Source organism: Hirundo rustica, chromosome 4 (genome assembly GCF_015227805.2).
Source record: "Hirundo rustica isolate bHirRus1 chromosome 4, bHirRus1.pri.v3, whole genome shotgun sequence".
Taxonomy (NCBI): Eukaryota; Metazoa; Chordata; class Aves; order Passeriformes; family Hirundinidae; genus Hirundo; species Hirundo rustica.
In genome coordinates, this window is record NC_053453.1 from 57,470,730 (window position 1) to 57,614,908 (window position 144,179).

Below are 144,179 nucleotides of genomic sequence, written 5' to 3' on the forward strand. Positions count from 1 at the left end.
GAAGCTTGCCAAGCAAAGTATCTCTGCCTTGCTGGTTTGTCTGAATTTTGATCCATGGATACGGATATGGATATGGATATGGATATGGATACGGATATGTTCTTTTGTACTCCTTCTTTTTAGCCCTGCTCCCTAGGAAGCAATGCATGACTAAGCTGGCTCCAGGTCTCAGTTTTTTCAACTTGTCTGCTTGGCTAGAAGAGAAAGAGCCAGTTGAATATTTCTTACTGGAATAAAGCCTGAAACCTAATCTCAACTGTTCTAGTACCAGCAGAGGATCTACAGAGGGATGAGGAAAATGAAGATGCAAGTCTCCTGCAAATGGAATTTGTTGTCAGCCTGAGAAATTCACTCATAGTGCTTTATGCAATAGCTTTAAAAGTCACTATTTCATCTCATTTCATCTAAGCCAGACTGCTAGGAGATACAAATCAGTGGTTCTCCATGGATGATTCCACTTTTCCATTAGCAGTGGGGTCTGGCCACAGAACTTTCCTAGACTTCAGATTAGTGTGTTCATGGGACTTATCAAACAAAAAGGAGAGTAAAGGCTCTGTAGAGAAGATTTCCAGAGGCAACCCCCTTGCAGCTGTTTAACATTTAAGTTGTAACTGAAGTTCAGACACATTGTCTACAAAATTACCCATTTAGAGCATGGAAAAATTTTCTTAAATAAATAAAGATTACTTGGTCAAGAGGGCTGGAACATACACCTTATACAGCTAGTAAAAAAATCAGGTAAATTCTGTTCTATAAAAGAGCTATATGACTGGAATAAGTGTGGGGTACAGAGCACAGCACTTGTCACAACAGTGAGCAAAACTGTGTCCAGAAATAATGTGAGAGCCCAGAAATACAAGGCTAATGGAGAAATTGGTCCCTGCAAAAGAGAAACACCAGCTTATTTTCCAGTTGCAAGGGAATAAACAGGATGAGAAAAGTGCTGGCTGTCAGACTGACTTGTGTGGCACAAGAGGTCAGGTGTTCAACTGCTGGAAGCAATGGGTGTGCTGCTGTGCGGCACTGCCAGGACAGGGCATCAGCTTTGCTGACAGACCGAATCCCCTGGCTGTCATCTCTGTGGTCTGCTCAGAACCACAGCCTGCTCTTTCATCGCTGTGTACAGGGAATACGCTGCAAATCCACAGGGATTTGGTTTTGAAGCAAAACTTTCACTCTTACATAGCAAGGGAGGAAGGTTACAAAGGAGACAGGCTGACTTTAGATTTGTTTAGTTGTATTCTTTTGTTTGTTGGTTGGTTTGTTTATTTTTAATACCTTCTCCTTACTTTAAAGTTTGGTTGTTTGTTTGGTTTGGTTTGGTTTGGTTTTGGTTTTTTTTTTTTCCCTGGAGCCATTTTAAAGAATTCTAACATTTCTTGTCAGTGTGTTTATTTTTGAAAGGGACAAAATCTAGAAAAAGTAATATTCTCACTGTGGTCACCTTTACCTCTCACAGCTGGCTGGAGCAGAGCTCAACATATCTGTGAGGGCACCCAAAAGGAGGAAATTTGTACAAGATTGTGGAGATTTCCAAAAGAGCTGAATAACCACAATTTTTCTTTGTCTGTATATTTTATTTATACAAATTTATTGAAATATCTCAGCCTCTGGAGAAAAAAAAAAAAAAAAAAAGAAGTGTTTTCTGCCACTATCAGATATATATTCAAACAAACAAACAAACAAAATGCTATTGTACAGGAGGATGATAATGCCAGGAACTGACATCTTCCTTCTACTCCATTTATCTCAGCGATGCACTCTTAGTCTGGAAACTGTGATATTGAATATTGTCAGGTTGGGTTTCCACTAATTAATGAAAAACAGGCTGCAAGCACAAAGGATTATTTTGGCCTATTCAATCTGATCACAAACATTTTGAGAATCTATTTAGCTTTTTTGAATGGTGTGAGGTAAACCAAGAGAAAAAACATCTTTTTTCAGCTAGTCAGCCAGGTAAAAAAAAAAAAAAAAAAAAAAAAAAAAAAAAAATCCACATGGATTTACCTAATGGGGTCAAAGCTGAGAAAAGCAGAACATTGTTCCCGGGAGCCAGGCAAGGCAGTTATCTTTTGGAGAGGGATGATTCTGAGGCTCTAAAAACTTTAGAGCTGCTAACTAACCCTGTGAATTTAAGCAGGCAGCTTTGCTCTGCCTTCAGAGGGAGTTTGCACTCCTAGTATCAGGTGGAACTAACAACTCCTGTGCTTTCTGGGAGCCACAGACCCGTTTACAGGGATTTTGCAATGAGTGTAGTACAAAGCATCTAAGTCAGGTTCTCAGCTAGTGAAATCAATGTACTTGGTCAATGAAGAGCCTGGCAGTCTATATTCAGGTCCTGCTTGCACAGTGTGGAGTGTCTTTGATTAAACTGTAATCAGAAACCAGCAAAGAGATAATTGGCATGTGTATTACTGCAAAACATGCATAAAACAATTCTGCTAGGCTTAGGCTGTAAATATGTACCTAAGCTGATGTGCTAGCAATGAGCTGCTCGCTTGCTCCTAGGACTTAATTACATGTTACACCGATCGATGAAAGGTTAAAACAGTTGAATCAATGTTTTATTGCACTGCTGTAAACTGTGGTTGTAGCATATTAGACTATGAGTGGCTGGCAAGTTTAAAAGCATGTAACTGAATCAAAGTCTGAGTAAGTGTTGTGTGTGCAGTTTAGGAACAGTTAATACCTTCCAATTGAGAGGATTTGTTTCTAATTAATATAAAAGCTGTTTATTTAAATCCTAGGCAGGCAGTATTTAAATACAACAAGTCACCTGGGAATCCCATCTAAACCACTTTGTGGAAAGCTGTTATGCTGTGCTGAAATAAATCCAGCATGAAGTAAGTGTACTCTCTTCATTCAGAGTGTAGAACGGTTCTCTGTGTGCTGTTTTCTTTTTTCTTCTTCCTGAATAAGCTAAAATATTCTTGTCCTTATTCCACCTTAAGGAACAATGAAAGTTACAGTGTTGCTACAGTTTTCTGTACTCTTATTGCCTGCATATCCTCAGTCAGCCATTGGCAGCACTTGTTTTGAAAAGGTGTCAGGTATGAACAAAATGAAACACAAGCCCTGACAAAAGGAACACACAAAGTCAATAAGCTGAAGACATGCAGTATGCTGAACAACAACATTTACAGAGTTTACAAATTATGGTTTTTAGAGCTCCTGGAATACACGAGACCATGACTTGGCTTTCGTTCAAGCGAGATTGGAAGGGCTTATAGGTATTGGGGATAACAGCATCAAATGGTCTTATTATCTTGTTAGCAGAAGAGTTTCTGATTTCTTTGGCTTTAATTTTTAAATTTTAAATTCCCCTTACTTGAAAGAGTGGAATAAATAATGCTTTTATTTAAACAAACAAACAAACAAACAAACAAACAAAAACCCCAACAACCAAAACCCCAAAACATTTAAAAGTTAAGAATATTTTTGCATTATTTGGAGTGAAAGAGTTTTAAACACCTTCGCAATTTCATGTTAGTCCATCTTTCAACAGCAGTATGTTGTCATCAATTTTCTCCATACCTCCACTAATTTTCTTTTAGCTTCATTTTCTCCCCTCCATTTTTTTTCCCCGTTTCATCCAGCCTCTCCATTTCCTATCTGTGTACACTGTAGTGATAATGCCACCTTCAGCTCATCCTGGACCATATCAAAGGAGAAGACAACAGCAGTGTGAAAGGTGGTACTGGTAACTCCCTGCTTCATCTGCAGTTCACAGAGTAGGCTGTGAATTTTAGCAGTTTCCTGAAGTGGGGGAGTGGGTGAGGGAAAATTTGATGGTTTGGGCTAGATTTTTACTCTGGGTTTGTTGAGCTGCATCCATGTGAGGAGTCAGCAATGACCAGTTCCTTTACTGTCTCATTTTTATCATGCCCTTGTAAACATGATGGACAAGTTTGTCCCTTGCAAACTTGGGGAAGCCAATGTCTTTATTTCATTTTCCCCAGGCATAGCTGTAAAATCAGCTTCAAATAATTTTTTCTGCTTGTTAATTATGTGCTAATGAGGTTTTTACTGAGTACTCTTTCCTTCACACGTCTTCCTCCAAGCCTCTCAGCTGAGCTCAGACTCTGGCACTGGTTGCTCGTTGCCACCTTCCCTTTGTCCAGGGATGTCTGCCCTGCAGGAAAGTAAGAGTGATGTAAACAGGGATTTTTAGCTGGCAGGTCTTTCAATGGCATGTTGGATATTTCTTTGAATGGAATAAACAAATCAGCTGGTTAAGCTCTATTTCTGCAGGGCTTCCCTGCCTCAGATGGTTTCCTCAGTGTGTTTTGTGGCACCTCCATAATGGGCAGCTTTAAAATCCCTCAGGAGAGTAAAATCTGGTAGTTCAATCAGTAGGAAGGAATGCCGTTCTATCAGGACTGGGGAGCAAGGAATGTATGCCATGCAGACAGTTGTAATTTACAGGCTATAAATGAATCTATTTAGATAACAGAAAAATGAAGCCAAGCCTCATCTGTCTTTTCTTTTCTTTTCTTTTCTTTTCTTTTCTTTTCTTTTCTTTTCTTTTCTTTTCTTTTCTTTTCTTTTCTTTTCTTTTCTTTTCTTTTCTTTTCTTTTCTTTTCTTTTCTTTTCTTTTCTTTTCTTTTCTTTTCTTTTCTTTTCTACTCAGCATAAGAGAAGTTGTGTTACCTCCTAGCAAACTTTCTTCTGTACATCTCTGCTTTTTCCTGTCTGCTGCACCCCTTGGCAGCCACCTCACAGTGTGTTTTAGGATGGATGTGTCACTAAGCAAGAGAAAGCAATTTCCCACAACAGTGATAAATCCCACTGTAAATCGAGGGCCAATCTCTGCATGAGAAGCTTATGGATTTTAACAACTGACTGAAAGCCCAGCACAGCATTCAGTTGCTTTGAGGATGCCTTGGTTCAAGTAACAAGCTGGGTGGCTGGTGGCATGAGGGTTATCAGGAAGTTAGATGCCATCTTCAGTAAGGCTTTGAACAGGCTCTCCATAAACCACAGGTGCATTATGTTGAGTTAAGCCATTTCAGATTGGGCAGCGTGCCTTGGGGTGAATCCGGAAGAAATCACTGTCAGTGATCAAATATTGATATATTCTCATACCCACAGATGTTACCGTAATTTGAATCTTTTATGAGTCTTTACTTGGCGAAGACTTAGAAGTGCACTAACTTAGAGCCTGGGTTATCTCTGAGCCTGGAGAGCAGGTGGCCAGGCAGTGCTCAGGTGGGGATTATTGCTGCCGACGGTGTTAGAACCCTTGCTTTGCACCTGCCTCCTCCTCATAACAAGCCCGCTAAAGATAAAAAGACTCCGATTCCCTGGCACTGCCAACCAACTCCACCAATCTTTCAAAAACAAATACTCAAGCTTGACTGTAAAATTAAATAGAAAATAAGAGTTACCACTACCTTCTATTGCATGTTGATTGACCCGAGCACTCTCCAATTGCAAACATAAAAGATTAGATATCACTTTCCATACAGGTGTATGCAAACCATTTTTCATCTAACTGGGAGAACGAATTGTTCAAAGTTCTGGAAAATGTCCGTGTGCACTTTTACAAGTGTACTTAGCAAAAGGAAGGCATTGACTTATGCCTTCAAAGGTGGTGATTTACAATGTCCTGTCTAGTGTTTCCAAAATCAAGAATTTTGTTTAAGCTTTGCAGAATGTACTGAAAGGAGATTTCTGATGCAGTGTGTGTGTTTACAGTGCAAATACAGCAATAGACTTTTTAGAAGGTAATTACTCAAAGTGATCTCACACAAGAAAGAGCCAACACTACAGGGGATAGGGGAGAAAGAATCTTCTTCTTAGAAGCTGATGTAAGCCAAGAGAAACTTCAAAAAGACAAGGTTTCATAAGGTAAAGTTAGTCTTGGGAGGGATGAGGGCAACAAAGTGAAGACAAAATTTCTGTTTGGAGGAGATGGACAGCATCTTTGACTATCACAATGGGTTTGAATTCAAAATTCGCTGATTGTCTTTACTAAAAAAACCTATGACTTTTTTTGTTTGTTTGTTTTTTTTTTTGGGGGGGGATTGTTTGTTTTGTTTTGTTTAAGAAGGAGAGACAGAGAAAAAAAGGAGTCTACATTTCTGAGAAAAGAAAATACCAAAACGTCGTAACAGTGCTGAAAACAGCTCATGAAAATTTTAAGATCAATTTTCAGCAAGAATTGATCATTTTTACTTCACTAAAAACTCTTCTATATGCTTCCTTAAAAAAAGTTGAATAATGATTCCTCACTTGTTTCTTGAATGGTTTGCTCTTCCCCAAAATCCATGAGTCCTCAATTTCTCTTTCAGTGCTAGTGAAATGAGTATTTTTCAAGAATTAAAGATGGAATTTTTGCCCCCCACAAGAAAGGGCCTACCTTTGCAGCAGTTACCTCAGTAAAGAGAAAGTCTGTCCCTCTTCTCTCTTCAAGGATTAGTTATTTCAGAGGCTAATTGTCCTAGTCTGAAAGGATTTGTTGATCCAACAGCTGAAAGAAAAAAAGCAAGTTGACATTTCTGCCTGGGCAAAGACAGCTTTTTTTCTAGTTGAGAGAGAGTGTTAGCTGGCTGCTGCTGCTGTGATCTATATCCTTGTGGCTATTTAAAATAAAGGATGAGATTTTCCTTTTCTTCATTGATGTGTTCACATAGTGTCTCATGACACAGAGAAGCCACTGAGGGGATGCTGTGTTTTAGTTGCTGGCATGTTTCAGGGCATGCCCCAGCAATGGTCAGAGTCAGTGGGAAGCTCTGGAATGTGCTGTGGTGGACACAAGGTTAGATCCACACTACTTCATGAGGGTTTCCACATGAACATTCTCCAGGTCGGACAGACCACATATCTGGGCAGATGTGTGGTGGGTCTTGGCCAGGTGAGAGTTCTGAGGAGCTGGCCCTGGAACTCTCACATTTGCCTGGCTCTCTGAAGGCACCATGATTCCCTGTGAGAATAAGGCAAGCGAGCATCGCATGCCACCATCACAGCTAGAGTGGCGAGCACCTTTTCATACAATATAAACAAGCAATTTTACTTTCTCCTCTTGTCAGATTCATCTCAGACAGCTCTACCTAAAATTCCATTTCCTCTCTTTTATATTCCAGTCACTTCTTATATTACTGTGGGGGAAAGTATTTCTAATACATTACTGGACATATGCCTTTTTTCCACAAGTATTTTGAAAATGCTTTTCTATGTTTATTCCTTTTGTGGAAAGTTTTTCGACTAATGATTTGGGCTGGGAAATGATAATTTGCCTTTTAAGGCCTTCATACTTCGTCTCACTGTTTTCCTTTCAATGGGTTCTACAAATCACAATTGCTCACCCTCCCTTAAGAGGGTTTTTGATTGTTTTAATTGCCAGAGGATTATCTAGGTAGAAATAGATTGACGCACTTGCTTGAAGGCTTTTTCCACTCTTCAGGCTGTAATGTTCAGGTTGTTCAGTCCCAGCCAGGAGGTTCAAACTGTAACTAGGTGCCCTGTTTTCCAGGCTGCATAGGAACTGTACTCATTTTGAGACATGTCAGACCCTGCATCACTAAGCAGCTACTCACCAGGGTAAAGTGATGCTCACCTCCAACTATGCTTCTCTGCATTTTGGTCCTCTGCCTTTGGAAGATGTGTGTTCAGTTCTCCCCTCGGAGAATGCAGAACAGACATCTTCTTCTTCAGTTTCTTAGGTTTCTGCTGAACATCCTAACTTGCCCAGAGTGTCTCTGTATCATCAGGCAGGGGCTGGAGTCCTTACTGCACCATTGCCCCCTGTGCTTTGGCAGGGAGGAGGAGATAAGCTGTTTTAAAGACTGGACTACTGCAAGCTTGCTTCCTCTCTGAGCAAAGGCCAACCTGGGCTTTTCAAGCACATGCTGCATCTCTTGCTCCCCAGATCTGTATTGCCTGCATTCAGGCTCTGTGGTGATGTCATGAATTAGACCCAAATGCTGTTTGACAGCCACAAGGCTGAAAATAAAAATGCAGTAATAAAGCCAGTACTTTGTTACAGCACTGTACACGGTATCTGGTACTGTGTTTGTTGCAGAGGATGATTGCAATCTAAGAAGTTAGGATTGGTAATAAATGACAGGAGTGTCTTTCCCTATCTCACATCATACCTCACAAAACAATCAGAAAGCACAAAGGGGAGGGATAGTGGAGGGTCTTTTACTCTGCATGCTTGGCTGAGCCTCAGACAGGGTGAGAGAGATCATGGCTGCATTGTCAGGGAGTTCAGTGGAAAGACACTCTGTTGGCTCTGAATTTGCTAGTTCAAGGCCGTGCATGTGTTGACAGAGTGCTGAGCTGAGCCCAAGCGAGTACTTCTGGCTGAGAGGAAAAGCCCGTGTGTGTGTCAGGCTGATAAAGCTGCTCATCCTGCTGCAAGTGCGTCTGCATGGCAGCGTGCTCTCCCACGGAGGGACAGTCCCCCTGAGCCCTGGGCTCTGTCCCACACTTCAAAACTGATTTGGGAAATGGACAATTTGCTTCCTGTAAAAGGGTGGCTGCAAAGCTTTTTTTCTCCCACCTGGTGCCCGTTTAAACTGTCAGATCTATTACAGCTGTGAAGGGGTTGTATCTGGCACATCCACACCCTTATTTCTCATAAGCATTGCTAATTCAAGAGATTATGGAGGTGTTTATGTATGGCTGAACACCACAGAGCATTCTGAAAGGTCTCATGGTCATTGGAAAAAATACACGCTCTTCACAGCACATTCACAGGAACTCAGAACAACCTTTCTATTAGATGTGTTTTAAAAATCATAGAGGAAGGACCACACATGGTATCTGAGAATCAGAGTTTGACTGTGACTTTAGTCACATGTGCCCACTTCCCCATTTCTGTGAAGCTCAAGGCTTGGCTGGGTGAGTACTGCTGTGTAGAATCTCACATCTGTTTCTTCTGGTATCATGAAAGGGGGTGTTGATACAGCAAAGAGTGTCTGCATAGTTGATCAAAAAAGATACTGACTGACACTTGGTGCTGAAGATGATAAATTGGGATTTTCACCTGAGCTCTGTGAATGTTGCAGTACATCTAGGCCAATGCAGTATGAACAGAGCCTACAGCCAGTGGTTCTCAGGGTATTGATGTCACTCAGACCTGCCTGCCAGTCATAGGGCTAATTTCTACACATAGACTGTATGTCATCCATCTATGAATCTGCTTTTCTAAACATCACCAACAGGCTCAGCCTGCTATTGTGTCCCAATAAGGCCAAGGATGCTTTAAGCATTACACGTTCAGCAAGAACACAGACACCTTCATCTCAAAACTAGGAGTGTCTTCTCAGCCAGGCCTCCACTTCTGAAGTCTTCACTGGCAAATGGAGAAGCTGTTTTGTGGGTTCTTGCAGGAGCATGAGGAGGTGCAGTGTTGTTACAGCTCCTATCACCATGCTGCGTACAAAGTATTAGAAATTGGAACACTTGGCCGTGGCAGGCAAAATGTGCCTTTGCTGTCCTGAGGTGCAGCATGGAAATAAAGCTTTTCTTGACATGCTCAGACATAGGCTTGTTTTCCAGGTAGGCATGTTTCCTCCGTTTTTAACCTGGGTGATTCTAAAAATGTTCCCTTAGAAACCAAAGGGACTGGGCAGGGATTTTGGCTTGTGCATTTTGCGGGGCGTGGAAGCGTTTCCCGGGCCGGGCGCGGGCGGGCGGCGGGCGCTGTCCGTGGTGCTGCCCGGCGGCGGCGCGGGGGTGCCCGTGCGGGAGGCGCGTCTGTGCCCGCCTGTGTGCGCACAGGTGCCAGCCTCAGTGAGGGCACAGGTGTGTGCAGGAGGCTCCTGCGGGTGGTTATGTGTTAGGTGCATCATGGAATCACAGAATGGGTTGGGCTGGAATGGACCTGAAAGATCATTTATTTCCAAAATCCCTGCCATGGGCAGGGATACCTCCCACTAAGCCAAATTTCTCCAAGGTCCATCCATCCTGGCCTTGGACACTGCCAGGGATGTATCATCCACAACTTCTTTAGGAAACCTGGTCCAGTGCCTCACCAGTCTCTTTTTACGATAAAATTTAAAAATTGTATCATTTTGATATAATTACACGCAGTCGGGATCCCAGTGCGTCACAAGGTCCTTACAGGCCTGCAGTTTTCAAACGCTTCAGTAGATAGATAAATCAATATGGACCAGTGAAAACTGCATGGGTTAGTATTGTCTTCATGTCCCTTTACTTCCCCTGCTAGAAATATCGCACAGAGACTGTTTTAAAAGAGATTGCAATATTGCAGAAGCCTTTGCGTGATTCTGCTGATTCTTTTTTTTCTCTGTTAGATTCTGGTAGAGAGCAGGACGTGTCCCATTAGTTATTATAATATTTCTGCCATATAATAGTAATGCTTCTGGTTATTTTAAAACATGCTGAAAAACCCCATCCTTTTTGCTACAGTCTGCCAAGCTTGTTTCATTCATGTGATTATGGGCACAGATACCTCTGCCAATTGCAGCCTAGGTATGGGAATCAATATTTAATATTTGGGGGGTACCAGAGAAACCAGTAAAATTGTTGGGCAAAAGCTGTCTTGCAGAGGATATGTCCCATTGCTTCATTTCTGATCAGCGTTTCTTTTGCTGCTCATGAGATAGAAAACTATTTTGGATCTACTGAAGAGGCATGACCTGCTCATTCTGCCATGTTCTACTGTTGGCAGGTACCTCTTTGATGCTCATGCTCTCTTATAAGTAGGTAACCTGTGAAGAATAACATTTAGCCCAGCAGGCTTTTCACTGGCAGCAGAATAATGCTCCCCACTCTTAGAATATACAAATGTGGGTCTGAAATTCCATCATTCCTGGGGGTGGTGGGATGGTGCTTTGTGTAGACCTCATGATTCACAATGTTCCTTTGCAACTCACCCCAGGTAGCAGAGCTACCCAAATGCAATCACAGCTAAGCCTCAATGGAAAAGCCCAAAGCCTTTTTCTGTGTCTCTCTCCGTATATTTTGATGATGTCCTATGGGGTACCAAATCCTGTCCCAGGATCTTAGCACAGGGAATGTAACAGAGACACTGGGAGCTGGCTGTTTTGGCTCACAGGATGCCCACAGCAGCTGCTCCAGCTCTGGCCAGCTCTGGAGCACCACAGAGGCAGCTGCTTTGCACTCACTGAGGATCTGGGGATGTTTTTTCCATCGCCTCGTGCTCTTGATTTGAACCTTTCAGTGTCTCTAGCCTGACCTTTGCATACTTACCCTCCTCTTACTGGAGTGAAAGGGACGAGTAGTTCTTGCCCCTTTGTTTCAGAGAGCAGTTCATTGTCCACTCTGTTTTCTAACACAAAATAAATAAGGAAATAATTTCATCATTACTTGTTAGTTTGGCTGTTTTTTAATAGGGATGTAGGGCAGCTGCATGGAGCTTTGAGAGTTTCCTTAGAAAACCCCAGGCCTTAAATACAAGAAGTGAACTCTTGGATAGGGTAGAGAATGACAATGTACTTTGCTCTCTGTGTTTGGCAGGACTTGCAAATGAATATATAATGTGTTTCCTAGTCACAAGGAAATCTGCCATGTGATCAATTATTCTTTAATTTCATCACTTTAATAATATGTCATCTTGGATTTGTGACACTGTTGGGCAACACAAATGACCAATGAAGGGGATTTGACCTGTGCCAGACAACAGCATCTGCTCAGCCCCATGACTGTAGAAATGCCTGAGGGAAGGCATGAGTTTAACTTTGCTCCCTTCATCAGCCGGTTCATGTTTCTAGGCTAAAAACAAGTATAGGATGTAAGGAAAATCATACATGACTGAGAAAACCCCATTCTGATTAACAATTTAATTCAGTTGGGTTTTGTTTTTGTTAGAAACAAACAAACAAACAAACAAAAAAAAAAAAAAAACACAAAACAAAACAAAAAAAAATCCCAACCCTTCTAGGATCTCTGAATACAGGAAAGGTATTGATTTAGCTACTTATCTGGCCCATTGCCTAGAAATCTCACACTCCAGTGTTTTCTTCTCCACCACCACCAGAACACAAAATGGGTGATTATCCTTACTTTACCGATGGAATCTGAAATACAAGGAGGCAAACTATAGGGTCAAATTGTAGGCCAAGGCCCCATCTACTTGGCTTTTCCAGCTTGCCTTTCACTATAACACACCTCAGTTTAGGCGAACAGGACTCTCTTAGCTTCCCCCTTTTCCCCTTCCAGCTGCAACTTTTGTCAAAGTTTAGTAATCAGGGTATGAAAGGTAAATAACGCTTTCCACCAAAGATCTCTGTCGAGATAAATGCCTCTCCATGAATCAGACTGGCATCAGGAAAACAGCTGAAGACACATTCTGAAGCCTCAGCCCCACAGGATCGTTAGGAATATTGCTGTCCCGACCTAATGAGCTACCACTGATCCTAAACAATGTCTAGGACAAAAGACTAGAGGGGGATTGGCTCCCCTCACCCTGCTGCCTGCAGACTTCTGACAACCCATTAAGGTTATAGCTATTCAGCTCTGTTCAGACAGCCCTTTTTTCCTCTTTTTTTTTTTTTTTTCTTTTCTTTTCTTTTTTTTTTTTTTTTCCCCCCTAACAACTCCCAGCTAATGAGCAGACAGCGTTACTTCTATTTTGTGCGGGGAGTTATGGCTAAATAGGTGTCTGTGCATGGCTCTGGAAATTGGGAAGAGGAAAACAGAGGAAGAGAGGCTGGAAATCTTTCAGAAATGTCCCCATCGCCTTCATCTGTCAGGCAGAGACCCTTAGCTGAGGAATCCTTCTCGAAGGGATGAGTGAGCATTTGGGGTTGAGCCTGTGACACATCGGGCTTGCAGAGAGACAGCAGCCCGCTCCTGCTGATCCCTAGTTTTGCAGAAATGGGCAGGGAAGGCAAAGCCAAAAGGCATCTTGGCATGTGCCGTCGGCTTTAGACACTCCTTGGACGCTGCCCTTGCCGTGTGCCTCCATCTACTTTTACTATAAAAATTGCCAAAGGCGCCGGTCTCTCTCTCTCCCTGTGCCTGCTCCCCCCTTCCCCTCGTACTTTACTAAGTGATTGGAGTTGCCCTCTTCCTTTTGCGCCTTCCCACCTCCTTCAAGCTCCCTCTTCAACGACAAGCAGCATCACTAATTGCTTTTTAGGGTCTCTTTTCTGCTCTCTGTTCAAAATTCATGGGGCATTCCCTGGCCCCATTATGCTCCTTTCTGACCCTTTTCAGCTTCTTTTACAAACTTAGCACTTTCTGTGCTTCTCTTAGCCTTTGCAAAAAAAAAAAAAAAAAGTTTAGAATTTTTTTTTTTTTGGCAAGCAAGCCCCCTCCCTCTGCAGCCCCCCACCCCCGCCAGAAAAGCACACGCACGGGCCCACCTCCCATTGAATGGCCGGCTTTGTGCAGGGAATTTCCGGAACACAGCCCAGGGCTGGAGGCGCAGTGTGAGTGGAGGGGCTTTGGGCAAGGAGCCTCCCTTAAGCCCACCCCATTACCACGGTCACTGTTTGCCCTGGGCTCTCTAAAAGGACTATTGTTGCCTGTTGCCAGGTATTCCCTAGCAACACTTAAGCCAAGCTGCCTCCTCTATTTATGGCAGAAACTTTTCAATGGTCTCCAAAACACGTGCTTGTCAACTTCAGAGAATACCTTCAAACAGACACAGAGGGGAAAAAATAATCCCAAACACTTGCTTTAGTTGAAATATGTGTGTTGGGGGTGTCTTTAGATTTCTTGTCATTTACCTTGGATCAGAAACTCAAACTATCGCAATTCAGAAAAAAAAAAAAAAGCGATCCCTCCCCATCACCTTCTCCCAGCCCCTGTCCCCTGCACTGCTGAGCCTTTCCACTGGCAGGTGGGTGGGAGTAATTTGTTAGATGGATGAGCTTTTGCTACACTTGGAATCTTTTTGCACAAAAGATTGCTTCATTATTTTAAGACAGATTTTGATTCCTTTCTGTGTGCCAGCGTCCTTACAAGAACCACCATACTTCTGGTGTTGTCCACCAGCAAATGACAAATTACCAAGGGGGATGTAGGCTGGGAAGGGAGTCACTAATATACCTGTACAGCATAGACGTGGCACCAGCAAGTCACATCACCCAGCAGTTGAGGTAATCCCGTGTGGTGGATGCGCACACCTGTGGATTTATTTCAGGAATTACATATCCCTATGCTTGCATTTCTGCAGTCATTTTGTCAACTACAGACAGTCAGTTCAAAGAGGGAACCAAGCTGCTGCATCTCCAAAAAATTGCATACATATTTTGGTGATCAAGTGTAATGATGTGTGAGAAAAGCTTTTTACAGTGAGTCTCACTTTAGAAATAGTCTTTGTGTGATGTCATACAAAGAGTTCCAGCATAAATTGGGATCTTTTCTTCTATCACATTACTTGCAGATTGTTACTGCAAAAAAGCACTAAAGTCATTGTCACTTTCAGGAAAACCTTATCAGATAACTGGAAAATGTAAGTAAGGCCAAGATTTACAAAGACAGCTGAAGCAATGTGGCACCCAGCCCATCGTGAATTTTAATTGACCATGAACACCCCTGAGCTGCCCACCCACATATCCATGATAGCAGTGGATGCATTCCTGGTGCTGTGGAGGACAAGACATTGGTGCAATTTATTGTGTCCTCCACAGCACTCCATGTCTGGAGAAATAACCTGTATTTTTCCTATCTGCAAATTCCCATTGTGCTTCCTGACATGTCCCTTAAAGCTTCAGTACATTAACATGACATCCTGGTCCTTGGACTTTTTTCTTCGCTGTACGCTCCATGCTGCTGTGGTGGCCCCAAGGGCTGAACTTCCCGGAGCCATGCAGGAGGCCAGCCTGAGACAGCTGTCTGTAGTGGGAGCACCAGCAAGGCCTTCAGAGCTGAAGCAAAGCCCCAGGAATGAAATGGGACTGACTGACAGGGAAATGCTGTGCTGCCATTTGCTGCTCTCTCTCCCCAGTAGACGGCCAAGGTCAAAGTTGCCTTTCTTGTTCTGAGCAAGAATCTGAAAATACTGCATAGATGTGACTCATTCTGCATATGATTTTGGGTTATGACTCTCTGATGAGCTGTGTCAGGCTTTAAAAAAGATTAGAGCACATAACTACATGGTAGTTCTCTTTTATGGCCTATAACTACGGAAGTTACTCAGTCAATGAAAATGCATACTTAGTCCAAAATTACATGTGGATTTTATGATAATATATCTTTTCCCAGACATGTGTGCCAGTGTCTCCACAGAAAAGTGAAATATAGTATACCTGTCTAACTGCCCTGGTGCTTCTGCATTGCCATCTGCCATGGAATAGTTCCTGCTCTCAGCTCAACATTCAAAACTCAGTTTTGTTTCTGTTTCATAGAAGTACTGCAATTAAAAGATGCTAGATTTCCTCTGTTAACATATTCCCCTGAAGAGCTTGACATTACAGTGAATGTAAATGGTTTCATGAAGTGCAAGATTACGGCTGTTTAAATAATTGTTGTAATTGGAAATATGTGTATTATTATTTCTCAAGATGTTTTAGATTAAATTAATGAAGTTCACATCTGGAAGAGCAGATACTAACCCTTTATGTGCTTCTGATCCCTTATCTAGGTAATCTGAAGCTCAGATTTCTGGTCCAGTCCCTATAACACAATTGTTCTTAGCTTTAAAAAATACTGTGTTTTAGCCCATGATATTTATTTTATTGATCTCTGGATTACACTGCTTGTCCTAAAGCAAATACATCAAAACCTACCAGCTTGGTCTGTGGAAAGTCTGCCCCATAGTTCCCACTGAAACCAATGGACTACACAAGACATAATAGAGATTTCTGCTTCGCCCGGCATTCAGTTAGCAACTACATACCAAAATATTTCAGAAAGTCAAGATTTTTATTTCTGCATTCACTGTTGCCCTTCTGCATGACTAGAGGCAGTGTAGGAAAGAGGCATTCATGCTCCTTTTCCAAGTCTCTCCAAAGATCTTGGCTATTTTAGCCCTATGACCCCATTTAACCTATCTTTTGTACATAAAGGTGCTCAAATAACTTTAAAAAAGGCATGGAGAAAGGGATTCTCTATAGAAGGACTGATCCCTCAGTACTTTCTATTTATTTAAAAGGGTTAACTTCTAGCTCCTGCCTTTGCAAATGGGTGACATGCATCCTAAATGTGATTCTATGAGCTGGGCAAAAATGACGGTTCCTGAGTGAACAGAGGGATACAATGATTCTGGGTAAGCTGCTCTTCTGTGGACAGGCTTACCTAGGAATAGCTGTGGTCATCCCTGCTTGTCTGTCCCAAATTATACAATTTTCACTTTAAAAACAACCCATAAAAATGGTGTTTGCAATTGTCAGCCACTGTTTGCCAATGGCCAGCACAATTGTCTGTTATGCCCATTTTAAATAAATTATCTACTAGCTGAGATAGTCACTGTGTGTTAGTTTGGCAACTACTCATTGACATATATGCCAGTGCTTGAAGTGATTCTGAGGCAGATTTTTCAGCTTCTGATTAAATTCAGCTTTCTTGTCCCACTGCCATGTATAAAATTACACACTTGTCCACATTCTTGAAGGTACAAAAATTACTTTCATCAAAGGAGAAGTATGACTTAAGTAATTCTCAGATTCCAACACAAATTTGTTTGCGCCTTGCAGACACCTGTAAAAGTCTCTAACTTCCTTTAGACTTGAACGCCAGCTCTTGAACTCTGGCCCTCCAGAAATACTGAGCCATCACTAAATACCACAATCTTTCCTCCTGAAGCACCTGGACTACAGAAAGATGACATGAGCAAAGCTGGAGGGATTCTTATTTCTCCTGTGTCTGTATACAAGTCAATCCTGGAATATAAAGCGTGTCTCTTGCATACCCAGACACCATGGTCTTCAGCCATCTCTGGAAATCTCCATCCAGTTCACCTTTAAGCAACAGTTACCTTCAAACCAAGTTAACTAAAGAAACAGAGAGGGTGAGAGGTGTGAAATAAAGTTCGGCTCATCACACTGTCCAGCAGGTAGCTGGCTGTCTCACAGGAAGCAGATCCCACATCTGTAACAGCTGGTTCCAATAGAAAAGCCAAGGACATGGCTGTATTGGAGACTCTGTGTCCCTCTTTGTGCCATCTTATACAGAGGATGGTAGAGGTCTGATGCCAGGGGCGACCTGCGCTTTGTTCCCATCCAAGTTATTATCCATATGGATGCAAACATGCCAAGGAACTTTCATGCACAGGAAGCAACTAAAGATGATTTTAAATTAGCATTAATTTTTTGTTGACTTTTTCATCTTTCTCAGAATCACCTGTGGGCTCCCAGACAAAATATTTCCTCTGTATAGGCCTGCTGACCCTATCTGACCCTTTTTTTATTGTGTGGAAAGTGCACACTTTTGTTGCTTCTTGACTTCAGTGAAGTCAAAGGAGTCCCAAACAGACTTGGAGACACCATCTACCTGAGAGGACAGTCACTGATTTATAGAGGCACGGGCAAGGCTGAGAGCCAGAGGCCATGGCATGCTGAGTGAAAGGGCTCCCTCCTGCTGCCTTTCCTTCATCCCCTGAGTCAGGAGAGTGTTTGTCTCACACAAGCCAATAATCCCACTGCAGCAGTAGGTTTTCACCTCTCTGAGGCAGTATCTTCTAGCTACCAATGGTCTTTGTCTGTCCTGCCTAACCCTTACTTTGTGGCTGTTAACCACAGCCTCGAAGAGCATCACTGAAAGATTGTTGACCCTCATCTAGTCCAATCCTTTGCCCTGAAGGCAGTGTCAGCTACACAGCCATTCAGAGATTAATAGACTTATATGCACAGCAACTCTATCATGGCTGTACAGCAGTCTGCTCACAGCTGATTTTATTCATTTATGTACATATTTGAGGCAAAGATTAGTTTAAAACCTATAAAACAGTAGGACATCCACAGTGCATAGCTGTGGGTTGGCTCTTGGGATAAGGATGAAAGCCTGGATAAAGAGAGGGTAAATGCTGCTTTGCTTGCTTGTGTTCATAGCTGGATGTTTCTTATTCCTTTCCCCTATCAGTAGGAAAGGAGTAGGAAGCTGCAACTGCTCCGACTCTTCATATTGCAGATTGTGTTTTTTCTGTTTGTGTTATAGCGTTAAAAATGTTTCTGTAAACAGGTGCTCTCTAACACATTGGGCTCTGAGGCGTGTTATTGCCTCGATTGGAATGGGAAAGGCCTTCCTCCCATAGGCTTGGAGACATCTCTGTCTTCACTCTGGACATAAAATGAACTGTGATTTATTTTCTTAAGCCTGGATGCAGAGAATCACTTACACTTGTACTTAAATCTGGGATCATGAAGCCTCTCTGCAGTCAGGGTCTCAGGGCATCATGTATTGGACTAGGAGACAGCATTCTTCATGGGAACTCAATGTTCTTATGAGGCTTCAATATTAGCACAGTGTTTAAAGCTCCAAAGCACTTTAATAATAATAAAATCAACAACAGCAATAGCGTTAACTTGGACATAGATGGACATGGGTGCATGGACATGCTATATTGCCCCTCTAGTTCACAATCCCTCTTGCCTACAAAAAAGATAGAAACTAAAACTAGATGAATTATTAAACTGAATGTGATTGCAGCTCAGCTAATATAGGAACTCTTTTTGGTTGTGGTGGAATTATTTGGGGTCATGTAATAACTAACAATGGAAACAGGAACATATTTATACTATCCTAAAATTATTTTTCAGATGATAGCTTATGTCTGAAAGACAGACTCCATCATAGCTGTCTTCACTTTTCCTTTTTACATTTACCTTTTTTTAAAACAACCTTATAAACAGAAACTGGATTTTCCAAAATCACTTCTATCGTGGCCTATGCTTTCAAAAAAAAAAAGTTTGTAAAGCAGTTTTCTACAGACAGTTTTTAACTGAATACAGATCCAGTTGAAGTCTATAAATAAATCCCATAGCCCATTTCTGTATAGAAACTGAAATGAAGACAAAGCTTTCTCTTAAAAATCTGCTTGGATTTTCAGATTTCATTTATGGCATGGGTTTCAAAAGATTAACTTTTTCGCTTTCAAACTGCATTAATAGCATTAGGCATCAATTAGTCAGATTCAAAATTTGGAGACAAAGAAAGTATTTTGTCTGTATAATCACTGGGAGGCCATATACCAAGATCTTTTCTTACCAGCCTTTTTAATGATTATTTCAGTCCAGATTTTTTTTTTTTTTTTTTAAGGAACCGCTAAAATCTAGGCTTTAAATTTTGTAAATGAGCCTGCTGCCCAATGCACTTCTCAGCAAGATAAGGGCAGAATGGCATTTGCAGAAATGTTTAGCTATCTCTCTAACAATCCTGCTTGGTTGTGGGCCCCTTGGTAACAGCTTGGCAAATCTGCAAAAGGAATGCGACTATATAGTTTGTGTGTGGATTGTTGAGTCATTATAGCCTCCAAATTGCACAGCAGATCATTAATCATAGGCCAAGATAGGCAATCACTGCAGAAACCTGATGAAAAGGCTCCAGAATAATGCCTGCTAAATCATGTTTAACATGCAGACCTTGCCTGTGCAGATATGGAAAGGGGGAGGTAAGGAAAAAAATTATTCCCCTTTTAGGAAAGAAAACTTCTACTTATCTTTGATTTGCATTCAGCCCTCCCTCAATAGTCCTTAAGCCTGTTATTTAATTCATTTTGGTGCCAGGTCCCATCACAAAGCGAAAACCCTAACCAGGACCTATGCAGTCTATGACCTCCAAACCCCCTGTCTTTTCTTGTCAGTTCTATGTCATTTGTGCAGTTGAACTCCACCAATTTGAAATGCTGACCTCTTCCATAGACAACCTTATTCTCCTTGAGTGAAAGAAAGGGCCAAGGCCTACAAACCACTCAAGCGAGAGATGGCAAGAAAAGAGAAAAGTGGTTGACTCGTAAATCAATTTCCACAGCCCACCCAAAACCCACATGAACAATAACGATGGTATTTTTTAAAAGTTGTGCTGTTGTGGTGTTCTTAATTGAGCTTATTCTTTTTAGAAAAAGTTTTAAGCAAAGCAAAATTGTTTGTTCAGGGTGGAAAATTAGGCCAGATCTTGCTCCTGATCCACTTCAGATCAGGGTATACTTATATGAAACCTCCATTCCCACCTGTCATCTGCATAGGAAAGGAGCACAGCCTCACAACAGGTCTTTGTCTGCGCTGGAAGACATGGCAGTATCTAAAGAAAGGGAAGCATTTGGGGCATAAATATGTCTGTGCAGTACCAGTATGCAGGCAGAGTGATGGTACCTGTCTTTGTGCCGCACAGCCTGCCCTACATGGAGGTATCTGTGCAGCTCTGTCTTCGGGCCCTGCCAGCCCCACGCGTGTGTCTGTGGCGTGTCCCAAGCCCCTGGTGTCCTGTGAACAGCAGAAGAACACGCATATGTAAGGGCTGCATCAAACCAAGCACACGCACCATGCAGCACAGACGCATGAGCAGGCGTGCAGGCAAAGAAGCCAGCGAGAAACCTGCCACCACACAGTGAGGCAAATTTTTAAAGACCTATATTACGCTCTCTGGGGGTCTGATTCTGCCTGTGTTGCTCTCTCAGGAAGTTTTCCTACGCCTCAGGTGGTCTCAGTGGATTCAATGGCTGTGTCTTTGAAGAGCAGATGTAGAAATTGCCTGGAGCACACCACGCCCCAGGCCCTCATCTCCATTAGCAGCTTTACCCTTTTCAGAGGCCTGAATCTGGCTGTCCTGTTTCTTATTGCATAGCCACATCTCTGGGTCTAAGTCTGGGACATCCTTAAAGAGCATTACCCATCTCCTCAGTGGGAAATAGGCCCTCTTCCCTGCCAGTCCTCTGTTTCTCAGTCCTGCTGTCCCAAGATTATAATTTTCTGGAGCATGGAAAGGCTTGTTAGTTTCTCAGCAGAGGCAGGTCCAGCCCTTAGGTTGAACATAACAAATGACTCTTTTAAATTTTCTCATTGACTGGGTTTAATTTTGTATACACCCAAAGCTTAGAGTCACAACATATTTATTTCATGGCAGAAAAAAAATCTCTGGGAGGAATTAAATACACTATCACTGCCTTGGCTCCTCACATCCTTGAGCCATATGACACTGAAGGTAGTATTACCATGTGCCTCCCCCTTTTTTTTTTTTTTTTTCTTTTTTTCATTTTACCTCTGGTGTTGGTGCTTCCTGAGCTACTCAAACCTTCCCTCCTGCCTCGCTTGAAACAGAATCCTGGTATTTTATGATCTGAAAATTCATGATACCTTACAAGCAAAACACAGTGTCATGTGTTGTGATGAAGGTAGGAAAGTTAGTCCATCAGAAAAGAAATACCTACAACGGCAGACTGACTCCTCCAAGGAACCTGGCCTATTGCATTGGATTTTCTCAAGATTTCTGTGAAAATGTTGGTAGGATATGGTCAGTGGGAGGGATTCCTCATCTGGGAGAGCAGATGCTCCAAAGGAATCTGCCTGTGGGGCCTGCTCAGCCAACATGCCCCCATCAGGTCTGTGCCTGCTTGCCCTGGGGCTTACCAGCTCCGAGCCCTTGGGCAGAAAGGAGATTTGGAGCTGTTTATCCCACTTGACCCTCCATACAGATGACCTTCCATCATCTGGGGCCAGCTAATGCTAAGCAGTAAATTAAATTCAGTGGCATGCTGTCTCAGTTCTCAATGGCGTTTTAGTGCGAGTGTCGGAGCCCATAGAGCAGGGCTCATTACACGCTGCTGCAGCAGCTGGAGCTGGGGGGTGTCAAGCTCATTACCTTTTATAATATGCCCACCGATGGAGCTAGGTGTGCTCTAGATGGATTTGTCAGAGGCCAGCACTTTTGTCTGGGGGTGAAGCATTGCGTTAATCTGACAGGCAAGGCTCCACATTATGCAAAAGGAAGAATTCAACAGGAAACAGATGCGTGTGGATAAAAATTAATCAATGTTTTTGCAACCTGCACCTCTGAATGCAGCATCTGTAGCAGTAGAAAGAATATATTCTCTCCTTCCTCATATATTTTCCTCAGCAAACCAAAGCTTATAGTAAGCAGTTTGCAAAGTTTGACTCCAGTTCTGTGGAATCCTTACATGGTACTGGAGTTTTCAGCAATCATTTTGTTGATTTTCTTGGTCTGCCTTGTGTACCTCATTGTCAAGCCCAACAATGCAGAGATGATTTTGTTCCTAAATTTTTGAGGTAATACACCAAAATCTTTATTTTACTGCTCTTTTCATTATTCTAGCATACAATTCCATTCCAAGTTCACCTTCCAACACTGTTTTGTTTGGAATGCATTGCAGCATATTTCAGTAGTCAATGTGTGTTCACGTAATTTGTTGTGTTCCAGAAAAAAATGTGACATGCTTGTAAGGAAGAGAAAATGGCAAAATCAGAGAAGAAAACTGGTGGTACCCAGAATCCCTGGATAGATAAAGTATCTCTTGAATCCATTCATTAAAATCAAGATCTTTGGGGGGAAAGGACCTCAGATGTATAACAATTGAGTCAGAAGAACAGGGCCTGCAGAGAATCTCTTGCTGGCTGCTCTCCATACAGCACAGCAGTGGAGAGATAAACTGGAAAATTTGAGTATAGTGCATTTGTCATTGCAGACTGTCTTCCTGAGAGCTTGCTTTCTTAAGATTTTTAAGGATAAAAAGCTCTTTCTGAAATTCTGAGCTCATTAGTACTTATTGATTATGGCCACTGGGTTACTGATGGTGTACAATGTCTCTGTTAGAGGAGTAAGAAAAGTTTACAGAGCAAGGAGAAGGTGAGCTCAAGGGAATGCACTGACATCGTACACCTTGTCCTTCCAGTGCCCCCTGATTCACATTTCTCACATCCCTGATAGAAGAAGTAGGCTGCTGTATCATAGGTGGGAACCTCACTCAGGCCCAACACTGGGACAGACAATTTTAATTTCCTGTTTTCTTAGAAAGGGAGATGGCAAGGATATCTGTGAGTGGCCTCAATTACAGCAGCAGCTGCTAGCAGGCATGCATTTAACAGTGGTGTTAATCAGGCACATGCTCCTGGTCGTGTCTCACAGAAGTAGTTGCTCAGCCCCTGCTTCTTTTCATGCTGTGGTGTCATCTGGCACAGCTAGATCCTTGTTTGGGTTATTTAATTGCTTCTTTGCCTGCCTTATGCAAACTCCATTTGTAGCTGGGCTTTTGGGCACTCGGACCCATGACTGCACTGCATTTAGTAAGCACTCTGCTCTGTCTATAGGCAGTATTTCACACAGTCACCCAGTGACTTTATTCAGTTTGCTGGTCCCCAATGTTATTGTCACTCTGCATCATTTACCAATACAATTCTCACAAACAAAATTAGTCATTGCAATGTAGGTGTATGGAAGCTGTCCCACTCTGGAAGAATTCATTAAAATTCCCATAATAGTCTCCTTGTCAGGACTCTTGCCTGCTGTCTGGGAAGTATTTCAACAAGTCTGTCCTACTGTTGTGTTAATTAAACATTGTTCTATTTATAAATGCTCCATTGGTCAGTAGCAGTTCCCCACACAGAGAGCGAGGAGTAGTGGTAACTAAAAGCGAAGTGCCAAGAAGACGGAGTTTGACCATGCAGAGAAGCCAAGGGACAACCCAGACTGAGCAAAGTGCCCCTCTTGGATCTGTCATTGTCCTCATCACCTGCCCTTGGGCTGCAGTGGTCCTCTGACATTTGAGCAGGGGAGGAGGGAAGGAGGTTTGCTCATGTTCTCCAGCAACTATTTTATTTCTGTTTGTACATTGTAATCTCTTCACAGTGATTGCCACAAGGTCTTGGAGAAGGTGAAAATACATTGAAAATACATTCGCCTTCAGAAAGAGACCAAGTAGCTGAATTAAGGATAAAGCCATTGTCCTCCTGTGTTTGTTTCACACTCCTGCCAGCGTTCCCTACAAGCTTCTCTACTTGCACAAACACATTTCTTCTGACATATGCAAGAGGGACCTTTGGGAACCCTGGGATGCTGCTGGCTGCTATGGAATAGTCTCCTGGGGCTGACACTGCCTGGGTGTCAGGAGGATCTGCTCAGCTTCGCTCTTTCTATACGCCCCCATTTTACTCATCAGAACCTTGCTCTGTGCTGTACACAGCACACTGCTTGGTAGGGCCCCTTCTCCCTGTCATGATTTCTGTGACTTTCTGCCACAGCATCTTGCACTGCATCCTCTGACACTGCAGGTCCATGACATCCTCCTTTTTGCACACGTAGAGACAATTGCCAGCATTTTTACCCATCATTATTTTCTACAGGTTTCCTGGCCTAAGAGGCAGAAGTTGGGCACCATTCTCACCAGCAAGTCCTTAAGGGGCAGAACCCAAACCTTTGTGAAGACCAAGGGGATTTGGGATTCAGATATGTAGTACCTGCTATTAGGGACTTCAGAAGGCTTCATCTGTGCTTTCTTCTTGGTTTCCTGGGCTCCTTCCAACCCACACTTGTTCTCAATATACTGTGCTAAGGAGAGATGTGAGAATGTCTACATGAAGATGCTTGCAAATGGGTATTTACCCTGGAAGCTGATTCAGGTGTAACTCTCGTTAGTGCAGCCCCAGATATGAGAAGTGGGAGGCCAAAGAGGAAGAAGAGAAGGAAGCAAAAATGAGGAAAAAAGTATAAAGTGCTGCCAGGCTCATCCATGGACATACAGCTGTGTAGAACTTTAATTGGCTGCTGAATTCCAACTTCAAATCATTCAGCATGCAAAATCTGTGAGAACCACACAAGGCTCTGGAGTTCAACTGAGCAGCAACACAGCCAAGAAGAGGTGGAAGTGATACTCTGGAAGTATGGAAGTTGTGCTTCCTTTTTTCTTTTTTTTTTTTTTTTTTTTTTTTTTTTTTTTTTTTTTTTTTTTTTTTTTCATAGGCACTGTAAGTGTCCTTGCTACGTTGGGGCTCATAACTGGGTAGGCTCACATGACGTGCATTAGAGTAACCTAAAATGTGGTTTGCTATGAAACTTAAGATGAAGCAAAGTGTGTTGCACTGCTTGTTTTTCAGACATTTGGATCAGCTGCTCCAAATGGAGTCTGTATGGTATGGAGGAATATAGACATATATATATATGTGCTAGTAAAAGAAACTGCAAGTAAAAGTCTTGGGTCATTAAAGAACAACTTTCATCTGAAAGTTTCAAATGGCTGGTATTAGTGGTTAAAGTGACCCTTTGCTTGTTAACCAGCAGTCTGTTATTGTTCCTTTTATTGTCTTAAAGCTACTGCTATCCCACAGAGACACAGTAGTGGACGTAGGCAGGACTGTGGGTTTTGTGTCAGCTGGTTCTACCATCATTTATTTGCTGCTGTATCCCCTGAGATGCAAAAGTGAAGATCTCCAGTACAGGGACATTAAAGTATGTGCTTAAATGTGACTGCCACTTAAGAGGTGGGCAGGCTTCCTGCCTTGCTCAGGGAAACCTCCATCTCCCTCTTGCAGGCCCTTGGCAAAGCAGGGTGGGGAGCCTCTCTGTGCTGCTGCCCGTGCTGTGTTTGTCCTGGATGTGATGGAGGACTTTGCTCTCCTGCACTGTCAATCGTTTGCCTTTCAGGAGCACAGTGTTCACATCTACAAGAGCACACATGAATTATTGTTTACTCAATAACAAATCAAACAAATTCTCTCCTATTCAGAGCAAACCACAATGATAAAAGAGAGCTGATTTCCACTCTTATGAGTACCGATTGATGTCTTCCCTTCTCTTGACTGTCTTTATTTCACATACAGGTGGCTTTTCTTTTTCTTTTTTTCTTTTTCATTTGAATATATCATCACCACTTAATTAGCAATGTGCTGTTACCTGAAAGTAAGAACAAACCTTAGGCCATATGGCAGGGTTTTAATCTGCACTGTCACGGTATAATCATGTCAAAATGGCTTCCCTTTTCAGTCAAAAGTGCATTTCACACTTTACTAATATGGTGCTTTTCCCTTCCTGTTCCAGACTAATATAGCCCTGCCAGTCCAGCAAGTGCAAATTAACATAGCTCCAAACTGTGACCAGCAGCAGGAGGGGAGAGTGAGCAAGGGAGTGGTGTGACTGGTGGGGAGGGACCCCATCCCAAAACTGGAACCCATGATCTTTCTGTGATCTGCTTCTGTGAAATTGGACCAAATGAGTTTGGGCTCCACTTAGGAAGACAATTCCCCTCCTCTATAGCAAAGGCCTGGATTATGCTGCTGGGGCCAGTTACTGGGGGTCTTTGTGAAGTTTACCTTTCCTTCCCCAGTGCTATTTGGAATATATAGAAGCAGAAAGCAAGAAAGCTACATGTTTGCGCAAAGCAGGAGTGACCAGCAGAAAACTTTGCAATTTGCTGTAGTTGTTTACAGGGTTTAAGAGAAGATTGAAATACATGGTTTGCTGGGTAATATTTTCAAAGGAATTTTACTCCTAAGCAATTTACAGGTAACATACTGTACAACACAGAGATGTTTACTCTGATGTTTTAAGATATGTAACTGTCCTTTAACAGGTGTTAGGTAAAGACCAAAAACTGGATTGAATCCTGTTTGCAGTGGGATAAAAGGAAACATGGGTTGTCTGTCCCGCAGAAAAATAAGGCTGACTATTAGGATACACTGGCTCTTCCCACAGCACCTTGCACAAAGCAGATTTTGGATCAGAGACCCCCACTCTCTTGGCAGCTTTTTCATGTTCTCCCAATGCTGCATATCCCCAGCATCTGTGAGGAACTGCTTATGGTCTCTGTTTAGCACTCGTGGATCTAAGGCTAAAATGGTTTGAATCAGGACAAAGTCATAGCCAGCAATGAATCTAGATAGCTTCAGTCCATGATCAACCCCCTTAGTTTCCCATGCCTGTGTTTATACTTATCTTACCACCTCTTTAATTAGAATAGTACCAGGTGGCCAGATAGGGGGAGAAAAAACATCTCTTTAAACTTCTCCCCTCTCCTACCAGTTGCTTGTGTTTCTCCAGGACAGAAGTGTCAGAGCCAATGAAAGTCCCAGCACTCCATGAGGCTTTTCTTGTGTACATCCTTCAAGGGACATATCTGACTCCAAAGCCACAGGAGATCCCTGCCTTCGCTTAAGGAGAGCAGCAAGTACCATTTTGCCTAGATGTACTGTGCTGCTCCAGGGTGTGTATGGGATGGAGGGCTGGGGTTCCTGTCCACAGGGTTAGAGTTTCCCCCCCACAGGATGTATAGGAATCCCACAGCTCTCTAACCATGGGCAGTCTGATGTCTCTCTCCCCCTGTCTAAACTGTGTTGCTGTATCCTTTTACAGATATAACCCCTGAAACACCTCAGACTGGACAGCTGAAAGTACTCCTTCCCCTCAGTCACTTTGTATTTTGCCGGAATTTCATTTTTTCAACCCCCATATGAATACTACAATGCACAGCAGTAATCTCCCCCACTCTTTCCCACCCAGCAGAAGGCTGAATATAGAAGGTGTTCAGTGCTGATCTTCTCCTTATCAGTTATTAACATATACATGTATTTGCAATAAGACAACAAAGGCAACAAGGACAAAAGAAAAAAAAAAAAAAAGAATTTAAGTCATGTTCTGAGGTTTTGCTCACAGTAAGAGATGAACCAGAGCACTCTTGTTATTTAAATGACTGGTAAAACTCTGTGCTTTGACCAGGAAAGTCAGTCTAGATGTTCACTTACAGACTTCAACATCAGTGCAGGGGAAGTTTTAAATATCTTAGTGTCCTTTGTCAGTAGGGAAAAGGACTCGAGCATACGGGTAGGTGATCTGGCTAGTTAAAACTGTACATTTGAAACACATTTTCCTAAAAATTTCTAAAGAGTAAGATAGCTCTGGTGCTATACATAAGCACAGCTTCTCTGACATGAGGTCCTTCAGCCCAGCTGCAGGTTGGCCACACTGGACATCTGCATGGTTACAGACATGGACACTTAGAAATGAGACCGGAGGAAGGAGAAAGCAGAAAGTGGTCACACCTCTGCCAGGCTGCTGCTTCACCAGGTATCTCCTGTACTTGGCAGGGCTGATTAAGGAAAGGGTTGAAGGTGTAAAGGGACAGTGTGAGTGTGTGCGCATGCATGTGTGTGTGTGCGTGTGTGTGTGCAATGGTCCTGAGAAAAAAAATATAATTATGGAGCATGAAACGGATGAATATCAAGCAAGAACATCCAGCTGCAGGTCCTTTCCCCTTCTTTTTCCAGATATTGGATGAACTGCAAAGCTGAGGGGGGTTGTTAACTGCCTGGGCCTGTCCATTTGTCTCTCTTTACTTCTCTGTCCCTAACCTCCCCCCCTCCCTCTCCCTCCTGCAGCTCCGGAGGGTGGAGGTGCAATTCGCTATGCCCGTTTTTTATTTCCAGCACGCTTGACAGGCTGGGCGAGGAAGGCGTTAATGTTTTCTGACAGGCCCCCTCTAATTGTTGGAGCTTTTCTTCTCTGCCTTTTCTGTGAAATTCTGACTTAGGCGAGCAGCATAACAAAATGCTCTGGCATTGAAATGTGCGCTTGCACTACACTGGGCTCGGGGAAACGGCATTATTCATGAAGATTTTCAGCTGTTTTTGTCTTTTAACTAACCTTTGAGTTTGATCAGAAGCTAGCCGGGCTCCCTTTCTCAAAAGGCGGTCTTGGCAACCCGACAATGGAGCCAAACTGTTTTCCCTGTTAAAGAGATAACTATGCCGTTGAGTTGGTACATGGGGGAAATTAATCTTCGGGCGCACACAAATGATAGCTTTACCTCGGTCTGCAATCGCCTGCATGGGATTATTAATAGGACAGGGGTAAGGAGAAGGAGAAATTCAGACTGGGGCAGGGAACTTAAAAGAAAAAAAAAAAAAAAAAATCTCAATCTCAAACCCATCATTTCTTTTGATTGTATAAAGCCTGCGATTGATTCCTCACCACTTGCCTTTTGCAGCAGGAATTAGCCCCGCATTGTGCGGCCTGACACGCTAAGAGCTCGCTCGCTTGAGAGCTCGAAGTTGCTGCGCGCTGGGACGAACCGGGGGAGAACGGGGGGGAAGAGGGGGGTGGGAGGCGACCGGGGGGGCGCTTCTCCCCTCTCCCCTTTCCAAGAGGCGAGGAGCAGGGAGAGGCAGAATCGCCCCACGCTTCAAGTCGAGCTAATCCCTGAATGCGCTGAGTAATACGCGCTGCATTACGGAGCGGCGAGCCAGGGCGTCCCGTGCGTGCCCCCGCCCGCCCGGCCGCGCCCGCCTTTCCTTGGGCAGGTGCCCGCTCCCCTCGCGTGCTGCCGGCCCCGGCCGCCGCTCGGGCCGGGCAGCGCGGAGCGGCGCGGGGCGGGGAGCGGGGAGCGCGGGCGGCAGCTGCGGCGGGCGCACGCCGCCCCCGAGCCCGGCGGGCCCCCGCCGCGCCGCCGCCGCCGGGATAAAGGCTGAGGCACGACACGCGCGGGGACAGCGCTGCCCGCTGCCTGCCCGGCCCCCGCCGCACCCCCCGCCTGCCCCTGCCAGCCCGCACACAAAAGGCAGGACCTGCGCCGCGGGGAGGGGCAGGAAAGGAAAAGAAAGAAGGAGGGGGAACAAACAAACAAATTAAAAAAAAAAAAAAGAAAAGAAAAGGAGAGGGAGAAAAAAAAATTTAGAACAGGGAAAGAACCCCCGGCCTCCCCAAAAGCCCGTGCTAGCGAGGCTGGGTGCGGGTCGGCGCTTCTCTCTGAGGGGAAGGTGAGAGGAGAGCTGGGGGCAAGAGGAAGCTCAGAGGAGTGCCCACAGCCCTTCCCGGCGATCTGGGGGGCCGGGGGGGCTTCCCCCTCCGTTCTTACCTGTACGGGAGGGGTGGAGGGCGCGGAGGCTCCGCGGGGCAGGCGCTGCTCCCGCGTGAGGGAAAAAAGTTTGGGCATAAGATAGCATCACGGGGCGGGGGGTGGGGGGAGGGAGAGCTGTGGGGAGGGGGCCGCGGCGGAGTAGGAATGGGAAGTGAGGGTAAACCCCACGCCGCGGGGAGACTCCCCTCGGGTCTCGCCCGGCTCCGCGGGCGCGAATCCCGCGGGCCGTGCTGTGGGGAGGCGGGGGCAGCGCTGCCCACCGCCGCGGGCCTCGCCGTGCTACCCCGCTGCCCTAGGGTCTTGGCTTAGGGGAGGGCACACACTCTGGGAGAGGCAATTGCTAACGGGACCCTTCTCGTGCATTACGCTAAATAAACACGCAGGTAGATAAATTAATAAATCCGTGGCCAAGCAACCTTCATCTGCACGCATATCCCCTCTCCGCACCTCTTCCCCCACCCCCCAACCAAATCCTGAGTAGTTCTAAAACTTATACTGCGCCCAAAGAAGTCCCTGATTTATGGAGTTTACTAATGCTAACTGAATACTGTCTGTCAGGCAGCGCTGAAAGGCTCTCCGCGCTAATACAAGAAAAGGCTTTGTGTTGCTAAGCGATTAGAGCAGATGTAATGAGATTTACCCCAATCCTGCTTTGCCCTTTCCCTATCTTCAGTAAAATTGTGTGTGTGTGTTTTCTTTCTTTCTTTCTTTCTTTCTGGAGGGGGCTGAGGGGAAAAGGGAGGGAGGAGGTGGTGAATTTCTGAGCCTGTCTTATACATTGTAGCGAACAACGGCGTAACTTTGCCTTTAGTTTAATGAGTCTGGATATTTACTATTCAGAAGTGAGCAAAAAAGAACACCTGTCTACACAAGGAAGAGAAATTTCGCCTTTGTAACAGAATGAAACATTATCCTAATGTTATATTCATAGCTATAAATTACTCGCTACACTTTCTTTGCATACCTTATCTGTACACTTGCAAAAGTGGGTAAATAAAAAGGGAGATGCTGTAAAGGGAGAGCGGATGGCGACATATAACGGTTATTATTTTCATAACTAAACATTAGTTCCACGAGCGGTTAAAACAATGAGTGTTTGTGCTAAAGTAATGAGGGATTTCGTGACCCCATCGTGTCCCGTCCTCCCGTCCCGTCCTCCCCCTCCTCTTCCCTCCCCACCACGATTAAATCACTTATTGATCATTTCAGGGCCTGGGGGGAGGAGGCGAAGGGGTCGACGTGTGTATACTTTTAAAGCAATGCAGGAAGGACTATGTATTGACATACGCATGTAAAAACGTCCATGCGTCCGTGCATATATACATATATGGTTACACATACACACACAGAGGGAAAATTCCGGGCTCCTCCACCAAAGTTTTTCCCTCTTCTTTTTTTAAAAATAGTGCATCGCTCGCAACTCGACGGCACATTTGTAGCGCAGCAGACTAGGTTTTTTCTTTTTAACTCCGTACGACACACTGGCTCTCCCTGGTCTTTTTTTTTTTTTTTTTTTTTTTTTTTTTTTTTTTTTTTTTTTTTTTTTTTTTTTTTTTTTTGTAAGATGCATTTTGAGCTTTGCTTTCCGCTTGGCTTGGTGCACGCAAACTGAATTTGCAAGTGATGCAGGAGCCAGGCGAAAAGAAGGCGAATTCTGGTCACGTCCCTGCTAACTGACAACAAGCAGGCTAGCCAAAAAAAAAAAAAAAAAAAAGAACCGGGGACTGGGGGAAGAGTCCAATTTCTTTTTGAGTCTTGGTAATTGGGTACTTTTACAGGCAGATCACGCTATTTGGGCAGAATAACAAGCTTGGAAAGACCAATATCTCTACGCCGCCACGGATTTCTACTACTTTATTTATTTATTTAATTTTATCTCCCATCTCTCGCTTCCCGTCTTCCCCGCGACAGTTTTATTTACCCAGCCACTGTCTTCGCAGAGGCAACACAGCGCCCCGTGTTTTGGGTGGCGGCGGCTGTGCCATCCCCCGTGTTTGCCTGCCCCCTTGGGTCAGAGCCGCGGAGGAGGACAGGGTCACACCGCCGAAACGCGGGATGGAGCGCCCTCTCTTTTAAGACTTAGGCTTTGGGGGGAATTCTGTAATGTGCAGTGCTTTCAGGAAGGACAATGCAATCATTAATCATCCCCTCGCCTTTTGATTTGGATACACATTTGCAACACAGAAGGGCAAGAAAACAATATTGATAGCGCTAGATCTTTGCATATTTATATAGAGATAAAGATATATATGTTACATCCATCAGATACAAACACTTCATATGCAAGTTAGCTCCGGTTTAACATCGATTAATATTCTGTCCTTACATTCATTGTTGTCAATGGAAGAAAGAAAAAAAATTGCATGCGATAGGCAGCTGTTCATTTTAATTAAAAAAAAAGTTTTATTACGAAACTAGTTTGTATAAAATAGGGTTATACAGGCAGGACCTTTGTAAGTTTGTAATAAAACAGTAAGAAAAGGCAGTGTGGGGAGGGGGTGTTTGTTTGCTTGTCTGGTTTGTTTGTTTGTTTGTTTTCCCAAAAGGCAGCATATGAAAACAAATGGCTACCGTTTTGCGTTTGGACAATAGCTGCATAAACTTTGTTCACTTTGAACATTGTTTAATGACATTATTAATACATTAACAAAGTTTCTATAAAGTAAGACACATTGGTGCTAAAGTACATCTGGAGGAAATCCAAGTCCTTTACAAAACCACATACAAAAATGGCAGTTGTAAGGTAACGTTGACTACGAGTCTAAACATGAAGAGGTAATAAGCATTACATATTAAAAAAGTATCAAGATATACACATTTTAAACCATTTGTACAAAACCTCTATAAATCTCTCTCTCTCTTATGTACAAAAATAGCTTAATATATCCCCAACCGGGTTACGATAGATACAAATAGATTTTCTTATCATAAAAAAATTCACAAAAAAAAAAAAAAAAATTGGAAGCATTCTATGATGGAAACGAGAGGAAAAGCTTGGATCGAAGGGAGGGAGAGGCACAGGGAGATGGGGGGGATAGACGGGGCTCCAGGGACTTCTTTGAGTACAGCATAGCTGAACTTCAGCATCTCCACAGACATCGGGAAACTAACTTGTCCACAGGTGATGAACGCCAGTCTCTGAAGGGCCGCGGCCGCAGCGAGGTGCGAAGATGGGGCGCCTTTCTGCTGAGGAGGAGGAAGAGGAGCTCCCGCGCCTGCCGAGGAGCGCAGCGTCCTTTCCCGCGGCCCGGGGCTCCCCCGCCGGACACCCGCTCCGCCGAGGCGCAGTCCGCGGCAGTGCGACGGAGTGCAAAGGCCGGCCGGTCTCCGGGGCCGGGGCCGACCGCCCCGACCGCCCCCGCGACGCGCAGCGCTGTGCCCGCCCGCCGAGAGACGTGCCCGCACCGCCCTCCGACGGCAGGGAAGCTGGAAACGCAACAGGTTCTTTTTCTGCGTGGATTTTTGTCTCTCTGTGTGTGATCTTGTTTTGTGGGGTTTTTTTGTTGTTGTTGTTTTTTGTTGTTGTTGTTGTTTGGCGGTTTTGTTTGCTTGGTGGTCTTTTTTTTTTTTTTCCCCTCTTTTGCAACTGTCCTGTAACAATAAAAGGGAGAGATCAGAGCCGCGCCGGGACTAGTGCAGCGTCGGGCCGCAGAAGCGCTCGTAAGCACCGCGGGGCACGCAGCGCCCGCCCGAGGGGCAGCCCCGGCTGCGCCCCCTCCGCCGGCGGCTGCGGCCCCTCCGCCCCGCGTCCGTCCCCCCGCTCTCGCCCCGGCATCCCCCGGCCCTCCGCCTACCCACCTGCCGGGAGGGCGGCCGGCGTTCAGAACCAGCTTGTGAAGTCGAGAAGCTCCTGCTCCTCGGGGCTGAGCGGGTCGTAGGAGCCCTCGTCGGAGGAGTAGGAGGAGACGGGGGAGCCCGCCATGGAGTTCATGTCGTGGGAGTAGCTGGGCGAGATGGTGGGCGAGAGGACGCCTGCCTGGAAGGCGGCGCTGACGGCGTCGTGCTCGTCGAGCAGCTGCTGCAGGGCGCGGATGTACTCGACGGCGGAGCGGAGCGTCTCCACCTTGCTCATCTTCTTGTTGGCAGCGCCGTTGGGGACGTGCTCCCGCAGCGTGGCGAAGCCCAGGTTCACCAGCTTCACCCGATTGCGTTCCCGCTCGTTGCGCCGCGCCACGGCCGCCGGCTGCTGCTGCGGCAGGCTATACCCGAACCCGCTGAAGTTGAGCCTCCTCTTGCAGCGCATCAGCTCCGGCGAGGCCGAGCGCTGTCGCTTGGCCGCCCGCGGCGCCGAGGGCTTGCCGCCCGGGGAGGGTTGCCCGCCCGCTGGGCTGAGCTGCGGCGGCGGCGCCCCCGGGGGCGGCCCCGGAGGGGCGGCGGCGGCGGCCACCGCCGCGGCGAAGAAGCACGCCGGCTGCAGGAAGGGCGGCTGCCCGGCGGCGCTGGACATCCTGGCGGGGCTGCCGCTGGCCATAGGCGAGGGAGCGTCCTGCGAGGCGGGGGCGCCCGAGCGACGGCCGGTCCCCGACCCCCCAACACCACCAAAAAAAAAAAAAAAAAAAAAACAAAAAAAAAAAAAAACCAAAAAAAGAGAGAGAGAGAGAAAAAAAAAAAAAAAGAAAAACTTCCAACGTTCAATTTAAAACTGAGGGGAAAAAAAAAAAAAAAAAAAAAAAAAAAAGGAGCCAGGCGACAGACGGCCGGGGAAAGGGAAAGCGGGGACGGACGGGAGCGGACGGCGGAGCCGGGCGGGCGGCGCGGACGGCGGGCGGCTCTGCCCGCCCCCCTCCCTCTCGCCCTCCGTGCGGCGGCCGCGGGGAGGCTCGTGGCGCTCGCGTGTGCGCAGGCTGCTTTGCAAAGCCCCTTTTGCAAAAAAGTGGCTGAGGATTGTGTCTCTTATAAGGGGCGGACGGGGCTCGCCCCCCCCCCTTCTCCTACACACACACACACACACACACACACACACACAGACAGACAGACAGACAGACAAACCTCCCCCCGCCACCCCCCGCGCTCACACACACCCACACTCTGCACCTTGCGCCTTCCACGCTCCCCGGCTTTGCCGGCCGCGATGCGCGGAGCGCCTCCGCCTTTTCAGCGCGGGGCACACACACACACACACGCAGAGACGGACGGACGGACGGACGGACGCACACACACGAGCCCCCGCGCCCCCCGCCGCACACGCGCTGGCGGCCGCGCGGCCCCGCCCCCCGCCGCCCCCCGCCGCCGCTCCCCCGCCCCGCGCGCCGCCCCCGCCGCTCGCGGGTTTGTTGTCGCAAGTGCGTGCGCCCGGCGCGTGCCGCGCTCCCGGCCCTGAGCAAACACCCGCGCCGGGGCGCCGCGAGGGCCGGGGGCGGGGCGGGGGCGGCGCGCGTGGGCGCTGCGGGGGGGGGGGGGGGGGGGGCGGCGCGGGGGCGGGAGAGCGTGAGGGAGAAAGGGAAAGGGGTGAGGGAGCCCTGCCCGCCGAGGGGTGCCCGAGACGGGGTGCGGACCGGGCTGAGGGAGAGGCGGGGGTGACTCCCGGCGGAGCCCCAGGGCGTGCGGGGCATCCCCTGCTGGGGCCGCCTCAGCGGCACCTGCCGTGGTTTGCAGGGGAGGGAGAGCCGCGGTGCGGGACGTGTAGGCAGGGAGGAGTCCCGTGGCGTGGGCAGGCAAAGCGGTGCGCGCCCGCGGGGGAAGCGCCCTTGCCATTGCGGGACGCGGGGAAGTTTCGGGGAAACTTCGTGCGCGGGACCTCGGCTTCTTCTTGTCCCTAGAGAGCACCAGGTCGCTCCCTTCGCTCACCGAGCGCTGCCGGGCTGAGCTCCGTGAGTGTCCGAGCCCCACCGCCGGAGGCTGTCGTCCCCCTCGCTTCCAGCGGCCGCAGCCGCGTGTGCCCGGCACCGCACACGCTTCGCGGACGGCCTGATGGCTCTATTAGCTAGCGACAAGCACGGGTGAGCCGGGCTGGGTGATAGGAGGAGGGCGGCTGAGGGTAGAGCAGGGTAGAGACCTCTCGGGAGAAGTCACCTCGAATTCCCCCTCTGAAATGCTGAGCACCACAGGGTGAGCCTGTCAGGAGAGAAAGAACAAACCACGCTCGGGCACGTCCCACGCGGACGATCCAGGGCGGGGAGGGAGGAGGTTTGCCTCATAAAGTAAGGGTGTGTTCAGCAGAGCTGGCAGGTGTGGAGTCAGCCCACCCAGATCCCATTTCCCAGGCCACACGGTGCTTGCTGGGCCTGGGGAAGCCACTGACCCCCTGCTCCTCCGGTGGCACCCTGAAAACTGGAAGTAGGTCACCAGCTTTCCAAGCAGGCAATGGCATTTGCCTGTGAAGGGGGAATCGGGATGGACCTGGCCTGTGCAGGGGAAGTTATCACTGCTCCCAGGTGAAGTCTCACTTGTGGTTCAGGACCAAATGAGGAAAAGCAAACGCTAAGGTGCTGAGAGTCTGAGGTCGCACTCACCCTTGGGGCTGCAGAGACATGGCCAGGCTTAGCACCGGAGAATGCTGATCCTGGCATTCCCGCCCTGCCCTCCTGCCTCTCACATGTCAATGTATTTCTGAAATCTTTAGCACATTTTCTGCCTTCTACTCTGTCTCATCTCCACTCTCTCTGCATCTTTCCACTCTGTAAACTCAGATGTGTGTGCTCTCTAACCCACTAAAAAGAGCATGGAATAACAGCCTTGCCATGGTAATACTATGGCTCTAGGAAGCCACCTGGCAGGTGGCTTTTGTCCCTGATACACCAGCTCCAAAGCATGGAAGGAGATCTGCACAGTCCATGTTAAGGTTTCGGTGGAAATGACTGCAAAAGTAAGCCCTGTGCTGTTGTTGACCTCAATTACAGCAGCCTGGAGCTGTAGAAATCACTTCTGATCCACCACTGCATTTCTGACCCTGGCTTGTGTGTGAATTTAAAAAGTGCTAACCAGAAACATAGCACAGGAGAACCTCAATGTGCACCTGCTAGCTAGTATTTTTTAATATTTTTTTCAACATATCAGCTTTTAATACATGTGTGATGAAAAATGTGAAGTAGTTCTGTGTGGTCATATTTATTCTGGGGCCTCTTCACTGATCACTGACCATTTTCTGACTTCGAGCCTGCTGTCTCATCACATGGGAAATGTTTTAACTTACTTTATCCACTCTTGGGCAGAACAGCCAGACCTTAGCAGGATGTTTGCTTGTATTTCCTGTTTGGGGTGCTCTCCTTCTTCAGTTCTAGGTGTCCTGCATGGTTTGTTCGACATCCCTTGTGTGATGTCAGAATGGACTGCGCTGGAAGCAGTTGTTGTGTCACCAGTTCTGCATTGGGACTTTGGGACGTGCTAACAGAAATATCAAAGTAATTGCAGCCCTGTAAACTATATATATATTTAAACAGACTAGTTCTTCTGGAGCAGCCTACTTCCAGAACTGGTGTAGAAGCACCATGTAGGGATATCCCTGCCCTTTTTCATGGAAGTGGCAGAATAAGACTGGAGTTTCTGGGTCCCTTCTCCAGTCTCAGAGGGCTCTTAAAAAGGCAAATTGGTGAGTTCCAGAGGTCACCAAGTGTAACTCATGTGGCTGTGCCTCTGTGGCCCTTACCCATTTGGCTTCTCTGGGTGCTGGTATGTGTTTGTGTGGGGGATGGATCAGGGGGGCAGAGCCTTTTCCCCCCACTGCCACTGGGGAACAAACTCTCATGTCTCAGGTATGTCTGATCTCACCAGCCCCTCTGTGTGCTGACTGCACAGAGTAAGGGACCAGATTTCTAGATAATAAATATCGCTCCAAGATCCCCTGCTTCCACACACTCCTAGCACAGTCCTGCACCTGCACCTTAAAATTCTTAATTGTAATATAATGATAAATAGCCCTTGCCCTTTTCATTTGGCACTTTTATTTCAGTTATTTATTTATTTATTTAATCTTGAACTGTCATTATTTTCTAGTGACTTTTTTGTGTGCCTAAATTGTAGCCCCACTCATGAGGTCTTTTGAAGTCCTTGCCTTAAAAAAACCCAAAAAACCAAAAAGAACCCAAAAACAAAAACAAAAAAACCAAACAACAACAAAAAAACCAAAAACCAAACCAACTCTGGTTTTTATTTTTTTTTTTTTTTTTTTTTTTTTCTTCCCGCTTCTTTTCTTTTTTAAAGGCCATTTACGTTATGATTAAATGCTGTCTTAGGAAAGCAGAACGAAAGTCGTTAATCTATATAGATCTTCAAAGAATCGATACATTTGGGACTTCTGTAGGATTTGTTACACTCCATTTTGTTACAGTAGGCAGCTCGTCTGGATTTGGGCACATGTGTTTCTCTCCCTCCCCTCGCCCTCCCCCTCGCCTTTCCAGCTTCCCCCCCAAGAGTGAAAATAAAGTAAAAGGTCTTTCATGGTAAACAAAACCAGCTTATTCTCCACATAGAACACATGAATAGCTGGAAAAAAAACTTACAATAAATGGTGCATTTTTTTCTCTGCTGGGTATAGCATTCAAGATCAGTCCAGTATTCAAGAAGCAGTCCATTTTTTGCTCAGCAAGAGAGTTTAGAAAAGAAGCGTGGGGTCTATTCAAGGATCTTTTCCCCCTTCACAATTGCTGGGCTTTATGAAACCTATCTTCCATGCCTTGTCAGAGTATTTCTGGGGACCAATTAGTGCTTTGTTGCAAGGCTTCTTTGCTGAATCTTTGAGCAGCAAGAAAAAGCTCTCTTGAGTCTCCCCTTATTTTGACTATTTCAGTCATTACTCAGTGTAATAATTAATATGACAACTGGACGCTAAAGTTTGTATAGAAACACCTCGGCTGCAGGAGAGAGCGTGCAGTGGGTGGTAACAAGCTACAGATCAGACCGAGAAGCCACACACACAAGGAAGGGGGAAAAAAAAGAGAGGGAGAGAGAATAATGAATGAAAAGAAAGAGAGAAAGAATAAAGATAAATAAATAGTTGGTGCGGCCCGAAGAAACATAATACAGACTTGGAAGAAAAAAAAAAAAAAAGCACTTTGAAAGGAATGTGTGTGTGTGTGTGGGGGGGTCAACCCAAGAGAGGTAAACTTATTTTTAAACAATTTCCATGTGAATATAATTTTCAACATTTGCTACTTTCAGAAGTGAGGAAAATTACTTTCTCCCAAAAAGGCAAGATGTTGCTTTTGCTTAAGTAATTTTTACAGACCTTGTGTTGGCACTTTTGCATACTTGATAAAGTTTAATGCCTCTTCCTAAGCATCCCTTTATGGAAATAAGAACTTAACCATGAAACCTTATTCTTGAGTAATTGTTGCCTATCCTGCCCAGGATGGAGAAGGCTGGTTGTTGGGGTAGCAAGCTCAAGTTTTCTTAGTGTTGTATCGTCTACAAGGGGAAAAAATCCTGTGCACAAATGAAGAATTAAAAATGACGTTTGACCAGGGCCGCTGCTGATTTCTCCTCAAAAGGCGTCTTGGGATGAACACTCATCACTTTGCAGACATTTCTTGGGCTGCCAATTAGGGCATAATAAATAATTAGAGGTTTTAAGCATATTAGATACAGCTCATGCTAATGAGCTACATCAGGTCTTGTGCTAACCTGAAGTGACAGTTTGCATATAGGGCTGACAAAAAAAAAAGAAAAAACACAGGGGGGAAAAAAAATAAATAAAAAAAAAACCAAAAAACCCCACACCCCAAACAACAAACAAACAAACCCCAAAACAAACAACAACAACAAAAAACAACAAAACAACCAACCAACCAAACAAAAAACCAACCAACCAACCAAACCAACAAACCACCCCCCCCCCAACCACACCAAAAACACAAACAAAAAAACCCACCTACAACCAAAACAAGCCAAAACCCAAAACCCCCAAACCAAACCAGCCGCCGAAGCAGCGTTTCCCCGTCGCGGCCCCGTCCCGCTCGCCCCTCCGCAGCTCCCGCGGGTCCCGCCTGGCGGTGCCGCCCGCTGCTCCCCTGCCCTCCGCGCCCGCGGAGCAGAGCCCATCGCTGCCGGCTCTGCCGGGTGGCCCCATTGTGCGTCCACGAGTTGCGCGTCCGTCACAGCCAGCCCCGGGGGAGAAATCACACCGGGCTGCCCTCCCGCGTACCCCCAGCGCCACTTTTTGGAGAGCCAACTGTTTTGGGTGGGGGGTAGTTTGTTCCCGGCTCCTCCGAAGTGGCGATCCCCTGGCAGGAGGGGAAGGAGAGGGTTTGGGTGATGCCTGCGCGGGCTGTGTGGCGGATCCCCCGCTATTCCCGGGGCGGGCAGGCAGCCGGGAGAGCCGGGATCCCCGCTCCCGCCGGCCATCTCTGCCGTGAGGACACAGTGCCACCTCCCGGCCGCCCGCGCCCAGGAGTGAAAGAGCCTGGGAAATCCGGGGAGGGATGGATGGGGGCAGCCTTGAGGTCCCGCGGAGCCTTTGACTCTGCAATACGCCGGGGATATGGCTGGGCGGCTTTGCTAGCACGATGCAGAGGGAGGCGCGAGGAAATACTGCCTGTCTGGAGTGTAAAGGAGGGCTACAGCACCCTGAGATCTCTAGTAAATGCATACACTATATTGATGAGGGGGATGTTCCCCTGCCATGCACACAAACGCAAACCACCTCATATACTCATGGAATCCTCACCTAGGAATTTTTTCCACAAGCTTCTGTTTTCGTTAGAAAATCCCCCTTTCATTGCTCACTGCTCCCTCCCATGCGCGGGGGCACCCTGAACCAGCAGGGAAGGCAGGGAGCTGCAGGCCAAGGATAGGCCCAGTGTCCCGGCACAGGAAGGGACATCCTTTCTCGGACACAAAGACTCACAGCTCCAGGAAAGCCACCACTGCAAATGGGTAGCAAAGAGCAGTCTGAAAAGCAGCCAAAGTCCGTGGCCCTTTGAACTTGCATAGTGCTGGCCGGGGGGAGCCTGCCAACTTCAGCGCAAAGAGCCCTGTGAGCTGCTGCTGAGGGCACAGCCAGAACGGACTACTTGTGGTGCATGCATGTATATGTGTGTTCCCAAAGAAAGTGTGCTTTGGACAGAGAACACATGCTTTTAGGCAAAGGCAAGGTGGGACACCAGGGCATATCTGCATACAGTTGAAAGGAGAGATATTGCACAGTGCTGCAGCAAAAGCCCAGAGCAGGACTAACAGACTTAAAGCCCAGGTGCTTACACTGGCCGGGGAATCAGGCACGTGAGGGAACTTGAAACCCGAGTGGATTGGCAGTTTCACTGGAGGGGGATGAACCCATGCTTGGAACACTGAAGTAGTACTTCAAGGAGAACAGGGAAACTCCAGCAATTTGGACTCTGAAATGGCCCAAGGTAACAGATGCTGATGCAACTGCATATTCCTAGAGTAATGTCACTGGGCACACACGAACACGCCTCCACACACCGCTTTGCTCCAAAACAAGAGAATTTGGATATTCCTCCTGGCAAGACAGAGCTTTGTTTCCTCCAGCATTTTGCTACCAGGCAGCTTCTGACAGTGCAGACTGATTAAACAGTGAACTGGTGGCAATACACTGGTGATATTATGATTGTGTAACAACAGCGGTAAGAGATAATCTTGCAAAATAAATACAAAAAGCAGGGGGTAGGAGGGAAAATAGATAATTACAAAGATTTGGCATGAGCAGTATTTTGATATTTCACTTTGCCATTACCATTGGGTAGAGCGAACATATGTAAGAAAAGGGATGGAGAAAGGGAAGGAACAAAACCCAAAAGCATGTAAAAGCCACAAAGAAGTAAAAGAGAGATAAAAGATTAGTGAAAAGAAAAGAAATAAGGAAGAAAAGAGAAGGCAAAACCAGAGGAAATAATAGTTTATCTCATTGAAAAATACACCAAGGGGCAAGGCATGGTGTGTTGGGAAAGTAAACAAGACTGGTTGCTGGGATCTGTCTTGTCCTGCATAAGGGCTATAATCAGACTTGTCACCATCCTCATCTCACTGTTACTTTTTTCCAAGGTGGCCTTCAGTCTTCCTATCATGGATAGGACTGTGCCTTGTGCTGCACAAACACAGGACACAAAATATTGGCTACCGTAATAAATTTACTGTCTGAGTAGTTAAAAAACCCCCAAACAGTAGTTTTTCTATTACTGGCAATTACTGGGGATACTTTCCCCTAGTGCTCTGCCTTTCCTTGCCCCATCCTACTGCCATGTGAGCAGGGTTCCATGTGTTTAGGGTGCATCACATTTGGCTATCTTGACCTGTCAGCCAGTACCACATCCTTGCTTATCATTTCAGAAATAACTTATCCCTGCAGGCAGTTTCAGGATGCACAAAGAAGCAGCTCTTCTGAAAAAGGTATGTATTTGCACCCAAAGCACTGAGTTACTTCAGATGCATGTTATATAATCAATAATTTCAGTGGGATGGATTCTGACCCCAAGTCATGGGGTCCAACACGGATTTGGACTGAGAACCCTGAAAAGGGCTCCACTCAGTTTCCCCACTGTAAGGCTGCTGGGTTTTGTACGTATGAAAAATTAACAGTAAGTCTTTGCTAGTGTTCACCACTAACACAAGCACAGGTGTGCATAGTAGAGTTTACCTCAAGGACAAAATAACAGTAAAGAGAATTTGTCTTCTTCATGAAAATATAGCAGGATTACCTGCCTTGGCACAATTTGTCTCTGTAAGACTTCATCTTCCCAAGTAGCAAGACAGATACTTGCCTAGTTGCTTCATTTTTTCACCTGCCCTCTGATATTGGGCTACAGCTTTCCAATTTCCTTCATCCCCTTTGGTGACTCTCATTAAGCCAAACCTGGGCTCTTTCATATCAATACTTTACTAACCTTTCCTGAAATCATTTGCACCCTGTTGCCCTTGTGCTTTCCGTGGCTGACACCATACGCAAGCACACTTAATAATCTGCAGTTCTTCTGCATCTTCCTGCCCTGGAGTTCTGATGTACTCTTTCCTGCTCCTTTTCTTCCTTTACCTTCTTCTCTTTCCCCATGCTCAGGCTCATATCCCAGTGTGAGGTTCATGCTGCTGACTCCTGTCTCATGCTTTCCTTGTACTGGGTATCTCTCTCCAGTGTCCGGTGAGTGGGGTGGTGTCTCCCACTCTCTGACCTCTTTGGAAGCAGCCCCAGAGGCCTTACTAAAGGACAAATCCCTCAGCTACCATGCCTTGCCAGGGCCTTCTGTTCCTGACCTTTGACATCCAAAGAACACAGCCTAGAGAATGTCTGATGTCTGTTCAAGGGGAGTGACCTCCGTGGGAAACCCACCTGAGGCTGAACACGCAGCTGCACTGGGAGGGAATGGGCCAGAGGCTGAACTGAAAATGATGTGTTGATGTGAAAAAATGAAGACAGCTGATGTTGATCAGGAGGAGGAAGGCTGTTAATTCAGAACATGCTGCTCCTCCACTTTGGGTGCAGATAGAAACAATCTGCTGGAGAGCCACTCCACACAGGCGTGGGACTCCCAGGGGATGGCAGCTGGTTCATGTGCCAGGGGTGGGTGGGGTGGGCGTGCAGGGAGAACGCCCCCTTGGCATGCTGTCCAGGGGAGGGAGCTGGGGAAGGGGTTGGCTCTGACTTGCTAGCTCTACTTTAAATACCTTTGCACAGATTTCTGGACACTGCAGTTAAATCAGAAGACTTCACCTGCTATTGTGAAGACGCCTCCCTGCCACTGCAACATGGATTCACAGCACTGCAAGATGAATGGTGAATCTTTCCAGGTAAGTGATAAGGTCTGTGCCTGCTTTTTGAAGAGGTGGAGGGGTGTTCTGCCTCACTTCTGCACTCCTGTGCTCGTCTTCCACTCTCTGAGAGGCAGTGTGACCCAAGAGGGGAAGAATCAAGGTGGCCTGTCGTGATGCTTTTTAGTACCTGAACAATTTTGGTAGCCCCCATACTTGTCTTCTGTCAATTGTGCTCACAAAAAGGCAGTGAGAATGCACACAAACATTGCAACAGTATTCTTGCATACATGGCAAAAAGACAAAGAATTGGAAAAGACCAGTAGCTTATTAGAGCTCTTAAACATGTGTGATGAAAAAAAGCTGTCTTCTTTTGTTAAAGAAAAACAGATGAAGTTATGTGCTCTTCTGGTGGAGCTTTTGTTAAATTTTAGAACTCACTTGTCCTCTTTTTTTTTTTTTTAATGTTTACTGACTGACTTTGAATTCTTTGTGTTGGGAAATAAAGGAAAGACCTGGAGTTCATGCCTTTTCAGTACAGGTACTGATGTTACTGCACGGGCAAATGTTGTAACATGAGGCCAGCATGGTTAATTATTAGGACAAAATTCTGCACTTATGTGTCCTATGCAATGCTGAAGCCAGAGACAAGCTGCATCAGATGTGCAAAAAAGGGCTTCTATTTTTTATAAGAGCAGAGATGCCAAGGAAGCCTCTATTCCTCCTGCTTTGTGTGCTGAGGCAGAACTCCCACAACATTTCTCTAGGGTCTCACCTTGCAGCTTATCCAGGTTGTGTAATGGCTTGGTTCCAGCCACTGTGGTGATCAGCATTTAAATGCCTTAAGAAATCTGACTTGGTAACTAGTTCCATTTTCACAAGTAACTCAGAAATTTTTTAGTTTGAGATATTTTCCCCTTCCCTCCTATTTTGCATATCTAGGAAGTTTGAACTCTACAACAGAGAGATGAAAATTTTACATCCCTGAAATTGCAAGAAAAACTTTCTCGGGCTTTAACAGTGTTGGATTCACTCTGAAAGGCTTTAGCTAAATGTCTCAGCAATGGATTAGAAGGCTGACAGGATTGTGTTATTGGCCCCTAATACTACCACCTGTGTCAGAATGGCAATACCAATCTATGTACAAAGTGGCTAACTAAAAATGCAGGTTTATGCTCAGGTAAACCTATCCTTGCATCTACGTAATACTTTCTTTGAGATTGTATTAGGTCCAGGGATGGCTGTTCCTGCTCATCAACTGGTTTTTATTTTATTTCCTGGAAAAAAAACCCCCAGCCTAAAAAATATTGCTGTAAGAAAATCATGGCTGAATTTATTGCATACCATAAATCACATGTACATATCACAGAGACAATATTTCAGCACAATAAAATTATTTCTTTGACTCTGAATCATAATCACAATAGTAACAACAGTAGAACTACCCCAAAGCGGCAATTCCTTGAGGAACGAGAAGTTATCGTCCAAAATGAGAATGGAAAAGCTGATCATCAGTTAAAACTATGCATAAGTACTACAAAAAGCTCAACAATAATGTGAGTGCCTGTGTTTTTGCTGCTATCACCTCCAGTGCATGTGTTGAGGTTTATCTGCAGTGTGTATTGATGCAGGCTGCCTTCGTATATGCTGATAAGAGCTGGGTACCAGGAAAACAATCGTTTTAGTCTTCTCCCCCTTTGCAATTGAAGTTGTCGTCTCTGTGAGAGGCTCAGGCAGAGACTGACACTTGTTAAAAGACCTTCCAGGGAACTGAGGGCATATGCAGATGTGCAAGAAGTTAAGCAAGTATGAGGGTGTGTACGGCATTAGTGCCTACTCCCTGCTGCAATGTGTCTTTCTCCTAAGCACCAATATAAATTCATTTACAGGAGTGGGAAAATGTCTGAGGACAGATTGAAAGCTGATCTCAACAAATCAAGGCTAGTGACTAATGTGTTTGAAAAGGTTTTTGAAGGCTTTTTCGTGCAATCTCATTGTACAAAGAGATCAGTTATTACAATCAGAATCACCTTTCTGGACTTCAACTTTAGACTATATCCCCTGCAAGTATCCAAACCACAAATTCCTCGTTTGTCACGCACATTCGAGTCCAGCTGTCATATAAGCTGGTCCACGCACCATGACTTAGTAAGAATATTTTATATATATAATTGCATGTCTTTTACTGCAGTTTTATTGCTGCCAGTGAAAACCAAAATCTTTATCCATTGGACACACGGTGATGGAGACAGTTCTGTCCTTAAGATCAGTTTTGGCTGTGGTAGGTGAAAACAGGAGGAAAAAGCAATGCGTGGACAGTGTTTGAGGTGACAGTTTGGTCACACTGCTGTAAAATTTCACCACTACAGACATTTGTTTTGACTTTTGCCGGACTCCTGTCATGGTTTTCCCTTGTGGTTGCTTGAGGTGTAAATGGGTTTCATTAGCCAGCTGACACATCAATTCCAGCTGCTTTTCCTCTTGGTCCTCCCCATGTAAAGAGCTGGGCTGACTCTCTGGCTGGATGAGGACTCAGGAGACAGAGATGCTGCAGAAGTGTCCCAACTGAACAGGTGGCAATCTTCCTTCTGGTGCATAAAGCCAGAACTTCTACTGCAGTTCCCACTAGAGGTCCCTTATAAAGCTGGAAGACATTTGGAAAACCTTTGCAGCCTCTGGAAACAAAGCCACATAGAAAAATATGTAGCCAGTCTGTTAGCAGCAACCTTGGAGGCAGCCTTGGAGATGGCTTGAAGAATCAGCAATTATTTACTTTACAAAAGAAGGCAGCTCTTCATAGCTCTGCCTCAGGAAATGTAGGCCCACCAAGAACTTTATGGCTTCAGGGCAGCTGGATTTGATTATTAATTTGCCTTCTACAAAGGCTATCTTTACTGAGGACAGTATTTGGGAACTGGGACTCTTTTTACTCTGATTTATATGTTCAGTTGAGCAATAGCCATAATGAGGGCAAGCTCTGCCCAAAAATACAGATCTTTATAAGGAATATTTGAATGGATACCTTGAATCAAGCTTTAGCCCAGGACTGGTTACACCAGGACTCATCTGTGTTGCAGATGCCTGGTGTGATCTTGGAAATGCCAACCACAGGCAATTGGTCTAAAGCCAGTAGATGTTTAAAAAAAAAAAAAAAAAAAAAAGGCAAATAAGATGTTTATGTGTCCTCCAAAAGTTTTTACAACAAATTTACTGTGGTATCAGAAAAATTAAGTGATTGAAATCTTAGCAGGCATTTACCTGCCATGCCAAGTACCCAGTTTTTAAGATCTGCCTCTACTCTAGGGCTCAGTTTCTTCTTGAAACTGAGTGGTGAAATAGCTCTTCCCTGCTTTACAGAGCTTTTGTGAAAAGAAACATATGTAGAGACATGCAAAGACATTAGATTAATGAGAACCATGAAAATAATGAAAATAAACCTTTGAGAGTACTGTAAATTGCCTTTTGAAATTTGTAGAGCAGAAAATCGTAAGAGAAAGGAAACAAGCATAAATGAAAACACATCTTGCCCTAACTGAATCTTTACACATTATGGGATTTAGGGAAGAGCTAAATGTTTACTCCAACTTTTTTTTTTTTTTTTTCCCTTTTATTTACTTTGCTTGATGTTATTAGTTTATTTTAAAATCGCCTTCCATATCCTTCCTGTGAATACTGCTTCTCTCCTGGAGATACCTGGAAGGTACAAGCAGAACTGAAGGGAAACACAGATCATGCTCTGCATCTCTGCACAGAGCTCACGCACATTGCTCTGCTTCACCCTGAGTGTTGATGAAAAGGAAGCCTGAGGGAAGGACTCTGCACTGTAGCTGAAACCAAAGTGCAGTAATATTTCCAGTCATCCCTGGGGGGTGAAGTGAGGCTTATTTGTATGTCCTTTTTGACTAAGTTGCTCTCATGAGGGCTCTAGTTTGAGAGAAGGGATTTGTGCCTCTACCATCATAAATCAGAGCGGCCCCAGCGCTTCTCTGCTCCTTGCGGCAACAGTTGCCTTGATTCCCGCTTTGAGCTATTTTATGCCCTCTTTACATCGCTGGTGCTGTGCAAAAGGCAAATGAAGAGAGGCAAAATTGACTCCTAGGGTCAATGGTAGTAATTCTTGGTTCTGTATTTTTTCTTTCCTTCCAGGAATCTAGGTACATTGAAGACTCCTCCAATAAAAATGGTGTGATTTCTTTGATTTTCTCTCTGAAAGAAGAAGTCGGGGCATTGGCTAAAGTCCTGCGCACATTTGAGGTAAAAATTTTCCTTCAGGTCTTTGCAATTTTGTTTTGCAGACACATTTTGTTAGGGTCTTGGAGATTGTGTTTGTGGTTCTATTTCATTGCTGTTACAGGGGAAAGCAGCCTGCCTTTCTTTTCTGGGCTTAAAATCCCTCAAAATCTTGGAGCAGAAGTAGCTTTTTTAAACTAAAACTTCTACCTTTGACTGACATGAGGGTGGGAAAAATGTGGGTTTTTTTCCACTTAAGAGGGAAATATTTAATCATAACTGCTGTAGTAAGAGTTAGGGGTGAGTTGGGCTATGCTCTAAGATTGACGTATAGCCAAATAATTTTCCTTACAGCTTGTAAGGCAAATATAACCTGCATGTGAGCTATGTGACTCACAATGCACATTGCACAAGGTATTTCTGCTGCGGGCAGCTCTTAGCTTTTGTCCTCATCAATAAATCTGATGTAAAAAAATTCTACCCTCTTCCACCTCCAATACTTCTACAGAGTGGGTACAGGGTGCCTACAGAACAGCATGAAAATTACAGCACTTTTTTTTTTGTGTGTGTGTGTGTTTGTTTTTTTTTTTTTTTTTTTTTTTTTTTGTTTTGTTTTGTTTTGTTTTGTTTTGTTTTGTTTTTTTTACACACCAAAGGGACTCAGTAACTTATGCTGAGTGATTTGGAAAGCTTTTGGGGAAACAAGGAGCCATTTACCTTTCAGGACATTATGTGCCTATTTATTCTTGCAGAAATATTTCCCAGATGTCATGAATGTTGTTTGAAAAGCACAGAATCCTTGCAATTCAGGATGGTTGTGTTGCAACACACACAGCTGTGTACTCTTTGCTCCCAAGCAAATACACTTTTGTATTAGTTCTGTGGCTTTTTTTTTTTTTTTTTTTTAATAATGTAATAGTTGTGCCTGAAAACAGCAATTTATTTAGAACGTTCTAATAAGTTGTGACCTGCATATTTTCCATTCATAAATTGAATTTACTAGGGAATGAAAGGTTGCGTGTTATGGGTACAAAGCAAAAGTAATTAGGAGTTATATGACATATTTGATTCATTAAGATAAAAGGAAATTCACACCAACAACAGAAGAGCAAGTCTGAATTTGGGAATTGACCAGTAAAGTCCTGTAAAATGTCCATATGTCAGTGATGTGCATGTCTGTAAGTGAATTAATGAGACTGTTGATATTCTCTTATTAAATGCATTGCTGTCTTCTGACTAAATTGCTGTCAGGTCTAAAGAAAAAGAAAAGAAAAAAAAAAGAAATTTTTCTAAAGAAGAATTTTTAGAGGAGCTAGCATAGGAAAGAGAGAAGTAACCATTTCTTGTATGTGACTTTTCTCACCCCGAAGCAGATACCTAAATTAGACCATCTGGGTCATGTTTTTTCCCAGTGACCATGATTGCAGCTGAGAAGTTAGGACTTGGTTTTCCATCCCAACAAAGCCAATTTTTTCTGTGCTAACTTGCAGCCTCCTCCAGCACCAAAGCTTGACAAGAGACCTGGCATAGGTGCTCTTTTATCAGTTTTACATTTGGCATTGTAGTGGGGAAATGGATGGATGGATGGATGGATGGATGGATGGGATTTAATGGTACAAGAACAGCTCCTCAAGGCTGTTGTTAGTGAATTCCTGGTGTAAACCAGAGCTGCCTTTGAGTGCTGTAACTCTGTTCCAAGAGCTGCACAGAGGTGTAAGTTTTACATACGTGCACAGCCGAGATGACCTTCCCCCTTTTCCATCTGAGCCATAGCTGTGGTGCCTCAGAGAAACAGACTTTGTGCTCAGTGTCATCCACAGCACAGACCGGGAAAGTGGTGATATGCAAGTGAAGAGTGGAAGCAAATAGGAAGAACTTGAGGGAATTTTTTAATCTTGTACTCCTTCACGCCCAATAACATTAACTGTGAGATGCTTACAGGAGTTAGCTCAGACTCTCTGTGGGTGGGCTCCTTGGGCAGGGAGATACCCTGGTTTGTGTCACCAGCTTGTTGCTGGCTTGTGGAAATGTGGTGCATTTGTCTCAGAGGGGCCTCACAAGAGGAGATGTGAGAATGGCTGCTCCAGCTGTCATTGCCTCATGCAGCCACATGCAGAAGGAAAAGAAAAAAGTGACAAGCCACAAACAGGATCAGGCTGTTTCCAGGAGCAGATGTGGCACTGCAATTGCTGACTTCGTGGAGCGGGTCCACACCCTGTGCAGCTGCTGATGCTGATGGCCACGTGTTGCATGTCTGTAAACTTTCTGCTCCTTGCTGAGGCTGGGAGCTGCCAGGACTCCTGGCACCTCTCTGGGCACTCATGCATGGGAATGCAGGCAGAGAGCACAGATCAACCCTCTCCTCCCAGCTTGGATTTGGGAGTGAGGATAGTGCCTCCAGCACTGGCTTTGAGGATTTTGCCTCTTTTCTAGACAGTCTGTAAAACTAGTCTGGAACATGAAGGGGAGAGGAGGAGGGTCAAATGATCTATAAATATGAAAGACTTGAAAATCTGCTCTCTCTCCCAGGGAAGGAAGCATGAAAGCAAGATCCAGATTTTGAGGGGATACCTAAATAAAGAACAGATGTTGAGGTGCCATCAGCACACAGGATGTCTTTCTGTAGAGGAGACTTCTGTATGGACCTGAGAAGGTCCATACAAACCTCTCCTTGGTTTAAGAACTGAAAAAAAAAGTTACTCTGGGAGTATCCTTCAGCCACTCTTGAGTCTCTTCCTGGGATGAACTCCCAGGTTCACATCCTGCCCACATCCCACTCCTGTGCTGGGGTGAAACTGTCCAGACTTTAGCCCCTGTCACAGCTTATTCTCCATGGGCATCAAGAGCCCAAAGGCTGTGCTCTAGCTTGGGTCTGCCCCTGCATATCATGAGGTCCAAAACTTCTGGCCCATCAAGCATCATGACAGGTAGAATCTCTACTCACCCACACAGCAAACCACCCAGGAAAGGAATTAATGTCCAAACACAGCCAAGATGGAAGGCTCATTATGGGAGCCTGGAGGATGGACTGAAGGTAGGGGAGCCTCCTCCAGGGAGGGGGAGGATCATGGCTATGGGCTACAGAGTGCTCATGGCACAGAATTATATCCTCTAACTGAGACACCAAGTTTAAGAGAATTTCAATGTGTTTTGGGAAAAAATATTTGTCCTACTCCAACATCCTTCAGGATTGCTCATGCAGTTGGCAGAGTACTGCACACTCTCACATTTGTGGGGTTTTTTCCTCAAAGACCCAAATGAACTCAGCTCTTTTGTCTGCTGGCTTTATGTCCAAAACATACTTGATTATTTGGATTTTTTCTTATGTTTGCTCAGGAAGACCCATCTGAACACCAGACCTCAGCAGGCTTCTAAGCTTTTCTGATCCCTGGCTCTTGTTCCTTCTCTCAGTTTGCAAATCCTTGCCTGACTGCATGAGTCTGTTCCTCCTGGACTGCTCTATGCCATTGCTGGCAGTACAGCCCCTGCAGCCCCTTCTTCACCTGTCCTGTGGAGAGATGTGTCTGCAGGGCCAGATTCACACTCTGATGTGCTGTAAAATGTTAGGAGCTCAATCATGCTCAGCAATAATCAGATTGTTAAAACTGAATCCCCTTTGCTTCTACACAAGCTGCTCTGTTTGTATATTGGAATGTGGCAGACATTCACTTTTTGCTCATCAAACCCAGTTGTTTTGCACTTGACAAGTCCCTGTGTCACTTCTATCCTTATTGCAGGCTTGAGGATGGCTGTAGGGACAGCACAAACTCACCAGCAGGGTCTTTACACTAACTTCATTTTAATGGGATGTGATGCACACTGAGGTACTCCTTGGTGCAGCCCTGTGCTGTTTATTAGTGTCAGAGAAAATAACAGCTAGGGAGCCAAAACTTGAAGAAATACCTTTGTCTGAAACAGAACAGCACACGTGAGTAAAATATCATGCTTAAAATCAGGAAGACAGAACAGTCATTGTGAAATTGTGCTTCTGTTTTGATCCACTGGACACATAAAAAATATTCTAAGTTGAGGCCAAATAAGGAGAAATGTTCCAGGTTTCTTATCAAAACTGACCACTTTGGTTGGCCCAAGTGTTGTTACACTTGGTAGAAATATTTGTTTCTCTGTAGTGATAAAAGCTTATTGAAATTGAGGTATCTTCTTTAAACAGAAAAGTTCATTCTGAAAGAAAAAAAAAAAGTGAAGAAAACCTCACACTGTTCTCTCTCAAATATTGCCCTTTCTGTAGTTAAAATTCATCATAAAAATATCAGAAATAATAATTTCCATAGGATTGCCTTCAGTTTCAATTGCAAATTTTCCACATGAATTTGTGAATACATTAATCTTCTCTGAAGTTCTTTTTCTGATGGATTTACAAGCAGTAGGCTATCAGCTGTTTTAAGTGGCAAACATTGGAATACATTACAAGTTTGCACGACCCATTGTCAGGGAGGAGTCCTCTATCTTTTCCTCACTGATGGGACCTTCTCAGATACAGAGCAGGACTTCAGTGCAAGGTGCAGCCATCAATGGGTAGGGCTCTAGCTGAGAAGAAAAAAAAAAGAAAAAGAAAGAAAGAAAAAAAAAAGTTGATTTGCACCAAGTACTCCTGCTCCCAGAGTAGGTTACTGTCCCATGGGTGTAAGTTACTGCTCCATGGAAGGATGGGATGGGAATAAAAGGCTAAATGAGAGCTGGCACTTTCAGAGGCATCAGAGATAACTCTGCTCAGTTTCTGTTTAGGAAATTTATTCCACAGAAAGTCCTAGGTGACTGTTATCTCTTTGTCCCCTGGGAAGCTATTGGCTCTGCGGTGGTTGTGGTTGTTTCCAAATCAGGGGAAGAAAACAGTCACTGTGGCCAGGGGGTGTGTTGGAAGTGTCTACAGTGATAGGTGCACAGGCCAGGCTGGCCTCTCCCACAAGACTGTTTTTCATTATACTGTACATATGCACAGCAGTGATCATTTCATTACACTGCTCCAAATCCGCATCCTTGGCCTTACTCCTCCTCTTCCTACAGCCACGAGAGCAGGACTTCTTGATCTAATGAACCAACATGGGTTTAAAGAGAGGAGTGCCCTCTTCACAAGTGCTTATGCAATGCTACACGCTGTCACATGTTTTTGGTTTGTCCTGGTGCATGTGTTTTGTAGCCAGATTCTGCTGCCAGCCTCGTACCAAATTTCAGGGCTGGAGCAGAAGTGCTGAGTGATGGACGGCAGGGGCTGCTCCAGGGCCAGCTGCCCTCTGCTGCTCTTTGCTGGTAGGGACCTGCTCTGAGACACCTTTTCCTCCATGAGCTTGGAAGGAAGACCCTATCAGTTGTGAAGGAGAAGATGAGGAAGCACTGTCTCCTGCTGAGAAGCAGGCCCTTGGACAGTAAAGTTGAATCAGAGGGCTGTCTTTGCCATTGCTTTGGGAATCCATAGTTGAAGGCATCACTGTAGCTTCTTAAGACCTCAGATCTATGAAAATGAAGCACTGAGCTTATACTTGTGTACTTGTGCTTCCAAAAGTGTCCCCCTTTAGGAAACCCTGAACTATACTATGGCAAAGGTTAAAAGAACATCTCATGTCTCTCTCTCTCTCTCTTTTTTTTTTTTTTTTTTTTTTTTTTTTTTTTTTTTTTTTTTTTTTTTTTTTTTTACCAGAAGGTGCAAGTAAAATCCTCCTTTTGGGAGATTTTACCAAAATTCTCACTTAGTGGCACCATAGTGTTGTCATCTGGTAACAGTGTGGGGTCTCCTGATGAAGCCAAGCTTAATTAATGACAACAGTCATGAAAAAAAGCTGCAGCTGGATTTCACTGCTGTACTTAGCTTTAGAACTATATATAGGCACATTTAGTAGTGGACAGAAGGATGAGTGAGTGTAATGGGAAATAGTAACTCTTAACATTTTCAGAAAGAATCCCTCCCTACTGAAAGCTTGCCTGTGTAGCTATGAACACACAACTTTCCTTTTCCAGTGACCAGGCCATTAAACATAGGGTGGGACTAAATTCTCTTGCTGGTGGCCTCAGCAAGACTGCTGGTGTAGTGCAACACCAGTCTGGTTTTCTCCTGCTGGTGTATGGCAGCTGCAGTCATAGGTGGTGCTCAGTTAGGATGGAGTAACTGGAATAACCTGGGCAAGGGGCTGGAGCTGCTTCACAGACTCTGAGAGGGAGCCAAGGCTGAGTTCCAGCACTGTAAGGTAAGGCAGGGAAAGACATGAGTAATCTCCTCCCTGCATCCACCATTGTCTCTGTTTTAAATTGATATTTGTATTGCTGCCCCCTTCTAACTTGGTTAGAACTAATTCTAGCTTGATTTTTGAGCTCAGAGAACATGTCTTGGGATTTCCTTCTCTAATGGGCAGTGATAGAGGTACACTTGACTTGGGTATTAAAATAACAAAAGCTGAGTTTTTCCAACCCTAGGAATGGAGATTTCAAGAAAGTTTTAAGGAAAAAAAAAACTACAACAGACTCATGGTTGTATGACAGGATATGTCCAAAGCAGAGAGACTTCCCTGGTCACAAACCCGAAGAGAAGGAGAAAAGTACCAATGTGCTCTCCAAGTTCCTTGCAGCTGCAATGCATGGTGGGGTGAATTCAGCAAAGACACGTCTAATCTCACTCCGTGGGCTCGTCTGATTCCAACCAGCTCTAAAATAGGAAGGGCAGAAGAGATCCATATTAATAGTTCAGGTGGGAATCCAGCCACAAACACGTGACAGCTGAAATCTTCCGATTAGGAACTTTCCGGTTAGGAGTTAGGTTCCATCAACAAAAAATAGCTCATAAAGCTGAAATGACTTTTATCAGCCGGCTTTTGAAGGCATACATTGTCAAGATGTCAATCTCTACTAAAAAAGCAGATAGAGATGGAAAGCTGCTTAAAATTTACAACTAAACAACAACAACAAAAAAGCCCCCACTCTGCTTTCTCAGGTAACTATTTGTCTCTAGAAGTTGGAGCTTTAAAGAAAACATCAGCTATTGGGAGAAACGTGATGCAATAGCAAGATTTGGCAACATCAAGGGTACAAAAAAGTTCTGAACAATGTGAAATTATTAAGATTAAACACTAGATGGAGTAGTTGGACTAGAATGAAATTGAGATTTGCAAAGCAACTCTAGTAACAGAGCCACTGTAAATATTTTGAAATCAAGGGCTTAGTAGCAAGGCAAAGCATAGCAGAACACATATCTCCAGGAGTGCCAGTTCAGGGAGTTGCACATATGCTGCTGGATTCTTGCTCTACAAACAGTCACCAGAAAGGTTCTCCCTTCAGCTTCTCTGCTGTGAAGCCCTGAAGTCTCAGCACAGAGAGGTAACAGGTTGGCTTTGTACGTTGCTGAGTGGCAGATATCCCTCAAATAAACAGCAAACCAATGTGGCACTCTGCTTCCCTCAGGTGTAAGGAGGTAACTCTCTCCATGGGCTCCTTCCTCCACCTTCTTCCCCCCCCCACCCCTTTTTTTTTTTTTTCTCACTGTCTTAGGTTGTGATAGTTTGAGAGGTATTTATACTCCTGCTTCCTTAAGCACATCTCATGCCCACTCTGCAGCTTATCTCTTCATTCCCAGCCCCTGCATCATTCCATTCATTTTGGGGGCATTGCTGTTTGTGCCGCTGCTCACTGAGCCCAGCTGGAGAGCTGGTGCAGCAGTAGAGTCACCTGATCAGAAAACAGGAGGATGTAGTTTAAGGAGCCTTCAGCCCAGAGAGGAGAAGGTGCTGGGGAGATCCTATTGTGGCCCTCCAGTACTCAGGGGGATCCTAAAAGAAAGAAAGGTGGAGACAGAGTTTTTAGCAAGACCTTTTACTTTGGCATATGGGGGTAATGGTTTTAAACTCAAAGAGTGTAGATCCAGAGCAGGCATAAGGAAGAAAATTTTTAGGAGGAGGATGGTGAGACACAGCAAAGGCGCAGCAGCTCCCTGAGCCTGCTCTCTGTCAGGAGCTCCCAGTGCCTCACCCACAGGGATGGGACAATGTGCAGTCTGTTCGGGAAGCAGGGCTTTGGAAGCCTAAAACCAACTGTCCCCAGGGCCAAGGACAGTGCTGGCCATTCTCTCCTGCAGGCAGCCCTGTGAGGACAGCATCTCTCGAGAGCAGCAGTTGGTGAATGTGCTTTTGACCTTTTCAACTTATTGTATTGGTATCTAGCCAAACAATTTGAGTTCATCTGTAGTGTGCAATACTCAGGGAACAGAGTAATGACATACATGTTTCCTACCAAGGAATAAACTGCCTTTTGTGGAGGAGTAAATCAGACCTTTGCTGCTGATGGCCTGATGCCCTCCTGTGCTGTGCAAGCACTGAGAGGAGCAAACAAAACCCTAAAGAGGCTCAGAAAGAGGGATGTACAGTTAAAAAATCTTCCCCTTTTCTTCCTTGTAGGACAAAAGTAGATCCTCATGGCGTTACTTTGTGGATGAATCCCGACCCTACTATAGCAGGGGTTCTGACATTGACACCAGCAGGGTCGTCACTTCACCCCATGTGGTTTGGAGTCTTCTTTAGCCTGAAAGATGAAAACTAAAAGTTTCTCCAGGGATGTTGATCACCATGTGTCAGCCTCTCTGACTCTTCTGTGGGTTATGATGCTGTGATCTTCAGGCCTGGTTTTCCTCCAGGGATCTGTATATTCCTCTCAAGGGACAGAAGCCCAGACCTGGCCATGGCATGCTGTGTGAACCTGACAAGATGGTCAGATGGCAAAGTCAATGTTCATGGAAAACTGTTTGAAAGCTTTTTCTCAGAAAAAAAGGAAAGAAAGCAATATTTTCATATTCGAATTATAGTGTTCAAGAAAACATTTGAATTCAGTTAACAGGGGTAGTTGTTCCTGGACTTTTCTTTTGGACTTTGTGTTCTGTTTTGTTTGTTTGTTTGTTTTTCCTTCCCCTCCCGCCCCAGACTTTTTGTTTGCTTTTTGTTGGAAAAGTAGGATTTTTAGCTACTTACACATCAACATGGCAGCATGTCTGAGGTCAGATTCCCACTGGCTATAGTCGTCAGTGCTATAGTTGCCAATTATCTCTTTCTTCAGAGCTAGGAGACACTGCTGATGGTCAGAAATGATATTTGGTGAGATAGAATTTGAATTTCTGAGCTAAAGAAAATAATACTTCTCTGTGAGGGTGATTAGGCTTGTAAGCTGTTGCCCAGAGAGACTGAGGAGCCTCAAAACTTGGACATAGCCCTGGGCAAACTGCTCAGGCAACCTGAACAGATTATTGTACTTGCTGAACTTCAGAGGTGCCATTCAGGCTCACCAACTCTGTGATTTAAAACACCCAACTTCTTATTTACACAAACCTGGGCTGCCTTTTTTTTTGGTGCAGATGCACATTTCCCTTTGGATCTTTGCCCAGCAGCTGCTCACAGCCCGGGAAACTGTGCAGGTGGCTTTGCAGGTGACTGTGCAGAGGTTTTGCAGAGGCTTATCTCACAGAGTGCCCAGCTGCCTGCTCATCCGATCTTCTATCAGGATGCTCATCAAGACAGCATTCAGTTTCCCATGAGAGGGTACTCTGCAGGTGGAATGCCTTCTTCCTGTGTTGATCCTGGGGAAATATCTCTGTCAACACAGACAAGCTCTCATTACGTGCTTGAGGTGCTGGAGTTGCCATCTACAATACAAAGCCTGTTTACAACTTGTATCCTGCTTCTACCTTTCTCTAAGCCTTCAGTAGTGCCTAATCTTCGTGATGGTGCTCTGTACAAGGGTGAATCCCACATATTTCTCATTTTTCCTTTCTGTTTCTCTCTCTGTTGTGAAAGTCCCCAAGTCCAGTGGCTGCTTTTGAGTTGTTTGGATGGTACAGTATGGTTTGTTGACTGACACAGGTATTTATCCAGTCTTATGCCGTATTCCTTTCCCCAAAAATCATGGGACCAAAATTTCTCTTTCTTATAGGAGAAAGGTATAAACTTGACCCACATTGAGTCCCGACCTTCCCGTCTTAACAAAGATGAGTATGAATTCTTCATTAACTTGGAAGGCAAGAATGTCCCAGCACTGGACAAGATCATCAAGTCCTTGAGAAGTGATATCGGAGCAACAGTCCATGAGCTTTCACGAACAAAGAAGAAGGACACTGGTAAGGATATGCTGACAAGGTTAACATTGACACAGGCTATTTATGTCACATACTGAAATTACTTATTTTTCCAGCAGTAAAGGAGATTCTCTTGGCTCTTTATGGCTACATTTCTCTCTATTTTTCCTATACTGTAAAGGTTTTCATTTGGAGATTTTCCGTCTGTGTAATTTTTTGCCATGATTCTAACTAGGTCTCCTGGGAAACTATGGAGGCTCTGCCACCCACTTTGGTGGGAACAGGACTCACTCTCCATTACTGTAATCCCAGGGAGGTCAGTTGCTGTTCTGCCTTTGGAGGGAAAGAAGGAAAGATTTTGTGAGTTGTTCATGCTCCTAATTCTCAGATTTGCTGGAGTTGAGGCTGCTTGGTGCAGTGGTGGCTGCCCAGCAGATAGTCTGAGACAGATTTAAATGCCTCTTCAGATAACAGATGTGATTTTAATAGGATTTCAGACTTTAAATACTTTAGGTCTGGATCCTCTTCCTTCCTAGGAACAACATGAAAAGACATTAATACCTTCTTGAGATCAATGCTGGTAATCCTTTTACCATTTCCTTTGTGTCCTATCCATGACATTACATTTGAAGATAAAAAAGAAGAAAGCAGATTCTCTTTGGAGTCAGTTTTCTCCATTCATAAACAAAGGGACAAAAGGTTGATTAGGTGATTTCTGATCATGTCAGATTGAAGAGATTCACTTTTGGGGGCTTTTTATTTCCAGAAGAAAGCTAGCTATAGGACCTACCAGGGCTTAACATTACTTTTTCTAGTTACTATGAAGAAGTTAATAATCAATTTCATTAAATAATAAAGTTGTCTATAAACATATGCCAGAGTCAGAAAGAGATACAGCTCTAAATATCATCCAGGGAAGTCTTGTGTGTGAAGTTCTGACCTCACAGAAGTCAAAACTCTTGTGGTCAGCTGTAGGATTAGGATTTCACTGCATGTTACTGTGTTGATCAAAGGAGTTTTTTGAGCTAGATTATCCTGTCAGTGCTTCAAAAAGGGACTTGATCCTCTTCTGTCTGAGAGGATAACTTGTGTTTGTTTGTTAGTTTCAGCAATTCAGAAATAGTATAAAATGGGAACAATTTATTGCCAAGGAGAGACAGGAAGATTGATATTTCTTTTTGCCCTTTCTAATTTTTTTTTTCAATTTCAACTCCTCTCATGAGTAATAAGGGTCCAGTCAAACTGAAATCCCCAAAGGACCATATTTTGAAAGGTCAAACAAGCGCTGCTTAGGGGATGAACTGTGGGTGGCAAATCCTGGGTGGAGGCAGCTACAGGGGCAGAGTGAAATGGGAGCAGCCTGAGCTGTAGGAAGTGTGGTGAGATGCTGTCCTTTATCAGTGATGGCATTAACAAATAACAGGCCTTGTGGTGTGTTTTAGGCCAGCTTGTCTTTCAAATGTATCCTCCTGGCAAATCTGGTCATAGTCCACAGACATGCTTGTTTGAAATCTTACTCCCAAAACATAGAACAAGAGCACTGTGCCTCCAGGGAGCAAAATCTCAGACAGATGGTTTATGGGGATGTTGCCACACTTGTCTCAGTGGGCAGGTAAAGGCTGGGAAGGTTTTCTTCCAGAGCCAGTCTGGAATCCCATGAGACTGATTCCTTTACTGTTGCCCAAGATGCTCTCATTTCTTCCCTGCTAAGGACTTTGCTCCTGCTCATGATTTGAGAAAGAAAAACCTTATTTTTGTTTCCTGTGAGAAGCATACAGTCTCATTCTTGGGGCACTGCTTTGTGGGCACTCAGAGGAAACTTCTTTATTCTGTCCCTTTTGTATAGCTCAGCGTTAAACATTGCTTGCTTTATTGTGCAAGGAATAAAGGAAAGGCTTTTTCTTTTTTCTTTCTCTTTTTTTTTGGGGGGGGGGGGGGGCGGGGGATCACTTTAGCTGCTTTTAGTATCTTGCCTTAACTAAATGCAAAATTTAATTGACACATTCAAATAGTTGCAAATATCAGATTTGGATCAACAGTGCCATTTTAGGTGAGAGCAGGCCAGCAAAGTGCTCTAAATCCAAATGCAGCTTTAGAACTTCAGATGAGAAGGGCTGGCAGTTGCTGGGCCAAAAGCTCTTTGGAAAGATTTGTTGTAAAATCACAGTGCATCTCTTAATGTCTCTTTGTGGAAACAAGATGGGTATCTACAGTCCACTTGGAGCCCATGAATAAAAGTAATTAAATATTATTCCGTTGCAGGATTAGGGAAATGCAGACAATTTACTGCATTTCTGAAATAAGCTGGGAGCTGAGGCTCTGTAGGGGCCTTGTTTGCTAGACCCTGAGGCTGGCCAGAGCATTTGAGACTGTTTAAGAAAGGGCTAAACCTGGGCCTTGAACTGCTATAAATTGCATAGACCTGTCTTTGACCCTCCTCACAATGGTCCGAGTGGAGGATTCTGCAGAAGTCCTCACTGCCCCTGCTTTGCTGCCTCTCATATAAATGGCTTATTAGCATTCTGCTCAGCATTTGACCCCATGGTAATTTGGTCACCACTTGGGTGTCCAGCACCATCCCATAAATGCTGCTGTTTCACTTCCAGACAAATCAATATTTATTACTGATCAGCCCACGTTTGCTCCTCAGACCTTCACAGAGGCCCAGTGTTGCAAGAGCTTGCCCTGGCAATTCATTAATGGCTGTGCAGACAGACAGCGAGTCTGGCGAACGGGCTGGAGGAGGATGTGGCAAACAAAATACGGGATAGATTCAGCCGGGGTAATTTGATTTGATTTTTTGAATAGTTTCTGGGAGGGCTGGGGACAGCCTCCTGGCACATCATATCTAGCAGAAAACCCACCATTAGCCTTTTTTCACCCTGGCCCTCGATGCGGGGGCTGTATGGACTTAACACAGTGTTTGCCCTAGAATTGTGCTCAGAGTCTTTGATTCTTGTTTCTATGAGAGCTGAGAAAGCTCAGCACTTTCCAGGACCCAACTTAATGACTTATGCTGGTGCAAGCAGCACTAAGTCTCCTTGGGATTTCCCTTTCACAGCTTGCCACTTTCATCCAACTCTGCAAGCTCAGAGCTGCTCTTGTTTAGCTACAGCTGATGTTTGGGTAGGCAGGATCAGGACTTCATGCCAGGAAGATAAATTGCTTCTCTTGCTTAGGGAAAAAGCAAGCTACCCATCTCCACACCCAGGACTGACACCATACCTGGAGTCGGTTTGCCTTGAGTTTAAGATGAGGATTGCACCAAGTACAAAAGCAATCTTGAGAATAAAATATTTAATGAAAGTAAGTCAGTATGGAAACTAAGTCAGCAATGGTTCAAACCCTGCCCAGTGAGACCTTTCTAATTCAGGCCAGCAAAGCTCTGCAGACACCACTGCTGAAATCCAGTGCAGACTTCAGCCCCCACTGATTTTTCTATACAGCCTGGACCCTTCAGGTCATGGTGCATCCCTGAGGAAGAGTGGTTTTCTCTCTAACACAGATAAATCCTTTGCTGTGGGGCTGCTAGGCAGCATTTTTTCCCCCCTAGTGCCTAACATAAAACCATTCACCAATGTGCTTCACCCCAGACTGGTGGTGGGGAGTCTGAAGCAAAAAAACACTGAGCTCCACTCCGTCACACAAGTCTCAATGGTACAGCCAGGAGACAAATTTCCAGATAGGAAATGGGAAGGACATGGTGTAAGTAGTGACCCCTCTCTGTGAATCAAACATACCTTTTTGTACACCCCCCCCCCAGTGATTAGTTTAAATGAAAGGGTTGGACGGGCAGGAAACTCTGACAGCAAGGGGCGAAAAGAGTTTCTGGTGCAACTGAGAGAGCCGGCGGTACATCCAGCAGCAAAGAAACCCTTCTGGGGACCTTCCTGGGTCTGCTGCTGCCATCTAGTGACTTGCTCAGGTCTGGTTTTTAGGGCAAAGCGAAGAGCGCGCATCCTGGAGAGGGGCGGACAGAATCCCGGCTCTGCTGGGCGGGAGAAGGGCATTCACCGCCGGGGATAGCGCTGGGTGGGCGCCGCGGCGGGTCCCTGCATCCCGGGATCTTCCTGGCCAGCAGCTGCCAGCTGCCTGCTGGAAGCAGGTGCGAAGGCTCCCAGCACGGAGCCAGGCCGGCGGTGGGACAGCGGTCAGAGCAGGGGGCACACTCTCTCCGTGTGGGGCTGAGCAGCAGCCCCCCAAAGAGAGCCCGGTAGAGCTGCTGTTGCCGCTCCGGCGCCTCTGTGCAGGTGTCTCGCAGAAACCCAGCGCCACAAGTGCCCTCCCTGCTGTGAGGATCGGCACAAAGCGCCGCTGAACAGTCCTGGAGGCAGAGATCCTCTTATCCTGTAGGTGGTCCAGCAGGTCCGGGATGAGCCCCATCACTAAGGCACTGCAGGGAATTCATTCAGCAGCTGCTGACCGAGGATCAGGTTGACCCAACCCCCAGAACAAGATGGAGAGGTATGTCCGAGCAGCAGCGCTCCCAGCTGAGCAGGGAGCCAAAGAGGGAAATCAGCTGTTTTCCAAGCACTGGCTGAGCAAGCAACACCCATTTGTACAAGAAAGTGTCTCAATGAATTGCGAACTTTTTACTGATAGAGGCTGCCCCTGTTCAGTCCTTGTATTGAATTGCCATGAAGACGCTTGGCTTACTGGGTTTTTTTAATCTCAACACATCACATCTGGAAATCTCTGTGATTCTTCTTTGTCCTTCACCTTATGTCCTTCTGTAATGAGAGGGTCACATGGGCATTACACTCTGTGTGGTCAACAAGGTCTCTTCTCACATGCTGGCTGTGCCTGAGACAGGGTGTATAGAATATGAATTACAAGGCAACAGAGAACTCAACCAAGACAGGTACTCAAGTTAATGCATTGTTGTGTAATGACTACCGTGATCCATTGCTAGTCTGAGGTATTAGGATGCCATTTATGGTTATGTTTCAGAATCCTAGCTCAAGTGGGGCCACTAAGTAGGTCTTAGAACCTGAGTGTTTCAGACAGTCCAAAAATTCTTTATCCTTGCTGTGGGGTTTCTTGTCATTCCTTTGAAAGGGATGATTCTGGCTAATTGTGAAAATTTTCTGCATTTTGATAAGCCCAGGGACCAGAAGTAATAAACAGAAAATCATAAACATTACAAGCCAGCTCTGCACCAAGGGTCAGATGCTGTTGATGGTCTGTATTCTTCCAACAATGTAAAACAATCGCAAATTCAAGACAACTTGCTTGGTTTGTTCTCGTTTCCTACTACAGGGAAAAGGATTGAAAGAATTTAGCCCCTTGCCTATGTTTATATATATATATATGATGAAAAGATGAAAATGTCAGATGAAGGCCCAAAATCAAGTAGCAAGGAAGGATACCAGTCTCTATTTCTTTTCTGTTTTGCAGTGCCATGGTTCCCAAGAAGTATCCAGGAGCTGGACAGGTTTGCCAATCAGATCCTAAGCTATGGAGCAGAATTGGATGCTGATCATCCTGTAAGAATTATTTTTAGCATTTTTTCTAGTTTTTGGCACTGATGTTTCTCTCATTTAAATTTGCTCTCCCTTAGTACAGGTCTAATATACTAAATCTCACACGGTACAGGACAAGAAGGCTACCACATTTCTGGAGTTATAATCAGCCCAGTCCCTGCTCATGGAGTAAATCAAACGAAAGATTGCTATAATTGAGCAAATATCAGGAGATCTTAAAAGTTGTAGTGGTTTTCAGAGCACAGGGCCACTGCAAGGAAACATCTAGTCTTCCAAGGAGGCTCCGATATAGTGATTTCAGGCTCGCTTTGTGTATCACTGGCAAGAAAAAGAAGCAACATATCATAGTCCAGAGAAAGAAAGACTTTTTTCATCCTTGATTACGTACACATGATTTTGCTCAGCGTATTGTTATGTGGGTGCTAAATCTGATGTGGTACTTTTATGGTGAGACACAACAAAAGAAAAGGTTCTTGGTTAAAAAAGTTTGTGGTTTAAATGGTAACATCAGAAAGTTTTGTTCATTGACTTAGCTGATAAAAAAACATTGTTTTGTGGTTTTCAGTTTTGTTCAGATACAAGAATATTTTCTGCCTCTATTTCCTCTCCAAGTAAACAACAACTTACTTTCATTTGTCAAAACACACTGAGTTCCATGCAGTGCATCAGAAATTGCTGCTGTTAGTTTAATTGAGATAGGGTGATTATAAATAAATTACACGCAGTGCACCAAAAATTGCTGCTATTAGTTTAATTGAGATGGGGTGATTAGTCATTCAGTACCTATTGCTTAATTTGAGATGTGTTATGTACCATGTGCAATGATTCATGATGTTCACTGTGGTCATATGAAAGGAGGTACACTGAGCCAATGGCCCCCTTGTGTGTCATGCAAGAATAGACCAAGACTGTATTTGAAAAAGGAAGAAAAAGAAAAAAATGCATAAAATGAAATGAAGCGTCTCTCTTCCAGTTCCTAGAATTAGTGAGCACCTGTGCCTTAGAAAAGAAAGTCAGCTGCTGGGGTAAATAAGTGTGACAGTCCACAGAGTGCAGAAAAAGAGAAATTAAGGGAGTACATGTTTTTAGTAGTTAAGTGATGCATGGAATTTAATCAGAATTACCTCCATGATAGATTGATCTTGGACAGTGCATTTTTTTGGCCATTGGCTACCTCTTTTTGATTCACACTCCTGAATTTACACTCCAGCTGCCTCCTGTACTTGGCTGTGTTTTGTGGCCCCTCAATCCAGTTGTGCCGTTCACCACAAAGAGATGCCTTTATGGACTGCTGCAGCACACCCAGGGAGCTGTTCCTATTTGTCCTGCAGAAGGGCATCCTAGCTTGGAAGGAGGAGGTTCTGCACTCCAGGTGGTGAAGGCACTCCTGGTCCTGAGGATCTTTTAGTCTAAACAGTGGGGTTTCGGAGAATGGTTATCCCAGAGCAAGATTTAGAGGTTTTATTTCGTATCCTTGGTTTTATTGCTAATTAGCTGCAAAGGTCAAGCTCCCAGCCACAAGGTCTTTCAAACATCCTTTGCAGTCATTAGCTGCCTTCAAATGGTTGAATTTGTACTACAAATAGGTTTTTTTGGCTTGCCAAATGTCTACTGTTCCTCTAGCAGTTTGAAAATGAGCCACACTTTTAAGTGTGGCTCATGCTGAAAATCTGCCTAAAAGGTCCGATTGAGTTGATGAATGTGTTTCTAATGTGTTTTGATTCTGCTCCTCTAGTGCAGCCCAGCTGTGCCTAGGGCCAGCAACAAGCTTCATGGGAAGCCAGAAGGGCATAGTTCTCCAAGTACTGATATTCTGAGTTGCTCTTACCAGGAGCACCTTACTGTTGCTGTAAAGGAACCAGTTTCCCTATCTTATAGGAAGTGGAAATGAGAAAAAACCCCCAAAAACTTGGCAGGGGTGGGGGTGTGGGGGGGTGCTGGTAAGAGACTGTAGCTGGGTGGCTGTTCCGGTGGCTCTGCAGCCCAGGAGGAGAGGTGCCCTGGGTGAGCAGAGCCTGGAAGAACGGAAGCAGCTTTCCCACTGACCTTGCTGAATTTCTTGGATGCACCAGCCATGCCTGAGGGTGCTCACTGGGAGGAAGGCTCTTCACCTTTTGCACTTACGCATGCGCTGACCATCGTGTTTCTCTTCAGGGGTTCAAAGATCCCGTATACCGGGCCCGGAGGAAGGAGTTTGCTGATATCGCCTATAACTACAGACAGTGAGTACCCACTGCATGGGCAGAAAGCAAGCTTCTCATCTCCTGCCCTTTCCTAGGGTGCTCAACCTGCTGGCTATCCCTGCTTTTCCACAAGCATCCTCCTGCTCTTGGCTTTTCTCTGCCACGTGTTTAAATCTTCCTGTTAATGCATTTATGCCCAAATCGCAGCAAAACAAAAGTAAATTGTTCCAGGCACATGTTCAGAAGAGACATCATCTCCCTTCTCTCCCCGCAACACCCCTCTTTCCCAGCTTTGTTGTCTAATTGAGCAGCAGACTGTTGCTACTACAAAGACCTGAGCATTGAATAAATCTGGTATTCCCCATTAAACGAGGGCTGTGGGAGGAGTGCCTCTCATTAACATTAAAGCAGGATCTGCATACACTATTAAAATAATGAATAACTTATGGTCTGATGCTAATCCAGTGTCTGTTACCCTACTTTTATCATGTCTAATCCGGCTGCAATCAGTAATTTAGGCTTTCATTTCCCAAGAAAAATAAATTAATAGAGATGATAAATTCACTTAGAACAGGCTTATTTTATTGCTCTTAATGATCTGAACTGGAGGAGAAAAATTCTGTTCCCAGAGACACTCACATGTATAGATCAGTACTGGTGGGCCTGATTCTTGCTGGGACTGATAAAAACTGTGTTTGCAAAGAAAAAAATAGCTTATATTGTAAATTTTGGGCTACACTTTGCGCAGGATCAAAAGATAGCCCCTGAGCCAAAGTGCTAATAATGTGATCACAAAAGGAGAGACAAAATTGGACTGGTTGATGGAAGTACAAAATGTGAGGTGAAAAAAGTCAGAAACCCAGTTTATAGCTAAAAAATCTGGATAAGTTTTTTTTTGTCCAGATATGAACAGATCTAATGTCCACTCTTAGATATCCCACAGAAGTTACAGAGAAGTGGGCAGGAGGAGAGGCACAACCAAAGTTATCCGGCTTCACTGAAAAGGCAAAGGTTCTTAAGTTGTGAAGGTGCTGCACAGCTGCAACAGTGGCATTGGTCAGTGGTTGCTTGCCTTGTATTCTTTCTAACTTTAGTTTAATCCTTTTCTGTATCCCTTCTTTTGCATCTGTTCTGTCCTCTTTCTTTGTGCTGTTTGTCTCTACTTTGCCTTTACTTTTTTGCCTCCTTTAGTGATAGACTTACCCACTGCTTTTGTTGAATGCTCAATTTCCCTGACTTTTTTTTTTTTTTTTTTTTTTTTTTTTTTAGCATGCCTCTTTCCTCTGCCTTACTTTGCTTCTGGCCCCATTGATCCCTAGATTTTTTCTTTTTAATTGCAGTTTAAAGGGTTTTTAAAAAGCTGCCCCCTGTAGCCTTGGAAGGTGGTTGAGGATTATTTAGGAGTACTATAGGAACAAAAATCCCCCAGCAATCCTCAAAATTCAGCATGATGTTTAAAGCTCCACAGATCAAGGAGAGCTGATACAGAGAGACAGAAAATGATGGTTCTGCAGAAGAGCTGCCCTGAGGCTCAAGAAAAAGTGGGGAAGTAGGAAACGGTGGGATGTCATCAAGAGTTCAACAATGGCTTTCTGGGGCTTGGAAAGCTTCAGCATTATTCCAACAGTGTTGTTAACCCTATTAAGTTACTTAAGTCCCTTTGATTTTTCAAAGCTGCTGGATTCACTTATGGCCTTAACATTATTGCTAAGAAATTGGTTATTCACAGGAGGCCAAACTGCATTGCTTGTGATGTATAACTCCTGTTAGCTTCAACATGAGCTACGCACGTGGAGGCCTGAGGGTGGGATTTAAATCATAATTACTCTTTACAATTATAAAAAGTCAAAAGTCAAACTGGCTGGAGTCTGCATCTGTTATGGCACAGAGCACAGATCAGAATTTCTCACCACTGCAACAGAGTTTTACGGAGCTGATGGTTTCATGTTTTTACAAAAACAATTAATATAATGCTCACCAGAGCAAGAAGTAAAACAGCTCTTTCATATCTAGAAGGAAAAATAAATTGAAACTGACATCCAGCAAGTATTTTTAGAAGAACACCTTTAAAAGGCAAATAAGCACTGTTTTATTCTTAACACAATAATGCAAGGAGCTGTCTAAAGGCCATTATCTCAGCCAAGACCAGTAAAGTCCTTTCCAGCCAATGCCTAGGCACATGTGAGGTTCCTTTTGCACCTGTGTGTCAGCCCCAAAAGCATCTCCCCTCCTGTACCAGCAGCTCCTGCCCAGGTCTAGTAAAGCTGCAACATGAAGGAGAATAAGAAAACTGTTTTGAGAATGGCAAGTGGGAAAGGACAAAGAGCATGATGTTGATGGCGTAGGACATTTTCTGTGGCTGCTATTGAGGGTATCCATTTTCTTTCTAGTGGCCAACCTATTCCTCGTGTCACCTATACAGAAGAAGAGAAGAAAACCTGGGGCATTGTCTTCAGGGAGCTGAAGACTCTGTATCCAACTCATGCTTGCTATGAGCACAACCACGTGTTCCCACTGCTGGAGAAATACTGTGGCTACAGGGAGGACAATATTCCCCAGCTTGAAGATATTTCAAATTTCTTGCAAAGTAAGTTTGAAGCGCCTAAAAGAAGCAAATTAAATGAAAGGCTTCAGCTATCAGTGGGGGTGGTGCTTCCAGAGAAGGAAAAACAATCCCTGATTTATCAAAGCCTCCCTATGATGCTCGGGCACATCGCTTAGCCTGTGTCCCAGGTCCTTCTCTAATGCATCTGAGGGAACAATGGGAGAGATGCTCAGACACTCTGCTGCTGGTATACCTGGGCAGAAAATAGCCTGCAGTTAAACTCTAACATAGGGAGATTAAAAAACAACAACAAAACCAGACTATCAACAAACTTTTCCCACTGTGAGGAGTCTGGCTAAGGATAAATGAAACATATCAGCTGTTTTCAAGGTGCTGTCTTTCTGTCCCTTCAGGCTGCACCGGGTTTCGGCTGCGTCCCGTTGCAGGCTTGCTCTCCTCTCGGGATTTCCTGGCTGGGCTGGCGTTCCGAGTGTTCCACTCTACGCAGTACATCCGCCACGCCTCCAAGCCCATGTACACCCCAGAGCCGTAAGTACTGTGGCACACAAAGGGTGTAAAGCTGCAGCACACCGACAGCAGGGTCAGTCCAACTGGGAATAACTGCACAGAACTCTGTGGCACTCCTGGGAACAGAGCTAAGGGAGGGCAGCCAAGGAACGGGTCTCTTCTGAAAACATTTATGGAGCATTTCTAGTCTGTCTAACAATCTGCATCCACTTCCGCAAGTTCTCCTGGGGCAAATGAGATAGTTTTGCTACAGAAGGTGTGCTTGTGTGGTGGCTGGGATGCAAGAGAGCAGCGTACAAGGGCATTTAACTAAGCTATTAGCACCCAAGCAGTGCAGCAAGGACTCCACCTGTTGCAAGTAAGCCTCTGGTAGTAAGATAGAAGCCCAGACCATTGAACCCATCTTGTTTCCATTTTGGAGTGTTCGTCTCTGTCCCTGTCCATTGTCCTTTTCCATTTGCCATTTAAAAAGCAGATTTCTTATTCTGCTTCTTATTGTTGCAGTTCTTCCTTGTTTTTTTGCTTCCTACTTTCCACAAACTCTTTTCCCTTTCTTTTTTCTATTTTTGAGTCTTCTGATTTTCCTTCCTGCTTTTGTTTACCCCATTGTCATCATACCAGGCTGAAATGTCTTCCACTGGCTTGGCCTTCTTTAGACATCTTATCCCCTTCCCCTTTCCACCTCACCAAATCACTTCTCTGTATTTAAAAAGTCTAACAGCCCCTGCTGCTGAGGAATGTATGATGCAAAAGCATAGAAAACCCCAGGGTTTGCAAGCATTTCCATCACAAGGATAATTTCAGAGCAAAATGTTTTCCTGTGAACAATATCTACTGGTAGGAGCAAATGCACTGTGCTCTTGACTGTTTGCTGGCTCTAGGGCATTCTTCCAGCATTGCTGGACTTTTCCTGAATCACAGTTATTCAGATGTCATGTTTTCCTGCAGCGATATTTGTCATGAGCTGCTAGGACACGTGCCTCTCTTTGCTGACCCCAGTTTTGCTCAGTTTTCTCAGGTAAGTTACTCAGTGGTTATATTATTTATACAATTAAACACACAGTAATTCAGAGGATGATCCAGGAGCTGTGAAGGGTGGTGCAGATACACCTTTAAGCATACTGCGTAGGAGTGGCTGAGATGGTTTATTTATCGCTTGAAATCTGGACACAATTCACATAGGTGAAATCATAAAGTCCAACTCCAAACATGATCTTGTGTGAGTTGCTTTTTGACAGGCCCTGTGAAGCTATCATCTTAAAACCTTCCTGCAGATGTTGATCCTTCTGAGTGAAGTAATATAGCTCATGAGTCAGATGGATTATTACCTCACCATGATATTCAAATGTTAGGGAAAGGGGAGATTTTGTTTTGTTCTCTGTTGACGTGACATTGGAGGCTGAGTAAAGTGAGGAACTGTCTCAGCTGTAAGTGTGGGAGAAGGCCGGAGAGATTTCTTTTTGGTAGTGTTAATGTCTCTGGAAAAGAAGCCAAACCCTGGTGAAGCAGTAAACTTTTGGCTGCATCCTACTAGAAAACATGGAAATACACAAAGAGAGAAAGGCATAAAGACAGAAAGACTGGCAGAAAGAAGGAGAGAAGGGGAGAGAGGAAGGGAGGCAACATAGGCTTGATGTCTCAAAAGACAATAGTCAGTTTGATCTAGTTAGTAAGTTCTCATTATTTCCTTTAGGATTTGCCCTTTCCCAGACCAGGTGCTTCCTTCCAGATGAGCCTGCTATCCCTTGGCTTACTAGGATTTGACATGGTGATAAGTTGCTCCAATGCCTTTGCTGTGTGTGGGGGAGCCCTCTGATTTTTGCACTTTGCAGTCCTCACTAGAGCAAACCAAGAAATGAACCTGGTTATATGTAGTTTCATGTGTCTGTCTTTTGAATGCAACTATTGCATGCCTCCTGGAAAAATCTCCATTAGCTCCCAAGGTATGAATAAGCTCTTTCAAACCATGCACTGTCATTCAGAAAAAATGGCTCATTCAAGGCTCCAGGAAAACTCCTTTAATCAGGACCCATCAAAACAACGAGAAATACATAGGGTGTGTAGGTGTGATTGATTTGCCTCCTTTTATCCCTATCATTCTCTCAGATGTTCATTGTAGACTTGATCAAAAGCCTGTCAAAGCAAGAGGAAAATTTTATTTGACCTCAATGGGCTTTGTACCAGGCACAAAGGATCATGCCTTGTAAATGACATTTGGAGAAGACCCTTTGTTCATTTTTGGAGAGATTTCTGGTTTAAAATTGATCTTGCATGATAGGAACATGTCCTGTAAACATTTGTGTGTGGTAGTAAGCAATGGTAACATTTAAAATGTGAGCAATTACATAAAACGGGGCAGGAAGAATGTTTGCAATAAACAGCTTGAAGAATAATGGTTTATTGTTACAGGAAATTGGACTGGCATCTCTGGGAGCTCCAGATGATTTCATCGAGAAACTTGCTACGGTAATTTAATAGATGAGGGCTCAATTTTCCAAAGCGCCCTGCGTTGTCTTAATTCTGCTGCCACTGAAGTCACTGATAGAACTCCCATAGAGCTGAATGGGATCAGAGTGAAGACCATGATTGGAAAACCCCACCCTTAAACAGTTGCACTAAAGGAAAATAGCTTTGGCACTCCTTATTCAAAGTGACAGTTGTGATTAAACACAGAAGCCCAAACTAGATTTCCTCTAGCACAAACATATTGGGCAAGAAAAGATTATATGTTACTACATCCCCACAGGAAATTTCAAGAGGCAGCTTCTTTAGTTGTTTTACCTTCAAGCATCTCTTCCACTTTGCCAGGCAGGCAATATCCTCTGTAGTCAACATACGTTACCTGGATGCTACTCTGAGATTACTGAGACCCAGAGCTGCAAACTTTGAATAAAACCGGGGATATTCCTCTGAGATTAGGGTTCCCAGTGCCAAATGGAGGCCACCTGGGAAAAGAATTCCACCAATTTTGACACTTCTGACAGATAGGGCAGTTTTTTCTGAGCCAGGGCAGGTATCCCTTCAAAAGGACAGACCCAGGAGTTAGGCCACACACATCATTTTCCTTCCCTATTGTACCAACAGCCTGTTCATGCCCCTGCTGAGTCAGATGCCCTGTGTGAAGCAGGACTTAAACTTTTCAAAACTAAGGTTCAAACTTCCACTGAGTTGGCCAGCCAAAGTAAAGCTTTATCGGTATAATTTCATTACCCCTGCTGACAAAGATAAGCACAGTAAAACACAACTTTGTCAAAGTGGAACTGGAACTGATTCTCAGGCACACAAAATCTAGTGCTGTGCTTCTAGGAGAAGAATTTCAGTCTGAAGAGACATTTATTGCATTAATACATTTGAATTAGACATATAGCAACATTTTTATAGAAATGAAAACTCCAAATAAATGGTGTACACGTATTACTTTTCATCAAGGAATTGTAAGATTCTGTCTCATTTTCTTTCCAGGTTTATTGGTTTACAGTTGAGTTTGGACTATGTAAGGAAGGAGATTCTCTCAAGGCATATGGTGCCGGGCTGCTGTCTTCATTTGGGGAGCTGCAGGTATGTTCTAGAAAATATTTCAAATATGTTTATAATTATTCAAATTTATTTTCTGAATGTCTTTGGATCTTTTGGTTTTGCTTCATGCTTTGTGCATAGAAGTAGCATGAAATGTAGTACTTCATTGTAGAGCTCTGATAAATGTACAGATGCATGGATACACAGGGAACTCACCTCCTTTCCCAGTAAGTGACATTATCACTGTATACCACAGGAGCAACTCCTCCCTGTCTGAAATGGGGTGGCTCTTTACTTCTTTCACAGTTCGTCCAAACTCTTGCACTGAAATAAATTTCTTACTTTTTTGTTCATAGTATTGTTTATCAAGTAAGCCTGAGATTCAGCCTCTTGTCCTGGAGAAGACTTCTGTGCAGAAGTACCCTGTTACTGAGTTCCAGCCTATCTACTATGTTGCTGAAAGTTTTAAAGATGCAAAAGACAAGCTAAGGTACTGCAGTCATTCCAGAGAAGAACCCATTTTTGTCTGCTGCAAATACAGTGGATCTCATTGCCATAACGGGTCTTGGGTTGACAATCGTGTTTTGAGAGGCATTAGAAAAATTTACGCAATGTTTAAAGATAATAATCATTTTATATCCTCAAAATTTTGGGAAAAAATTAGTAGTAACAGGAATATACCTTATGCATGGAGCCAAGAGTTTGTGCTTAGTGTAAGTAAGAGCTTCATCTGTCTAACCAAAATGCAACAAAAAATAATTCTCTATTCAATTGCAGTGATACCAACATTTAAGGTCAAATCTTGCTAAATAGTGCAAACCAAGAGAATTTATTATTACTAGAATTAACAGTTCTTGTAAAACAAAACAAAACAAAAAATCTCATGGTATCTACTCCTTTTCCTCTGAAGTTATGTCCAGGTTCAGTTCTGATTCTTGGAACAGGAATGGGTTGTGTTGGGTTCAGCTTGGTTTTCACCTTGACAGTATTTCTATTCCCACTGAAACACCAACACACGAGCATATTTCTGGATGTTAGTCAAGCCACCGAGCATTTTCCTTTGTTTACACTCAATATATTTTTCACTTTCAGATGCCACACACAAACTTGTCCCAGACCTGCAGTCCCTTATCTACCATTCACAGACAGATTGTGCTACATCCCGAGATATTCTGCTGCCTCAGGCTCCCCAGCTCTGAGGTCTTCCTAGCTCTCTCTCCTGCTGCTTGCTTAGTTGCCATAAGTCTGCAGATTCTCCTTGTGCCCTTTTCTGTGGGGAAATACCTGGAAAAGATGACCTTCTCTTCTGGGCCCTACTATTAATATTGTGCACAGAGCTTCTGTCTTCTCTGTATACATCTCTAACTGAGTAGCAAGCTCCTTGAGGAAGATGCTGCCCTACTTAGCTGCAATAAAATATCTTGGAGCTTTTTAAATTTGTTTCAGTGACCAAATTGAAAAAGTGGTTAAATTAAAATAGAAGTTCTGTAGCTTGGTCCAGTGCCTGTGTTAGTGGCTTGCATCTGGACATGTGTGTTTGTGGGTAGCAGAATACCTTTCTGAAAAATTGACCTGAGACTGACCTAAAGGATCTCAGTTTAAGGCATTCATCTTCTAACTGGGATCTTACCTTCAGGTGAGATTTAGGAAAGCCATTTTCTAATATGATCTCTCCTCTTAGAAAAACTAGACCAATGCTGTTAAATTCATCATAGTCAATGTAATATTTTTTCACTGTCACACCTTGTGGCCTGTTGATACTGAATTCTGTTTGAGACAATGTCCTTAGCTGAAGAAGCTTTGTGGGGGTGGCATGCAGTATATTCCACTGTTCTAGGAGTATGGGATTTACCCTGCTGAGTCACAGTCTGTGTAGTGGGGCTCCATAATCAACTCCTGCATGCTTCCCTTCCTCTTTCAGCAATAACTTCAGTAATCCAAAACAGATATATAAGCCAGTATCCTGCTGGGATCTACAAGGGGCCTGGAACAATAGTTCTGACCGTCTCATCCCATTCAGAGCACTTCTTTCCGCAGTTCTGTGGTTATGCAAATTAATATTTTCCCAAGACACCAAAATCTTAATGCTTCTGACATGGAATTAACTATTTTGCAACAGAAAATGCTGCTTCGCTCCATTAACTATTGTCTAGCTCTTAAATTACCTGGAAGCTACCAGGTAATTTAAGAGCTACACCATGCCAGAAGTTAGGTCTCTGCTTGCTCCTTGGCATAACAGGATGGCATAGATCCTTGACCTTAACTCCCCCAAAACGCAGACTTGGCTTAGAAGTCCTGCATTTTGTACCAATGAAAGGAAAACAAGGTTTTCAAGCCTGGCAGATTCCAGTTGCTACATAGCTGACCTATACCAGGAACAGTCTTTCCACGCCAATACCTTAGTTAGTCCTGTTCAGAAAAAAAAACAAAGGTGATAAGGACAAACAGAGTTTCAAGTGTGTTGCAGAACATTGTAGGTCTCAGATCAGTCAGTAGGAATTTTAGTTATCTCCTCTCATAGATTTTTCTTATCCCCACAATCAACAAATGCACACACTAAGAAGAGTAAGTGAAAAAAGAAAAAATAAACTGTACATTTGTTTATGTTTTTTTCCCTCAGGAAATTTGCTCAAACAATCCCTCGTCCTTTCTCTGTTCGGTATAATCCATACACACAGAGGATTGAAGTCTTGGACAACGCAAAGCAGTTGAAGAACTTAGCTGATACGATCAATAGTAAGGAATTGCAGATTTGTTACCTTGAATTCCTCAAAACTTGGGCCAGAAATAGGAACCACAAGGCGGATTCCATCTGGTTGCATTTAATGCTCTAAGCCCATCCAAGATAAGGGAGCACACATCTCCTTTCTCATGAAAAAAATTACTTCCCAGTTCCAGCCAAGCTTCAAGAAGCATTTCCACTTGACTGTAGCTTGTTAAATCTGGGGGAAAAAAAAAATTTTTTTTAAAAAAATATATATATTTGGGGGGAGATGCTAGGAAATGCCAGATGGCCTTGAGGTGGATCCTGATGTGTGGCTCTAGCTGTTTCCAGTAAGGAAGAGAAGGAGAAGCATGGCTTTGATCCCATTTCCCCCCTCACGTTGGCTAGCCTGCTGACAGCCAGCTCCTCTGATCCTGTGAGCCATCCCTAATAAATGTGTTTAGTTCAGCACTTCCCTGCTCACCTTATTCTTTAAGAGAATGGATATAAAGGGTAAAAAACATACAGGAATGTTAAAAATGGGCTAGCTCTGGAATTAACTGCTCTGATTATTTCCTTTGCAGGTGAGATTGGGATCCTTTGCAATGCCCTCCAGAAGATCAGATGAAGATTTGCTGTAACTTGCTAGTGACCGGAAGCTATCATGTACAAGTGCCAGTCTTGATCTAGCCTCAGTCTATAATCTTCTAGTGTACTGCACTAATACTTATGTTATATATCTTAATTGTTAGAGATTAGTAGAGAAGCAGACATCTATAGGTGATCCTCAACTCTTCTGGCCTTCAGACACTCATAATTTTTTTCTCAGTAATGTATAAAAATTACCTTATTCCTGGGAATTTGGGGGAAGTCTCTATACATTTTGTGCCAAAGGTTAGCAGAATGAGATCTTCACCATGCAAAGCTATAATCTGCTGCACCTGTGTGGTCTGGAACAAGGGATGGTATGTCAATGATAGACAGAGTGATCCACCTTGCCTTCTCTCACAGTCACTCTCCCCTCAGTGCTTCCCAGCTGTCCAAGGTTCCCATGGAGTCCGAAACTCTACACCTTTCAGGGTATACAAAGAGATTTTTCAAGGTACAAAGGGAGATTTCTCTTAACAGGCATACTCAGCTACTCACAGTGGATGTCTGATGTGTGAAGGCTACATTTTTTGTGTGTGTGTCCTTCCCTGAGAGGTGTCTCAGCTTTCTGGTCTCACAACCTAGAATGTGGATACCAGCACCTTGGAAATGAAGTACCAGTTACAATGCAGCTGAAGAAGTCAGAGCCTTCCAAGTCCCAGCTCACTGTATCTGTGGCTAGAGTCCCCACCAAAGCCAAGGAAGACCTGGGTCAGCTCGTCCCAGTCTAACTGCATTTAGACTCAAACATTATCTTTCAAGACAGGTCCTAAGTAATGACACCCTTTTGTATCTCCACTGCCCATGTGAGCTTTAATTTTTTTTTTTTTTTTTTTTTTTTTTTTTTTTTTTTTTTTTTTTTTTTGGTGAAAGCAGTTTTATTTTTCCTGAAGTATATCTCAACAGAGTCAGCAAATGGAACCAAAAGTGATTCCAGCTTAACTCAATGGCTGGGCATGGAGAGAGAAGAGTTTTGCTGGTCAGGAAGCTGTTTCTGTATTTTTCCAATAAATTTCACTCGAATCAGCTAAATGCCTTCTTGGACTAGTCCACATTGTATAATGCCTCCCTGTAGCTCCCTGGTTGAAGGAGGGAACTCACCATTGGAATATTGGAGCAGAATGGAGCAAATTAAAGCGGAACAGCATTTCCAGCTTGCAACAATCTTGCATCATGACACTAAGATAGTTCAGGGATCACAATTCTGCTAGAAGATTGAAAGATGGAAAGCAATTGAAAGCCCATGAGCCTCATACCTGCTATACTACTAATTTTGTATTTATGGTTTGAAAATCAATACTGCTTTAATGTAAGCATCATCCTTTAGGAAGATAGAAAGAACAGTTCTTTTCATTATATATATGATGGGTAATAACATTAATCTAAGGATACCAGCTGGAACCCTTTTCAATAGATGCATACTTATGCAAAATGGTATCATTTTGGTGCTTTGAAGTAACCCTTTTTATCTCAGTATCTTTTTATTTTTTTTTCTTTCATCACAATGTCTCTCTAGATCTTTCAATCCCACTTGACATGTATTTTCAGTGTGAAAGTAGCCCATATTTTTCTCTCTTAATATAATACGAATCATGAAGTAACTGTATGCTATGAAGAGACAATTTCACCCCAAGGGTAAAGTCTTTCTAACTAATCCTCAGACAGCTTTCCAAGTTCCTGTGCTTCTGACTGTTGCTATGAATGACAGCAGCAGTACTTCTATAGTGATATTGAAAGCCCAGGGTTCATGATTTTCTTTTATGTGCAAGTGGGATAGTTAGAGAATATTGATGCCACATGTCTGATTCTCTGTCCCTTAATGCAGGTTTAAATGAGCAATAGCTCCAGCCAAAGCAGCATAGCACGGCTGCTCAGCAAGAGAGATGAGAAAAAATTAATTGTTCAGCATTTTAAAAGCAGAGAAAATCTATGGAAAGTAGATTTTCTTGCAGAACAAATAATCTTGTACATAAGTACTTGAAATACTACAAATAAATCATATTTTAAATAGAACTCCTCAATGGGTGACTTCTTATTTCCATGCTTAAAGAAAGTTCCAGCTGTGTAGGAAAATGTTTTTTGCATCATTTGACCAGTGTAAATCCTCCTTTTATGGTAACTATACAACCAGAATTCAATACCCAGCTAGGAGGGAATGCCCATCTGAGGTGTTCCCCAGCACAGTAAAAGGCTCTTTTGCACTGGTTGACTGTCACTCATCCAGCCAAGATTATGAGACTGATATAAACACTTCCTAATGTGGGCCACTCCTTGAATGCACAGTAAAGCCCAGCTTGCTCTACATTTTCATACTCCATAAGTCTTTGAGTGTTACTCTGACTAACCTACTGCAAACTAATATTTAAAGTAATCCTCCTCTCTTCTATCCCACTATGATCACATTTCTTGGTGTCCTCATCTCTAGCTCAGTTTCGGGTGATCAAATAAGGTGTAGGTGAGGCCCTTTGCTTTACAATGACCTTGGCCCAGGTCAATGATTGTGATGGAGGGAGGGCTTGTCAGCACTGGTCGCCTTCTCTGGGTGTCTTAAGATGCCTACATCTGACAGCGTCCCTGGAGAAGGGATGTTTTATTCCCTAAAGAATACAGAAATTGTTGAACAAAGGATTAAGCACAGGAGCAGTCCACAAGAATGCATTATTTTTAAATCTCCCTCTGCTGCTTCAAACCATGCTGGCAGCTGTCAGAGAAGACATTTCGGTGTTCAGATGTAACCATCTAAATTAACCTAAATAAACTAAAAATACTAATGCTGCATCCATCTCAAATGTGCGGTGCCCTGTTCATACAGGATAAAGATACCTGCTATGGTACCAGATGAAAAAAGGGCAGGTTGGTTGTGGTGATCAGACATGGCCCTCTTCTGTGCCCAGCCTTGCCACCACTGCTGGGGGAATGTGGGAGTGGGAAGAGCTTTTTTTCCTTGTAAAGCCCATTTCTCCACCCTAATTATTCAGTTGCAGCTGCCATTCAACCACCTCTAGATGCCCCCTTGCCCTCCTGGAGTCACCTGGGACACAAGCCAGGCCTGGAGGGTTCTACCTCGGGGTGGGTTCTGCATGACAGAAAGTGGCCTGTCCCATGGCCCTTGGGCCCAGGCTGAGCATGGCTGGGACACCCCTCTTCCCAGGGGTAGCAGTGGGGAACAAAGACACAGGGACCACCACTCCCCCTCCCATCCATGTGACAGAAATCGCTTTGTTGCAGAAAACACCTTTCTTATATACCTTTAGTTTCCACTGGACATAACCAAAACTCAACAGAAACAGGACACCCATTGACTACTCAGCTGCAGTGCCGCTGTCTGCACTCTCACCACCCAATCAGCTTCCCGCTCACTTGCTGTCCAGGCATCCCACCACCCAATCAACTTTCTGCTCAGATGCTGTCCAGGCATCCCACCACCCAATCAGTTTCCTGCTCACATGCTGCCCAGGCATCCCACCACCCAATCAGCTTTCTGCTCACATGCTGTCCACACTATCACCACCCAATCAACTTCCCAGTCACTTGCCGTCTGCACTCTCACCACCCAATCAGCTTTCTGCTCACATGCTGTCCATGCTCTCACCACCCAATCAACTTCCCAGTCACTTGCCGTCTGCACTCTCAACACCCAATCAGCTTCCCGCTCACATGCTGTCCACACATCCCACCGCCCCGTCTGTCAGCAGGGAACTAGATAAGGAAATCAAGACCTTCTCAGTGCTCTGTCTCAGTCCGAGGGAAAATATGGTGTGTCGTGATCCCTAGAGAACAAAAATTCTTTTCTCCTCCCTGTCAAGGAAAGAGGTAAGAGTGTGATAGCACTTAGGAGTGTGACTGAGCCAGGATTAGCTAAGGGGTACATAAAAATGACTCCATCTGCAAAGGGAGGCCAGAAGGGTGGTCTTATCTCTGGACCTGCAGGATGACCTTCACATGGGGTCTGGCACGCTGTCACTTGGGGTATGAAGATATGGGTGCTCATATCAAGGTTTTTTGATGTCAAGTATAAGTGAAGGGAAGATGTGCCCACCCTGTCAGGAGCAGAGCTAAATCCCCTTGGAGCTTCCCTTTCTTGTGGGAGCCTGCTACCCACAAGAAAGATGTGACCCTGGTCTTTTTGGGAGCCTATTTCACTGGAGATAAAATCATGATAGAAAAAAGTTCTAATGGAGGAACATAGCTTGGAGGCAGCACTCCTCTCTTGGAGGGGTAGGGTAGAACAGGTTCAGATCTTGTGGGTAGGAAAAGCTCAGAAGCAGGCAATGAATTCTGACTTCAACTGAGGTCTCTCTGGCACTCCCAGAATTGTGTCTGTGCAGAGGAGACACTCAGATTGAGCCATGGTTTGGGAGAAGATCCCATTAGTCCACCGGGAATATAGACAATACAGAGAGAGACCCAGTGAGGTAAGAGAGAGAGGGGATGAAGGACAGTCTCAGATATTGTGCAGGTCAGTCCATACTGGGAGATATAAGTGGAGCTCAGGCTAATTGATTGCCTCTCCACAAAGGAACCCCTATCCAGGGCTGAACAGCTTGCCGACGCCTTCAAACAGAGCAGGGGGACTGCACTTTGAAGTTACCCAGGGGAGGAGGGCCATCTTGGGCTCCTGCGCACATCCTACACAGGCGGCTTCCCTTGATGTGTCTGGCACAGCCAACATAAATGTCTCTACGCCTAACACACAGCAACCAGCTTGCGTCCCTGCTTCTGGCAGCTCTCGCCACACGCAGACACACTGCATCTCCAGTACCACCAATTCCCCTGGCCATTGGTCCCACACCCTCAGGCAGCTCCCACTCAACATCTGGCTATTGCAATCCACTCTCCTATCTCCCAATGAAGACTGATTTGGTGGGGATGTCAGGCCCAAAAGAAGAGGCCAGCAAGGAGGAGATGTGTGGCATGGAGTCATTGAACAGCCAAGGCAGCCTGGACTCCAACAGGGAGGATGACAGAGCTTCTCTTATCCTGACCCTCACTCTCTACAACGTCAGGAAGATTGAGCTCTCTAAGGCAGCCAAAGTCTTCGAGGTACAGACCGCAATATCCCCTTCCTTTGCTGAGCTCTCTCTTCTCTTCCTACTGCCTTCATGCCTCCCAGTTTGCATCTCTCCCCCTCTCACCCTCCTCCTGCTCCCTGCCTGCTCTACACCTTATGCTGACTTCCCCCTTTCTCATTGTCCTGTTTTCGCTCCAGCTGCTCAGAGAGGGTGCCTGGTCTCATGGTGAAGAGGGAGAGTTCTCTGGAGGGGGGGAGCATCTGGGCACAGTCTTTTAGAAGAATCACCATTTCATGCAAGGGCTGTTTAGAGGAGATACCAATCAGTCATTTCTTTCTAGCAGTTGTGGTGGCTGGCATTTCAAGCACTCAGACTGCGGGTACATAAGAAGCCAGTGAATTATCTCTGCATATTTGGCAGGAGATACAAAGACTATAAGAGCTGTGAACCACACAGGCATTGTGTAGTCTGGGCACTTGAAGTACCCCTACCAGGTGCTCACTCTTATCTGGGAAAATGAATAACTCTAAAGAAAAGTATTGTACTTGTTACTTATTTTTCACAATTATTTAATGATTATGGTGCTATTATACATCAATAGATCTGCTTTCATTCTGGCAGGGTTTTAAGTTACCCAGCCACTCATTTGCTATTTCTGCACAGATTAAATTCTACAGTCAACAGTATCTCATCTTTCATCTCCTTCTTTCTCTAACCAATGCTACAGTGTTTAATCTTTAGTTCTGCTGTATTTTAGCTCTTTGTAAACCAGACATTATTGGACTTTATTGCTTAACACGCACTTCCAGTTAATACCTCTTTTAGTCACCTTTTAAAGACATTGTGGAAATGTATTTAGACTTACCAGGATTTTCAGTCTTTGGAAAAGCTTCCTCATATGAACACTTGGCTCTTGCAGATGTTCGAAACTCAAATCTCTCACTTTGAAACCCGTCGAGCCAAAAAGCCCAAGAACTCTGTGGATGATTCTGACGTATTTGTTGAATGTGAAGTTCACAGTGCTGATGTTGGTGTCTTTATCACGTCCTTAAAGAGACTAGCAAAGGATGTGAAAGCCAGCAGAGAAGACAAAGGTAAGAAATGTATGGATCTCTTGGTGCAGTTCTTTTGGAGTAACTTTTTTAGTTTTAGCTTCAGCTTCATAACAGTAATTCAATTTGTCTGGAAAGCCAGTAGAGTGTGCACTCATTATTTGTCTTTGCACGGCTGCTTTCCATTGCCATTGGTGCAGAAAGAGAGGCACTTCATCACAGCCAGTGGAATCGAGCTGAGAAGTGTTCCAGCAAAGAGGGACATGAGAAAGATAGAGCTGTAGACCAAAAAGCTGAGGAGAAACTATAAACTCCTCAATGACAGGAAGATTGTGTGCAGAGAACTGATTGTTTTAAGACAGAGGCAGACAGGTGTTTTTCCTATTTGCTGGCAGGAATGAGTGAATGCGGCTGTTAGAGACCTTTAATACAATCCTGAGAAGGCTGAGGGTCCAGCTCACTGATTGAGTTCTCTGAATACAGAATTGCCATGGATTTTTCTTCCCTTGACAAGGCCAGACAGATAGTCCCAGAGTACTTTAAACTGTTTGGGCACCTTTGGGTGTTTGGAATTCACTGTCAGGCTGACTATGAGAGGCAGTCGTTGCCAAGCTGTTCTCAGGAACTGTGGGCATATCAAAAGGGCACCACTGTTATCAGGGAAACTGGAGAGCCAAAGAGGGTTTTGGAGCTGGAGAAGCATTTCTTCAGGATTTCCTTGGGATTTGAGAGGTTTCAGATGTGCCAGAACTTGGAACTACAATAAAAACAAGGGCCTGTTAAAAGAGGGTGTGTTTATGTTTTTTTCTGTAGGGAATTAGCAAGATGTTTATGGGAACACACTGGGGCAGCTGTGATCCAGTACGGGTTTTGAGGGGATATGGCAGTACATGGCAGGGAAGGTACCCTGCATGCAGAACCACTGGTACAACCAGAGACAAAGGCTCAGAAAAAGGTTCTGAGTGCACATAAGGCATCTGTCAGACTGGTATTTCTTCCTGCTTATCACAGAATTTATCATAATGCACAAAAAACCCTATAATTTCCCCAACGCCTGTGGGTACTTTTTAGATTTGTACTTCTCTAAATTTGATGTCCTTGGGTGTAATATAACACAGCAAAAATTAAATTTACCATTCAGTAGAGACATGTTTGATGTCTTGTCCAGTATGAGATTAAGGTGACCCCAAATGGACCTTTTTGAATTGCAACACAGAAGATCTGATTACAGCATCAGTCTGATTTCAGAAAGCAACATCAACTTTGTGCTTTTCCAGCATTTTTTTAAAATTAATTTCTCATAAATGCTGGCATTTATATTAAAATGATCACATTTTATTTAATTCTGGTCACTGGAAAAGCTTCCTACTTCATGAGAAGGAAGCTGTTTGGAAATATAGCTAAAGAATAATGTTGCTCGGGGGAAAAAAAAAAAAAAAAGGAGCCAGAAGGAAAAAAAACCTTGAAGATTCTTCTTCACCTCTTTGGTTTCTAGAAATTTTAGAAATTTCATTATTTACTTTTAAAATATTGTTTCACTTTTAAAGGTATGAAAATATAAGACTGCTTTTTAGACAAGCTCAAAATACATTCCTAAATCCAGAATGTAGAAATAAATTAGTTGTCCTGAGTCAAACAGAAAACACATTTGATCTAAAAAAATATTTTTGCCTTTGAAAATTGTTTCTATTAATTCAAACTAAGACATTATCACAGCAAGTTAATTTCAGATAATTTTTCATCCAGTCTGCCAATTTAGCCAGGAAACAAGTCAACTACTGAGATGTATGACAATTATGGTAACATGTAGATATGAATATTCTTAGATATTGATGAAAAGAAAGTTTGTAATCCTCAGCACAGCTTTTATTTTCTCTGTCTTCTAAAATGTATTTGATTCTCTCTCATTTAACTCCTTCTGCTTTCTCTCCAGTGCCCTGGTTCCCCAGAAAAATCCAAGATCTGGACAAGTGTCACCATCTGATCACTAAATATCATCCCAATTTGGACCACGGTCACCCTGTAAGTTTAACATTACAGTTATTTTATTTTTAAAAGAGAAACTCTGTAGCGAGATTGTTGTAAGGGAAACTTCAGGAGTAAACAAATAGTCATGAAAGAAGAGAACCCCCCCCCCCCCAAAACCCAACAACAACAAAAAAACCCAACAAAAAAACACAGGGGCAGATAAAAGCTCATATTCAGTGGAATTAGGGACTGTATGAGTCTCCGCAGGAATGGGCCACAAAAAGAGTTTTACTGTAACAGCTTTATGTGTGCACTCTTAGCCATGCCCTAAGCACAAACTCTAGAAGAGGGAAAGAAAAATGCAACACAGAATCCAGCTGTAGTGATGATAGTAAGGGAGAGTACTGGGAATAAACAAACAAACAATCAAACCCTCGTTTCTCATCAAAGCTTCCCAGCTTCAGTAGCTTTAGATGAGATGTGACTTAGGCACAGACACAAAAGGGACTCCGAAGGGCTGTTTGTCCCTTGACAAGGCAGGTCACAGAAGCATTTTATTCTGCCAAGCATCACATAGAAGAGATGCATGGAAAGGAAAAAAAGAAGACATACTTCACACTGAGAAATGCAGTGAAGGTGTAGATGTGTGTCAGCAGAATCTACAAGAACGTTTTTGTCATTCCGTTCTCTACATGTTTGAATTCTATCTAGTCCCTTTCATTAACCTACACCATGTTTTGTTGTGAGCTACGTACAGTCCTGTGTAATATAAAATAAAATAGACCTTTCCAAGTCTATAAGCCTATCTTCTATTTTTGAGAATCACTTATTCAACTATAATCCTCTAGGAGAACTTCATATCGTCTTTAACCAGGACATCTTTCATTCTTCCTTATTTCTTTCTGATACAAACAGTCCAAGTGTTTGTAATTTTCCTGAGCTGACTCTTAGGCTGTTCCTCATTAGTTGAATGAACACACATAGGAGATACTTTGAACTGGACTAAGTTCCCGTCATCCTTTGCCAAATAGAAGGTGTGAGCAGTGAAGAGTTTGAGAGAAAGCAGCAGTGGTGCTGAGTTACTGAAGTACTGGGGATAAAGCTAAATTGCAGAATGTAGTGCAATTTAGAAATACCTAACAAGTTGAAAACAAGTTACCTCAGGCGCTGAACATCACTTGTCTGTGGCAGGAGAGAGCACAGCGTGGGCTGATCCAGGCTTCTGAGCAGGGCTCATAAACAGAGAGGCTGGAGGAAAGCACAAAAGAAGCTGATGCACAGGTAGCTCAGCAAAGATTTTGCATATACATTTCCTACCAAATAGAGAGTTCGGGCTGTTTATCTCCACACCTTCCATTTGTTCTTTGCTGGCAAAAACAATCAAACTGATGTCACTGTGACACCAGTTTCTGGGCTACCCTGCCACTGGCTGCAGGTCCCCCAGGGAGGCTCCTGCTGCATACAGGGTGGGTACAGAGCCCACACGGACAAAGCTGAGGTGTCACAGCATCTGTGTGAGTCTGGCCCAACAGCTTTTAATGTGTTTTGCATGGATTTGTTACAGCCACTGACAAGCAAGGCTGGCACCTGAATGAACACATTATTCACAACACATGACAAAATAAACATGTTCTCAGGATCCAGCTCTATCCTCAGATTCATGCACACAACGCTCATTAACCGCAGGGTTACTGGCATTATTGTTACACTAAAAATTATGAGAATATACCTAAGGGACAGATTTGGCTTGTAGTATGCAAAATTGTTCCAGTAAATTCTGAATATTTTAGAATAATAAATATTTGTGCAATGATGCTGATCAATGCTGTTTTGTGAGTTATATTAGCACACAGTTCCAGGTTTAAGTTTTAATTCCTATTATGAATGATGTAAAATTAAAAGGAATGTGATTCCATGTCTGTATGCATATTCAATAGCTGGCAAAGCCTGCTCAAAGTTTTAATTCTAGTAAACACAGAAGGAGCGGAAAGAAAATGCTGGTATTCAGTAGGTAAACTTCCCATTTAAACAGACCACTGAGTCAGTCTTTATCACAACATAATCATAAATGGGCAGTGAGAAGTGGGTGGGGAGCATGTACTTCCCACAGATCCAGTGGTGGTTCTGATGATTTCTACTTATGCCCACAGATCTTTCATAATGTAAAACGTTTTTTCCTAATTATTTTCTAACCCAGGGATACTCTGACCTGGAGTATAACAAACGGAGGGCATTCTTTGCCGACCTGGCCTTTAATTACAGAGCGTAAGTACAAGGCTGCTGAAGGGAAACTTCAGTGGTCCACACATTCTTTCAGACTTCATGTGCAAGAAATGTCAGAGATGTAATATTCTGTCAGTGTATCAGTGGGGCCACTTTTGAGACAAAAAAATTCAGCCACAAAAGCTTTCACTCAATACGAAATAGACTTTTGTGATGACACAGCAAATATATTTTAAAACATAAATCTTAAGATTGCATTCACATATCCCAACCCAGTGCTGGATTTTATTTTAGCAGAAGTGATGGCAATATGACCCTTTATTTAAATTTTCAAGCTCTTTTTAGGACCTGGTCCTGAGCTGAGGCTAATCTTTTTCAAGGAAATTTGAGGAACAGCATTTACAAAGATATTTTTGACTGTGGAAAGCGATTTACTATTTTTGTTATTTGCTATTTTAAATGTCTCTGTCTGTGCACGCTAACTACCTAAAAACATAAAAAGCTCTCAGTTCTTGTGTAAGTGATGGAAAATGTTTCCACCTTTACACCTGAAGGTGTAAACCTTCACCAGAACTACACTGCTTTCTGGTAGGATAAATCAAAGGTATAGGTACAAAGGGTCATGGATTATTAGCCTCATGGTGTCCAAGAACTGGTGAAGTCTCCAAAGTCTTGTGAGACTTGTGAATACAATTTTCTTTCTTCCATCAAATATCAGAGTCAGCACAACTCAGAATAGCCCAAAAGTGGAACTGGACTGACTCAGAGCTACAGAAGAAGCAACAGTGAGGAAGAAGAGAAAAGGCCTCCCATCAGAGAATCAGTGCTAACCACGCAGTGAATGCTTGGGCAGCTCTCTGCTCATGCGTTTATGAAAGCTTCTCTGTGATGGTACTGTCCTGATCACATCCTGCAGGGAGGGCCCCTCCAGGCACACACTGTTTTGCTTGCTAGATTGCATTCAGCAGAGGTAATAGCAAGCCTGGAGGTCTCTTATTCCATCTGTGAACCAGAACACAGCTCCCTTTCTTACATATCCCTCCCAATGTTTCCTCCCAACATTGTAACAGGAGAGAGAATACCCACATTAGAGCCGACCAAGACAAATAGATGGTTCATTATTTACTATTTTGCTGTTTCTATTTTCATTATGGCAAAAAAACCAACTTGGAAATGGAACTTGAAATCTTGAGACAGGTCATATTTCTTCTCTTCATTACAGAGGAGACCCTTTACCTCACATTGAGTACACAGCACAGGAAACAGCAACTTGGTGAGTTTTCTACTTATGCTCCTACTCCTGGGCCATTCCGTAGCAGTCCCAGGAAAGACTGGTGATGTGAGACAGCTTTACCCTTTTTAAAATGTTGTTCATCCACCTCACATTTTACTCTTTGGTTAAATGTCATCTTTTGGTCATTTGTTTTGCAGAAAGCCATTCTCAGGTCTGGTCTTTACTCTTCATTTTCTAGAGCAAAAGGCATTTTCCTATCTCCCTGCCTGCCCATCCCATCAGGATATCAGAAGCTAGAAAACACCTGGAGCCTATAGAATAACTTCTAACGGACCTCTAATTCACTAGAACTGTGGTGCTCACAGAAATATCACCTTTTCAAACCTGTTACCAGAGGAAAATGAGCACTCACAGGGCAGAAATTCACTCAGATGGAATTGCTAAATCAATATTCACAGGACAGCTTGGTCTCCTTCAAGTATTCATTGCTTTTAATGTCAATATGTATCATTTTCTCAAACTGAAGGTAGAAGAAATTTGGAAATACCCTTCCAGCACAAATTATTTACATAGCAAAATGTTCTTAGATATCATATGAAATGATGGTAAGTTACCTTTACAAGGGTGCAGCATTTCTTCACTGGGACTTTGTTTCTCCTGAAGGTTTGCCATTCCCAAAAAAACCCACAAACAAACAAACAAACAACGCCCCCCCTCCAAAAAAAACCCCACAACAAACAAACAAAAAAACCCCCAACAAAACAAAAACCAAAACACAAACAATGAATGAAACAAAATTAATTAAATTCAAAGTATGCTTTTAAGCATTATGTGAAGTATGTGCCAGATTTGAATGAGAGCAGAGTTCTTATTCCAAATAACTCTGTTTCCACTTTCTCCCACTAACTTTAAACTGTATCAGTAAGCAGCAGCAGTTCCACATTTGGGGGATACTACAACGTGCTAATACGTCCGAACGTCTCAAGTAAGGGTAGAGTCCTGGGATTGTGCAAGGTGCCACACGCATAAGAGAGAGTCTCTTTTCAGAAAGGTTTACAATTGGAAAGAAGGCCTAAAGGTGGGGGAAAGGAAGAAAGAAGACCACATTTTCTAACTGTGCAACTGAAAACCCTAGAACTTAAGAATTTTGCCCTAAATCACATGCAAAATTTATTCCAATGCCAGAATTTAAATCCATAGAACTAGATGTCTCATGCCAGAACCTCAATCACCCTGCCATCTCATCTCTTTCAACTTTTTTTTAATTTTAAATAAAATCTACTGTGCCACAGAAGCCCATGGCAACATAAAAATCTTGCATCCAGCTCATCCAGGAGGACACATTTTTATTAAGTTCAAATAGGTTTTTATAGCGTCTTTCAATAGTCAAAGATTGATGGTCAGTGTCATGCTCATGATTACTACCACCAGCCAACAATCTTGGCATGGGATGGCGTGTGGGAATGTCATATTTAAGAAAATTTAATTTTGTGTTCTTTCCTGTTTTTCTCTTTTGTTGCCAACCTTCGTCATTCCAGCTCTTCTCCACCTAGAATTAGATCCATTGTGGCAACAGAATAGGCTTTTAAAGGAGTATGCGCCCATTTCCCCAAACAGCCAACCCCAGCAACCCAGGTTGTCTTGTTATGTAAAGCTGTTTCCAAAATTAGCCTTCCCAGTTGTTATCACAGCCCCCCGAGGCTGTGCCCTGAGGTCAGCTGCATTGCAGCACAACTTAATTAAGCACTGTGCAATTGCAGGCAAAGTTTGTAGCACAGACTGAATTCCCTTGGTGTCACTCTGAGTTGCTGGATGCCTTCAGTTTGTAGCAACACGGTCATAAAAATGAAAACCAAGCCAGTGAAGAAAAACGACTTTCAGAAAAGAGAGGGCGCAGATGATCTGAGCTTTTGTTTTCAAAACAACTTCTTAGAAGGCCCTGAAATTAAGTAGTCAGAGATGCCATATGGGTAAAACTGTGTAAGAAAATGGAGAAGTCAGGAGAAAATTATGGGGATGCACCTGTCACATCTTCATAATGAAGCTGAATAGTGCCACTTTTTTTTTTTTTTTTTTTCATGAACAATAAGGATATTTACATAAAATGAGGTTGTTGCCTTTAAAGTCTTTCAAGCACCTGGCTCGATCATTTGTTAGGACGCTCCTTTCTAGAGTGTTTCATAAAATATGCTTCCATCAGTTCTTTCATACCTGCTACTCTCTTGACTTTGGAGACGATTGTCTTAGAGGAACACTTAGCTTTGGATAATTCATCACTGGTCTCTGGGTCTGCCTGCACTTCTGTGGTAGCCAATGTTTGGACACACAGCATAATGACACTTTGATAAAGGAGACCATATGTGCAAAAGTGTAAACAAGCCTGCTCTCTCTAGACTCCAGTCTGGGCATGAACCTTGTACTGGTTCAAATCCCACGCAACCTCACTGAAGTCAGTAGTACTCCATGAGGAAATAAGCCAGGGCAACACTTGAACTCTAGTCCTCCTCATTTTTTCCTAATTCCTCCATGGAAATGGCCCAGTCTCCTGTGGCTTTTGCAATAGTGACAGCAGCCACTGTTTCCTCTGTTCTTTTAACATTTTTTTCTTCCTAAGGTTTTCCTCCCCCACGTCATTCTGGTTCATTACTCCCACACTGTTTAAGACATTCATACAAATAAAGAGCCATTACCAAGGACTGGCTATCACCTCCATAGCAACAATAGCATCCCAAAAAGGAGAGTAATAATAATAATAGTCAAAAAATTTACAAAACCAACAAAAGGTCATATCCTGTACCCAGCATTTCCAAGAATGATCTCAATTTTCATAAAACAATGTTTATAAAGTTGTTGACAGACTAGGGCCATGTCTGAACAAAAATAACCATTTCTATAAGGTTCTTTCCCATCCTATTACTACTTGCTTATTTTGCAACAACTAAATATATTCCAAACCACAATTCTAAGTCCAAGTACCATCAGGTTTGTGAGAAGCTTAAAGCCTGTGCCCAAATCAGGTTACATGTTATTTCAGCTGGTCTCTTTTTGTATACTGGGGTAAATGCTTCAAGAACCTGGCATATCTTTCAAATACATAGCCCATGTCAGGCATTTTTAACTGTAAAAATACAAACCTCTTCACCTGTCCAGATATTACTCTTCAGTATCAGAAAGTGTGTTTTCCAGAGGTTTTTAAGAGGCAAACCTAGGCTGGGCTTCAGGGTGGAAAAGGAGAGACCAGCATTTCAAGTTGTACCCAAAAATAGAAAGGAGAGGAATACCTGATTCATTCCATTCCTGAACTGAACAACAGAGTATCCCACATTCAGCTCTCTCCATGGGACTTCCCTGATGCCTTCAACACCCTGAGCAAGAAGGTGCCTAATCAAGGAATACTTCTGTATCAGAATTAGAGTTCTGTAGCATTAAAATACACCTTCTGAGTGAAAAGTCAAACAAAAAGCCCTTATGGTTCACTACATCCAACCAGCACCAGTTTTCAAGTACCAGGTGTCCCAAGCTCGGACTTTTAGGCCATGACATATCCTGGGGGTTTACATCTCTGTTGATCTGTAGATAAGTACTGCTTTATTGAGGTGTCTTGTGCTATCAAGTTTTTGATTTTCAGGAGAGAAGTCTACAGGAAGCTGAGGAGCCTTTACCCTACCCACGCCTGTACACAGTACCTGGATGCTTTCCAGGAGCTCGAGAAGCACTGCGGCTACCGAGAGGATAACATCCCTCAGCTTCAGGACGTCTCCAGATTTTTAAAAGGTCGGTCATTATAAACCATGGTTTATTCTAGGGTTCCCTGCATATAGTTGTGCACTATAAACCATTTCCTAGGAAACAGGCCAGTCAGCAGAACTGGTGAGCTGTAGCATTCCCATATGCATGAGGAGCAGTAGCACAAGGCATTCATACCAGGCACACTGAGGGACCAAGCTGGAAGCTTGTGTCTGTTCTGTGAGTGGCAGCTGCTGGTGTGGCACTAACCAGCTAACTTCAGTACTAGCACCTCTACAGTCACGGCAGACCCTGCTCAGCACAACTTCCACACAGCCTTTTTATGGGTTTGGCTCTGTTTTCTACTCCTATAGCCATGCTGATAGTAAAACCCAAACACAAGTACAGGTACATACCTCTCAAGTACACTTCTTTTCTGATCCACCAGGCAGGATGGGAATGTGTGCTAGAGAAAATGATTTCCAGGAGATCCTGCTAGTCAATCAGCAGCTGCCTTGAAACCATTCTGCTTCTCTTTGTCTCTGTAGCACCACTTGTCAGACTAAACTTTTTGATGCCTACCATGTGGCTGACAGGAGAGCACAAAGGCTGTGATGCTAGTCCATAAAGGCATGAAGAGGTCACCTTAGAAAAAGGACACACAAGTTTGCTGACTAACAAAGAACAGAAGAGTAAGCGAGCCTGAATTATTTTTATGCCGCCACAGGCTGCATGGATTCCCAAGGCCACGTGCTTTGTGTAAACCACCTGATTATCAAGGATTTCTAAAGAAAGGTAATCTTTAAAGGCTCCTCATCAGTGAGAAGAAGTGCCAGAGAGAGGAAAGCTTATCACCATGCTGAAATAAACAATAAAATATATGGATTACCTTTAAATAAATTGTATTTAAATATAATACTCAGGAAATCAAGTGACCTGCTCTGTATAAGAGTAGGGGATACCAGTTATCTTGAATAAGCTTTCTGTTTCTGAAGAGTTTTCTAACACTTTGGCATTTCTTGCGAAGATTAAGCTCTCTGATGACAAGGTTTTTATTGCATGTTTACTGTAAGGGAAGAGAGGGTTGCCATGAACACCATTGCACCCAGCTGTAGGAGTTTTTCTGTGTAGGCATTGTGTATTTTCTCATGTATTCTCACTTCTATTCAAGTACCCATCTTACGTCCCTCTTATAATAACTGGGCTGATAAATATTTTGTCTCTTGAAGTAGTTGATCTCATTTAATTTACACAGTAGCTGACAACAGGGAGCTCCAGGAATTATGATTCTGATTTGATTATCACAGATATTAGTATCCTTTAAGTGTATCAGGTGATTTCAGAGTAGGAGAATTTAGGATAATATAAGACTATTCTGCCATAATCCTATTTGTATTGCTCATGGTAGTTGACAGGATTTGATTGCCTGGAGTCTGCTCACTTCCTTTACAGGCTCTGGTTCTAAATATTCTGTGTCATAAACAAAACAAAACAAACTAAACAGCAACTCTGAAAAACTGGCCAACAATGTTTGGAAAGATGTTCTCAGTGAGTTTCAACTCCTTTACTATAAACAAGGTGTCTATTACAAGCTAATTGTATAAACTAAGTGGAAATGAGCATCAAGCATTCCTGAGGCATTTTATTCCATTCTGAATTGGACAGCTAAAGAAAATTTTGAATAGTTCTTGGGACTACTGGTCCTACCCTCATTAAACTGTAGATTAAAATTGGATTACTTTAGCCTACAGGTTATGCATGAATGAAACAAAAATTTTTAGAAGAGCTGTGTTAAGAAGTAGACACAATTAAGAGTGAGGAAACTATTTTAGTCCTATTTTATGAGGCTTTGAATGGATATCTTGGTTTGCTTTCCTCTAACGAGCTCATTTCACTATGCAGAATACTTCCGAGAATAGCATGAAGATTGACATCATTGCAAGGCCCAAACTCAGTCTGAGTCAGAAGCATCTGCAAGGTCTAAAATCGGACCAAAAGTTAAAGCATGTTGTCAAGGGCATTGTCCAAACTCCTCTTAAATGCTGTCAGGCTTGGGTCATTGACCAATTCTCCAGAAAGCCAATTCCAGTGTTAGAACCACCACCCTATCAGTAAAGAAATGCTTCTGAATGTCCATTCTGAACCTCCCCTTGTACAGCTTTGAAAATAATAAACCATAGGAGGCAGAGAGAGGGGGGTGTAACCTGGAAAGAAAGTGATCATGCTAAAACCAGCCAACACAGCCAGATAAACTTCCATCTTCTTTTTAACTTAGCAGTACCTGTGAACATAAGAAAACAATTCTTTTTGATTTGGTGTGAGTTCTGTCTGTTATTACCAATTAGTGAGGCTGGTCTGAAGAGAAATGAACTGTACTTCATAAGTATTTCACGATTACTTAAAGAGAGTTAAGTGCTTAGCAGTGTGATCGTTTACACATGGCAAGGGTTTTTCTAAAGGGTTAACTAGATGAACCTAGGCACATCTTTCTTTCTAGGAAAGATGTTTGGATTTAGGCAGTCATTGTGCTCCACAGCTGGAAGAAATTACAGCCAGTGAACTCAAGCAAGCTCACACTACAATGCACAGCCTGCCTGTATACACCAGCTTTTAGGCCAAGAATTAAGCCTCACAGATCACTTTAGGTCAACTGCTCAAGACATTCTCTGCCATGCACTTTGATTTCCCAGATCTTTGGGCAGCATGACCAACCAGCCACACCCCCAATTCTCTACTGATTGCTGGTTGTATTGTGCAGTCATGAACTAGATTTGCAGATGTTACCTTCAGCAGATAACTTTTTCCTAGGGCTTTTCAAGGCAACTGGCCAAGTCTGTTCCATCAGCAGACTGAGTCACTGGGCTCTATTTAAAAGGATATCTCAGGGAACACAAGCTGTAATCTTCACTCTCCCACCTTCTCCTCCAACATGGATGCTAAAGCTATATAAATTTCCCTAGACTCTTTCATAATCTTTCCAAAATTGAGTTACTAAGGTCTTGGTTTTCATAGAATATATTTTTCAGCTAGTGCAATTTTCACTTCACCCAGAATTCAGCCCAAAGGTTACCAGATTATATAATTTTCATATTCCTCTGGATTGGACCAGCAAATAGATAAAGGTAGATACATAATCTCCACAGGGTTTTTTAAAATTTTTAATTTTTGAGACAGTTCTATACTAGTTGCCTTTGAATTGAGTGGAACAACTGAAGATAACTGTGTAAATGCCCACCACCTAGTCCATCACAATGTCAGGAAGAAGCACTCCATACTGTCCTGTCGTTCCTATATTTCTTCATATATTTGGTCACTTCTTTGAAGTTTTTTCCTTTTTTCCTTTGTCTGGGTGGTTTTGTTTTGTTTATTTATTTATTTATTTTTAATGGGAAAAGTACTAATAGTCTGACAGAATAAGACAAGAAATTCTGGAAGAAACATGAAAAAACAAACCAAAACAAATCTTGTAAATGGCTTGGTTTCTGGGTGGGATTTTTTTGTTGTTTGTTTACATAAAAAAGAAAAAAAAAAAAAAAAGGTTATAGGCTTAATGACACAATAGAATACGGATAAAGAATTGAGAATAAAACAATTTCTGATTTTTTTAAAATGCAGTTTATGCTTTAAAGAAGATGAGATGTCATTTATGGGAGCTGAGAATGCAACACAGATTTTGAATATAGGACTTCAAAAAGATTTTCATTGGCTCACTTTGAAAGCAGTGATTTTCAATTTTCTTAGCTTTGCAGACCACCAACATGTTTCCCATGGAAATGTAGAGTGTGAGTTCTATATTCTGGTGAGACCACCAGACTGGTTATTATTTTTTTTGGTTGTCTCTCACAGGCCTTTCATGGTAATGCAGGGTGCTCTGGGGTAACCCTGGATGTCCTTGGATGTACAACCTGAAATCACAGTGCAAAAATGTTGCATTCTTTTGTCCTGTTCTGTGGACACATGCAAAGCAAAGCACCTATGATCACATCATGGGAGGCTGTGCAGTGAGTTCTAGACAAACATAATGGTAAAAAAGAAAAAGAAGAAAAAGAAAAAGAAAAAGAAAAAGAAAAAGAAAAAGAAAAAGAAAAAAAGAAAAAAACCCAGAACAAACAAAAACCAGATGCAGGTTCTGTTCCCTGCTTGGTCATAAAGACCATGCGTGTCCTCCAACACACCACTGTCATGTGGAACACAGATAATTGTGTGTATATGTGCAAAAATGTGCACTGAGGTGGACACTACTTCCATACCTCGTGACATTGCAATGTGACTACACCCAGGATGGATGGATAGGTGATTCCATGTTGCAGGAACTGGTCCTATAGCAGCACAGGGGCACAACAATAATGATAGGCCAAGGTGTGCCTGCTATGCTTAGTGGAGGGAACTATTCCAACAGAGCAGGAAGTATCCCTGAAACCACTAGCTAAAGTAAACACTCTGTGTAGTTAACCCTAGAAACAGCTGAATTTGGTGCCTCTTCCCTTTGCAGAGAGAACAGGTTTCCAGCTGAGACCAGCTGCAGGACTGCTGTCTGCTCGTGACTTCCTTGCCAGCCTGGCATTTCGTGTCTTTCAGTGCACACAGTATATAAGGCATTTCTCTTCTCCTATGCATTCCCCAGAACCGTAAGTTTGATACCCTGAGTTAATTCCATCCTTCTGAATGTGTTTGGGATCATTCTCTTGGGGCTGGCTCTGGAGTTCCATCAAGTAGTCCGCAGAATGAAACAATTTGAGAAACTGGTAGCTGGAGAGTTAGAAGGGGAAGTCATGCATGAGAGGGTGTGGTTCTCTGCCTCCCTTGCAAAGTTGTCTGGGGAAGGAAAAGACTGAAGAATATCTGGTTTAATCTTTAATCTTCAGTTACCATCTGCTGGGGTTTGGTTTCCTGCTGTGAAACTCTCCCAGTAAGTGCTGGCCAGACAACAGCAATTACATTTCATGAGAAATTACAAGTTCACACAGACACTTTGTTGTATGCTGGGACAAAACAGAGACCTTTCAAAGATGTTGTGACATAGAAGGTTAGTGTCCATGCCATCCCAAGGAGACAATAGACAAGGTGGCAGGGGGCAGCTGGCTGCCTGTGGCAGGAGGGAATGCTCTGATCCTTGCAAAGCCAGGCCAGGTACGGACGCAGCCACTGTGGAGCAGCTCTCACAGCAGCTCCCTTTGTGGTTTTCTGGCTAAAGTTCTTCACAGGAAGTTCATGAAGGGTAGGAAAGGAAGCCTTTAATAAACAAGAAGGTCACTTATTTTCCAGAGACTGCTGCCATGAGTTGTTGGGTCATGTTCCCATGTTGGCTGACAAGGAGTTTGCCCAGTTTTCACAGGTAAGAACATTTTCTGTTGGCTCTTTAACCAACTGCTCTGGATAGCAGGTCTGAGGTGCCTTAAATACACACAGCTCACCTTGGAATGCAGTTCTAAGACTGGATTGTGCCTGAGTCATGACCTCCAGGCATGGTGGGCTAGCTGCGACCTGGGAGACAGACCCTTTCTCCAAGGGAGTGGTAGCACTGCTCCCTATGGACACAGTGTGAAAGGAAGGGCAGGCAGGGCCTGTGGGACTTCTCTGTGGGAGATCTGTGTCTGTCTGGAGAAGGATGTCTCTGTGGGGCTGGGGTCTGGGCTCTGCTGACCGAGCTGCTCCTCTGGTTTCCTGTCCTACACCCCATGAACCTACGCAGCACCAGCTGCTGAGCCTCCAAGCTGGTTCTGTCTCTGGACGTACATTCTTGTCTCACAAGAGAGTTTAATTGTGTCCATCACCGTGTCATTCATCAGAGTTGTTTTTCCTTTTACGGCTCACCAGATTCTCACCGCATTGCTCATACTGGTGAGGAGGCTCCAAAAAGCAAACAAAGCTTCTTTGTACAATAAGGGGCTGTTTAGTACGAGCAGTCAGTGTCAGACCCAACTGAACTCAATGACCTCTCATAATTAAAGACTTCAGAACTATGATTATTCCTCAAAACCATAGCAGAGGGAAGAAGATTTCTCATAGTCCGGGCTTATCGATCAGCAGCTGGCATGGAAACTGGTGATAAGATCAGAGGGGTAACATTAGGTAGGTCCCAACATGATGTAGGTCCCTAAAGAAATATCTTTAAAAGAAAATCACCTCATATGATGTGGTTTCCAGTTGTGTCAACTGGAATACATGACAGCTACCATTTTGATCATAAATATTGGTTATCAACAGAATCAGAAGAGTAGTATTTTAAGTATCCTAGTCATCTATAAACTATTCTGGAAGAAACCTCTTTAGTTCGGTTCAATATTGGAACTTAAAACACATTAGAAATAAGAGATTACAGCAATTTCAAAGCTTTCAATGTTCTTCTTTTCCTACCAATAATATAGACTACACAAAATGAGATCACATTCAAGGAATTTTCACATTTCACTTTTTTGTCCCCTCAAAGTATTTTCACAGTTGAAATTCACCCCATGAAAATTCTTTTTTTCTCCATTGAATACGAGATGATGAATGGTGAAAATGCCCTAATTTTGTTTGTTTGTTGTATGATATGGCTCCTGGGATAGCAAAAAAAAAAAAAAAAAAAAAAAAAAAAAAAAAAAAAAAAAAAAAAAGAGACATCTACAGATTCTTATTGTGAGAATAACATTTAATAGGAAGCAAAGATGAAAATAAACAGAATCATCCCTGCACAGACATGACCCGCTCATAAGGACTGTCAGAAAGAGTGAGGGGCAGAAAGGTAATGGTTAAGGTAAAACCCACCTTTGCTTTCCTTCTTTCTCATGCCTCCCTGTTAATTTTTCCTGATGTAGATGGTCTAGCATTAAGACAAGAGATGGTTAATTTTACAGAGAACACTGAGGATTAAACACTCATCTAATGTGGCTCCCAGTGGTATGTAGCTGGGGGCCAGGGAGAGGTAGGCATCCTGGAAGCCATGGAAGGTCATTTTGGGTGACAAAACCAATGAATAGTTCATGCTATTCATGCTAGAAATGATGCAGCCCTCCCCCTTCCCCTCTTTCTCTCCCTTGGGCTGAATAATCGCACTAGTGTAACACTGTCTGCTTGCTTACTTGCTTTAGGATATTGGACTGGCTTCTCTTGGATCATCTGAAGAGGAGATTGAGAAACTGGCCACAGTAAGTACAGATGGCAGTTTAATATTGGAGGCAAACCCCAAACAATTCACTGCATATCCCTTGCTGCGTAGGGAAGGCTCTCTTTGTGTTTCAGATTAACTACAAAAGCAGGAAGCATCAGCTGGATTGTCTCTTCTTCTCCACAGGTTAGGAAGATGCTGGAGCAGGGACTGGAATCCCTCTGGGGGAGCCCAGAATGGTGTGATTCCACCTGAGGAAATGTTTACACTTCTTGATTTTATAAGAAAATATTTCTTAAGCTGAGTTTTTACAATTTCAGACACAGGATGGTGTCTCAGCTCGCATTACAGATTCACCTAAAGCACTACCCAGTGTGATACCTATATTTTCTCCTACACAAGGTCCAAAACACCAGCAGAATTTGGTTCACCTCATATTCATTAACCTCACCAAATAGATGAGCACTTAGAAGCAGTTTGAGAGCAGATACTGCTGTTCAGTTCTGAGTCACTAGGCTGTCTACAACTGTCAAAAGGATTTGTGCAGCCTCTTACTATCATCTTAACTTGTTCTGAAAATTTTCTGGAGGCCAGGTAATTTTTTTTCTGATAATGGCAGCCATTTACCAATCTTGATGATTTTTCAGAGAAGGAGAGGAGCCTTATCCTCCCTGAGCTGTGTAAGACTCATTTAGTACAGGTAGTGTATGAGAGGAGAATGTCTCTCCTGAACTTCCTTACCCAGTCCACAGTCCCACTCAGGAAGGCAGTTGTGGCTCGCCTAAAATCCAACTGCACATATCCATCCTTGGGTTAGGACTAAGTAAGACTAGCATTATTTTTGAAGGTCGCTACATGTGCTGAATCCTTTGTAACTTCATCCAGGTCCTGGACTGGTGGTGTGAGGAGACCATGACATTGACAGTCAACATTTCCTCTTTCACTATCTGGATCTAGAGAGGCTAGAGTGAGATTTAGACCCATGCCTTTACTAGGGTTAAAAAATTCAAGTCCCAGAAAGCCATTTTGCATCATTCCCCAGGTCTTGGTGAGGTGGGGTTGAGGCCTGTGGTTTATAAAGCAGTCCTCTGCAAGCAGCTCCTGATCCTGAACTGAGTAGCCTAGACAAGAGGTAGGGTTAAGATCAGAAGAATAATGGGTCTCCCCATTATTAACTTATTGAACTTTCTTAGTGTCATCTAGGGTTTGGGGAGGTAGAATAAGGGCACCTTTTTGAAAGGGCTGCCTGCAGTTCAGGGTCTGTGAGAATACAATTTTGCAAGCACCATTCAAGTATTCTGAACAGTATAAACCTAGTCTGGATTAACATCCCAATATTCAAATGTTTAAAATTTATATACCTAATCTAGGCTTACTGTTTGAGTTCCTTTTCTAGAAAGTGAAGATAAAGAAGAACCTAAAATGTATTCACTATCCTGACATGAAAGTCTAACATGAATTCTGTGAAGCCAAATACAGGATATCTTAAGAAACACTAAAAAGAATTCCTCCTCCCATATCTCATTCTGCAGTCAAAAAAGCCTCCTGCAAAATGAGGAGACACTAAAAAGACTTTTCACTGGGAAATAATTAGAATCAAGAATATTAACGGAATATAAACATGTAATTATTTGCTGAACTGTAGAGAAAGCAACTCAGGATCCTGCAAAAAGGAAGATGTTATTTCTTCTGTGATAAATCTGAAAGCTAAAACCAAGTCATCAAAATGAAAATATGTGGGAGAAAGAAAGAAAGAGAATGTAGGAAAGAGGCAGAATAGACAGAATAATACAGAGCTGCACATTGTTTTACAATTTGTCTGCAGTTCTTTAAGCAGGGTCCTAAAAATGCCATACTTGTGAAGCCAAGGTCTATCCCTGTGTATGAGACAGCAAAGTGCTCTGTGTCTCTAAAGGAACCTTGAAGAGTTGTGACACAAAGCCATATTCTTGAAATGCCTTATTTACTATGTTTTCCCCTTGCACAATGCCTATCCAGCTTTCAGGGCACTAGGCTGTTTCCAGAACTGGTTCTCCATTGTTCATTTCCTTAGATTTTTTAATATGAGTGGGACTAAAAGTTTGGCAGAGCCAGAAGTTGCTTTCATCCTGCTGTTGTCCAGCAGGTAAAGGAAGTATGGCCCTAAGTATTCTTTTATCACAAGAAAAGCCTAGAGAAATGTACCTTTATTTTCTGCTGGAGCATGACTAAGGCATAATTGGCACCATATGGAAAAAGTTGTTCTTCAATTCTTCTGAATGAGATCACATGGAAAAAGGAGGGAAACTCTCTTTTCAAGTACCTGTCCAAAGGTCTTGAACCCTCTGTCAGGATCTACCTGTCTTTCTGGGGACTGTGGGTGGAAATCTACCAGCTTCCACTGACTACGGTGATGCTCTGGACTAAGAGGTTGCAAGGTAATTTGTGACATCTTCCAAAAAAAGAAAAGGATATGACTTTATTTACCCATGTACTATCATGCAAAATTTAAATTTTTTTTTCCCTAAGTGAGGCAACAACTTTTGAAAAAATATATATTCTATTTAGTGTGTGTTATATGCTGAGGGGAAAAAATAATTGTCTTAAAATACACAACAATAAAATTTGAAGATACAAAGATATTAAGGACTGAGGATAAAAGAAAATTAAAAGAGAGATGAGAAGCTTAAAAATTCCTGCCTTTTCAGACTGTTTTTCACAAGTTGTTCTTATTCCCAGCTTTACTGGTTCACTGTGGAGTTTGGCCTCTGCAAGCAAAATGGATTGATCAAAGCTTATGGGGCAGGACTGCTTTCATCTTATGGGGAGCTGAAGGTATGTGTCAAATGCATAGTATTGAAAGATTTCTATAATCCACTTTCCTGAACTCGGGTGAAAATGAACTATGTTTTTGTACAAAAAAATTAATATGATTTAAAATTCAGATTTTTCTTTTACAAAGAAATAATTGTCCCTTCACAGAAGCTACTGAGTAGGGGAAAAGCTACTGTGAGACGAAATGCAATGAAAGCGTCCGTCCCATAAAATACTAAATTTGCTTCTTCTGCCAGTAGTAATGCAGCTGACTTTGACACAAAATTCACGTTCCTTTCTGAATTACTCACTAGAGGGCAATATTATGCCTTTTATGAGCTTGGCTATTTTGTCCATGCCTTTGACATTCACACACATATGAACCAGAAAGGCATCGATTTACTGGACCAAATGAAGTGCAAAGAAACTGGAAATAGCATAGACACTGTCAAAAAGAAATTGCTTTAGGTTTTTTTTTTTTTTTTTTTTTTTTTTTTTTTTTTTTAAATTCCTAGATACATTTCAGAACTAATGTAAGGTCTAGTTTTATGAGATCAAAATCTGCAAGGACAGGTTTCATACTGCCTTGCTTAACTGTAGAAAGGATTTCTACACTTTTACAGAAAGTGGGTTTCCCCTTCTTTGGCCAAACAGCTGATAGGAAAGAGATTAATTTCTCCTTAATTTTGAAGAGCATTGATGCAGGGGATCACAATTGCAAAAGCCCTAAACTGGTATCAGCAGGGCTCAAATGCTTCAAGCTGTGCAGATATTGGATATTTTTTTTAATTGGTAAGAGCCAAAGGAAAATAAATACCACTCTTTTCAAGCATTTTTATACACCAGAACCCTTTTTGTCTTTTTTTTTTTTCATGGGAGATATATTTTAGCACATAAACTCAGCAGCCTAACAGCCAGATATATGATACATTCACGCTGAACTGTGGCTGAACTAGCATAGCTTGGACTCCCAGAACTGGAGATAGTTGGGTTGTTATGACAACAAACATTTTCAAAACTCTCCCAATTGTGTACAGGTCAGCCCACTTCCCGGTCAACTGACAGGAGAGAAAACAACATTTTGATGCATCTCATGTCATTTCAAGTAGAAGTCCCCACAAAAGGACAGTTGAAATTAACACAGAGAAGGGGGAACCTTCCCCGACGTCAACCTTCGCTTTTACCCCTTGATGAATTTAGCACGGTTTTTCCTCACAACACTTGCAATTTGGAGATTTTTGTGAGGTGACTCTGTGGAGAGCTTTCTCTCTTGATGAGCTGAAAGATCTGTATGTTCATTAGCCCTCTACAGGAATAAACGTGACTTCCTTTCTACATGGCAGCCTGATCTTGGCCTGATTGCTCATCAGCTTCACACTATGTACTGCTGAAGCTACTGTTTATCTGGGAATCCTTCAGTACTTATATTCACTGACAACAAACATGAAACATAATTTTGCTTTCATTTACCTGGCAAAGTCAGAAATGTCCAATCAAAGCACAGTTTAAGGCAACATTTATTCTACTCTGCCAGGCTTAATACTTTGTGGTTTTAAATCAAGTTCATTTACATGTTAAACAGGATACTAAAGGGCAGAGGTAATCATATTGCTGATACTTATGTAGCTTTCATAGCAATATGCATGGCAAAATCTATCTGATCTGGTTACCTCCTTTTTCTGTTAAAGTTTGACTCAAATGAAGGTAAAAATCTCATCAGAAATGCTCGTTTTTGGTGTCCAGAGTTGAACACACCAGACTTGTATTCTCTCTCCTCTATTTCCACCCTTTTCTTCCTCAGACACCAACAAGCTCTTCTGCTTTTGGTTAAAACCATAGGCGGGGACTGCTTGTGCACAAAACTGTGCAATATAGAATGAAAAAGTACAACTGCATCTCAAACTCCCTGCCTCTCAGGCTGAGAGTGGAAGTCTTGACAGTTCCTGAGCTGATAAATTGCAGTTTCTTGTCATTACTTTTGCCTCTGGTAATTGCAGGGTAAAACTACTGGATAAACTTTTAATAAAGCTGGGTCTGCCTCTGTGTTCAACCATCACATTACTGAAAATACATTCAGGACTGATAGCATTTATATTCAACAAGTAATGAATAGGATTAGCCCCCTTTCAGCATGTTCATCTTGTATATAACACCTAAATCAGAAGCTGGGCAAGCAGTTAATCAGCAGTTCTGCTATGCACCCTGCAGAATCCCTTTGTGACCTCTGCAAGTTCCTCACTGCACATCTTCTGGGACAATGGCTTAGTGGTTCTGTGTTCTTCACCTTGAGCTCCTGAAACTGGTCGAACTCAAGTTAATGATATCCATGGACCTAAGTGCTGAAGTTTCCTTCTCTAGCTGACTGATTAAATCTCACTGATTTTTAATTTAGAACAAAACTGAAATACAGAAATATTTCCATTTATTCATTCTAGTCTGCCTGAGCATCTGATTCTAACTTCAGTATAGGCACTGGCAGTGTGGGTAAAGTGATGAGGTCCAATGCCTAAGCACCTGTTAGCAAATTGCAAAGCTGTACCAACTGCTTCTTTTTCAGCTGAAGAGAGAAAATATGTGTAGTTCAGTGCCTGTTTCATAGAAGGGATTTTTTTTAGAAATATAGCAGTGTCTAGACAGATCTGTTAGAGACGATGACTGGAAGATAGTGAGGCTCATGATAGACTTCAGTTTATTACTCTAGATAAGTTTCATTGCTGCTTGGCAGAAAGCCATTATTCAGCCTAATAATTATCTGCCAGTCTTCTTAGTGGGCCCAGACAGACTTCTGCATGGAGGTCCCAGACTTTATTCCCAATCATTTAGCTGATCAACATATTTGGTATAGGCAGTGAAGTTTTGGCACTTTGTTGGCAGTGAATATAACAAATACTGTAGTAATCTCACTGCAGGTTGTGTGTTGAAGGAGACACACTGCAGCAGCCTGAGCAAGGGAGAGGCTTCCTTGTACCTAAAGGCTTCTAGGCCAGGAGTAGCAGAATGATTCAGTCACTAAGGAGGGGATAAGGGTATGAGTTACTAAGTTTTGATGGTTGTCTACAAGAAGATAACAACTAACCAGCGGGAGAGGGCAAGCAGCAGTCATCCAGCTTGTGTTATATGAGAACTTAGCATCAGCAAGAAGCCTGGGAACATCCCTGAACTGCAGCCTGTGGGTGTGTGACTGTAACCAAGGGAACCACATCCTGACTATGAAATCTTCAAAACATTTCCCTTTGCTCCACTCTTACCAGTTTGAACTTAGCTTCAGGTAGATATTTTCTGTGGATGAGTTGATCTTGCCCAAACTCAGGTCATAATCTGGGGTAAAGGCAGAGGATGAGAGGTAGAGCTAGACACACTCTGCATGAATCTTGCACTTGAATCCCTGTTATCTAACAAAGCATTTAGTGACAGCAGCTAGGTATCAAAAGGATAACCATCCCCGAGTCTAAAGTGAGCAGTTGTAATGGGGCTGACTGCTGGCAAAACTTGCCTCCTCTGAACTGTAAGAATTCCTCCCCAAAAGCTCTCAGTATTGCACTGTTTATTTCACTTTATTCTGTCAGCTGTTCTACATTATCCCAAATGCTTCTTCTGTTAACACTCAGCTGGACTCTGTCCTGCATACTGTAAAATCTTATGGCTCATACCACACTTCTGGCAACACTCAGTGCTACATATGCTTTTCTTGCAGCACACACGGTACTTAACTTGTAGAGGCCTTTAAGGCCATCCGGTTTTGAGCTGAACTTCCACTGAAATCAATGGGATTTCAGTTCTGCTTCAACACTGACAGCATAGTGGGACCCCTGTCAGGTTTTGAGTTACTGAAATCTTTTCCCATTAGTTCCCCAGAGCTTCTAAGATTGTAAGAGCAGCCTCATGTTTGTGTACACCAACCATCTTAGGTTGTATGAGTGCTATCCAAGGTTTACTCTTCAATTACACACTGCAAATGAAGAGCAAGAAAAACACCATCTTTTATATAGACTGGATTTTTAAAAATTTTATTATTTCTTTCTTTATTATTTTTGTTTTGTTTTTTTCTTTTTTTTTTTTTGGCGGGGGGGGGGCGGGGGGAGGGTGTTTGGTTTTTTTTGGAGCCTCGTCTTTATTTCTGCATCAGTTCATTGAAATGTCAAAATATGTGCTTAGGAGTATTGTCTTAATTTTTCCAGCCAGCAGATTGAACTGAAAGTCTTGAGTCTCATCACCTACTCTTACCAGTTATTTACAAGTAGTACCCTGAGACCTGACATTTGGATTACAAAATGGTGAAGGGAGCCTTCTGAAGACTGGGGAAGAAGAGAGAAAGGGAAAGAGGCAGGTCTCAGAGAAGGGTGGGTACTAAAACACTGTCCCTAGGTGAATGGGGCCCACTGTCCAGTCTGAACGTGGGGAAGAAAGGTCTCAGCATTGATGGGACGAGTTCCTTTTTGCTTTTCATTTATACCCTGTATATTTCACCAATCTGGCCAGCTGGAGGCCCAACCAGCTTTTAGGCACATCTGTGATAAACTTCAAATGTCACTGGAGCTGAGCTAGGTTTAGAGTACCTCACTTGGGTTTCAGGGGCAGACAAAGTGTTTGGATACTCACTTTAAGCCTAAGTAGAGCTGCCTTCCCAGGACTCTGTGCAGGTGCCAAACTGGTTTAAAAGGCATTTCCAGTATATGTAAACAAACGATATAGATGTACCTACAGAATGCAGTGTGGACAGAAGTGGCTTCTATAAGCCTTCTGCTTGCCTGGGGAGACAACGTAAAAGAACTGGAGAAGAACATATTGAAGAAGCTCTGTGGACTCAAAAATACAAATGTGCACATGCAGTATAGTGTTTATTTATACCTTGGATTTCAGGGAAGATTTTAGGCTGATATACTGGCTTGGGAGCCCTGCATAGAATACCAGAAGCATTCTGTCTTCTGTTCTTCATTGCAGCAGGAAGCAGGAAATTTGTGACGTGGGCTGGGGGATTCTAAAGTAATTCTAGACAGGACTGTGAAACTTCTGTGATATTATTTGAAAAAAAGCAGCATGATATTTTTCTTCTTCTGGATATTTATATTTTAAGGGGTGGTGTAGACTTTCCACTCCGTATCTGAGAACATGGCTTTACTATCCAGTTGTACATCACTGTAATAAAGGAAATATATATTTATTATGGTTTTTTTTAATCTTAAAAAAATATTATTTGGTTTATTAACTGCTGCTTATGAAAATAGCTCTGACCTGAAAGAACAGGACTTCATATTATCCCTAACTATTCCCCAAAGAGAATTTCCCAGCCCAGCAGGGACTAATTCTTTCTCTGTTCATTCACCTGCTCTAACCGGTGTTGTTCCTGCTACAAAGTACGCTTTGTCAAACAAGCCGGAGTACAAGCCTTTTGATCCAGAAGTGACTGCAGTTCACCCCTATCAGGATCAAGCCTTCCAGCCTGTCTATTTCATAGCAGAAAATCTGGAAGATGCCAAGGTCAAGCTTCAGTAAGTAAAGTGTTTGTGGGTATTTTCATTGAGGAGGGACACACTGGGTTGATTCTTAATCTCAAATACATCTATTACTATTGCAACAACCATGCCAGGCTATCTCGCTGCATCTGCATAGTGGCTTTTGTACAATGGAGTTAAGCATGAGCTTGTTTATCTCAGAAAAGCGTCACAGAAATTCAGAATTTACTTTTGCTATGGCCTGTCCTATGCCTAATCTTAGAAATGCTTCATTTTAGCACCTTCTGAAGTAAGTCCTTTAACTGAACTGTGAGAGTGCAATCCCACACTATGTGCTAGTCCATACAAACAGGACATCGTGAAGAACTGATTTACCCAAGGTCACTTGGAAATTTTATAGCAGTCGCTGGAATTAACATGGATCAGCAGGAGGCTTAAAAACAAGATTGCCTTTCTCCTCTGATTATATCTGCACAAGAATCCAGAATCAGCATTCACGGGCAATCTATTTTCTACAAAGTAGCTGTCTGCAGCCTAAATAACATTATTTCAAATTAGCTTGAGGTGTTTCTAAACACATTTCCTTAACTGTGTGATATTGTGCAGTAAAGATTTTTTTTTTTTTTAAATAAGTAAGCAGGGTTTGAAACTGGCCTTCATCTCCAAGAGTTAGAAAAACATGACCAGTTCTGGCTGGAGGCAGAATGTTGGTTGTGGAGCTACTGGGGAGCATGTAGGAGCTGAAATGAATTTATTAGAGGAAGATAACCTGAGCCAGACTTCTTCCTTACTCTCCCTGCCTCTTCCCCAGAAGCACTGTCCGCTGGGGCTATAGCCATGGCTAATTTGGCTCCTCATCTTAAATCTGAATGTTCACATTAAATTTTTTAATATGTGTGAAAACACGTGTGAGATCTCACTGGCAGGAGAGAGAGATCTTGCAAAGCATTTGACTCAGGCAAACCTGCAAAGAACATACGAGGACAAGGAATATACCACTACCAGGCCTGAAGATTTTTCATACATTTTTTCAAGACAGTAGCACAGCCAAGGCTGCTCAAAATAACTGAAGGCACAAGAATCTGTCAGCATTGAAAACATAAGGCAACATCAGTACAGGGGGGTCCTACCAGTGTGTACTTAATGGAAATATTGTCAAAAGTGGCAAGCAATCATTTTTTTTCTTTTAATAGAGACAGAAAAATAGCCCAGGATGCCTAGTATCAACAAGTTTTTAGAATGTTACACAGAAAGAGCTGCTCCAGGTTATTTCTTGGAAGTGAAGGCGGCAGACATGCTGTGCTCCTGCATTCCTCAGCTTGTGGTTGTAATAACTCTGAATTGTGTGAACGCAGAGCTGTGAGAACAGACAGGTCTCAGCCAGCCAGGCTGAGATGAGGAACTGCAGATCTTTGGGGCTGCTAGTGGTTCAGTTGTGGGCAGGATGTGCTGCACCAGACAAAGCTCAAGAGAAGCAGTGAGGAGGTGTCACAGCATCCTCTGCTCCCCAGTCAGGCCATGACTACACCCTGAGAAATGAGGTCCTGCAGGTTTTGCACTTAAGGGAATGCTTTTTGAACTAGAAGCTTTGTCCTGTCTCCCCACAGGAACTACGCAATGAAGATCAAGAAGCCTTTTGCTCTGCATTATGACCCCTTCACCAGCAGCATAGAGGTTTTGAACACACCACAGAAAGTCAAGAGGGCACTCCACCAGATAAAAGAGGAACTGAAAAACTTCTGCTTGGCCCTTGAAAACCTCTCTTAAAACCACAGCAGTACATCTCACCTGCCACTGACATACTTGTAGGTTGAAGGCTTAGTGATGAAGTTGTACTTGCAGGCAGAAACCTTTAATGCACAAATCAGCTCAGTTCAGGTAATCTTTTCACTGTAATTTAGGCTGCTGACTTAGATGAAATAATGAGCTCCTGCTTAGAATGTTTCAATGACAAACAAGACTTACTCCAGTTTTTGGTAGGTGATATAAGCTACAGCTCTTTGTAGCATACTCATGTGTCATGGGACTCTTACAGGTTTTTTGGTTTGTTTTTTTTTTTTTTTCCTCTCCTTGCCACCTTTTCAAGTTATCTGTCACAAAATAGCATAGTAGCTTTTCATCCACACAGTGTTGTACTTGCTGCCTTAATGACATGATCACAATGTCCTAGGCTGGCTAGCTGCCTACAGTTAGCAGTCCTTGCAGCTAACTCCTTATTCCTAGCAATTAGCATCAGCTATTGCCCACAAACCATGAATGACTCCCTAAAAATATACAAATACAAGAGTTTGTTAGACGGGCACTTCTGCTCGCTATTTTTAAGTACTCATTCAGTAGCCTTGAAATATGACAAAATAATTTCTTGTCAGATTTAAGATCACAGAATATTTGTACCTTCATTGAAAGAAAAAACAGAAAATAAAAGGTCCAAGATACTCTGGCTCTGTCACATACAAGGATGCTTAATTTGAATGGGAAATTTAACTTCTGGGAAAGAAATTCGTGTGTAAGGAAAGATTTCTAAAAAAAAGCCTGTTAGCAAATAGGCTTCGATTGCTTTTTTTTTTTTTCACATAATTCAGATTCCCCTGGATACCATTAGAAATTTTGCCTCTTATTGATGTCATGATGACTGTAGTAATGATCAAAAGGACAACTCTTTGGAACACCTATTGGGAAACCTAAGCTCAACCACTAGCAGCTGTATAGCCTTGCTATGGAAAAATTATCTGGTATGTTCTGCAATTCATCTCGTATCCTTCTCCACCTCCTGAGATGTGCGTGAAATTTATTTACGTTCCACAGATCACATTTCCCAGAATCAGTCTTATTATTGCCTATTCCAGACTTTCCTGCTGTTTGTGTCTCCTTCCTTCCTCTACAATGCACAAATAGAGGGCAGTTCAGGAAAAGAAGATGATGCTCCAGACCAGAAGGGTTCCCTCTCCTCTTAGCAGCAGTGCAAGCAGGGGTCAATGCAGGTTACAGACATGGCGTAAGGAGGGAAAATGGGGATCTCATGGCTCGAGCTGGGTGATAGTTATCTACAAATGTAAAGATAGATTTATCCTGTGCTGCTCAGAAGCTCTACTTATTTACTCAAAATTGTATTTAGTACGCAGCTGCTCGTCCACTGCTACCCACCAGCTGCCAGTGTACCCAGTCTGAGCTCTGAGGACAATGTGAGGTGGTTTGGCTCCTAATGGAAAAGGATTTACTAGAAAATGAGTTACCATCTCTGGCTGAACTGCTCACTGTGGGATAGGAGCACGTACACAGAGAGTCAGCACAGAGAAATCCACAGGCTGTTATTTCATACGGACCTTATCTCAATGTAATTTTTCCACTTGTCAGGCTATATAGAAACTGTCTTATTGAAAGTTAATACAATGCTGGTTCTTAAAGCTTCATGTCTACAGCACTTCTGTAAATTTTCCCATGAGCAGTAATATTCAGGATCCGTGGATCTGCTGCAACTGCTCTATTTTATTAAAATGTGGTGATACCTAAAAAATTTGGAAGTATCTTGGCAAAGAATGGCTATGAGACCCCCTTCCTCTTGACAGCAGGAACATCCCAGGCTCCATTCTTATTTTGATTTTTTTTTTAAAAGTTCTACTCCAGGAGAACACTTGCATATCATAAACCCTGTTTTGCTAGAAATTCAGCCAGGAACAGAGCTGAAGTGCGTTCCTTTGCTTCCAGTATATTTCTGCTGTGATGGAAGATGATCTCTCAGCATGCTTTTATGGGTTTAATTCTAGTTATCCTGCTCATAAACACACAAATACCATTCCTCCTCAGAGCAATTTGTTTTCTTACATATTGTAATAATTTATCTGTCTGCTTCCTGCCAATTGGTGCATAGGCAAAAATATTTGATAGCTCACAACAGATTGTTTTCAGAAGTATTATTTTCATCAATCAGTTCTTTTACAGTGAAAATTGAATCATGTGCTCCAATTCTGTGCGTTTTCCTTCCCTTTCTTTTAAAGTGGAAGATAATGCCAGAGCGGAAGAGCTATCAAAATATTTTCTATAGACGGATTCTCTGGGCCATAGGGTCTTTTTCATGTATTCCCTCTGAAATGGTTGAATGTGGAATTTAGACTTGAGTTTGGCCATTACTCAGAACAGACCTATATTTGGAAGAAACGAGAGACCTGATGGATTTGTTTTGCCCAAGGCCTCACACTTTCTTTGGAGGGACTCCAGGCCCGCCCACACACCCTTGTCTTTTCCAGGTCCTGTAGCAAGGAGAGAAAAAGAAACCATTTTGGAGCCAGATTCTCCCACCCTTACACATGCTGGGTAGTACCCAGCCTCTCAAGCAATCCCAGCCACAGCACTGAGCCTGTTTAAGGTGCTGCACACAGGCAGTAAGAGCAAGATTATCAAAACCACGGTGGGTGTACTTGCTTTTTCCTTGCCTTTAGTGATAGTCAGCTGGCATACTGGGCTAGGGCAGGCTGCACTGAAACCTGGTAAAGCTGCAAAAGTAATGGATTTGGCTACTTGAACTTTTAAGATGCATAAATATTCTTCCAAAGGAGGTAAATCTTTCCCTCCTTGCTCAGGCAGAACCTACCCCAGGCTAGCCATGTTTGACACTCCCCTCGAAGAAGTTCCAAATTCTTTTCTTTTGATTCAGTGTAGTGACAAAACAAAAGCCTTCAGGGTTACATCCTTATGAGTTACACTGGTCATTCTGCTCTTCCAACAGTCATTCTTTCATTTCCTCACAGAAGCCAACAAGTACCTCATCCTCCCGTCAGTCTAAGGCAGCAGCGATGGGAAAGGCAGCAGTGGGGCCTCCCGACGAAAATAATGGCACAGAGGAAAAAGCACCAACCAGTAAAAATATGTCTTTTTGTCAGTTTGCGTTTCAGCAGTTTCATATTAATCTTGCACAAAAAGGTTCTAAAGCCAAGTAAAACACATCTTGTGACTTGAAACTGAACTGATGAACTCCCCATGGGCCCTTTGCTTATCCCGATAAACTTATTTTTCCTAGATGGAGTGTATTTAGAACAAAATAGTGTATATTATTAAATCTGTATTGTGCTGTTCAGTTATACATGGGAGAGTTAGTAAATTCAGTTTGTGGGTTTGGGTTTGTTTTGTTTTTTGGCTAACCAAGTATGTCCTCTACCAATTTTGGTCCACCTTCAAGCCTCCAGCTGCTTCACTGCTTCCCTGCAGATTTGCTAGCAATGCCAAGGGTACCACTGTGTAAGGAGAATACACAGTTATGCAATTTGGAGAATTTGGCAGCACAGCAAGAGGAAATTTAGGCTGGCCTCCCACCCACTCCCATGAGAAACAGTATTGTATTACAAGGCAGAGCTGTCATCCTCAGAAAGACCTTCTCAATCACTTCTCTCTGGTTCGCTTAACATTTTGATCTTTGTACTACCTGGTGAATATAAACCTTTCTTAACCACTTCAAGAAATGCTGGGGTGGGGGCTGAGGTGAAGGAGGGGTGAGTATAGGAAAAGAAAAAAAGAAAAAAGAAAAAGACCTTCCAAGCAAGGAAACTTCTTTACCTTCAGTCTTCTTTGTCTCTGCTGATCCATGAAGAAAGAAGAAAACAAATCAAGCTTTCATGGAAAAGATAGTGTATTCCCAAAGAAACCTGCATCATTAAATTCTTCCATGTACAACTTCATGCGTGAAGATCTCCTTACACCCATCACTGAAATGCCATAACTCCCCCAGTGAATCATGACCACCAATTAACCATGCACAGAAATGTTACACGACTTCTTGAGTCAGGAAATGAAGCTACCAGGAAAAACCCTGCAGCATCTTTGCCTTATGCACCTACTGCAAAAAGAGAAGGTTCTCTGGAGCCTGCTTCCGTAGATATCCTACAGTATGGAGAAACTCCAGCTGGCGCAGAAACAGAGGGGTACATACACACATCCCCAGTAATCTCACCCACCAGTAATCAGGAGTTTATACATGGGCTTTGAGATTTAGTCAGAAGACATTACTTTGCTGCATTCTTCAGCTGGCACGTGATTGGAGGTTGGCAGAAAGTGTTATTGGCTGTATCATATTAAATATACGTTAGGCTTGGATAAAGCTGGTGGCTGAGCACCAAAGGGAAAGCAAATCTCTGGCACCCTCTCCCACCACACAAATTCCCCAGGGGAAAGAAAGACAACCTAGAAAAGGAGCAGAAAGGCTGACAACTAGCAGAGCAAAGGGATGAGGAACAGAAAGTGCCAGTAGATATGCCTGAAATATGTTTTCTTTGCATAGGCTGTTTCATTACATTTGAGAAACATTTCTGAATAATGGGAGCTTTTTAGCATAAAGGATGAAATTTTGTACCTGTGAGAGTGTGAAGGAGTCAAGGTCACTTAAGACTTTTTAACCCTGCCTCAGGAATGTTAGCCTTATCTAAGGCACTTAACTTTGAACATGGGATATAAAAGATAGAGAACAGAAAAAGAGATATTTAGAAAAGAAGTTTTTACGTGGTGTGTGGAAAACAATACAACAAAGAAGGGCAACAAGTCTTGTGAAGGGTCTAGAAAACATCTTATGAGGAGCAGCTAAGGGAGAGGAGTTTGTTTAGTGTCAAGAAGAGGAGGCTTAGGGAGACCTGGTTGCTCTCCAAACTCCCTGATAGGAGGCTGTAGGGAGATGGGGGTCAGTCTCTTCTGCTGTGCCCGCGGTGAGAGGACAAGAGGAAATCTCCTTCAGCTGAGACAGGGGAGATTCAGACAAGATATCAAAAAGATTTGTGCCCTGGTAGGGTGGTCAGGCATTGAAAGATGTTGCCCAGGAAGGTGATGGAGTCACCATCCCTGGAGGTGTTCAAGAAGTATCTGGATCTGGCATTGGGGGATGTGGTTGAATCATTCAGGGGTTACACTGATATTGCTGGGTGGACAGTGGGACTGGATGATCTTGAAGGTCTCTTCCAACCTTATCGATTCTATGATTCTACAATTCTGTGAAAGTTGAAGCTAACAAGATCTTGCTGCCTTGCAGGACACAGGAGTCCTAAACTTTGAGTGAAGGCTGCCTTAGGAAGGAAGAGCGAGCAGCTGGCCAAGCACTGCCCTCTCAGCAGAAGAATGTAAAATTATTGTTGCTGTAACAGTATGCCAGATGCTGTCTTTTACCCTGTTTAACCATTTTGTCAAGAGGATTTTTTATTTCCATTAGTTTAAGAAGTTATTTATTGATTCCTTTTATTTGTACTTGCAAATGGGGAAAATTAGCTTGTTGAACACCCAGAGATGGTGACTCCATCACTTTCCTGGGTGATCTACCCAAACCCAAGGTTTTGGGTGGAACTTGAGCAACACATGGACATTCTTAAACTTAAACCTGGCTCTTGATGAAGGCAATGAAGACCTGGCAAAACAGTTACACTTGGGTAAAGAAGGTAACAGCTACCATCAGATGTATCTGAAACACATCTCTACTCCCATCCACAACCAGTGGTGTTAATCTTCAAGGTATTAACTGTGATATGTTTAAACATAAACATATAAATATAAAACATAGCACCTACCACTTGTCAGGTACAGTAACTAGAAGAATCCTGTCTCAAAACAATTTTGGATACCATTTAAAATGGTGTGTTCTATTTCAGCTGTTGCTGAAGTTGTGGAGTTTGGGCATGGCATGCAGTAAAATAGGTTGCACTGCTGACTTTAATGAAGCCAGTTTGACTGATCTCGCTTGCAGACTCAGAATCAGCAGCTAAATTTCTGTTGAGCAGGCTAATAGCTAAAATGTGGAAGTAAAAATAGAGGATCCATTTACAGTCATATCCCAGTGCAGATTTAGTACTTTCCTATTATATTTACTGTCAAAGAAAAAAGCCCAACTGTCAGTATCATGAAATATTTCTTGAAGTAGTAGACTGGCACACTTTAGATACTCTGATAAAAACAGACAATTAAAATTAATTCATAGAAGGAAAATATCTATTAATCTGTTAATTAACAAATGCTGTCTTTCAGTAACATCTCACATGATGACACATAATCAATGTGTTTTGTACAAGGCTGTCAGGAACAGTCTCAATAGAATCTGTAAAATAAATTTAAAAAAAGAAAAAAAAAGAAAAAAAAAAAAGAAAAAAAAAGAAAAAAGGGCCTGTTTTTAAGTATTTCCTGAATTAATCCCAAAACTGATGGGTTAGAAATGGAATGTGTGTTGGATGATGATATGAATTTTGTACAGTGTTTAATTCTTGTACTTCAGACATTTCAATTTGATTCTGACTCTTGAATTAGTTCATATTTCTTGGTTTAAATCTGAATAAACAAAATGATTTAACTCAATTCTTGTGTCTCTAGTGTCCTACAAAGGAAGGATTTGCAACTGAGTCTGAGGTTTAGCCCCTTTGTGAAATACTGCGTGAGCTGCAGGGAGGTTGAGAAGGAAGGAGTGTTGGTAAATGAAATTTGCTAGCCACTGTTGCTTAGTTACTTTCCTCCAATTATAATCTTTATCCTTGGGTAGAAAACAAGTTAAAGGTCACCAGAGTGGGTTTTCTGTTACAAATGTATCATCCAATATTGCTATCATGTGCATTCACAGTTTGGGAAAAATTCCACCCCATCACTAATGTGGTACTGGCTTTCTGATGATATTGTCTGTCTGGGCAATTTCTCTGTACTTTGTGATACATCATTTATTTCTGTACTGTTATATTAATAGGTTAAACAGAGCTAAAGATAGATTAAGAAAAAAATATTCATGGAGAAAATTGACTTCCTATTGTCTTGACATCTCTATGTGTCTAGAACTAGACTGAAAACATGAAGCAAAGAAGCAATGATGTCATTATACAGAAAGCTAGAGAGCACCTCACTCTTTACTACTTAAATGGAAATGATGGACTGAACAAAGAATTTCCTGATGAACTTCTGCAAATTCTTCCTTACATTCAAGAAGTTTACCGAAGCCTTACAGTGTTGACTAACAGTTGAAGACACTAAAATTATTGCAGAGGACTGTGGGGCCCCATATGATTCATGCTGATAGCTTAGTTCTGTATTAAGCTGATAAAAAGTGCTATTACAACAGAATTTCAGAAGAGCTCTCTCAGGGTATGCTATATGGTGGGCTATGTTGCCTTAGAATTCAGGCAAGGAAGTTCAGTTCTTCTGCTTTCTGATATAACAGATTTGAGATTGTGAAATCCTGTTTATATTTGCGTACAGCTCAGAGCAAGATAAATTGTATCATTTGGGAAACATGGAGCAAGCGGAAATATTTTTTTACATGAGGAGCAGCATTCATATAAGGGAGGAAGAAGGTACTCATGTAGCTGAGGGCACCAACAAAAACCATCAAGAACTCTTTTACTCCAAATTCTTCCTGGAACACCCTCACAGTCTTCTGCTAGCAATTTCTCTCCAGAGAAACAGGTTCACCATTTGTCACATTTACAGACTTCCACCCTCAGCAAAGGAGTTATTTTGAGCATGACATGAAAATCTTTCACTAACAAGATCTTGGTAGATGAAATTAGCACATCTTCAAGATATGTAGTACACAACCTGTTACTCTACAGCAGCTCTGCTATTTCACACTATTGGTCAGTGGAAGAGAAAAGCAAAAGCACAGCAGGTGGGAAAAAATTGGAGACAGTCCTGGATTCACGGTAGTTCTGAGCAGCAATTTTGCTGTGCTTGTAGCAGAGTAAGGTATGTGTGATCTGTTCCTGAATTAAAGGACGACTCAACAGAGCTGGAGTGGAAGAGCACCTGCAGTGCATGTACTGTTCTTCATGCCTCAGGCATATCCTGTGCTTACACCATATGAAAAGATGATATATACTCTGGTCTTTCCCAGGTCCTTCTAAGACAGAAGATGGGGACAGAGATGAGCTATGATGCTTCAATTAGTTTCTTTGGGCAACAGGAGAAATAGGGCACAGAAAACTGCTGAAAAGAGCATGAGGACTCACTCATGTCCTATGATAACTGTAGGCTGAATGCTATCCTGAAAGCAGAATCAAAAGATAGAAATGTTTTTCATCTCTTTCAAAAGGGGAGAAGGGAGTTGTACATAGAAGCATTGGTCATATCAGAACTGTGCCTGGAAAATTAATGTGTTACTGTACAGAATCACAGAGTTTGGAAGAGACCTCTGGAGATTGTCCACTCCACTCCAACACCCTACACAGAGGATCACCAAGAATGTTGCTCAGCGTTGTGTCTAGCCAGGCACTGACTATCTCCAAGGATAGAGACTACACAAACTCTAAGGGAAGCCTGTTTTAGCATTTGACCATTCAACATCATCATCATCATCATCATCATCATCATCATCATCTTCTAAAATTTGAAGGGAATTTCACATATTTGATTTTGTGCTCATTGTCCTGACTCTTCACAGGATACTGCTGAGATTATCTACCCTCTTTACTGTCTCCATCAGGTATTTATACAGATTGTTCAGATCCTACTGAGCCTTCTCTTTCCCAGGCTGAAAACAGTTCCAGTTTTCCCAGTGTCTTCCTGTATGTCACATGCTCCAATCCATGGATAATCTTCATGTTCCTTCAAATCTTCACATTCCCTCATTAGACTTGCCCTTGTCTGGTTTTGTCCTTATCCTTGTGGCTGCCACACTCCAGACATTGTTTCAACACTGGTGAGCACAAAGGAAAGTTCACCTGACTCCATCTGCCTGAAATGGTCTTCATGCCATCCAGGATGCTGTTGGCCTTCTTTGCTTCAAGGGCAGATTCCTGGCTCATAGCTGTCAGTTTGTCGTCCACCAGCACTCAGGCCTTCAGGCCATTTCTGCCAAGCCATTTTGCGGCTGGCGGATCTCCCTGGTCTGTACTGGTGCCTGGGGCTAATCATCATCAGGTGGACGGTTTCACCAAGATTCTGGTTGTCCCATATCTCCAGCCAAGAAGTCATCAGCGTTTTCCATGGTCTCATTCAGCAGCAAGCCTACATTCTACTCCCCCAACCTTATTTCTCCCCGCCCCCCCCCCCCCCCCCCCCCAAATACACTTGTAGAAGCCCTTCCTGTTTTCTTTTATATCCTTCACCAGATTCAGCTCCAGCTGGGCTTTCATTTTCCTAACCTCATCCTTGCATGATATAATGTGTCTGTATTCCTTATGGGAGATCTGAAACTAATTGCACCTCTTGCATGTTTCTTTTTTTGTGTTTGAGGTCTGTCTGGAGCTCCTGTTTCATCTATGCAGGCCTCTTGCCATCTTTCCTTGGCTTCCTGTCTGTCAGGATGGATCATTCTTGAGCTTGGAAGAGGCAATACTGGACTAAATGCTCAGCTTATGAAAATGTAGAGGATGAAGGGGGGGAGAGAGAAGGAAAGCAGGAAGAATTCTACTGCCTTCCCCTGAGGCAACCAGTAGGCATGTTAGAGACCCAAGTTCACACGCTTACTGCAGCAGTCACCTAATTTACCACGTTAAGAGGACTGCTCTAAATGAAGAGCAATTGAGAAAGGCCTTGTTCTGTAATATCAAATTAACTGGGCCAATTAGACAGATTCTTTGGTTGTGGAAACCCTCAATAAGATTTTGCATCACATCCTGTTCCAGAATTTGGCATTGGTATAAATCAGAACCACTCTGGCCTGCTGACTAACAGGAGGGTCAGTTCCCCAAAAGCTTTTACCTTCAGACAATCATAGAGTCATAGAATCATTAAGGTTGGTAAAGACCTCCAAGGTTCAGATGCCACCGTTTCAACTAAAGCACAGCACTAAGTGCAAGGTCAAGTCATTCCTTGAACAATTCAAGAGAAGAATGTAACAGATGTCAGAGAAATACGTTTTTCAAATCCCACAGTAGTTACCTGTGAGGAGGCACATCAAACAGTACATCTGATTGTGTACATCTCTCAGATGTTCAGAGAGATTCCTTCAGTTTTAGAGAAAATGAAGATAATGTTTTGAATATATTCTTTTGGAATCTGTTAAGTGCCATGAGGTACTGAATCCTGAAGGGATGAAAAGGCTACCAATAATATTCTTATTAATGACATATTCCATAACTTGGCTTTTAGGTGGCTTTCTTATTTCTATTCTTCCCCGAAGGACAGCACTGAAATTCAAGAGAGCTGCAGCAATCCTGGGATGTGAAGACCACGGAGGTGTTGGTACTCCAAGGCAACACACTGCCAAGGGACTTGTCAGTGGAGTTAGCAGGTGGAAGCCAGTCAAGGAATTTGTAAGTAGCTCTGAGGATTGTGGTTAAGAGCAGGCAGATCAGAAGAGTTACTTAATATAAACGCATTGGTACTCTAGTATAATAGGAGCATAATTTCATCCTGCTTGCGTCTCTTTATATCCTACAGGAATACCATACAGTTACATTCCTTCGAAGGGTACCCTTCACCTGCTATCACAGTTCAGAGCTTCAGCCGATTGTCACAACCTGCTCGGCCCCTCTTGGCTGCCCAGGTCCCGAGCTGTCTCAGCGTGGGGGATTCCGGCGGTGCGGTCCCGGGCGAGCAGACCGCCCGTGGTCACCCGCCCGCGGTCACCCGCCCGCGGTCACCCGCCCGGCCAGCGCCGTGTCCGTCCCGCAGCCCCCGCCCCTGCCGGCGGCAGCGCTCGCTGCCTTCTGCCCACAAGGTGGTAGCGCAGCATCAGGTTAAGGTAAACACGGGGCTTGCCTGAGCTCCTGCCCTCTTACCTGACACACCCCTACTGCTGGAAAAGTGCGGGCAATCTTCTGCCGTCTCGCTTACTTTCTAATTAAAGAACAGCGTGATGTATTAGGCCAAAGGCCTAATACATCTGTAAGAATAAATATTTGAGAATAAAGAAGAGATTTCTATTCCATATCCCAAAGGGCTGTGTGGAAAGAATGAGTGACAGGGATAAAATCATGTAACTCAGCTTGGAGATTTTGACTCGTTTCCAGAGCTGGGGAGGCCAGATATTATCAAACCCTGCTCCGGGGGGATGAACCGATCTGGGCAGCATTGGTCCCTATCTTCACACTTAAGTTGTTAGGAGTGTGACAGATTGACCTTTCAAGGCCCAGCAGAATCCATGTCCAGCAGCTTGTAGGACAATAAGTTGGGCATCTCTCTAGTGAAATATTTGAGCTCTTTTTGAAAACTAATTTAAGTGACAGTTTTGTCCTTGGCACTACTACTACTACTGCTGGTTTCAGACAGTTCCATCTAAAACCTTCTTTGACTTTTCTCCACTTGTTGCTACATGCCACACCTAACTATGTGGCAGCTTAACTATGACAGATCAGGAAATTTCTTTGCCATTATTACATTATATATATTCTTTCTATATATTATATTCTTTGCCTCTATTATACAAACTGCTTTTCCTCAACCAAATTCATGAACTGCTGCGCTGTCACAAACAAGCAGACATTCTACTTACAGCAGAGGGTCAGGAGTGGGGAGAAACACATTAAACCAGAGCTAAGCCCATGAATCCATTTTATCATGGACCTATGCTTAGTTTCTGATGGTGAACAAGATCTCCTGCCAGGATTTGTGTCTTATTTTTCAGTCTGTTATACTACATGAGGTAAACTTTCCTTTAAAACACATAATTCCCCTCAATGTTTCAGAGAAAACTACTTAGAAAGTTACTTAATAATAAAATAGCTATTCATTTTCATACCATTATTAAAATACAGCCAAGTCAATGGACACCTCATGAGGATTCAGACATGCTCAAATCCTCTTCATAGAATTAGGTCACAAAATAAAAGTAAATTTTAAGAGTGTTTTTTTGTAGTCAGTCATTTGTTCAGTAGCAAATCAGAGTAAAACCTTTGAGGTGACATCCTACCCCAGTGAATTGTGCTCAATTCTGGGATATGTAACCTAATAAAATAGTGATTTTTGCTGAAGACAAAGACATAGGAAAAGAGCTTTATATCTCCTGATTAGCGTGGTCTCCATCATCATTATCACATAATAGTTAGAGCTGATTAGTAGGGCCCTCACTAGACTGCCTAAATTGCTCCCTCTTTCAGCAGATCACCAAACAAAGTGTCTATAGCCTCAAAGCCGGGCTGCTGGGCTTCTTACACAAAGTTGAGAGGACATGGTGCATTAGTACCAAAGAGAGCAAAGGAAGGTTTTCAACCTGGCTGGTACCAGTATTTAGTACTGGAACAAAATTCCCTTGTTTGAGTTTATTTACCAGTGATTCTAGGTGGTCTTCCATCAAAGTGCTGGAAAGTCCTCCTCAGTGTCATAGTGACTGCCCACAATCCTTACAACCAAGACAAAGTGTTGCACAAACTACGCAGGCTCTTTGTTCCCCAGGGCATCACTACATACCATGGGTCTGACTACAATCCTTCATCTCTTACTGTAACTGTAGTAGGAGGCCTTAATTTATGTCAAAGTACCCTTACAGTGTGCTGATAAAGTATTACAAAGTATTCCATGGAATGGACATAGCTGTCTCCAAGAAATGGAACTGCTGTTCCAGTCTAGTGAAACTATCCAGTTGAATGAAAATACTTGTACTGATAAAAACAGTTCTGCCAGTATGCTCATGCCACTGTTGGGGATCTCACACTCCTGACAGATGGAGCCTGGCAGGAATTTGGAGCATAGATGGGACCTAGATCAAATGAACAATTTAAGAGTTAGAATCATATAGCAATGATCCTTTCAAAATGCTTTTATTTACAGAAACCCTTAAATGAAATAAAGTCTCTTAACAGGAGGTCCTGATTACTTTTCCATTTCCAAACCACACATCATAATGGGGATGGAATGTGGTTACCATAAATTGTTGGTTTACAAATCATCACTGACTTGTTAGCAACAGCTAGGATGTTAGAGTTAGAGCAACAGTTTGGATGTGATAAAATAGCAAGGTCCCATTTTTCATGGCATTGTTGGAATGAATATAAATGAATTCTTCCCAGAGATTCATTGTGGTGGTTGTGGTAAATAAAAAACTGCATATTTCCTGCTGATGTTGAAATCAATGGGAGTTTTATTATTGGCATCAGGAGAAGCAGGATTTGACCTTAATAGAAAAGAGAAGAGGAAAAGAGAAAAAGATGAGGAAAAGAGAAGAATGAGATTGAGAGTTCTAAAATGACTAGTGCTTCAGTTGCCTGGGTGGAGGCATTTCAAAAGAGGAGTCTGGATAGCAGAAAACTGGGGCCCCTTTTCATTTGTATTTCCTTCCAATTTTTCCTTTGAATTCTCTGTTTGTGAACATTGAAACTCAGGAATAACCAGTAATACTCACTGCTGAAAATGCAGATTTTCAAATTTTCCTTGTTCTTGGAAATGTTTCTGCCTTTCTAATGGTGCTGAAGAGTTCTCTTATTGAGTTTTGGATGAATCCTATAAAAATCAACAAAGGCATTCTTTTGAGGGAAGGCAGCACAAACTTCCTTCCATTCTTGTATATATGTCATGACACAGGTCACTATCAGTCATTTAACCTTCCTCAAACAAAATACGTATTTGTTAATAGGCAGAATTAGCAACCTTGCCTCTGTCATAGAGGTAGACCTCTACAAGAGAAATTCTGCATTAGAAATAGAGAAACTAAGATCTAGCCCAAGAGGTCACTACACTCATTTAACTTAAGGACTAAACTATACAAATCTATGTATTTCTCCTCAAGTACTTTATAAAAATAGATTAAACCAAGCAAAATAACAACGTATGCATTTTCACCACATGGAAAAACACATTACAAACTTTCATTATCATATGAATTCAAAGCGCTCACCAGCATCATAATTCCTAAATATAGTTGTCTGAGCATTTAAAAGAGCAAAACCTGGTCCTCTAAAATTGACAGAAGAATTTCCAATTACTTCACAGAGATCAGAAGAGAGAATTAGTTGAGTAAATTTAATATCAGTGGGGTTATGTTAGTCTCTATTAGCTGAACATTTAGTACTTGCCCACTTAGATTTTAACACAACAAACACATAAGCATCCTTTTGAAGTCTAGATGTCCTTAAAAATAGCTAATGGGTGTTGCCAATAAATATACAAAGAGTAAATTCAAAGAATAAATCTTCTTCTCAAAAGAAATATCTGTCCATTTGATTGATGTTTTATCCTTCAATACCCACAAGCCACACCTCCTGAAATGCAAGTCTATATCCAAGGACTCTGATCTTTTAAGCTCACAAACCTACTCATGCAGTAATGGAAGGCAGGATGAATTTAACCTCTGCTAACCTTCCGCCCCTTCTCTCCCTCCTCCCCACCCCTAATTTCCAGTATAAATTAAATAGTATAAATTAAATGGACTCTACCATGTGGAGAGGGAGAAACCAAATCCAAAACCACTTATTATTGTTGTTGTTGTTTGTTGTTGTTGTTGTTGTAAAGGGCTAATGGAGTTCAGTATTTCCCGTCTGACATAATTTTTATTGTTATCTATACAAAAGTCTTATTAGTTGCAAGACAGCCCTTTAAATAGCATTTGTTTTCCCAGTCAGATGAGGAGGGTTTGTAAAAGAAAGTTGTGTCTAATAAATGTCATTTTTCCTTAACAGATTCGGACATTGTTGAACTCTAGCATGTAAGAGCAGATGATCCAACTGCAATTATCACAGGAAATCCAAGAGGAATTTAATCCAACTCTTTGAACTTTCAGTAAGATTACTGAACTGTGAAGTACACAAGGAACTATGTTGACTATTGTCGTATTTGGCTAAAGACTCCTCATTTTACCAAAGCATCCTCTAGAAAATGATCCTTTATCCCCAAAGTGTTTCTGCTGATGGAAACAGTCAGAAAACATAGTTGAGACTGATTTTGAAGGAAGTGCTCTTCTTGAAGGAGAGCCTAACCAGTCAAAATTTCCCCCTTCCAGGGCAAAAGGTAGTTTGTGATTCTCAGAAGATGCACTTAAATTTATTAGCTCCATTTATCTTTTGCCTGGACAACTTATCCCAAATCTAATCATTGGAGCACACAAGGTCTCTACTGAAGAGGCAGCTATCACCCATTTCACTAATGTAATAAATTTGTTTCTCATTCCTCCAGAGTGAAACAGAGGTCTTGGGTCCAAAATAGCAAAATTCATGCATTCCACAACAGGACAACTTCTCCTTGTCAGTGCACTGGTCTACGGAGGATTTCAGAAAGAAGCATTTCAGCTTCACTGCTTTCCCCTGACCACTGGGATGTTCAAAAAAGAAACATTCAAACTGTTATCTTGGAGGTGTGTGGTCTCCTTTTTTTGGAAATGGATTTGATTGCACTACTTTGAATTAATTACTGTGACTATTTACACACTGAATGTCTGGACTATGGTTTTACTAGGTGGTAAAATTTCCCAGACTCATAATGAATAAAGGTACTGCTATTATAGGAATTTCAAAATATTTCAACATTTCTCTACGTGGCAGATGGAATGGTTTTGCAATGTAAACTTATCTAACCTAAGCTGCCTTGCTTGCACACCGGTAGCTGATTCACTGTGCCAGCAATGAGCTTAGTCAGGGCTAATTTGCCCATCTTGAGAGAGTTTTGCAGCCTCTGCTGAATTTTCTGCTCCCATGACCAGAATTGCCTTGCTGGCACTCATCTGCAGCTGGAGGCCAAGTCTGCCACCTCCACGTTTCAGTGGAATCACATCTCACTCAGACCTCACTCCTAAGACGTCCTAGTATGTGCCATAGTAATACCAGTTATTAAGCACTTGCCTGACCTACATCAGTTCTGTTAAGAGCAGAACAACGCAAAAAAGCAGGCTTGGGACTCCAGGAAATATGGACCAGAACATTTGGAGGCTGCGCAGACCTTCCACAGCAGAACAAGTTGTCTTTGAATGTCCTAAAATTCAGGCATAATGAAGTCATTTTCTCTAACAAGGTGTTTAGGTCCAGTTTGCCCTGATTCTGTACTTTTCATATGTTTACTTGCCAGTACCTGAGCAGTTCAGATAATGACGTTATTTCAGGATTATCCTTTTATCCACGAGCACTTCCACATCCCCTTTCAACTACACTTTTCTCCTTGGACTCTGTTCTTGGTTAGAGAATGTCCATATTTGAGCATTCTGGGGTTTAAGAGAAATGTGTAAGTGCTTCTTAAAAGCCACAGCTAATGCAGGGAACTACTCCCAGTCAAGCAGTAGGCTGGGAGGAGGGTTCATTGAGACTTCACGTTTGGGAGGCACTGAGGGAGGCAGCCAGCACAACCCATACGGATGCCCAAGAAGTTGACAGACACTGTAGAAACTCCTGTGGAGATCAGAAGATGCTTCAAACTGAGTGCTTCTCACATCCTGCTCGATGGATATAATGGCAACTATTCAGGCATCTGGTAGCCTTTGGCTATGTTCTTCCAAAGGACTGTGTAGTGCTGCACACTGGTCAAACAGCACAAAGGCTCTTGAGTCTGTGGTTTATAAACAAAGCACAAGCCAGAATGTGGTATTTGGAAAGCTGATGTGTTTCTAATGTATGTAGATGTTGTTGTAAGTAATATCTAAATCATAAACACTACCCCCGCCCCCCTCCACCTCCCAAACTGAGTCCAAAGTACCAATCCTTGCCAGGGACAATAAAGTAACCCAAGTTTGGAGCTTCTCGGTCAAGATAGTTTTGAGTCATGACATTTCTTTAAAATAAACATCAGGAAATTATCCAAAAAGTGAGATCACCCCACTTTGTAAAATATCCTTTTATCTCCCAAATATTTTGCCTAGTATCTGTCACGTTTTCCTGGAAAATTGTAGTCTGACATAAACATTTCCCTGTGCAATTTCAGGTGGATTAATATCAGCTTGACAAAGTCAGAGTGGGGTTCAAAATCAACCTTAAAATGGAAGACCTTGTATCAAATTAAATTATGGAAGAGCTTCTCCATCTTGTATTTTCTCTCAGCCAGCTCATGATAACTGTGCCTCTACTACTGAACATCCGAGCCAAAAAAACAGAAAGACAAAAGCCAAACCAAAAGACAAGAAGCAGAGACAGCAAAGAAGACCGAGAAAGAAGAAAATAAAATGACCTCACATACAGATCTTACTCTGAAAGCTCACAGATAAGAAAACCAGCCTCTGCTATAATCAATTTCAACATTAGGAGATAACAGAAGCAACAGAGGTGGAAAAGCACCCAACCTATCCTACTGTCAAGAAAGGCTAAAAATAAAAAAAAAGGGAAAAATATGGGAAGCTTGTCTCTTTAAAAGGAGTAAGTAATTTTTAATAGTGAGTGTATGCAAACCAACAAAATACTCAGAAGTAGGATCAGATCCATATCAAAGTAACTCAGCCTATAATTACACGAGACTCAAAACCCAGCAAAATGCATAATAAAGATACTGTAGAATATTTTGTCTTTTGTGGAGCAAGCCCATTTATACCACCAAATAAGGAAAAGTTAAAAGGAGTTCAGTGTAATGATTACCAAAAGGGAACCATAATGGATAGGAATAGGCAGAACTGGGAAGGAGAGAAGAAAATGGGCTGAAATTAACATCAGTAGTGAGTGAGAAAAAAATGAGGCAGCTATGTATGAGACTGACACCTGAGGAAAATCCATAACAGACAATCACATCTTGAAGAAATCCCCATATCTAAGTTTGCAGAGAAAGATAGTATCTCACATCGGTACAACTAATGCTGCAAGGAAAAGAGAAAGCATGCCTTGAGAAAAATAGGCATGAAATGGGAAAAGGACTTGAAATGCCCTGAAGGTTGTCTGAATTTCCAGCAATGTGAGTTGGGGTAACAAGCATACCATCACTTCCCACAAAATTAATTTTGCCTTTATACTTAACACATAATAGTTATATCAATAAGTCACTAGGAATCCCCGGAACAAAGGGTCAGATATAAATTGATCCATCTGCACTGAGTAAAGTGAATGCACATCTAATTTCATCAGCTGATAAATCACTTCACGATCTGCCCAGTAGCAATTCTTACTCCTAATTCCTTGGCAGGGAATGCTACCAAATATGCTCATCATGTATCTTTGCTCCTTTTGAAGAGAAAGGTAGCCTTAACCTATCATTTTGGTGGGAGCAAGATGAGGCCAGCTTTGAAAAATCATGCCTATTTGAAAGAAAAAATTCTGTGCCTTATAGATATATCCCATCATTTAAAAATCAAACAGCAGAGTGCATGAATTAACTCCCTTTTTGTGTATAGAGCCTCAAATATTTTTCACATTTCTTCATCAGGCTTTGAACTGTATATCAAAAGAAAAGAAATGGAGAACAGGAAAGCAAAGTTATCACTAGCTGTTCTACCAATGACAAATACAATGATCAAACCAACAACCAGGTAAAGCCTACTACATGTTCAGATTGCACATTTACACTAAAGGGACAGCAACCTTCTGTCCCCAGAAGCAAGGGTTTTTTGCTTCTTGTAGACACCTCATTTAACCTTGGAACAAAAATAATAGTCCTGAACTTCCTGCTTTTTATGTTATATCTACTACTGCCATCAATGGGAGTATTGAAAGAGGAAGACACAGGCACGGGGCTAAAGCTTTAGGCTAAAAGATCTGAGTCCAAGTCCACGCCATTTTCTATGTCTGAAAAGTGCCCACAATTTTATGGGTAAACTATAAAAACAATTAAAGTAATTGTGGTGGTCTTACATTGTTTAGATTATTTTCTTCCCACTCCCCAACCTCTTAATGTGAACAGAGCCATGACAATGATGTATTAGAGCTGGGGCCAGACTCGCTACAGAAGAATTAATATGACCTCAGAACCAAAACTCAGTCACAGCCCCAAACAGCTCAGGGGTGAGATGAATTCTTTGTCTATTCTGTATCCTAAATGCATCCAATTTTTTCCAGTATCCATATATCTACGTGGACCACTTAACTCCCTCTTGAACTCTCCTTAGTGCTTTAAATTGCTTGTCAGCCACATGTAAAAATATCTAGCTCATCTAAAATTTACATTCCAGAGTTTTCTATCAGTGATTTCTCTCAGCAGTAAGGTTTTTTCCTGATCTAAGTGCCACTGAAATGCTGGGACTGAATTTTCCACAGATACTCAGAACTGTGTGTGGAGCAGAAATGTAATGAGCCCTGGGTCAGAATTTCAGCAGTCCCTTATTTAGGGCATCAGCATGGGGGAGGGCTAGCTGAGATAACAAGGTAATATGATTGCTGGTGCTGTCAAGAGGGTAGATGTCAACATTGCCTCTCCTTTTCACAGAAACATACCTGGCTTTATGAAGAATAGGTTAGCAAATATTTTAATACAAACAGCAACCTCAGCAGAGCTGCCAAAGCAGGCTCCAAAGAGACTGACTTGTTTACAGTCTGGACCAGTGCCTTAAAACCTGACGTGCTTATTCAACAGAAAATTAACCCCAAAATGGGTATCATCATTACTGCAGGGAGAAGCTCCAGAAAGATAATATTCTAACTCACTCCAGCTGAACTCAGGACATTGTCCACTTTTTATCACATCCAGTGCCCTTGTAGTCATTCAGAATAAACAAGCAAATAAAGAAGTGAGGTATATCACATGTGATAGGTTGGGTCACTGGGACTGCAGAGATGTTGGGATCTGGCCCAACCTCCTGCCTTCACTTGAATTACTACTGGAATCTAACTTCTTGCATTGTTTTAAAAGACTAAATTGTTCTCTCTATGTACTTTGGTCATCCCAACTCAGATGTTATCTTTTCCTTTCCCACTCTAGTTTTGGCCACAAAAAATATACATGAAGAAGAGTGCTGAGAAGAGCCTTTTTTTCCCAGTGTGTGTATGTATGTGCCTCTGGTACTGTTCTCCCTGAAAAGCCTTAGACAAAATTGTCATTTATGACATCATTTGTTTAAGAGGTTACTAGTGATCCTCATGAAAATGAATACTTGCTATAGATTTGACCTTGGAAGCAACATTAGCAATACCAAACTGGTGTAGGTAAAAAAGGAGAGAAGAAATTATTTCCAAACTTACTGCAGACATGAAGTGACAGAAGAAACTTTCACAGGGAATGGTCACTGCTCTGGAAAAGTCACTCTGCAGAGGTGTCATAACCTTTAGCTATCAAATTTCTTGGAAGATGAAGTGAAACACCAGTCCTGGAATTATTATGCAAAGGCCTGTAATACTGGATTTACCAACAGAGACCTCGACCAGCTTTCGTTGCATAAATCAGTTCATTTTGAGCAACCCCAAGGGGGAACATGAGAGGCAGCTGAAGAGAGACAGGTATGAGCCAGGGCGTTCCTGCATGTCCCAGTGCCAGAACTCTGTGTGAAACCACACCTTGCCCTGCGTCCCAGTTCTTTGTGAGAAACTGACCTCACATCTCCATACAACCTGGAAACTAAAGTATTGGATTTGTATTTCATGCGAGCCTTCATTTTTTTTCTCACAAAACTTTCACTGCAAGTGGAAGAAAAAGGGTTTTTTCTATCCCATATTACTGCTGTCCCAGACTACTGGGATACTATTAATATTAAGAGATAACAGTTGTGATCTAGAAGAAAGGGTGAACACAGAGAATTATTGCTTGGGGTGGCCAAAGGTGATAATAATTTCTGATGGCCGCCCTTGATGACCAGCCTGGAGGGCCATGAATTGCTTCCTTGTTCATCTAACCTTTCAGTGAATTTGTAGCTGGACATGCAGGCTTTTTGGGGCTGCAGCAGCATGCCATTTCTTGTAGGGATGGAATAGCAATGTCAAAGGTGAACTCTTTAACAATGCAAAACTGAAGCAACTTGCAGTTATCAGGAAGTTTTGTGGATTAAACACATAATCCAGCTGGGATTTGGTGAGAACTGAAAGCCCATACTCACTTCCACTGAAAATACCTGCCAGCACCCTCTTCATACTGAAAGTGGAACAGAATGCAATGAAAACGGAAAGGTTTCTCACAATAACCTATAAAGCTTTTTAAAAGAATTCTATCCCTTTTGTAGAATTCTGTAACTGTTTAAAAACAAAACCAGAAAAACCCAACACTGCTTCCTCTTGTGTCTGTATTTTTAGAGTACTGTCCACAGAAACTTATTAGAGCCAACCCCACTAAATTCCTTAAAATTGTCCCACAAGGCTGGTTCTCAAAGTGAAAAAGGAGAAAAATGCTGGCAGTTTATGTAATGTCTTTTTCAGTTATACAGTCTGAGAAGATATCTAAGAATTTTAATGGTGTACAAGTCTCTGGTGACAAGAATCAGTCTGGAAGAGCCTTCTCTACAAACTTAGCCTTGTTTATCTGCCTGTCCTCTTGCAGACCCTTGTCCCAGCTCTCTCTCTGCTCCTGAGAAGACAAAGAAAAAAAAAACATTCTCCTGAAAATCAACAGACTGAACTAGAATGCAGTATTTGAACAATGGAAAAAAAATCCTTATACATTTTATAAGAGCTGTTTCTGGGCTTGTTTTGCTTGAAACAAATATTTGCCTACCAAAAAAATCTGGTTGGGTTCAAGTGGCATAGTATAACGTTCCTGAAATAATCCTTACTCAATTCCCTGGCTTTCCTATAAGAAGCCCAGCTTCTTTAACTTTTTCTATCAAAACTCAGGAGCACAGTCCCCTCCTCTCTCCCTTGCACCATACATAATCTGGAATTCTCGACCTTGAAATGCTCAACTTGCACCTTTCTTGCCATTTAATGACTCTACCCCAGTACTATTTTTCTTCCTCACATATCTGATACAAAATGTTAATAAGCATCCTTGTGACCTTTAAACATCCTGCACAGTTCTCCAGCTCCTCTTTACATGATCCAGACTCATCTCCACCTCTTCTTAGAAAATCCTGTGCATGCACCTGGCTTGATTACATCAGCATATCTGCACACAGCTGAGCTAACACATTTCAATGAATCTACTGCAGAAGATGGAAATGAATACCTCTCCTTCTGTCTGCAATCCAACAGTTGCTCCACTATGGTATCCATTTGGAATTAAATGAGAATTATCTGTAAATGCATCTCACTGCTACCTGAATGCCATGATGTGGAGCTGGAAAAGAACCATCCTGACAAGATTTTGACGGTGGCCACTAAAAAATAAAACTATTTCATTTCCCCATGCTTGAAACATCACCTCCTATTAGTGGTATTTTTTTCCTTACTTTTTTACTAGATGAAGTAGCCACATATTCCAGGAGTAATATGTGAGTAAAGCAAAAGTTGTATGAGACACATATCACTCCCTGAAAGCTACTACAGAATTCACATTACATGCAGACAGCCCAGGAGTTGTATTTCTCAAGAACACTGCTACACATATGGTATTTTTCAATGTTATTTTACTGTACATGAGTAGGTGATGCCTCTTTCTTTAACCTGGACAACAAGCATGCAGGAAACACCAGAGTGGCAAGACTCATATAAATGTACATGCATAGCAGCTCATTTCATCTGTAATCCTGAGTTTCACTATGCATGAACAGACCCTTTTCCTTCAAGGGTAGAGGTCTAATGGATTGAACATTCTGTAAATAACTTCTGACTTCTGCTGAGCAGGACAAACCAGTGAACAGAAACATGTGTTCATCACAGGCACTGGTTAGCTGAAGGAGAGCAGCACTGTAGGAAAACAAGTGTTACTAGGAATAAAAGGTCTGCTCCAGATTCTTGTTCTGAACTTGACACCAGAGTACCAGGAAAGCCTCTGTGGGAGAGTTTGGAAGACTTCAATTCATGTCTGGTGGAGCAAACAGCAGTTGTAAAATCTCAGGAGATGAGGGCCACCCAGAGTGTGTCAGTTTATCAACTGGACAGCTGTGGTGTGTCTACAAATGCCAAACCATAAGCACATTGGCAGGGGAAACAGGAACTGTGGCCAGCACTCAGAGAAGTGGCTCCTTAGTCTCTGAATTGCCTGTCTGTCAGAGCACACTTATGGTCTAGGCCAGCCTGCCAGCTCCAGCAAGACTACTGTGCAGCAGCTCAGGGGCATAAACTCACCTCACACCTGGCTCCACAGTCTTTGTGAAGGGCTCCGGATTAGAGAGAACTGCGGTTTGGGAATACTGCAGCACTCAGCTGAAGTCCCTGCGTTGGGCAGGGCAGCAAGAAAATAGTGTAAATGGAAAGACCTTATAGCATTATTGCTCTCCAGCTTGAGAAACTGCCCTTTGGGAGCTATGAGCAGCATAAGAAATGGACTTTCTGGTGGTAGAGAAGTCACTGAGAGACTTGATCAAATGCTCTGGGATCACAGAACTGGGAGCCGAGCAGTAAAGCCAGTTTTACGCACCATAGTGGTCTTACAAAAAAAAGCCCAACAAACAAACAAACAAACAAACAAACAAACAAACAAAAGAAGAAAAAAAAAGAGAGCCACATGTCTTCCATGCAGAGCCACTTGTTGCTGATGGCCATATTTTTCACCCACTAGAAAGCTGCAAATCAAAATAATTACTCAGGAGAGGAAGGCAGAGAATTATGCCTCAAAGAGAAATTTGAGCTACAGTGACAAGATAACCAATGTCAGCAACAAATGCCCGAGGAAACTGAACATGAAGTAGATTAAAAATTGAATGAAGTGTTATCCACTGTGTGGATATGAAGTGTTATGAAGTGTTTATTTCAGTCTTAGGTGTCCTTCAGATACTTTATAAGCTGTAATATTTGTGATTATTGGTGTTTATAGTAGTAGCAGTAGCAGCATTAATGTATCAATAGGCTGTGAAGCGATAAACTCTATTCCCTAGTGTATTCCTAATGGAATTCTAGTAAATTCTAGAGTATTCCACTTAATCCATTCTGAAGACATTGACTAGGGCTTAGTTTGTCAGGATTTTAAGCTCCTAACACTGGAAGCAGGGGTAGAGGATTATCCAGGCTTCTTAAAATCCTCTAACCAGTTAAGAGTTAGGTAAAGGCAAGGAAAAATAGATGCTGTTGTTGCTGATCCTCTGCTATCCTCAGGCCTGGTTTTGTGAGCTGTTAGGTATTCTGTCCAGAAGCTTCCTCTTGCTTTTCTCTACTTTCTTTGGAGAAGGATACAAACCAGCAGGCTGGGATGCACCCTAGAAATGCCTGCTGCTCTTCTGAGGTTAAGGGAGAGGCAAGGGCATCTTTAGAGACTGACAAAAGATCCAGTCTGCTTCTCCACTGACTTTGCTTTCTTTGTGAAGAACCAGTGTCCCAAGAATCCTTGAAGTAACGTGGGTGCTTCTTCCCTGCAAATATAGAGAAACAGCCTTGGGGTATTATATCAACCAGGAATCAAGGATTGATGATGCTGGATCCTATTGATAAAAGTTTGCAGCAACTGCTCGAATGTCCCAAACTCAAGCTTATGGTGGCTATCATGACCACAACATAGAGAACAGCATAGTCTGATTTAATTTTGTTTCTCAGAGAGAAGACGAATCAACATGAGGTGGGTTGAACTAAATGACCATTAAGGGTCCCTTCCAGCCCAAACCTTTATATGATTCTGTGATCTCTGCAGTTCTTCTACAGGCATTCTGGAGCTAACAGTTTGAGAGCTGGGCACTGGAGCCCTTCAGGAAGCAGGTGGTGATTTCCGAGATTGGGGAACCTCAAGGCGTGTGCTACTGAGAGAACGAGGGGACCCCTGACAGTTCTGCTTTTCTGTTCCTCCATGCCGATGAAATTTTGTGTGTATTTCTTTATAACTGACTGCTGGCCCAGGCAGCTCCTACAGGCTGATGTGAGGGAAGGCAGACAGGGCAAAGAAGGCTTCACCTCTGGCCATGAGCACAGTTGCCAAGAGGCACTGTCAAGGAAAATGTTAATCACCTAAAACATGTGGTCCTGGTGCTCCGCTGATGAATCCTTTCTCTCTGTGAATCAAGGGGATGTCGGACCATCTGACATAGGATGACTGGTCATCTTAATTCCTGGATCTCTCATCATAATCACAGAAAAGCATGAAAAAGGGAAAAAAATCACAAAACCAAACTCAGTCGTTAACTCTTTACCTGTAAATGCCACATGTATTAAAAAAATATTTTGGCTACTGAGATCAGAGTGAGCAGTCAATTTTGCCTAAAAAGTGTGAAGAGAATGAACCTCCCCTTTTAAATGTTTATGGGAATAGCCACACATCGCCTGGCAAAAAAAAAAAAAAAAAAAATCTGTCTGTCTTATTAGCTACAGTGCATAGCTATGGAACTTGTTAGGACAGCTCTAACAGGACAGAAGGGGGAAAAGGTTGATGATCAATCATTAATGAAATACAGCCACAAAGAAGATGACAGCTATGACTAGCATGTTTTGCTAAAGAAAGGAAAGCATTATTGTCATTCCAGAAAGCTTTGGCAAGCCTCCACTCTGAATACAATACGATTCTGACCACCCATGTGTGGCAAAGATGTATTGAAAATGAAGCAGGTACAGAGAATGGGCACAGAGCTGATCAGAACTTGCCTTGTAGAAGAAGACCTAAACCAACTGGTTTAGCCCAGCAGATCAAAGTCTGCTGGATGACCCAATGATCGTAAGTTTGGCAGACATAAGAAGTGTAAAACTAGATAGAAGAAATTTGAAAATCTAGACAATAACAATGACAGTGGTTGCACATTGGCTAGGACTAAAATTAAGCTGGAAATTAAAACGTTTCAAATTTCTGGAAGAATAAGTGGAGCTTTCGTGCTCCTCTCCCTGCAATTCCCACTCTGTTGTTCATGGTCTCACTGAGTGGCTATTGGTATTTCTCCCATGTAAATATGAGCCAAGATTACAAACTGGCTATTGGACTGAATGGGGCCTCCAGCTTCCATGGTTCCCAGGAAATCACATTCATATCTGTTAATCCATAGTAAAGTCAAAGGGCTCACATTCCATCCCACACTTTAACACAGCATTGGATCGACAGAAGAGAAGAACACTTTTTTTTTTCCTAACAAAGAAACCTCATAACTCTTAATGGTAAAACCATAATGTTTTTTTCCCTATAACAATGGAAAAGACATAAAGAAAATTATATTTTTAATAAGGACATCTAATTCAAAAGAAGCACTGAAGATGAGGCTGGATACTTTAAGATTATCCACCATCTAGTACAAAATGTGTTTCTTACTAACTGCTCCATACCAATTATTGAAATATCATTCATCCATTCCATTCACTGCTTTCATCTCTGCCACACATTACAAAATGTAATACCAAAGATAAGAAACTGTCAACAGCAGCTGCACTGCTCTCAATAAATCTGCTTTCTACTCTTCTAAGAAACAAAACCAACATCTGGATTAATCTTTAGTTATTTGCAGTAGCAAATCCTTATCTTTAGTCTGAATTCTGGAATAAACTCATATAAACAAAGACTAGTGTAAGAATATTGAAATGTGTTTTATTTATTTGCATGAGAGCATGATATTTTGCCCATAAACAAGGGAGCTGTCATATTTAAATATTTCTCCAGTGCAGTCATAAATCTCTCATCAATGAAAGTCTGAGCTCTCTCTTTGAACTTTATCTTGCCTTTACAGAAATGTATTTTCTATGGTTTAGTCTTTTGATTTTTTTTTAGTTTTTTTTTTTAGTTGTTTGCCTGCAGTTTTGCAGTTTTGTCTGCTGTCTTACAAGTTATCTGTGACTTGTTGAGTAATTCTGTGTTACAAAGAAGACACAATGTCTACAAATATAGGTATACAGGAGGATTTACACTGGAAATACTGTATACTCATTATCCTTATCACAGGTCCAGTGAAGTCAGAAGCAGTTTTTACCATCTCTATTTATTTTTAATTAAGCCCTCTAAAAGAGACTGGCTTTTTTCCCCCCGTCACATATATAGAGCTGATGTGTAATGTAAATCTCAGGAAAGTTCTTAGAATGTATTCCATAGGTCTGGTGAAATGCTTGTCTCCATAGCTTAATACTATAGAGAAGAAAACAAAAAAAGAAAAAGGAATTTCACTGGAATCTACTGGGTCTTGAAAAAGCTAGTACTGATATCCAAGAATTTCACTCATTAGGCTGTGGTACTATTCAAAATACATCAGCAAAAAATTAAATGATGATATAATGTCATTTATTCTATACTGCACCAATAACAAGAGCCTGGAAAGCTAGCCACTTCTGCAGGAAGGTTCTCCTCTAATCTATATTTCATACATCTCCCCTGAAATCCCTAAAATTTCTATAGGGAGGTTACATTTTCACTTTCTGTTCTGCTGTCCACGATCAAATGTTATAGTGCCAGACGTCATTGTTGGCCATGAAAGGACTCATATGTTCATAAAATGAAAGGATAATATTGCTAAGAGACAAAAAGCTGAAGGAAGGAAAAAACAACTCTATTAACAGCACAAGAGAAAACAAATTCTCTATCACTGTAAACCCTACTTCACCACAGCTTTTAAAAGGACTGTATCATAAGACACTAGTCTTTGCCAGAGACAATCCCCCTCGTTATCCAAGGCGAAGCCTGCAGGGAAAGGTTGGATAGACTCTGCTGGCTTACTGAGGTAAGTGCCTTGTTATCCATTCTGACATAAAGGATGTGGGAGTGATCCCCCAGAGAACGGCTCCAGAAGACAGGCGGAAAAATCTGGCGGAAGGAGCCCTACAACCAGACAAGCCTGGGGAATTGGCAGAATATATGTGAAATTATTGCTAATGCATGGATAAGTAACAAAAGCCCAGAACAGATGGACTCTTGGGATCCAGCTTCAGATCCAATAGGAGTACCACTCCCCATCCTCTAATCCCATGCCACCCATACCAGGCACGTTGAGGGCCAGTAGGGTTCTCTTCCGATGTACTTGAAGCATATCCAGCCATTGTCGCTTTCAATACCTCTTTGTAATGTCTGCAGCCCTTAAGTTGCCCTGTAGGAAGCAGCTGCTGTATGAAAAGGGAATGTGCTTCCACTGGAAAAAAAAAAAAAAAAAAAAAAAAAAAAAAGAGCAGAAACTTCTGTTATTGAAAATAGTCATTACTTCACCACTCAGCATGCTAAAACATTAAATACAGGAAATTGCCTCTCTCAAATCTAGTATTACTAGACATATCAAAAAAATACACAGTATTTGCAGGGTTCCATCTTTGCTACTCTTAGTTTGAAAAACAACTTGGGCCCCCTGTGGAGGAAGCAAGAAACTCTATGTGTACATCTAATGACATAGACAGTAGGAGCAAGGCCAGTAGTCTGCAATGAAGACAATTAGGCAGGCCAGAAAAACTTTATTAACAAGCATGTCATTTCAATGGTGACAATCATGCCTTCCACAGAAGACCAGAGCCCAAGACAAATTTCAGGCACCTGTCTGTGTGGGTCATCAGAAAAAAACTGAATGATGCAACAGAAAACCTAGCAGACTGCCTAGATCATGTCAAAGAAATATTGTTCTTACCAGTGCCTTATCATGATGTGGAGATCTTTCCAGTCATTCTCTCTAAGGAGTATTTACCTCAAAATGGTTATTGCAAGCTACCACAAAGCACAAGCCAAAAACTGTGAAAAAATGTCAAAAAGAATTTTCCTCAAAAGGCACTAAAGCCTGAGTAAAAAATCCTTGCAGCTTTCTTTTCATCCTTTTCTTCTGGCCATGTTTTTATGTCTTTTCCCTGGACATATACTGTCCTAACTCGAAGCCAATGAATAAATAAATGTATGTGCACATATGTAGTAGGGTTACTGAATGTTGAGGAGGGGAAGGAAAATTCATCAGGTCAAGTTTTCAAATCTGAACTAGATCTCCTTCCAAAAGATACCATAGCAATTAAAATGAAAAAATATGTTAAATAAAGCATTTTCTAGGGAATAATTTATGGCTGGGGTTATACAGGACGGGCTTGAAATAAAAGGGAAAGATTATAACTCAATAAAGGGGGACCCAAAATCAGTTGCCTCTCAAATAGGGAAGATTCCATCCCCATGGGACTTGGGGCATATGGGAGCTCTGAATTAAGCTGGATCTAAGAGGCAGTACCACTGAGTTGGGTATAAGCCCTGGCCTGAGGCAGCTGTTCCTGATCCCCAGATTCCTTCGAGGTCTCTGTCCAGGGAGAGAGGCAGTGAAGCTGCTCCATGCCATATTAGACTAGAAACAGTTCTTCTTTTGGGCTCATAGGTTTTGAGGTGGGTTTGCCATAAAGGAAAACAGTAACTGAACCTCACGTGAGTGTGCTAATAAACACAAGCACAAAAAGTCTCAGAGAAGCTGTACTAAGCCCAGTAGCCTGTCTCTGACAATAAATGCCTAATTAACTCTTTAAAGAGAAGGGAAAGTACACTGTATCAAACTCCCAGAGCTCCTTTCAAGCTCAACATTTGGCAAAAGATAGTCTGATCAGTGTTGCTCCTCAGAAAATACAGAACAGCACATATGGGAGAAGTAGCATCTCTGAGCCAGCATGTGTCATTTCCTCTGTATAGAAGGTCTTAATGGGAGCAATCACTGTATCATTGATTTTCTGGGGTACTGTAAAAAAGAGATCTCTCAAAAGAGAATACACTTGCATTTAAAAAAAAAGGAAACCAAAACACACCACAAACTCCACAAACTTCCATATTCCCTTGAAATATTTGCTGTAGGAAATATGATTAAATGAACAGCAGTAGTTCTTTCTGCTCTTCTGAAATTAAAATCTGTGAATTTCTATTATTTATTCACCTTTTCATCCTTAAATGTGTAGAGGAGCTTAAACCTCAGAAACCTCAGGAATATTTTTAAATCAAGAGACAAAAAATTATTTCTGTTTCTTTACATATAACTCATCTCAGTCTTTCTTGCATCTGATCTCTATCACTTCTAAGTCAAGGGCCAAGTCTGTAGTAGGAAAAATAGAAATCACTTTAATCTATACTGGAAGAAATGAATATTTGTTCTAGTTGACAAGCTGGCAGAAACTTAGTAGAACATGAGAGACAAATCTCAGAGAAGGTTATTTATTCTTGTTCAACCACAATACAAATTTCCTGATGAAGCTGGAGTTCTGGAATGCTTGACCAGATCTCTATGAACCTTGTTACCAAGGTTGAAATGATCATGAATTACTGTTGTACTCATTAGTGGAAGTTCTTAGAGGCATTAAGTCACCTACTGGCTGACCTTCTGAAGTAGTAGATTTACATCACCCAAGACTCAAAAAATACCAATATCAGCATTTAATCACTGAAGGTTTTTATATAAAGCTTGCCAAGTTAAATTAAAGGATTGAATATATCAGTCTGAGAGACCAATATTCACACCTGCCCAAAAACATCATTATTGATTTATTTTTGCTAGCTGTGTTTCCTTTTAATAGATTCATGCCAGGTTAAAAGTGACAGCAATCCCTGATGGTATAATACAACTTCAATCACATTCTAAAAGACAGTTCATTTTTGCATGCAAGCAGATGGCCAAAAAGAGCATTTGAGTTGAGACTAGAAGCATCTGAAACATCAGTAGCTAGTTTTGATTTACCTCTGAGAAAATGACAGTATAGGAAAGTTGAAGAATGCCAAGGGTAAAATCTCGGCCATACTAAGGTTAAATGACACCAGAACTTCTACCCTGAAGAGGTTTTTTCAGCAAAGCTCCCTCAAAATTTTGTAAAAATTGAAGTGTTGTGGTTATGAAAGTTACGTACATCTTAACAGGCAAGAAGTTTGCATAAATGTTTGAGGTTTTGGGCTAGATTCATTTGAAAGTAAGTAATAAAATTGGAACAATTAGTCCCTTTTCTTCCAGATCTCAAAATTTTTAGGCAGTAGTTGGAGAAGATCAGCTCTGACCCTTATTTCCACCTTCACAATGTAAGTTCTAAGCGTACCAAAGAAAACAGCACTGCTCTTCATTATGGTGTCTTAACAGATCCTAACAGATCCTTCAATAACTAATCACATAGATTTCCTAGTGATTTTCCTTTCTATTTATTTTCCTCAAAATGCCTGATGTAACTTTGCCTTTAACTTACCCATAATAAAATAAACATGACTTCTCTTCCCTGCAGTTGGTTTTAAAATTCTGCAGCTTCAATCTCATACAATTCTCTGGCTTTCAATTTATCAGCAGAATATCCCTAGATGTGTACAGATACAGCTCCGGTATATTTTGTTCTTAATTTGTATTGGACATGAAATTTTAGTTTGGTGTTATGCATTATGGAGAGTCTGGAAGGGGAGGTTGCTCTCTTTGCACTTGGCCCTGAGGGTTGGCAGCAACACTGCAAAATGACTTTATCCCCAAACCAGATGTTCAAGTTGTTTTAATAATATCTTATGTTTCCTTCACAAAGTAAAACAAAAACTCACTGTATCAGAATGTTCCAGTGTTACAGCAATGGGATTTTTGCTGTCTGCATTTTGCCCACCAGATGGTAGCACTGAAATGAAATCGGAACTTTTCTTATCTAAACACTTATCACCCTCTTAGGTTGGACAAAATTCTTCCTTTGCAACAGTGGTAGGATTTAATTGCAGGTAATTTCCTGGGGTATCTGTATTATCTGACACAATACAAACATAAGTAAAATGGTGTAAGATGGCCACTCTTCTCTCATGGATTTGGTGTTATCTAGTTTACTTGCAGTTTATATCCCTCTTTTATTTTTTTCTCCATTTCAATTTTGTTTCATCGTGGATAGCATTAGCAAATTTTAAATTTATTTCAGTAGAGTTGAAAACAACATTGATTTTCTATGAAAACCTTGTCCTTGGTTCAGAGAAGGCTAAAGGCAACCAGAAGACTGCTAAAAACACACAGAGTATAATGTGTTGTCTTAGAGAGAAGCTACTTTTTATATCTCTGTTATCTTCTTCTGTGTCTTATTCATGGACTAAAGATGCTATCCTGATTCACATTTGTGATAAGAGCATTGCTCAGATGCTGTGAAGAGCATTTTTTCTCAGTTCATAATGACAGTACTGGAACCAGAGGTAACAAAACTTCTACCTGAGATCCTTCAAGCACATCTGTGCATACAAGCTTTCAATTAGAAAAGAGTTTTTAAAGATATTTAGTGAATTCAAATTAATTTTGTTTTGTTTTGTTTTGTTTTGGATGCTTCATTCAAGCATCATCATTAGCAGATTTTCCCAAGAAGAAAGGTTTTATTGAAATCATAGTGATTTTTTTTTCACATGACTTAATTCCAAGCTAGTGACTATATAGTTCAGGCTTAAGCACAGTACTCAAATTCTGTGAGGAAAGCAGTGCAAATAATTTCAGTGAGATTTGAATCAGGACCATTTTCTCTTAGGATGTTTTTTCTTTTCCAGGCTCTTGCTCTGTGTAAGTGGCCAATATATCATTGTTTGCAGACCCTTATCTAACACTGTCGAGTTTTAGCAAACACATTTTCAGTCCATGGAAAGGATTATTGTCTCACATTTCACCATGAAAACAAGATTCTTACACAGTATTGAAGATGAACCTGACAACTGTCAACTGCTGCAAAAACAAGCCTTCATGAAGACTAGCTCTACCAAAATTACTGATTTGCTGCATTTCTACAGTCTTGTCTTTTTACAGGGACTGTAGGCTGATGACGTATCATTAAGGAGAGCTCTTGCATTGCACTTAGTTTAGACCTCAGCATTTTGTCTCCTTTGTTGGGGCTGACCTGTCTGAAATTCAAATTCTTGAGAATAAAACTCCAAGGAACACCACAGGAAGTCATGAGTTTTCTGGTAGGATCAACATGAGTCCCTGAGGTTTAAATGTAAATGCCAAAAAAAAAAAACCAAACCCCCCAAAAAAACCACCAACCCCCCCCCCCCCCAAAAAAAAAAAAAAAAACCAAACAAACCACCAAACAAACAAACAAACAAAAAAACTTAGCAAATGGTTTGGTGGAGGAGACTACAAATGTCTGGTAAGTATCTTGGTACTATACCATTTGAGGTAGCTGCTGGATTCCTGCCAAGCTTTAAAAGTGAAATGAACCTAGAGTACAGCAGGTTTAAAATATTTTGAATCCGTGCCATCAATCTGGAACTTGAGCAGTATTACTCAATTTTCCATACTTTCTTTCTGAACCTGGCTGCACAGTAAGAAAATTTGAAGTGGTTTGCTATAAACCTGGGTGGCTTCATGTTTTTTTATATAGAAACCATCTGAACTGTTGTTTTCCCTAAGTTTTGACCCCAAACCAGGCAAAAGTTGGTCATTTTAGCTGAATTTCCTTTTGAGGTTTTGGATTCTTTCCAACCTTAAGCTCTCGTTCAGGCTGTAGAAGGTTCACATGTGCCTTCTTTGTGAACCTGCTAAATTTACTCATCTCACACTGTCAGAACCCAGAGGTTCTACCAAGAGGTGAAGGAAACAGATGTACAAGGGAAAACCACATCAAGCCTGTAGTCCCTCAGCATGCAAAACTTCCATTAATTCTGTTGAGAGAACCATGCACGGTGCAGATCCATCCATCCCACCCCTTCATCAGGAAGAGCAATGTCATGGGACAAGGACTCAAAGTTCAATTCCTGTCTCTGATGCAGACTTCCCCTACAATTTTGGACAAGTCAGCCAGGATAGAAGTCCAGGTCACATGGAAGTGAATGGTAAAACTCTTACTGACGTGAGGGCAGGATGTCACCTTAATCTACTTGCATTGGAGCTCTTGATCTTCCACCCTAAGCCCTTTACTTCATCCCTTTTTTTGTCCCAGCCTTTTGTGCTATAAACTAAGTAAGCATGAGTCTCTGCACAATACCTAGAATGGGCAGGAGCTGACCACAGGTGGGGCCTCTTGGTGCTCCTGTCATGCAGACGATAGACAGTAATAAATGAGAAGCACATGCACTTGACCTGAATGGAAACAGATGGAGAATACAAGTCCAGGGGATTTCACTGGACAAGATCACAGCACCATATGTACTCCATTGTTAAGCTCTCCAATGTCCTGCAAACATGCAGGAGCTTCCTGCAGGCTCTCCTTGCTAAAAGAGCAAAGCAACACTTCTGGGAAAACAGAAGATTGTATTCCCTGACAGAGTATTCACATTAAAAGCTGTTTTTAATCAATAATTTCTGTTAGCTGACTGGTTTGATCTAGGTACAAAGGTACAATTTAGGTAAGCCAGTAAAACAAAGTCATTTTTAAATACATTAATTATGATTTTATAAAGCATTTATGAAAAATGCATGTGGACTTTAACTTATGCTAGCAGGAGGTGAAGAAAACCTGAAAGCTGTGTACTTACTTCCAGGTCTAGTTGTACCTAACATCCAAGTACTTCCATCAGATCATCTGCCAATTTGCAGGTTCGGCATTTGCACATTTCCTACTAGATTCATGTTGCTTCTAGACTGTGTGTTCTGTCTACTGCAGCATAATTCACTACACATGCTTTCATGAGCACGGCCATTACAGAGGGTGATAAACGAGTAACACTGTCCACTCCCATCTCTGATATTCTGACCCAGTGCTCCTAAGCACAGGAAAGACCACACATGCTATCGTCTGTACAAATACAGCACTGATATTTTCATCAGGGTAGGCAATGGTTTCAGCATATCCAGATACAGCTCTAGCCTCAGTTTCGTTCTCCTCCCTACCCCAGATTTATACAGGCACTTCTAGTTTCGAAGTTTCCCATTCTTCTGTCATCTGGAGGTGCTTCTACTGTTTTGTGTGTATCTTGTCTCTTCCCTTTCCTGTGTTTCTTCCAGAAGCTAACTCTACCTTTTTCTATCTAAAGGAAGGTGACTTTGTTCTAAGCTAAGGAACAACTGCATCTTCTCTTTTAAAGAGAAGAAACAATGCACTCTTTGGCTGTATCCATGCTAGTAAACTAAATATGCTAAGGAATGTTTCCTGGCCCACAGCAACATCTGGCACAGAACAAGCTGCCTCAATCCCATTCACTTCCTTTACCCGCCAAACTGGGGTGAGTGCGTCCAAACTGCCTACTGGGAGCTGCCCTTGGCAGCTGACTCCCTATCTGCCACTAACTCCTGAGCCATATTTGGGAATCATCGAGGACAGTGCTACCTGACCTGGGTCAGAGTGTTGCCAGCATCCATGCTAAAACTTTCATAGCAAAAAGTGGTCTTCAGCTCGCAAGAACATTCCCTGGCATGGCTTAATTTGCTAGAGTCAGTCTAGGCTTGATTCCTGGGCTGTTAGCTAAGCACACACAGATGACACTGTGAACAGTCATAACCTTCTAGTTTCTGCATACCAAATCCTCTAGTGATAGGCATGGCTACCAAACCAGCAAAGCCAGAGGTACAACAGCATGGACAGGGAGAGAAAGATCAGATTGTCTGCAGTGGAACAAACAAACAACAGAGGGAAAAAAAAAAAAAAAATTCATTGCATGCCTTTCACCCCAAAACACTCCTCTTCACAATTCATTGTTATACTTCTCCGAGCTCCTGATTCTTTTCCCATCTACACTGTGTTTTCTGCAGCCTCTGCCACTTCCTCTGTGATCTTTTTTCTTCCCTTCACACCTACTCAAAGCTATTATTTCTGAATCAAATTTGACACACATTTCTCAAATCATTACTTCTCTTTCCCATGTTAAGTTTCTCTGCTTTAAATTCTCCTCTCCTACATATTTTTCCTCCATCCTCAAAACTACCAAAAGCTCTTCTGTTTGATTCACTTACTCCTTTGAATTGTTTTCTTTCATATCCTTTCATTTCCTTCATATCCATATTGTTCAAAATCTAAAATAATTCTTGGACTTCTTCCTAATTTCACAGCTACTTGTCACTTTCTCTTGACACACTTTTCCTGCACCCAGCCTTTAAAATTCAGGACACCACAAAAAATCTTTCCTGTTTCTTTCATAATCATAACTCAGTTCCATTGCCTCTTTTCCCAGTGCCCCTTGACTCCTCTCCCAGACTTTCCATTATCCATTCTCAAATTAAAAAACAGTAAGGGAGAACACCTAAGTTATTTCCAGCCAAGGGGAGTGGAATAGAGTTTCTTACACCAATGCCAGTGGGTTCCATCATGGTGGGACTGCAGCACTGGTGCTTGCCAGCTGACAGGTTGGAAAACTTGGTAAACGTTGGGGTTTTGCAATGAGACCTCAGGGAGAGCCTGACCCATCCACAGCCTGACACATATTTTCACCCAAGACCAGCAGTTATTTGTTGTCCTTCTTTGGGGTTCTGTTTCAGATGTTCAGTTTACATTCATGCTTCATTTGCGTTCAGTCCGCGGATTATACCGGTTGATTGTGCACCCAGAGGCACTGACTCCTCTGATTGATATTTCACATTAACTGAAGTCTAGAGTCAGTAAAATATTTAAGCTTGTATCTAAAGATATCTCTGTTCAACAGTGAGAAAAGCTGTACAGAAAGACCTAAGGTGCCTCAGGCAGGAGATCATCTGCAGCAGACTGAAATGCAGCACAGATAAAATGACTAAGCATCTACCCAGGTCCTTGTGTTTTTTAGCCTCAAATCCTGGTGTCAAACCCAGGGGTTTCTGAAGGAGCCCAGGCATGTCTACATGGAAACTCAACCATTCCTGTGAGTGAATTGTTGTGAGGTTTGAAGAAAATACAGAGCACAGCTATAGCTCTCCAGTCTTTGTTGCACAGTCGCAAGATTATCAGTCAAGTTTATAGTGGTAATTGACAGCATCTGCCAACCTTGGAA

General features: G+C 42.6%; 3 protein-coding genes and 1 long non-coding RNA gene across 4 annotated transcripts in view; 2 read left to right on the forward strand and 2 right to left on the reverse strand.

The window, feature by feature from the left end:
* LOC120752021 (uncharacterized) overlaps positions 1-6,461 on the reverse strand; it is an 11,841-nt gene extending 5,380 nt beyond the window's left edge. The window contains exon 1 of the long non-coding RNA XR_005700573.1: positions 6,378-6,461. This is a non-coding gene — a long non-coding RNA (uncharacterized LOC120752021). The remainder of the gene's footprint in view (positions 1-6,377) is intronic.
* Positions 6,462-32,119: 25,658 nt separating this feature from the next.
* Positions 32,120-34,143, reverse strand: ASCL1 (achaete-scute family bHLH transcription factor 1). Its single transcript, XM_040062638.2, has 2 exons — positions 33,471-34,143; positions 32,120-33,263 (listed from the first exon to the last, which is right to left on the reverse strand). The coding sequence occupies exon 1, from the start codon at positions 34,141-34,143 to the stop codon at positions 33,493-33,495; it is 651 nt and encodes a 216-aa protein (XP_039918572.1). The 3' UTR covers positions 32,120-33,263; positions 33,471-33,492.
* An 8,905-nt stretch (positions 34,144-43,048) lies between these two features.
* On the forward strand, positions 43,049-76,034 carry PAH (phenylalanine hydroxylase). Its single transcript, XM_040063194.2, has 14 exons — positions 43,049-43,119; positions 43,234-43,346; positions 47,454-47,561; positions 57,456-57,639; positions 62,995-63,083; positions 65,235-65,302; positions 67,654-67,850; positions 68,222-68,357; positions 69,285-69,354; positions 70,746-70,802; positions 71,799-71,894; positions 72,209-72,342; positions 74,473-74,588; positions 75,141-76,034. Exons 1-14 carry the CDS (start codon positions 43,095-43,097, stop codon positions 75,182-75,184), a joined length of 1,437 nt encoding a protein of 478 aa, XP_039919128.1. The 5' UTR covers positions 43,049-43,094; the 3' UTR covers positions 75,185-76,034.
* A 3,886-nt stretch (positions 76,035-79,920) lies between these two features.
* Positions 79,921-107,544, forward strand: LOC120752315 (tyrosine 3-monooxygenase-like). The gene is made up of 12 exons (XM_040063195.1): positions 79,921-80,247; positions 81,136-81,310; positions 83,202-83,290; positions 85,434-85,501; positions 86,682-86,732; positions 90,322-90,467; positions 94,912-95,047; positions 95,685-95,754; positions 97,493-97,549; positions 100,228-100,323; positions 105,658-105,791; positions 107,363-107,544. Exons 1-12 carry the CDS (start codon positions 80,053-80,055, stop codon positions 107,520-107,522), a joined length of 1,377 nt encoding a protein of 458 aa, XP_039919129.1. The 5' UTR covers positions 79,921-80,052; the 3' UTR covers positions 107,523-107,544.
* The last annotated feature ends 36,635 nt before the right edge of the window (positions 107,545-144,179 follow it).

Excerpts from the sequence above, each read along its gene's own strand:
- ASCL1 (XM_040062638.2), bottom strand. The coding sequence starts at position 34,143 with ATGGCCAGCGGCAGCCCCGCCAGGATGTCCAGCGCCGCCGGGCAGCCG.
- PAH (XM_040063194.2), top strand. The coding sequence starts at position 43,095 with ATGGCAGCTGGTTCATGTGCCAGGG. Across the intron at positions 65,303-67,653 it reads ATCGCCTATAACTACAGACA|TGGCCAACCTATTCCTCGTG; the intron begins GTGAGTACCCAC and ends TTTTCTTTCTAG. Across the intron at positions 67,851-68,221 it reads TATTTCAAATTTCTTGCAAA|GCTGCACCGGGTTTCGGCTG; the intron begins GTAAGTTTGAAG and ends CTGTCCCTTCAG.
- LOC120752315 (XM_040063195.1), top strand. The coding sequence starts at position 80,053 with ATGAAGACTGATTTGGTGGGGATGTCAGGCCCAAAAGAAGAGGCCAGC. Across the intron at positions 85,502-86,681 it reads CTGGCCTTTAATTACAGAGC|AGGAGACCCTTTACCTCACA; the intron begins GTAAGTACAAGG and ends TCTTCATTACAG. Across the intron at positions 100,324-105,657 it reads CATCTTATGGGGAGCTGAAG|TACGCTTTGTCAAACAAGCC; the intron begins GTATGTGTCAAA and ends CCTGCTACAAAG.